Source organism: Pinus tabuliformis, chromosome 2_2 (genome assembly GCF_031772625.1).
Source record: "Pinus tabuliformis cultivar Carrire ecotype Pingquan chromosome 2_2, CPIR1, whole genome shotgun sequence".
Taxonomy (NCBI): Eukaryota; Viridiplantae; Streptophyta; class Pinopsida; order Pinales; family Pinaceae; genus Pinus; species Pinus tabuliformis.
The window spans coordinates 505,567,233-505,711,411 of NC_142300.1; the positions used below are offsets into that span (position 1 = coordinate 505,567,233).

The following is a 144,179-nucleotide window of genomic DNA, read 5'->3' on the forward strand; positions in this document are numbered from 1 at the left end:
GGGGGTTTAAACTTTGGTTATTGGGGTTTTATACGGTTTATATTGGCGGACTTGGTTATTTGTTTAACCAGAGGTTTAAACAAATCCCGACGTAGCTCTTGGAGGGTGGGACCAATAGCTCCCGACATAATTTAAAATATGGCTATAACTTTAACCGTGGGGGGATATTTATGGTTTTTTTTGGGATTTTTATGTATATTTTTATAAAAATAGGGGCGGGGATACCTTGCAAAGGACGTATACAATAAAGTTGATTTTAATATGGTTTATATGAATGGAGAACACTAGGTTTATAAGGTAAAAACCTAGGTTTTTGGGGGAAATGAAAGGGAAATGAAAATGACCTTTTTACACAAGAAATGTGGCTTATTTGGGCTAAGAAAACGCAGAGTTCTACTTAGAATTTTTCATGAAATGAAGTGAACTAGGACCACTGAGCAGATCCCAATGACCTTGAGGGAAGTTAGTAAATGTTCTTGGGGCAATGAGAGGGGAAATTAGTCATGCTCTATTTGAACTATAATCATCCTGCCATGGTACCTGTGATAGCCATGAGATAGATCATAAAAAGAACAAAATTGTTCATGAATTTGCTTCTGCAACATCCAACTACCTACCCAGCCTAATCCACCTAACAATTTTTCTTCATTTTGTGTGGGTGCATTTGAACTAGCAAACCCTTTCTTTCTTTTTCTTTTGACTGCCCTCCTATCTAAGTCTGCCCTTATTTTTTCCAAGGGCTTAGATTTAGCTGTTGAGACCCTTTGCTTCGCTACCTACCTACTGATCTACCAAGCTTAAACTGTTGGAACAAATCTTATTTTGTAGTTCTAAAACAAGAAATTAAAACATGGAGTGGCCAAGATTGAGCTGTTTGGCCATCCATCAAGGGTGACAGAAGTCACTGATTGTATCATCTTGAACTTGTTTGCAAAAATAGGATAGTAGTGGCATTTTGACTAGCCACTTTCCTGGTCTTTTCTTTTGGGGTTCATTTTCTTTTTTCTTTTTTTTTTTACCAATTCATTCTTTTTGGCCTTTGATTTTTGTTTTAGGGCATACCCTCTTTACATTTTTTAAATTCTTGATTTTTGAAAATATGGAACCTTTTCAGCATGGAAAGGATGATCATATTTGGCATTTCCACTGTCAATCATGAAATATGACACTAATTGGTATAGGAACCTAGCAGTGGCTCCACTTGGGGATGGCTTTTCTAGGTGAAAAGCTAAGAACAACAGGTCAAATGGCCTTATTTTCAAATCCTACTGCAATCTGAAACTTCCTTCTGCTGTAGACAAACAAACTGAATCTCTGTAACATATATTCTTTTCTCATGAGCTGGTTTGAACAGTTACAACATTGTATCTGATAGTTTGTCTGAGTATTTAGTCATCATTTTTTAGCTCCCAAGTCTTCTTGCTTAAGTTTTCCAATAGACTCAACATATCATACAAGAGTGGCTCAATTCTTCACTTCTTTTCCTCAAAATTTGATGTATCTTATTCCTTATCTTATTGTTTTAGTAAACTGCTGAAAATAGACATTATTATGTACAAAATACAGTCCTAATATGTTAACCAATAGGATCAAAATAATGCCTGAGCATTCGCCCATCGACTGGCCCATCCTTTGCTTCTGTACTATCCAAACTTCCCAAAAAGTAAGTGTTGTTTCCTTGTACAACCTGAATAACGAAATGTCCTTTCCATAGGAAATCAAATTTGCCATGTTTTCCTTTGTCTTCCCTCCTAGAATACCATTCCATCACTTTGTCTCCTATGAAAAAGTCCTCAGCCTTTGTCCTTTTATCAAAAATCTTTTTAAGTTTCTCTTGTAGAATCAGAGTTCTCTGATACACTTCTTATCTAGTCTGTTGTAAATGAATTGTTTGATTGATCCTTCTCTGAATAACATTGGGTTATGCTTGTATTTCTTGCAGCAATTTTATCATAGGGATTCCCAAGGATGAAGGGAATACAGCCTCCAGGCCATAAACCAACTCATATGGGCTTGTTCCAACAGATCTTTTGGTAGTTAACATGTCTGCCCACAGTGCATTAACAAGCTTCTTGTGCCAATTCTTCTTATTCTCCTCCAATACTTTCTTTATGATGTTGATCAAGCTTTTATTGGATGATTTAGCTGGACCATTACCTTGAGGGTAATAGGCTGTGGAGTGGCCCAAGGTAATATGGTATTTGTGACAAAAATTGATCATTCTTTTTGATTTAAAGGCAGCAACATTATCTGTTATAATCTTCTCTGGATAGCCAAATCTAGATAGGATATTGGTTTCTAAGAATTGCATGATGATTGAGTCATTGACTTGCCTACAAGGAATAGCCTCTATCCACTTGGTGAAATAGTCTGTGGCAGTTAAAATCCACCTATGTTGGCTAGAAGAGGAAGGGTGAATTTCTCCAATGAAATCTAAACCCCATTGTTGAAATGGTCTTTCGGTGGAAATGGGCTTTAGAGCTAAAGGTAACAACTTTCTCTTGCCTTCAAAGATTTGACATTTGTGGCAAGAAACTACAAATTTTTTCACATCGGCAAATAGGGAGGGCCAATAAAAACCAGCTCTTAAGATTTTATCCGCTGTTGACTTCCAATATAGATGACCAGAACAGTCCCCTGCACGAAATTCTTTCAGTACTTTGTCAGTTTCATTCTGTGTTAGGCAATTCAGCAAAATACCTTCATGGTTTTTCCGAAATAAAACATTGTCTACAATACAAAACTTTTAAGCTTTCATTTTTAAGAATCTATTTTTAGTTCTGGATAACCTTGGAGGAGCTTGCAGGTTTAACAATACATAAATTATATCAGCATACCAAGGTGATTGTAAGAAGGCTTCATTGATCTGTGGAGTCGCGATCTCCTGCTCGTTATCCAGTTCATTGATGTCAAGGGCTTGAAAATTGGTTTCAGTCATCAACTTAACTAATCCTTGTCCTTTTATCAATTTTGTTGGCTTAATTTCAAGGTCATATTCTAGAATGTTAGCTATCCATTTGCCTCTTTTTCCTTCAATTCCTTCTTGAGTCAGAATGCCTTTGACCACGGAATTTGGGACATAAGCTATCACATTAGAGTACAAGATATAAACTCTAAAATCCTTGATGGCTTTTACAAGGGCATAAGCTTGTTTTTCAATGATTTGATCTTTTAAAGGAGCATCTCTAAGTGCTTTGCTGAAGAAAGCAATTGGCTTCTCACATCCTTGGTGATATTTTTGTAATAGGACAATAGCAATGGTATGCTCAGATGCAAAGGAAAAGAGTATGAAGTATCTATCGAACTTCGGGCTTGTGAGGACCGGTGTCTTAGTTAAAGCTATTTTGATATCTTCGAAGGCTTGTTTAGCTTCTATTGTCCATTTGACTTTAGAATCTTTCTTCATCATGTTATTCAGCAACCTTATTAGTTCAGCCAAGTTGGGTATGAATCTTCTTAGAAAATTGGTCTTTCCTAAAAAAACTTGTATTTCTTTGATGTTTCTTGGATGAGGCACTTGGAGAATATCTTGTATTCTTTCCAGGTCAATTATAATGCCATCTTTTGAAATTATATGACCTAAGAGTTTGCCTTCTTCAAGGCCAAACAATGATTTCTTTGGGTTCAAAGATATGCCATATTTTTTGCAAATTAGGAATACTTGTCTTAAATGTTCTAAATGTTCTTGATCTGATTTGGAAAAGGCAGTGAGATCATCAAGATATATGACTAGGAAATCATGGATTTCTTTTGCAAAGGATATGTCCATTGCTCGTTGAAATGTGGCCTCTGCATTTTGAAGTCCAAAAGGCATTTTCACATATTTGAAGGTTCCCCAAGGTGTTGTGAAGGTAGTCTTGTCTTGATCATCTGGGTGAACTAGGATCTGATTAAATCCTCAGAATCCATCTAATAGTGAGATCCTAGAAGCTCCTACTACCCTTTGTAAAATGTGATCCATCTTGGGCAAGGGTTAATCGTCTTTGAGAGAAACTTTATTTAGATTTCTTAAGTCAACACAGTCTTATTTCTCCCGTTTTCTTCCAAGTGGGCACTAGATTTGAAATCCATTTGGAAAATCTAATAGGTGCAATTATTCCAGCTTGGTACATTCTTCTAACTTCCCTTTCAATGAGGGGAAGTAGGACTAGATTAACTCTTCTAAGTTTTTGTTTAAAAGGTTTTTTATTTTCTTTTAAATGTATTGTGTGTTGGATGACAGAAGTATCATAGGACTTGAGGTCTTCATAGCTCCATGCAAAGACATCTTGGAACTCTTTAAACAACTCAATGTATTTCAGTTTTTGGTTGGGAGGCAAGGCTCTGGACAATTTTATCATTTTTGAGTCATCTGTAGTTCCTATATTATAGTCCTCAATCTCTGCATTTAAAGGCTGCATTTTTGGCTTTCTTGGTATATCATTCGAATCAAATATATCCTCCAAAGGAGTTAAGCCTGTGGGAAAAAAATTGTCCTTCAACTCAATTACTTCAGCTTCTGCCTCAGCAATTTCATCAAGGTCCATTTGTTTCAGCAGTTGTAAATTTTTTTTGGAAAAAATTGTTCGATGCAAAATCTAATTTGCTGTTTTAGCTGATATATTTTTCTCAAATTTCTCTATTTGTTGTTGATCACAATGGGTGCTTGTGTCTATGTTTGTGCTTGATAATTCCTCTTTCAAAGTTAAGAAATTATTGATTTGTGTGTCATTTTCAAACACCTGCCAATTTTTTACATTGTTTGGGACAGCAGGCCTATGCTTAATCTTAGCAGTAAAGTGGTGATTAGGCTCATATGGAAGCTTGCAAGTGCTGGCAAAAGTTGTCAGACTATGAGCATGTAGATTATGATTTCTTGGAATTTTGGTGAGCTGAGATTCTAGGAAGGTGTTAAGTATTTCAATTGCTTCCCCTCTATAAGCTCTTAGCCTAAGATCATTTGTAACAAAGTTTCCCTTTATCTGTTGGATAATCAAATCTGAGTCCCCTAGAATTGAAACATTAGTTGCCCCTAGACTTCTAATCAGTTTGAGTCGCAGAAAAAGGGATTCATATTCGGCCATATTGTTTGTACATCTAAAATTCAGCCTATATGCATGTCCTTGAGCATGGTCATTTTGCATGTTGTGTATACAAATCCCTGCCCCTGCTCCCAATTTATTCACTAACCCATCAAACTCTAAGTACCATAAGATTTCTTGATTGTAACTAGCCTTAGGAGTTTTGGAAACTGTCTTAATGGGCAGATTTGGATTTTGTGAGTCATATGGTTTGGTTGGTTTGCTTGCTGCATCAATTACTTCAATAAGTTTCAGATCTTGAGCAGTGGAATTCTTCATTCATGCCTCTTGCTTGTGCTAATTCTAGTGATTTGCCATCAGTTTTGGGACATATTTCATCATTGTATAAGATAAACGAATCCATATATGAATGCATGGAATAAATAGGGAAGTTTTGGGGTTCTTCTTGACTGCTAACCACATATTTCATCAAAGTTTCTCGGTACAATCTCTTTGGATGGCCAAAGATTGAAATGGTGGCAGAAGACATATCTAGCTGCAAATATCCTTAGAGTTTTGCACCCCAAGATCTAGACAAAAGCATTCCATATTTAGGTGGGATATCAACCACCACCACATCCATCAAAATTGTCTTGGCAGGGTATTGTACTAGAGATACACACAAATCTTTGATGAGGCCTAGACACCTAACCTAGCTGGAATCGAATGAAAACAAGTCTTTATATGGTCGTGTGATATCTAGGTCCAATCTTTCCATTACAAACTTAGGCATCAAATTATGGGAAGCTCCTGAATCAAACATTGCATTATGTAGCACTTTGTCATGAATGTTTAAGCTCACATAAAGTGGAGGGACTCCTCCATCTACTGTTTTACCATTTACCTCAGGACCAAAAATTAGTTCTGGTTCGTCATCTAAAACATTGCCTGCATCTCTATTCTCTGATATTTGAAGTGACCTGCTGATTTGTTGCCTGTAAACCTCATGTTTAGCCAATTCAGACAGTGGAATGGCTATTTTTAACTTGCCTATTTTTGTTTCTAGGTTGAAAGGTTTTTCTATTTGAATCTTTGTATTCTGGGTAGCAAGGTTTCTCCTTTTCTGCTGCGTTTTTAGTGGTTTTTTCTTCATCATGAGTGGTGTTATGACCTAAATCTGCTTTGAAAATGTTTTTAGGAGAGCTGTTTATATTTTCTTTTGAAGGAAAGGAGGCGGATGGCTGATTTTTTGAGGGCTGCCAGTCTGTTATGTCGTCAACTGTGGGTTCTTTTGGGTTGATGTTTGTTTTAGTAGGGATTTCTGTCAAGGCAGTTTTATCCTTTGCTTTTTTAGGTTGCTTGGTGTCTTTCAGCTTGCTAGGTTCAGGCACATCTACCGTTCTACTTCTCAATTTGTATTGTTTATGGACTTCATAGATAGCTACATCATACCCTTCTCTGAAATCAAATGATTCTCCGGACTTGGTTTGAAATTGGTTGAAAGTATGAGCTTCTTGGACATCTTGTGTTAGAAAGATTTGTTGTTCACTGTTTAAACCCATTAGGTTGATTTTGCTACCCTCTGTTGGCTCACTAGAGGTTGAAGCTTCGGCATATTTCTCTTGAAATGGGTGTCTGATATTCTGATCAGGGCCAACCTTCCAGGTGTTAGGATTTTGATTTTTTCTAAAGTTTGGATTTCTAGTGGTGCTATTTGGTTGACTTCCCAAGAATATTTTCTTTCAATGGTTTCCACTCTATCACCCAATATATCCATGCCTTTGATTATTGCACCTATTTTTTGTTCAAATGCTAAAGGCACTTCTTTGAACGTAGTCCTTCTTTCGGCTCTAGCTAGGGCTCTTTTAAAGATCAAATTTGCCTCTACACTAACAGCTATGCTCCACATGTCTTCTAAGCTGGCAGGAGCTCTTTCCCTTAGCTGATATCCCATGTTAGAGTCAAATCCATCAGGGAGTTTGATCAAGGCTAAGTCAGGTGGAGGTCTAAGGTTTTGAGGGATAGCATTGTATACGTTGTGGAATATAGCAGAATAGTCTTGGACAGTTTCTTGTGGGCCTCTTTTTAAACTATCATATTCAGACAAGATATGCAGTGGGTCCTTCTTCTTTTCCCATCTATTCAAAACGGTTTGGTACAGGGCATCCAGATCAGCAATTGTGTTTGCAGCAAGTGCCCTAAACCAAGTACCTACATCACCGGTTAAACTTTGGACAAAAATTTTCATTCTGACATCATTGTCATCAATTTCATAGTTTTCAAAGTAATCCATCATTTCCTTAGTATGTTGCTGGGCTGTGTAGGAGCTAGTACCATCAAAATATGTAATTTTTCTCTAAGAATCTTGAGGCATAGCCCCTCGATTTGCAGGCAACTACAGAGGAGCATATCGGTTTGCCATATTTATGGATATAAATGGAACAATTGGTAGCACCGGGATAACAGCTGAGATAAACGAAGTGGATGGAGGAGTGGAAAAGATGCTTTGGAGTGATGATGGTGACCTCGAAGAAGGTGTACCAACAGTAGAAAGGACTACTGGTTTTCCGGGAGTAAGCTCAGATTTGGTAAGGTTTTGCTGCAGTATATCAAGGTTTATATCAACAGAATTTTCTAGAATTTCCTGTCTTTTAAGGCTTTTAGAGATCAAGTTAGGGTTTTCAAAAATAGCTGGAGGGTTAGGATCAGTATTTGATCTAGTGTACTGAGTTTTCTTCTTTGGAGCCATCTTCTAAATGTGTTTTTGGTATTTTATAGAAATATTTGAAGGATGATGCTTTTGATAATACTTGTCTAGGAAAGTCTGAGTTATGAAGGTCCTGAATTTGCTAGAGATTGACTGAAGAAGCTTTTATTTACTCCTGTAAATGCACAGCAAAAACAGTTTCAAAGGCTACCTCGCTAACTTCAGGTTCCATCTGTAGCTTTAGAAAATAGCCAGCAATAACAAAGACCATCATTCAGGTCCCCAGTGGAGTCGCCAATGATGTTATCACTTAGGTTGTTCCCCAAGAAAATTCTAAGGAGGGAATACGCCAGAGGTAACCACTAACCAGTCTTTTAGCTACAGATTCTAGCCAATCTGCAACCAGAGAGGGCTCTCTCTTTATGATTTAGCTTTGTTTTGCTATATGTCAGGCTAGTTATGAGGCTCAAGTATTTGATTGATGTTTGGAAGGTGACATTCAATATAACAGGATTGCAATATAACAGAATTTCAGACCATTGGGTTGGAGTCTAATGAAAATGAATTTCTGGGTATGGTTTCTTAGGCAAGGGAGGAACTACAGAGCAACATAGTTAAACACAAAACAATTTTCAAGCTGTAAAGAGATGAAATGAAGTCAGGGAATGAAAGGCAATTAAGAATCTTTCATTATGCTAACAGAGGGAAAATGAATAAGTATTACCAAGGAGCAGTAAGAACCAGGGAGACAGGAGCAGTCAAGAATTCATGCCTATGCTAGTCCTGAAGAAAACATAAAAAATCGACAAGAATTGAACACAGAGTGCAGTCAAGTAAATTCTGGGTTATTCTTTTTTCCTGCAATTAGAATGTGATATATAGATGATATATAAACACAAGAACAGTAAAACAAAAGTTAAAGGACTTATTGATCCATGAGGTAACATGAGAATTCTGCAACATATTATTTTGCGATTAATTCCACAACCAGCAAGTTCATCAGCAAAGCATTCCAGCAGTCTTTATTCTGAAGAGTTCTCAAAATTTACAGCGCAAGTCCATAATGATATTCATCAACCAACCCCCAATACATGTCTAGGGGAGGTATTTATACAAAAAGAGTTACAAAATATCTCCTAAGGAAAATATCCATCAATAAATTTATCCATCTACTTTTTCAAAGGCAATAAATGACATTGAAAACAGAGGGTAATCAATGTAGGAGTAACTTCGCTATACTGGCTGCCTTACGTAGTCTGATATATTTGAATTTTAAACTCAACAAGTTGGCTGGTAGCTGTCTCTTTGATTTGCGCTCCTGCGTTGGTGTCCCAACCCTGTTAGTTGTGCCCAAATACACTTTAATGCGTTCTTTCATGCCTTCCTTTTTCTGTTGTTTTCATTCTCATGATGTATGGCATGTATACTAAATTTGACTAAATGTAGATGATTAAAAGAAAGAAAACCAAAACTACCTTCGTAAAACCTGTAACATACCTTGCCACCATTGGTCTGTTGGCAATTGGTGTCTTTATAGTTTTATTAATGTTTCATCAGCTTCAGTATACCTGTAGTAATTGGGCTGGACTTCAAAAAGATGTGTTATCTCATGCTCAATGTAGAACAGATTTTCCAATTTATCATATAAGCTCTGTCCAGAGGGAGGTACTATGTCTTCTAAAGAGCTTGATGATGCTGTGATCTGATTGGTGACATATGTATTTACCCTGTGTGCATATTTTTCATGTGTCAACAGTCTTTGATTGCTAGTCAATAAGCTGGGTAACCATTTGCTCTGCAAGACTGCGAACTTCTCTGTAAAGGCATTTATTTCTGTCTGCATTTCTTGGCACTTTCTTTCCAAGTTTTGTACAAAATTCCTCATGGTCGGCACCCTTTTCACTGTCAAAATGGTTTTTGTTCTATCCCTGATATCCAAGGCTGCTAGTTGTTCCCTGGTATTAGTATTCAAAAAATGAATTAGTTTATTGGCCTGCTCAGACATGTTTCCCAATAATGTCCTAGCCTTTTGAATCTCAACTTGAGTTATTTCTATCAATTCAATTTTCTCATGGATTGTTTGAATTGATCTCCATTGATCAGTGATGGACTGGCCGATTTTAGTCCACAAAATTGTTTTGATTTCTACCAGAGTTTTATGAAGAGTGAGGTCTTTCTCCAAGGATTTTACCTTGTTTTCCAAGGCCTTTACTTCTCTAGTTTTTTCTGCTACAGTTATCTTGGATTTATCATAACTCACCTCTAGCTTGCCCAGTTTTTCTTTGGCTTCCTTTAGCTCTGCCATTTGGAGTTCTAAGGCCTTTATTTCCTTCATCATCTCTTCCATGCTTAGGATGGTGTTTGATAATGTTGTTGTTGCTGAAGCTGAGGTACCTACTGTTGATGTTGGGACAATGGGAGGGACTATTGTTGTAGTTACGGGAGGAGCTGTTGTGCTTATTAAAGCTGTTTCTGGTGGCCAGGAGGCCAATTCTCCTTGTTTTCCTTGTAATGCTATCTCTAATGCCTTTTCTGTTTCTGCAAATCTCTCATTCACCCTCATTAGCAAACTCACCATGTCCTCCTCTTCTTTCTGTTGTGCAACCTCTGTGGTTTGAGGGTGCATAGTAATTGGCAGCTTGATCTATTTCCTGAGAGCTGCAATATCTTCTTCTTTCTTTTTTATTAAGGCCTGTATGCCCTTCGGATCCTTGGGATAATGTCCCAGCTCAATGATAATTTCCTCCAAGGATTTGATCCTATTATCCTTGGCTAATGAGGAGGCCTTTTCCAATTCCAATTGGGCAGAAGTATTATGTAGTGAATTTTGCAGTTTGTGAGCCAATAACGCCTTGTCTGCCAAGGTGGAGTACACCATTTCTCCGGTTTGTTTATGTAATTCAATCTGGTCCATTGGGTGGATGTCTTTAGAGAGGACTTCCAGATTAGTCCTGATATAATCAGCAACTGACTGTGGCTGCGGCATTGCAGGCCTGAAGTGACTAAGGGTCATTTTCCCTTCCTGAATATCATAGGCTGCCATTAGCCTTTGTTGATTTGTCGGGGCCATTCTCAGCAATTGATTGTAAAATTGGAACCTTACTAGCTCATTTCTAGCCTTTATTTGAGTAAATTTTTTCTTGATATCTGAGCCTTGCTTGCTCTGTTGCCTGGTGGATGTAACCTCCACACCATGCTGCCTCTCTTGCTCTTGCTGATATGAGCTAGTTGATGTCTCCAAAATTGGAGGAGCCTGTTTTTCAGTTCATCCTTCACCTCTCAGGTTTCCTGCTATCTCTTCTGCCAATTCTTCTTCAGATTAAGGATTCAACCTTTGCCTCTTTTCCCCTTGCTGTTCTGTCGATCCACCTATAGGTGTGTCTTCCTGCCTGTCCCTTTTCTTGGCTCTTTCCTCATTGAGAGGAGTTTGTAACACAGGGATTTCAGGTACCTTTGTCTGTGTTGAAGGGCTTTGCCTCTTTGATGCATCTGGCTGATCTGCCATTGTTTCCTGATTTGTATGCAACACTTCCTTGGCTTTGGATGTCCCTGCAGGTGGAGTACTCTCTTGGGCAGGTTGTTGAGAAGTTGTAGCAGATGATGTGCCCACTCCAATATGTTGAGGCAAAATGAAAGGGACCTGTCGAAAAGAGTCCAGGTCGAGTGTTTTTTCAAGTCCTTTCATTGCTTTTTCTAATTTCTCTTCTTCAGTAATCTCTTCAACTAATGTGCCTTCTACCCATTCTTGTTGATTAGCATATTGTTCAATTTCAGGGATTTTGTGGTGAACACATCCTTTGAGCTTGTTTTTGACTCTTCTAAAACTTATGAAATGTTCAGGCTCATATGGTGACCAATGGAAACTTTGTTTCAGCGTAATTTGATCCCTTGAAATCTTATCTGCTTCTTCCCAGGATTCTTCCCTTTTATTGAAGATAAAAGTGCTCAATTGATTCCTTATCTTGAGCTGTGCTTTTTTCCTAGCACCATAGAAATGAGTCAAATCTGAACTACTAAATTGCCGGAAGTATTCCAAGGCAAAGAATCTCATAGGGACATACTTTGGCAGCTTGTAAGGGGATAATTCACAGCCATAAATACTGATCATAGTGTGATTTTGGTAAAAATACCAATCACCAATACTGTATTCCTTTGAGAGATGTAGAATTTTTTGTATTTCAGCAGAGAGCCTGGCAAGAGGAGTTGTCATCAACAAAGAAGTGGCTGGATATATGAAAAGGTCAATGAACTCACAATATGTATAAGGGAAGTTGTGGACCTCATGGAATACTGAGGTCCAAAAAGTTACAAACCTCCTTTCACCTTTGAGGTCCAATCTTCTAAGAGGAATTTGGAAACTATCAGGTTGATAATACAACAACAGGTGATATATGTAGGATGTGTATTTGAACACTCTTTCTCTGTCTAAGTTCATGAATTGCTCATAAATTTTATTTGCTATGAATGTGGCATAATCATACTTGACAGCAGGGGGCTATCCTAGAGTGAATATGGACATCAATACTAAAACAATTTCATCAATATGATCACTGGTTTTGAAACCCAGAATGTAGGAAATCATATCAGTAATGAGTACACTAGCCTCATTGAACCAGACTTGATTAAAAGGAGGTGGATACCTGGGCTGGCTTTCTGGTCTCATGAATAATCGAGCTATCCTGGTAATCTCTGAACTGGGCAGTTTGGCAGCTTGTTCAAGCAAGGATTTCACGGTGAGCGGAGCTAGAGGCTGAGTTGGCTTAAAGTTCAGCATCTCATTTATGGATTGAGGAGTAATATAGAAGAGGACAGTCCCAGATGGAGCCACAACTGCTCTTTGTGTGGGTTCATAATTTGCACAGCATAAATGGATGTAATCAGGGAGCACATTCACTAAAGGGAGGTAGTAGATAGGCATGCTAGATTCCCAAATTCCCAAGACATCAGTGTTACTTCTATAGCTATTTCTAATTTCACAAAAGGCTTGCAGGTGAGGCTTCTCACCCATCGTATCCTTAATTTGGAAATCCCTGTCAGCAAGGGGCATCCATTCCAATTCCTTATGTGGTGCATTCAAGGGAGCAACATTCAAGGCCACTGGAGCTTCCATACTTCAACTGCTTGTGTTTATAATTGGAATTTGGGTCTGTGTAGCAACAAAAAACATAGTACTGGCTCTAAGGTTTTCTGAGGAAATTAGCAAACTGAGTTTTATATAGAAATTTCCTCACTGGGTAAAATTCATAGTAAAAGATAAAGTCTATAGAGTTTAGTTGGGAAGATGAATAAAACAGTGGAAATGGTGCTCTTCTTGCAGGTGATTTGACATATTTAACTCAATATTTGGGCATTTTTTGGAGACTTTGTAGGCTGAAATGGGCTTGAATTTTAGTTTAATGGGAAATTTGCAGAGGAGAACAGAATTCACAAGTTTTCTTTGGAAAAATGGGTAAAACAGTGACTTATAATGCGGAGATTTGTAGGCTGAAGCGCATTTTAACTCGAATTTCAGTTCTTCGGGTGATTTTAACAGAGAAACTCAGAAAAATAGGGTTATACGGGCAATATCGGGTAAATACATGTTTTATAGGTGCCTGGTGCAAAATTCAGGTTAAAGACTGAGCTGAGGGGTTGAGCTGCAGAGTGAATTCCCCTGGGTGGCAGACTGTGCAGCAAAAATAATGTTTTGAACATAAATGACCATGCAAAGCTCGCACAAAAGGAACAAAGAGAAATGGACAAAAACGTCATTAAAACGACTTTTTAACAAATTTTTTTATTTTGCCAGGTTATTGGCGCGCTTTGGTTGGGTGACCTCAGCATGACATCATCTTTGTCGGGTAGCAAGGGGTACGGAAAGTGACTTGGCACTGACATGGCGGACACGGCGGACGGAACAGCGACGAGGTGGCAGGTGACATGGGCGCTGACATGGCTAGTAACGTGGGCACTGAAGTGGGTGGTGACATGGGCGACAACGTCAGCAGCGGGAAACGGGAGGCGATTTATGGTTTCATCGCACCGCCTTATGTACGATGGTGGTTTCTAGCGGAACGGACGCGATAAGCCATGGGGGCAACACGCGTCCCATAGTACGGTGGGAAAACCGCTTTTCGTCGGGGCCTAACGCTTGGTCATCGGGGCACCTCCGATATTAATGAGAGCCGTCCGATTTGAGGGATCGGATCCGACGGTTGACGGAGGTTTATGACACGGGGCCCACCCATATATTAACATTTTATAAAGTGTGCGGGGGGTTTAAACTTTGGTTATTGGGGTTTTATACGGTTTATATTGGCGGACTTGGTTATTTCTTTAACCAGAGGTTTAAACAAATCCTGACGTATCACGTTGAGGGTTGTTATTGGCCCCGAGTGTACCAATATCTCCCGACAAAATTTAAAATATGGCTATAACTTTAGCCACGGGGGGATATTTATGATTTTTTTTAGGGATTGTTATGTATATTTTAATAATAATAGGGGCAGGGATACCTTGCAAAGGAGGTATACAATAAAGTTAATGTTAATATGGTTTTTATGAATGGAGAACACTAGGTTTATAAGGTAAAAACCTAGGTTTTGGGGGGAAATGAAAAGGACCTTTTTACACAAGAAATGTGGCTTATTTGGGCTAAGCAAACACAGAGTTCTACTTAGAATTTTTCATGAAATGAAGTGAACTAGGACCACTGAGCAGATCCCAATGACCTTGAGGGAAGTTAGTAAATGTTCTTGGGGCAATGAGAGGGGAAATTAGTCATGCTCTACTTGAACTATAATCATCCTGGCATGGTACCTACGATAGCCATGAGATACATCATAAAAAGAACAAAATTGTTCATGAATTTGCTTCTATAACATCCAACTACCTACCCAACCTAATCCAGCTAGCATTTTTTCTTCATTTTGTGTGGATGCATTTGAACTAGCAAACCCTTTCTTTCTTTTTCTTTTGACTGCCCTCCTATCTAAGTCTGCCTTATTTCTTCCAAGGGCTTAGATTTAGCTGTTGAGACCCTTTGCTTCTCTACCTAGCTATTGATCTGCCAAGCTTAAACTGTTGGAATAGATCTTATTCTGTAGTTATAAAACAAGAAATTAAAATATGGAGTGGCCAAGATTGAGCTGTTTGGCCATCCATCAAGGGTGACAAAAGTCACTGATTGCATCATCTTGAACTTGTTTTCAAAAATAGGATAGTAGTGGCATTTTGACTAGCCACTTTCTTGGTCTTTTCTTTTGGGGTTCATTTTTTTTTTTTTGACCAATTCATTCTTTTTGCCCTTCGATTTTGATTTTAGGGCATACCCTCTTTACATTTTTTAAATTCTTTATTTTTTAAAATATGGAACCTTTGTAGCATGGAAAGGATGATCATATTTGGCATTTCCACTATCAATCATGAAATATGACACCTATTGGTATAGGAATCTAACAGTGGCTCCACTTGGGGATGGCTTTTCTAGTTGAAAAGCCAAGAATAACATGTTAGATGGCTTTATTTTCAACTCTTGCTGCAATATGAAACTTCCTTCTACTGTAGACAAACAAACTGAATCTCTGTAACATATATGCTTTTCTCATGAACTTGTTTGAATAGTTACAGCTCCGTATCTGACAGTTTGTCTGAGTATTTAGTCATCATTTTTTAGCTCCCAAGACTTCTTGCTTAATTTTTCCAATAGACTCAACATATCATACAAGAGTGGCTCAATTCTTCGCTTCTTTTCCTCAAAATTTGCTGTATCTTATTCCTTATCTTATCGCTGTAGTAAACTACTAAAAATAGACATTGTTATATACAAAATACAGTCCTAATATGTTAACCAAGAGGATCAAAATAATGATTGAGCATTCGCCCATTGACTGGCCCATCCTCTGCTTCTGTACTATCCAAACTTCCCAAAAAGTAAGTGTTGTTTCCTTGTACAACCTGAATAACGAAAGCTCCTTTCCATAGGAAACCAAATTTGCCATGTTTTCCTCTGTCTTCCCTCCTGGAATCTCATTTCAGCACTTTGTCTCCTATGAAAAAGTCCTCAGCCTTTGTCCTTTTATCAAAAATCCTTTTAAGTTTCTCTTGTAGAATCTGAGTTCTCTGACACACTTCTTCTCTAGTCTGCTGTAAATGAATTGTTTGATTGATCCTTCTCTGAATAACATTGGGTTCTGCTTGTATTTCTTGCAGCGATTTTATCATAGGGATTCCCGAGGATGAAGGGAATACAACCTCCATGCCATAAACCAACTCATATGGGCTTGTTCCAATAGATCTTTTGGTAGTTAACATGTCTGCCCACAATGCATTAACAAGTTTTTTGTGCCAATTCTTCTTATTCTCTCTCCAATACTTTCTTTATGATGTTGATCAAGCTTTTATTGGATGATTCAGCTAGACCATTACCTTGAGGGTAATAGGCTGTGGAGTGGCCCAAGGTAATATGGTATTTGTGACAAAAATTGATCATTCTTTTGGATTTAAAGGCAGCAGCATTATCTGTTATAATCTTCTCCAGACAACAAATCTAGATAGGATATTAGTTTCTAAGAATTGCATGATGATTGAGTCATTGGCTTGCCTACAAGGAATAACCTCTATCCACCTGGTGAAATAGTCTGTGGCAGTTAAAATCCACCTATGTTGGCCAGAAGAGGAAGGGTGAATTTCTCCAATGAAATCTAAACCCCATTGTTGAAATGGTCTTTCGGTGGAAATGGGCTTTAGAGGTAAAGGTAACAACTTTCTCTTGCCTTTAAAGATTTGACATTTGTGGCAAGAAACTACAAAATTTTTCACATCAGCAAACAGGGAGGGCCAATAAAAACCAGCTCTTAAGATTTTATCCACTTTTAACTTCTAATATAGATGTCCAGAATAGTCCCCTGCATGAATTTCTTTTAGTACTTTGTCAGTTTCATTCTGTGTTAGGCAATTCAGCAAAATACCTTCATGGTTTTTTTAAAATAAAACATTGTCTACAATACAAAACTTTGAAGCTTTCATTTTTAAGAATCTCTTTTTAGTTCTGGATAACCCTGGAGGAGCTTGCAGGTTTAACAATACATAAATTATATCAGCATACCAAGGTGATTGTAAGAAGGCTTGATTGATCTGTGGAGTCGCCATCTCCTGCTCGTTATACAGTTCATTGATGTCAAGGGCTTGAAAATTGGTTTCAATCATCAACTTAGCTAATCCTTGTCCTTTTATAAGTTTTGTTGGCTTAATTTCAAGGTCAGAATTTCTTTGACCACGACATTTGGGACATAAGCTATCACATGAGAGTACAAGATATAAACTCTGAAATCCTTGATGGCTTTTACAAGGGCATAAGTTTGTTTTTCCATGATTTGATATTTTAAAGGAGCATCTCTAAGTGCTTTGCTAAAGAAAGCAATTGGCTTCTCACATCCGTGGTCATCTTTTTGTAATAGGACAGCAGCAATGGTATGCTCAGATGCAAAGGAAAAGATTATGAAGTCTCTATCAAACTTCGGGCTTGTGAGGACCGGTGTCTTAGTTAAAGCTATTTTGATATCTTCGAAGGTTTGTTTAGCTTCTATTGTCCATTTGACTTTAGAATCTTTCTTCAGCATGTTATTCAGCAACCTTATTAGTTTAGCCAAGTTGGGTATGAATCTTCTTAGAAAATTGATCTTTTCTAAAAAAGCTTGTAGTTCTTTGATGTTTCTTGGATGAGGCACTTGGAGAATAGCTTGTATTCTTTCCGGGTCAATTCTAATGCCATCTTTTGAAATTATATGACCTAAGAGTTTGCTTCTTCAAAGCCAAACAATGCTTTCTTTGGGTTCAAAGATATGCCATATTTTTTGCAAATTAGGAACACTTGTTTTAAAGGTTTTAAATGTTCTTGATCTGATTTGGAAAAAGCAGTGAGATCATCAAGATATATGACTAGGAAATCATGGATTTCTTTTGCAAAGGCTATGTCCATTGCTCGTTGAAATGTGGCCCCTGCATTTTGAAGTCCAAAAGGCATTTTCACATATTTGAAGGTTCCCGAAGGTGTTGTGAAGGCAGTTTTGTCTTGATTATCCGGGTGAACTAGGATCTAATTAAATCCTGAGAATCCATCTAACAGTGAGATCCTAGAAGCTCCTACTACCCTTTGTAAAATGTGATCCATCTTGGGCAAGGGGTAATTTTCTTTGAGAGAAACTTTATTTAGATTTCTTAAGTCAACACACAGTCTTATTTCTCCCATTTTCTTCCTAGTGGGCACTAGATTTGAAATCCATTCAGAAAATATAATAGGTGCAATTATTCCAGCTTGGTACATTCTTTTAACTTCCTTTTCAATGAGAGGAAGTAGGACTGGATTAACGCTTCTAAGTTTTTGTTTAAAAGGTTTTTGATTTTCTTTTAAAGGCATTGTTTGTTGGATGATAGAAGTATCATAGGACTTGAGGTCCTCATAGCTCCATGCAAAGAAATCTTGGTACTCTTTAAACAACTCAATGTATTTCAGTTTTTGGTTGGGAGGCAAGGCTTTGGACAATTTTATCATTTTGGGGTCATCTGCAGTTCCTATATTACAGTCCTCAATCTCTGCAATTAGAGGCTGCATTTTTGGCTTTCTTGGTATATCATTCAAATCAAATATATCCTCCAAAGGAGTCAAGCCTGTGGGCAAAAAAATGTCCTTCAACTCAATTACTTCAGCTTCTGCCTCAACAATTTCATCAAGGTCCATTTGTTTTAGCTATTGTAAATTTTTGTTGGAAAAAATTTTTAGATGCAAAATATGATTTGATTTTTCAGCTGATATATTTTTCTCAGTTTTGTCTATTTGCTGTTGATCACAACGGTTGCTTGTGTCTATGTTCGTGCTTGAGAATTCCTCTTTCAACGTCAAGAAATTATTGATTTTTGTGTCATTTTCAAACACTTGCCAATTTTTTACATTATCTAGGACAACAAGCCTATGCTTAATCTCAACAGTAAAGTGGTGATTAGGCTCAAATGGCAGCATGCAAGTGCTGGAAAAAGTTGCCAAACTATGAGCATGTAGATTATGATTTCTTGGAATTTTGGTGAGCTGAGATTCTAGGAAGGTGTTAAGTATTTCAATTGCTGCCGCTCTATAAGCTCTTAGCCTATGATCATTTGTAACAAAGTTTCCCTTTATCTGTTGGATAATCAAATCTGAGTCCCCTAGAATTGAAACTTTAGTTGCCTCGAGACTTCTAATCAGTTTCAGTCCCAGCAAAAGGGCTTCATGTTCGGCCATATTGTTTGTACATCTAAAATTCAGCCTATATGCATGTCCTTGAGCATGGTCATTTTGCATGTTGTGTATCCAAATCCCTGCCCCTTCTCCCAATTTATTCACTAACCCATCAAACTCTAAGTACCATAAGATTTCTTGATTGTAACTAGCCTTAGGAGTTTTGGAAACTGTCTTAATGGGCAGATTTGGATTTTGTGAGTCATATGGTTTGGTTGGTTTACTTGATGCATCAGTTACTTCAATAAGTTTCAGATCTTGAGCAGTGGATTCTTCATTCATGCCTCTTGCTTGTGCTAATTCTAGCGACTTGCCATCAGTTTTGGGACATATTTCATCATTGTATAAGATAAACGAATCCATATCTAAATGCATGGAATAAATAGGGAAGTTTTGGGGTTCTTCTTGACTGCTAACCACATATTTCATCAAAGTTTCTCGGTACAATCTCTTTGTCTGGCCAAAGACTGAAATGGTGGCAGAAGACATATCTAGCTGCAAATATCCTTAGAGTTTTGCACCCTAAGATCTAGACAAAAGCATTCCATATTTAGGTGGGATATCAGCCACCACCACATCCATCAAAATTGCCTTGGGATGGTATTGTACTAGAGATACACACAAATCTTTGATGAGGCCTAGACACCTGACCTGGCTGGAATCAAATGAAAACAAGTCTTTATATGGCCGTGTGATATCTAGGTCCAATCTTTATGGGAAGCTCCTGAATCAAACATTGCATTATGTAGCACTTTAACATGAATGTTTAAGCTCACATAAAATGGAGGGACTCCTCCATCTACTGTTTTACCATTTACCTCAGGACCAAAAATTAGTTCTGGTTGGTCATCTCAAACATTGACTGCATCTCTATTCTCTGATATTTGAAGTGGCCTTCTGATTTGTTCCCTATAAACCGCATGTTTAGCCAATTCAGAGAGTGGAATGGCTATTTTTAACTTGCCTATTTCTATTTCTAGGTTGAAAGGATTTTCAGTTTGAATCTTTGTATTCCGGGCAGCAAGGTTTTCCTTTTCTGTTGTGTTTTCAGTGGTTTTTTCTTCATCATGAGAGTTGTTATGATCTAAATCTGCTTTGAAACTATTTTTAGGAGAGCTTTTTATATTTTCTTTTGAAGGAAAGGAGGCGGGTGGCTGATTTTTTGAGGGCTTCTAGTCTGTTATGTCCTCAATTGTGGGTTCTTTAGGGTTGAGGTTCGTTTTAGTAGGGAGTTCTGTCAAGGTAGTTTTATCCTTTGCTTTTTTAGGTTGCTTGGTGTCTTTCATCTTGCTAGGTTCAAGCACATCTACTGTTCTACTTCTCAATTTGTATTTTTTATGGACTTCATAGGCAACTGCATCATACCCTTCTCTGAAATCAAATGATTCTCCGGGCTTGGTTTGAAATTGGTTGAAAGTATGAGCTTCTTGGTCATCTTGTGTTAGAAAGATTTGTTGTTCACTGTTTAAACCCATTAGGTTGATTTGGTTAGCCTCTGTCGGCTCACTAGAGGTTGAGGCTTCAGCATAGTTCTCTTGAAATGGGGGTCTGATATTCTAATCAGGGCTAGCCTTCTCAGTGTTAGGATTTTTATTTTTTCTAAATTTTGGATTTCTAGTGGTGTTATTTGGTTGACCTTCCCAAGAAGATTTTCTTTCAATGGTTTCCACTCTAACACCCAGTCTATCCATGCCTTTGATGATTGCATCTAGTTTTTGTTCAAATGATGAAGGCTCTTCTTTCAAGGTAGTCCTTCTTTCGGCTCTAGTTCGGTCTCTTTTAGAGATCAGATTTGCCTCTACACTAACAGCTATGCTCTGCATGTCTTCTGAGCTGGCAGGAGCTCTTTCCCTTAGTTGATATGCCATGTCAGAGTCAAATCCATCGGGGAATTGGATCAAGGCTAAGTCAGGTGGAGGTCTAAGGTTTTGAAGGATAGCATTGTATATGTCGTTGAATCTAGCACAATAGTGTTGGACAGTTTCTTGTGGGTCTCTTTTTAAACTATCATATTCGGACAAGATATGCAGTGGGTCCTTCTTCTTTTCCCATATGTTCAAAAAGGTTTGGTACAGGGCATCCAAATCAGCAATTGTGTTTGCAGCAAGTGCCCTAAACCAAGTCTTTACATCACCGGTTAAACTTCGGACAAAAGTTTTCATTTTGACATCGTTGTCATCAATTTCATAGTTTTCAAAGTAATCCATCATTTTCATAGTATGTTGCTGGGCTGTGTCAGAGCCAGTACCATCAAAATATGTAATTTTTCTCTGATAATCTTGAGGCATAGCCCCTGGATTTGCAGGCAGCTATAGAGGAGCATATCGGTTTCCATATTTACAGATATAAATGGAACAACTGGTAGCAGAGGGATAACATCTGAGATAAATAGAGAGGATGGAGGAGTGGAAAAGATGCTTTGGAGTGATGATGGTGAACTGGAAGAAGGTGTACCAACAGTAGAAAGGACTGCTGGTTTTCCAGGAGTAAGCTCAGATTTGGTAAGGTTTTGCTGCAGTATATCAACGTTTATATCAACAGAATTTTCTAGACTTTCCTGTCTTTTAAGGTTTTGAGAGATCAAGTTAGGGTTTTCAAAAATAGCTGGACGGTTAGGATTAGGATTTGATCTAGTTTACCTAGTTTTCTTCTTTGGAGCCAGCTTCTAAATGTTTTTTTGGTATTTTATAGAGATATTTGAAGGATGATGCTTTTGACAGTACTTGTCTAGGAAAGTCTGACTTATGAAGGTCTTGAATTTTCTTAAAGCTTTTTGAAAACAGCAGGAATCTAATCAAATTTTTGAGACAGCTGTATAAATCCTAATACTAGGCTGGAGATTGACTGAAGCAGCTTTTATTTACTCCTGTAAATGCACAGAAAAAATAGTTTCAAAGGCTACTTAGCTAACTTCAGGCTCCATCTGTATCTTTAGAAAATAGATAGCAGTAACAAAGACCATCATTCAGGTCCCCAACGGAGTCGCCAATGAAGTTATCACTCAGGTTGTTCCCCAGAAAAATTCTTAGGAGGGAATACGGCGGAGGTAACCACTAACCAGTCTTTTAGCTGCAAATTCTATCCAATCTGCAACGAGAGAGGGCTCTCTCTTTATGATTTAGCTTTTTTTTGCTATATGTCAGGCTAGTTATGAGGCTAAAGTATTTAATTGATGTTCGAAAGGTGACATTCAATAGAACAGGGCTGCAATATAAGAGAAGTTCAGACCATTGGGTTCATGGAGTCTAATGAAAATGAATTTCTGGTTATGATTTCTTAGGCAAAGGAGGAACTATAGAGCAAGATAGATAAACAAAGAACAATTTTCAAGCTGTAAACAGATGAAATGAAGTCAGGGAATGAAAGGAAATTAAGAATCTTTAATTATGCTAACAGAGGGAAAATGAATAAATATTACCAAGGAGCAGTCAAGAATTCCTTAATTATATTTAGAGTGTAAGAACCAGGGAGACAGGAGTAGTCAAGAATTCCTGCCTATGCTAGTCCTAAAGAAAACATAATAAATCGACAGGAATTAAACACAGAGTACAGTCAAGTAAATTCTGGGCTATTCTTTTTTTCCTGCAATTAGAACATGATATATAGATGATATATCAACACACGAATAGTAAAACAAAAGTTAAAGGACTTATTGATCCATGAGGTAACACAAGAATTCTGCAACATATTCTTTTGCCGTTAATTCCATAACCAGCAAGTTCATCAGCAAAGCATTCCAGCAATCTTTATTCTGAAGAGTTCTCAAAATTTACAGCACAGGTCCACAATGATATTCATCAACCAACCCCCAATACACGTCTAGGGGAGGTATTTATACAAAAAGAGTTACAAAATATCTCCTAGGGAAAATATCCAGCAATAAATTTATACATCTACTTCTTCAAAGGCAATAAATGACATTGAAAATAGAGTGTAATCAATGTAGGAGTAACTTCGCTATACTAGCTGCCCTAGGTAGTATGATATATTTGACTTTTAAACTCAACAAGTCGGTTGGTAGCTGTCTCTTTGATTTGTGCTCCTGCGTTGTTGTCCCAACGTTGTTATTTGTGCCCAAATACGCTTTAATGCGTTCTGCCGTGCCTTCCTTTTTCTATTGTTTTCATTCTCATGATGTATGGCATGCATACTAAATTTGATTAAACGCAGATGATTAAAAGAAAGAAAACCAAAACTACCTTGGTAAAACCTATAACATGCCCTGCCACCATTGGTCTGTTGGCAATTTGTGTCTTTGTAGTTTTATTAATGTTTCATCAGCTTCAGTATACCTGTAGTAATTGGGCTGGACCTCAAAAAGATGTGTTATCTCATGCTCAATGTAGAACAGATTTTCCAATTTATCATATAAGCTATGTCCAGAGGTAGGTACTATGTCTTCTGAAGAGCTTGATGATACTATGATCTGATTGGTGACATATGTATTTACCTTGTGTGCATATTGTTCATGTGTCAACAGTCTTTGATTGTTGGTCAATAAGCTGGGTAACCCTTTGCTCTGCAAGACTGCGAACTTCTCTGTAAAGGCATTTATTTCTGTCTGCATTTCTTGGCACTTTCTTTCCAAGTTTTGTACAAAATTCCTCATGGTCAGCACCATTTTCACAGTCAAAATGGTTTTTCTTCTGTCCCTGATATCCAGGGCTGCTAGTTGTTCCATGGTATGAGTATTCAAAAAATGAATTAGTTTATTGGCCTGCTCAGGCATGTTTCCCAATAATGTCTTGGCCTTTTGAATCTCAACTTGAGCTATTTCTATCAATTCAATTTGCTCATGGATTGTTTGAATTGATCTCCATTGATCAGTGATGGACTGGCCAATTTTAGTCCACAAAATTGTTTTGATTTCTGCCAGAGTTTTATGAAGAGTGAGGTCTTTCTCCAAGGATTTTACCTTGTTTTACAAGGCCTTTACTTCTCTGGTTTTTTCTGCTATAGTTATCTTGGATTTATCATAACTCACCTCTAGCTTGGCCAGTTTTTCTTTGGCTTTCTTTAGCTCTGCCATTTGGATTTATAAGGCCATTATTTCCTTCATCATGTCTTCCATGCTCAGGCTAGTGTATGATACTGTTTTTGTTGTCGCTGTAGTTGTTGTTGAAGCTGAGGTACCTATTGTTGATGCTGGGACAATGGGAGGGACATGCCCTGCCACCATTGGTCACTTTAGGCCTACAATGCGCAGCAATTTGTGTCTTTGTAGCTCCAGTAAGCACAACTGACTGTGGCTGCGCATTGTAGGCCTAAAGTGACTAAGGGTCATTTTCCCTTCCTGAATATCATAGGCTGCCATTAGCCTTTGTTGATTTGTGGGGGCCATTCTCAGCAACTGATTGTAAAATTGGAACCTTACTGGCTCATTTCTAGCCTTTATTTTAGTAAATGCTTTCTTGATATCTGAGCCTTGCTTGCTCTGTTGCCTGGTGGATGTAACCTCCACACCATGCTGCCTCTCTTGCTCTTGCTGATATGAGCTACTTGATGTCTCCAAAATTGGAGGAGCATGCTGTTCAGTTCATCCTTCACCTCTCAGGTTGCCTACTGTCTCTTCTGCCAATTCTTCTTCAAACTAAGGATTCAACCTTTCCCTCTTTTCCCCTTGTTGTTCTTCCGATCCACCTGTAGGTGTGTCTTCCTACCTATCCGTTTTCTTGGCTCTTTCCTCACTGAGAGGAGTTTGTAACACATGGACATCAGGTACCTTTTTCTATGTTTAAGGGCCTTGCCCCTTTGATGCATTTGGCTGATCTGCCATTGTTTCCTGCTCTGAATGCACCACTTCCTTGCCTTTGGATGTCCCTGTAGTTGGAGTACTCTCTTGGGCAGGTTGTTGAGAAGTTGTAGCAAATGATGTGCTCGCTCCAATGTGTTGAGGCAAAATGAAAGGGACCCGTCCAAAAGAGTCTAGGTCAAGTGTTTTTTCAAGTCCTTTCATTGCTTTTTCTAATTTCTCTTCTTCAGTAATCTCTTCAACTAATGTGCCTTCTACCCATTCTTGTTGATTAGCATATTGTTCAATTTCAGGGATTTTGTGGTGAACATATCTTGTGAGCTTGTTTTTGACTCTTCTAAATCTTATGGAATGTTCAGGCTCATATGGTGACCAATGGAAACTTTGTTTCAGCATAAGTTGATCCCTTAAAATCTTATCTGCTTCTTCCCAGGCTTCTTCCCTTTTATTGAAGATAAAAGGGCCCAATTGATTTCTTATCTTGAGTTGTGCTTTTTTCCTAGCGCCATAGAAATGAGTCAAATCTGAACTACCAAATTGCCGGAAGTATTCCAAGGAAAAGAGTCTCATAGGGACACACTTTGGCAGCTTGTAAGGGGATAATTCACAGCCATAAATCCTTATCACTATGTGATTTTGGTAAAAATACCAGTCACCAATATTGTATTCCTTTGAGAGATGTAGAATTTTTTGCTTTTCAGCAGAGAGCCTGGGAGGAGGAGTTGTCACCAACAAAGAAGTGGCTGGATATATGAACAATTCAATGAACTCACAATATGTATAAGGGGAGTTGTGGACCTCATGGAATAATGAGGTCCAGAAACTTATAGACCTCCTTTCACCTTTGAGGTCCAATCGTCTAAGAGGAATTTGGAAACTATCAGGTTTATAATATAGCAGCAAGTGATATATGTGGGATGTGTATTTGAACACTCTTTCTCTGTCTAATTTCATGAATTGCTCATGGATTTTATTTGCTATGAATGTGGCATAATCATACTTGACAGTAGGGGGTTGTCCTGGAGTGAATATGGACATCAATACTAAAACAATTTCATCAATATGCTCACTGGTTTTGAAACCCAGAATGTAGGAAATCATATCAGTAATGAGTATACAGCCTCATTGAACCAGACTTGATTAAAAGGAGGTGGATGCCTGGGTTGGCTTTCTGGCCTCAGGAATAATTGAGCTATTCTGGTAATCTCTGAACTAGGCAATTTAGCAGCTTGGTCGAGAAAGGATTTCATGGTGAGCGGAGCCAGAGGCTGAGTTGGCTTAAATTTCAACATCTCACTTATGGATTGAGGAGTAATATAGAAGAGGACAGTCCCAGATGGAGCCACAACTGGTCTTTGTGTGGGTTCATAATTTGCATAGAATAAATGGATGAAATCAGGGAGCACATTCACTGAAGGAAGGTAATAGATAGGCATGCTGGATTCCCAAATTCCCAAGACATCAGTGTTGCTTCTGTAGCTATTTCTAATTTCACAAAAGGCTTGCAGGTGAGGCTTCTCACCCATTATATCCTTAATTTGGAAATCCCTGTTAGCAAGGGGCATCCATTCCAATTCCTTATGTGGTGCATTCAAGGGGGAAACATTCAAGGCCACTGGAGCTTCCATACTTCAACTGTCTGTGTTTATAATTGGAATTTGGGTCTATGTAGCAACAGAAAACAGAGTACTGGCTCTGGGGTTTTTCTCAGGAAATTTGCAAACTGAGTTTTATATAGAAATTGCCTCACTAGGTAAAATTCATAGTAAAAGATAAAGTCTGCAGAGTTTAGTTGGGAAGCTGAATAAAATAGTGGAAATGGTGCTCTTCTTGCAGGTGATTTGACAAATTTAACTCAATATTTGAACTTTTTTTGGAGACTTTGCAAGCGGAAATGGGCTTGAATTTTAGTTTAATGGGAAATTTGCAGAGGAGAACAGAATTTGCAGGTTTTCTTTGGAAAAATGGGTAAAACAGTGACTTATAATGTGGATATTTGTAGGTCGAAGAACATTTTAACTGGAATTTTAGTTCTTCAGGTGATTTTAACAGAGAAACTCAGAAAAACAGGGTTTACGATTGAATGTCAGGTAACTACCTGTTTTATAGGCACCTGGCACGAAATGCAGGTTGAAGATTGAGCTGAGTGGCCGAGCTGCGGAGTGAATTACACTGGGTGGTGGACTGTGCAACAAAAATAGTGTTTTGAACGTAAATGACCATGCAAAGCTTGCACAAAAGGAACAAAGAGAAATGGACAAAAGTGTCGTTAAAACGACATTTTAACAAAATTTATGATTTTGGTGGGTTATTGGCGCACTTTGGTCGGGTGACGTCAGCATGACGTCATCTTTGTCAGGTAGCGGGGGTATGGAAGGTGACTTGGCACTGATGTGGCGGACATGGTGGATGGAACAACGACGAGGTGGCAGGTGACACGAGCGCTGACGTGGGTAGTAACGCGGGCGCTGACGTGGGCGGTGATGTGGGAAACAATGTCAGCAGTGGGAAACGGGAGGCGGTTTATGGTTTCATCGCACCGCCTTATGTACGATGGTGGTTTCTGGTGGAACAGACGCGATAAGCCATGGGGGAAACACGCGTCCCGTAGTACAGTGGGAAAACTGCCTTTTATCGGGGCCTAACGTTCGGTCATCGGGGCACCTCCAATATTGACAAGAACCGTCCAATCTGAGGGGTCGGATACGGTCGACGAAGGGGCAAGTTGGCCGAGGTTTATGACACGGGGCCCGCCCATATATTAATGTTTTATAAAGTGTGCGGGGGGAGTTTAAACTTTGGTTATTGGGGTTTTATACGGTTTATATTGGCAGACTTGGTTATTTGTTTAACCAGAGGTTTAAACAAATCTCGACGTAGCACGTGGAGGTTGTTATTGGCCCTGAGTGGACCAGTAGCTCCCGACAAAATTTAAAATATGGCTATAACTTTAGCCGCAGGGAGATATTTATGATTTTTTTTTTGGGATTTTTATGTATACTTTTATAATAATAGGGGCGGGGATACCTTGCAAAGGATGTATACAATAAAGTTAATGTTAATATGGTTTTTATGAATGGAGAACACTAGGTTTATAAGGTAAAAACCTAGGTTTTTGGGGGAAATGAAAGGGAAATGAAAAGGACCTTTTTACAAAAGAAATGTGCCTTATTTGGGCTAAGAAAACACAGAGTTCTACTTAGAATTTTTCATGAAATGAAGTGAACTAGGACCACTGAGCAGATCCCAATGACCTTGAGGGAAGTTAGTAAATGTTCTTGGGGCAATGAGAGGGGAAATTAGTCATGCTCTACTTGAACTATAATCATCCTGCCATGGTACCTGTGATAGCCATGAGATATATCATAAAAAGAACAAAACTGTTCATGAATTTGCTTCTGCAACATCCAATTGCTTACCTAACCTAATCCACCTAGCATTTTTTCTTCATTTTGTGTGGGTGCATTTGAACTAGCAAACCATTTCTCTCTTTTTCTTTTGACTGCCCTCCTATCTAAGTCTACCCTTATTTCTTCCAAGGGCTCAGATTTAGCTGTTGAGACCCTTTGCTTCTCTACCTAGCTACTGATCTGCCAAGCTTAAACTGTTGGAACAGATCTTATTCTGTAGTTCTAAAACAAGAAATTAAAACATGGAGTGGCCAAGATTGAGTTGTTTGGCCATCCATCAAGGGTGACATAAGTCACTGATTGCATCATCTTGAACTTGTTTGCAAAAATAGGATAGTAGTGGCATTTTGACTAGCCACTTTCCTGGTTTTCTCTTTTTGGGTTCATTTTTTTTTTTTTTGACCAATTCATTCTTTTTGCCCTTTGATTTTTATTTTAGGGCATACCCTCTTTACATTTTTTAAATTCTTGATTTTTGAAAATATGGAACCTTTCCAGCATGGAAACGATGATCATATTTGGCATTTCCACTATCAATCATGAAATATGACACCTATTGGTATAGGAACCTAACAGTGGCTCCACTTGGGGATGGCTTTTCTAGTTGAAAATCCAAGAACAACAGGTCAGATGGCCTTATTTTCAACTCTTGTTGCAATCTGAAACTTCCTTCTCCTGTAAACAAACAAACTGAATCTCTGTAACATATATGCTTTTCTCATGAGCTGGTTTGAATAGTTACAGCTCTGTATCTGACAGTTTGTCTGAGTATTTAGTCATCATTTTTAGCTCCCAAGTCTTCTTGCTTAAGTTTTCCAATAGACTCAACATATCATACAAGAGTGGCTCAATTCTTTGCTTCTTTTCCTCAAAATTTGATGTATCTTATTCCTTATCTTATTGCTGTAGTAAACTGCTAAAAATAGACATTATTATGTACAAAATACAGTCCTAATATGTTAACCAAGAGGATCAAAATAATGCTTGAGCATTCGCCCATTGACTGGCCTATCCTCTGCTTCTGTATTATCCAAACTTCCCAAAACGTAGGTGTTGTTTCCTTGTACAACCTGAATAACGAAAGGTCCTTTCCATAGGAAATCAAATTTGCCATGTTTTCCTCTGTCTTCCCTCCTGGAATCCCATTTCAGCACTTTGTCTCCTATGAAAAAGTCCTCAGCCTTTGTCCTTTTATCAAAAATCTTTTTAATTTTCTTTTGTAGAATCTGAGTTCTCTGATACACTTCTTCTCTAGTCTGCTGTAAATGAATTGTTTGATTGATCCTTCTCTAAATAACATTGGGTTCCACTTGTATTTCTTGCAGCAATTTTATCACAGGGATTCCCAAGGATGAAGGGAATACAACCTCCATGCCATAAACAAACTCATATCGGCTTGTTCCAATAGATCTTTTGGTAGTTAACATGTCTTCCCACAGAGCATTAATAAGTTTTTTGTGCCAATTCTTCTTATTCTCCTCCAATACTTTCTTTATGATGTTGATCAAGCTTTTATTGGATGATTCAGCTAGACCATTACCTTGAGGGTAATAGGCTATGTAGTGGTCCAAGGTAATATGGTATTTGTGACAAAAATTGATCATTCTTTTGGATTTAAAGGCAACACCATTATCTATTATAATCTTCTCCGGATAGCCAAACCTAGATAGGATATTGGTTTCTAAGAATTGCATGATGATTGAGTCATTGGCTTGCCTACAAGGAATAGCGTCTATCCACTTGGTGAAATAGTCTGTGGCAGTTAAAATCCACCTATGTTTGCCGGAAGAGGAAGGGTGAATTTCTCCAATGAAATCTAAACCCCATTGTTGAAATGGTCTTTCGGTGGAAATGGGCTTTAGAGGTAAAGGTAACAACTTTCTCTTTCCTTCAAATATTTGACATTTGTGGCAAGAAACTACAAGTTTTTTCATATCAGCAAACAGGGAGGGCCAATAAAAACCAGCTCTTAAGATTTTATCCGCTGTTGACTTCCAATATAGATGTCCACCATAGTCCCTTGCATGAAATTCTTTCAGTACTTTTTAAGTTTCATTCTGTCTTAGGCAATTCAGTAAAATACCTTCATGGTTTTCCCAAAATAAAACATTGTCTACAATACAAAACTTTGAAGCTTTCATTTTTAAGAATATCTTTTTAGTTTTGGATAACCCTAGAGGAGCTTGAAGGTTTAACAATACATAAGTTATATCAGCATACCAAGGTGATTGTAAGAAGGCTTTATTGATCTGTGGAGTCACCATCTCCTGTTGGTTATCCTGTTCATTGATGTCAAGGGCTTGAAAATTGGTTTCCAACTTAACTAATCCTTGCCCTTTTATCAGTTTTGTTGGCTTAATTTCAAGGTCATATTCCAGAATGTTAGCTATCCATTTGCCTCTTTTTCCTTCAATTCCTTCTTGAGTCAGAATGTCTTTGACCATGGCATTTGGGACATAAGCTATCACATGAGAGTACAAGGTATAAACTCTGAAATCCTTGATGGATTTTACAAGGGCGTAAGCTTGTTTTTCCATGATTTGATATTTGAAAGGAGCATCTCTAAGTTCTTTGCTGAAGAAAGCAATTCGCGTCTCACATCCGTGGTCATCGTTTTGTAATAGGATAGCAGCAATGGTATGCTCAAATGCAAAGGAAAAGATTACAAAGTCTCTATCGAACTTCGGGCTTGTGAGGACCGGTGTCTTAGTTAAAGCTATTTTGATATCTTTGAAGGCTTTTTTAGCTTCTATTGTCCATTTGACTTTAGAATCTTTCTTCAGCATGTTATTCAGCAACCTTATTAGTTCAGCCAAGTTGGGTATGAATCTTCTTAGAAAATTGATCTTTCCTAAAAAGGCTTGTAGTTCTTTGATGTTTCTTGGATGAGGGACTTGGAGAATAGCTTGTATTCTTTCTGGGACAATTCTAATGCCATCTTTTGAAATTATATGACCTAAGATTTTTCCTTCTTCAAGGCCAAACAATGATTTCTTTGGGTTCAAAGATATGCCATATTTTGTGCAAATTAGGAACACTTGTCTTAAATGTTCTAAATGTTCTTGATCTGATTTGGAAAAAGCGGTGAGATCATCAAGATATATGACTAGGAAATCATGGATTTCTTTTGCAAAGGCTATGTCCATTGCTCGTTGAAATGTAGCCCTTGCATTTTTAAGTCCAAAAGGCATTTTCACATATTTGAAGGTTCCTTAAGGTGTTGTGAAGGCAATTTTGTCTTGATCATCCGAGTGAACTAGGATCTGATTAAATCCTGAGAATCTATCTAACAGTGAGATCCTAGAAGCTCCTACTACCCTTTGTAAAATGTGATCCATCTTGGGCAAGGGGTAATGGTCTTTGAGAGAAAATTTATTTAGATTTCTTAAGTCAACACACAGTCTTATTTCTCCTGTTTTCTTCCTAGTGGGCACTAGATTTGAAATCCATTCGGAAAATCTAATAGGTGCAATTATTCCAGCTTGGTACATTCTTTTTAAATTCCTTTTCAATGAGAGGAAATAGGACTGGATTAAATCTTCTAGGGTTTTGTTTAAAAGGTTTTTTATTTTCTTTTAAAGGTATTGTGTGTTGGATGACAGAAGTATCATAGGACTTGAGGTCCTCATAGCTCCATGCAAAGACATCTTGGAACTCTTTAAACAACTCAATGTTTTTCAGTTTTTGGTTGGGAGGCAAGGATTTGGACAATTTTATCATTTTGGGGTCATCTGCGGTTCCTATATTACAGTCCTCAATCTCTGCATTTAAAGGCTGCATTTTTGGCTTTCTTGGTATATCATTCGAATCAAATATATCCTCCAAAGGAGTCAAGCCCGTGGGCAAAAAATTTCCTTCAACTCAATTACTTCAGCTTCTACCTCAACAATTTCATCAAGGTCCATTTGTTTCAGCTGTTGTAAATTTTTGTTGGAAAAAATTGTTGGATGCAAAATCTGATTTGCTGTTTTAGCTGATATATTTTTCTCAATTTGGTCTATTTGTTGTTGATCACAACGGGTGATTGTGTCTATGTTCGTGCTTGAGAATTCCTCTTTCAAAGTCAAAAAATTATTGATTTGTGTGTCATTTTCAAACCCCTGCCAATTTTTTACATTATCTGGGACAACTGGCCTATGCTTAATCTCAACAGTAAAGTGGTGATTAGGCTCAAATGGCAGCTTGCAAGTGCTAGCAAAAGTTGCCAAACTATGAGCATGTAGATTATAATTTCTTGGAATTTTGGTGAGCTAAGATTCTAGGAAGGTGTTAAGTATTTCAATTGTTGCCCCTCTATAAGCTCTTAGCCTAAGATCATTTCTAACAAAGTTTCCCTTTATCTATTGGATAATCAAATATGAGTCCCCTAGAATTGAAACCTTAGTTGCCCCTGGACTTCTAATCAGTTTGAGTCCCAGAAAAAGGGATTCATATTCGGCCATATTGTTTGTACAACTAAAATTCAGCCTATATGCATGTCCTTGAGCATGGTCATTTTGCATGTTGTGTATCCAAATCCCTGCCCCTGCTCCCAATTTATTCACTGACCCATCAAACTCTAAGTACCATAAGATTTCTTGATTGTAACTAGCCTTAGGAGTTTTGGAAACTGTCTTAATGGGTAGATTTGGATTTTGTGAGTCATATGGTTTGGTTGGTTTGCTTGTTGCATCAGTTACTTCAATAAGTTTGAGATATTGAGCAGTGGATTCTTCATTCATGCCTCTTGCTTGTGCTAATTCTAGCAACTTGCCATTAGTTTTGGGACATATTTCATCATTGTATAAGATAAACAAATCCATATCTGAATGCATGGAATAAATAGGGAAGTTTTGGGGTTTTTCTTGACTGTTGACCACATATTTCATCAAAGTTTCTCGATACAATCTCTTTGGCTGGCCAAAGACTGAAATGGTGGCATAAGACATATCTAGCTGCAAAGATCCTTAGAGTTTTGCACCCCAAGATCTAGACAAAAGCATTCCATATTTAGGTGGGATATCAGCCACCACCACATCCATCAAAATTGTCTTGGCAGGGTATTGAACTAGAGATACACACAAATATTTGATGAGGCCTAGACACTTGACCTAGCTGGAATCAAATGAAAACAAGTCTTTATATGGCCTTGTGATATCTAGGTCCAATCTTTCCATTACAGACTTAGGCATCAAATTATGGGAAGCTCTTGAATCAAACATTGCATTATGTAGCACTTTGTCATGAATGTTTAAGCTCACATAAAATGGACGGATTCCTCCATCTACTGTTTTACCATTTACCTCAGGACCAAAAATTAGTTCTGGTTGGTCATCTAAAACATTAACTACATCTCTATTCTCTGATATTTGAAGTGACCTGCTGATTTGTTCCCTATAAACCTCATGTTTAGCCAATTCACACAGTGGAATGGCTATTTTTAACCTGCCTATTTCTGTTTCTAGGTTGAAAGGTTTTTCCATTTGAATCTTTGTATTCCGGGTAGCAAGGTTTTCCTTTTCTGCTGTGTTTTCAGTGGTTTTTTCTTCATCATGAGTGTTGTTATGGCCTAAATCTACTTTGAAACTGTTTTTAGGAGAGCTGTTTATATTTTCCTTTGAAGGAAAGGAGGCGGATGGCTGATTTTTTGAGGGCTTCCAATCTGTTATGTCCTTAACCATGGGTTCTTTTGGGTTGAGGTCTGTTTTAGTAGGGAGTTCTGTCAAGGCATTTTTATCCTTTGCTTTTTTAGGTTGCTTGGTTTCTTTTAGCTTGCTAGGTTTAGGCACATCTACCGTTCTACTTCTCAATTTGTATTGTTTATGGACTTCAGAGACAGCTGCATCATACCCTTCTTTTAAATAAAATGATTCTCCGGACTTGGTTTGAAATTGGTTGAAAGTATGAGCTTCTTGGTCATCTTGTGTTAAAAATATTTGTTTTTCACTGTTTAAACCCATTAGGTTGATTTTGGTATCCTCTGTTGGCTCACTAGAGGTTGAGGCTTTAGCATAGTTCTCTTGAAATGGGGGTCTGATATTCTGATCAGGGCTAGCCTTCCCGGTGTTAGGATTTTGATTTTTTCTAAAGTTTGGATTTCTAGTGGTGTTATCTGGTTGACCTTCCCAGGAAAATTTTCTTTCAATGGTTTCCACTCTATCACCCAGTCTATCCATGCCTTTGATGATTGCATCTAGTTTTTGTTCAAATGCTGAAGGCTCTTCTTTTAAGGTAGTCCTTCTTTCGGCTCTAGCTCGGGCTCTTTTAGAGATCAAATTTGCCTCTACACTAACAGCTATGCTTTGCATGTCTTCTAAGCTAGAAGGAGCTCTTCCCTTAGCTGATATGCCATGTCAGAGTCAAATCCATCAGGGAATTTGATCAAGGCTAAGTGAGGTGGAGGTCTAAGGTTTTGAGGGATAGCATTGTATACATTGTTCAATCTAGCACAATAGTCTTGGACAGTTTCTTGTGGGCCTCTTTTTAAACTGTCATATTCAGAAAAGATATGCAATGGGTCCTTCTTCTTTTCCCATATGTTCAAAAAGGTTTGGTACAGGGCATCCAGATCAGCATTTGTGTTTGCAGAAAGTTACCTAAACCAAGTCCTTACATCACCAGTTAAATTTTGGACAAAAAATTTCATTCTGACATCATTGTCATCAATTCATAGTTTTCAAAGTAATCCATCATTTTCTTAGTATGTTGGTGGGCTGTGTCGGAGCCTGTACCATCAAAATATGTAATTTTTCTCTGATAATATTGAGGCATAGCCCCTGGATTTGTAGGTAACTACAGAGGAGCTTATCGGTTTGCCATATTTACATATATAAATGGAACAACTGGTAGCACAGGGATCACATCTAAGATAAACGGAGTGGATGGAGGAGTGGAAAACATGCTTTGGAGTGATGATGGTGAACTGGAAGAAGGTGTACCAACAGTAGAAAGGACTGATGGTTTTCCGGGAGTAAGCTCAGATTTGGTAAGATTTTGCTGCAGTATATCAAGGTTTATATCAACAGAATTTTCTAGACTTTCCTGTCTTTTAATGTTTTTAGAGAGCAAGTTAGGGTTTTCAAAAATAGCTGGAGGGTTAGGATCAGGATTTGATCTAGTGTACCTAGTTTTCTTCTTTGGAGCCAGCTTCTAAATGTGTTTTTGGTATTTTATAGAGATATTTGAAGGATGATGCTTTTGACAATACTTGTCTAGGAAAGTCTGAGTTATGAAGGTCTTGAATTTTCTTAAAGATTTTTGAAAACAGCAGGAATCCGATCAAATTTTTGAGACAGCTGTATAAATCCTAATGCTAAGGTGGAGATTGACTGAAGCAACTTCTATTTACTCCTGTAAATGGACAGCAAAAACAGTTTCAAAGGCTACCTGGCTAACTTCAGGCTCCATCTGTAGCTTTAGAAAATAGACAGCAGTAATAAAGACCATCATTCAAATCCCTAGCGGAGTCCCCAATGATGTTATCACTCAGGTTGTTCCCCAGGAAAATTCTAAGAGAATACGACCGAGGTAACCACTAACCAGTCTTTTCGCTGCAAATTCTATCCAATCTGCAACCAGATAGGGCTCCTCTTTATGATTTAGCTTTGTTTTGCTATATGTTAGGCTAGTTATGAGGCTCAAGTATTTGATTGATGTTTGGAAGGTGACATTCAATAGAAAAAGGCTGCAATATAAGAGAAGTTCAGACCATTGGGTTGATGGAGTCCAATGAAAATGAATTTCTGGTTATGGTTTCTTAGGCAAAGGAGGAACTACAGAGCAAGATAGTTAAACATATAACAATTTTCAAGCTGTAAAGAGATTAAATGAAGTCAGCGAATGAAAGGCAATTAAAAATCTTTCATTATGATAAGAGAGGGAAAATGAATAAATATTACCAAGGAGTAGTTAAGAATTCCTTAATTATATTTAGAGTGTAAGAACCAAGGAGACAAGAGTAGTCAAGAATTCCTACCTATGCTAGTCCTGAAGAAAACATAAAAAATTCATAGGAATTGAACACAGAGTACAGTCAAGTAAATTCTGGGTTATTCTTTTTTCCTGCAATTAGAACATGATATATAGATGATATAGAAACACAGGAATAGTAAAACAAAATTTAAATGACTTATTGATCCATGAGGTAACACGAGAATTTTGCAACATATTATTTTGCCATTAATTCCACAACCAGCAAGTTCATCAGCAAAACATTCCAGCAGTCTTTATTCTGAAGAGTTCTCAAAATTTACAGTGCAGGTCCACAATGATATTCATCAACCAACCCCCAATACATGTCTAGGGGAGGTATTTATACAAAAAGAGTTACAAAATATCTCCTAGGGAAATATCCAGCAATAAATTTATCCATCTACTTCTTCAAAGGCAATAAATGACATTGAAAATAGAGCGTAATCAATGTAGGAGTAACTTTGCTGTACTGACTGCCTTAGGTAGTCTAATATATTTGACTTTTAAACTCAACAAGTCGGCTAGTAGCTATCTATTTAATTTGCGCTCCTGCGTTGCTATCCCAGCCCTGTTATTTGTGCCCAAATACGCTTTAATGCGTTCTGTCGTGCCTTTCTTTTTATGTTGCTTTCATTCTCATGATGTATGGCATGTATACTAAATTTGATTAAATGTAGATGATTAAAAGAAAGAAAACCAAAACTACCTTGGTAAAACCTGTAACATGCCTTGCCACCATTGGTCTGTTGGCAATTGGTGTCTTTGTAGTTTTATTAATGTTTCATCAGCTTTAGTATATCTGTAGTAATTGGGCTGGACTTCAAAAAGATGTATTATCTCATGCTCAATGTAGAACAGATTTTCCAATTTATCATATAAGCTTTGTCCAATGGGAGGTACTATGTCTTATGAAGAGCTTGATGATGCTGTGATCTAATTGATGACATATGTATTTACCCTGTGTGGATATTTTTCATGTGTCAACAGTCTTTGATTGCAGGTCAATAAGCTGGGTAACCCTTTACTCTACAAGACTGCGAACTTCTCTGTAAAGGCATTTATTTATGTCTGCATTTCTTGGCACTTTCTTTCCAAGTTTTGTACAAAATTCCTCATGGTCAGCAAATTTTTCACTGTCAAAATGGTATTTGTTTTATCTCTGATATCCAGGGCTGTTAGTTTTTCCTTGGTATGAGTATTCAAAAAATGAATTAGTTTATTGGCCTGCTCAGGCATGTTTCCCAATAATGTCCGGGCCTTTTGAATCTCAACTTGAGTTATTTCTATCAATTCAATTTGCTCATGGATTGTTTGAATTGATCTCCATTGATCAGTGATGGACTGGCCGATTTTAGTCCACAAAGTTGTTTTGATTTCTGCCAAAGTTTTATGAAGAGTGAGGTCTTTCTCAAAGGATTTTACCTTTTTTTCCAAGGCCTTTACTTCTCTAGTTTTTCTGTTACAGTTATCTTGGATTTATCATAACTCACCTCTAGCTTGACCAATTTTTCTTTGGCTTCCTTTAGCTCTGCCATTTGGAGTTCTAAGGCCTTTATTTCCTTCATCATCTCTTCCATGCTTAGGCTGGTGTGTGATACTGTTGTTGTTGTTGAAGCTGAGGTACCTTCTGTTGATGCTGGGACAATGGGAGGGATTGTTGTTGTAGTTGCGGGAGGAGCTGTTGTGCTTATTGGAGCTGTTTCTGATGGCTGGGAGGCAAATTCTCCTTGTTTTCCTTGTAATGCTATCTCTAATGCCTTCTCTATTTCTGCCAATCTCTCATTCATCCTCATTAGCAAACTCACCACATCCTCCTCTTCTTTCTGTTGTGAAACTTCTATGGTTTGAGGGTGCATAGTAATTGGTAGCTTGAGCTATTTCCTGAGAGCTGCAATATCTTCTTCTTTCTTTTTTATTAAGGCCTATATGCCCTTGGGATCCTTGGGATCATGTCCCAGCTCAATGATAATTTCCTCCAAGGATTTGATCCTGTTATCCTTGGCTAATGAGGAGGCCTTTTCCAATTCCAATTGGGCAGAAGTATTATGTAGTGAATTTTGTAGTTTGTGAGCCAATAACGCTTTGTCTGCCAAGGTGGAGTACACCATTTCTTCAGTTTGTTTATGTAATTCAATCTGGTCCATTGGGTGGATTTCTTTAGAGAGGACTTTCAGATTGGTCATGATATAATCAGTAGCTGACTGTGGCTGCGGCATTGTAGGCATGAAGTGACTAAGGGTCATTTTCCCTTCCTGAATATCATAGGCTACCATTAGCCTTTGTTGATTTGTGGGGGCCATTCTCAGCAATTGATTGTAAAATTGGAACCTTACTGGCTCATTTCTAGCCTTTATTTCAGCAAATGCTTTCTTGATATCCGAGCCTTGCTTACTTTGTTTCCTGGTGGATGTAACCTCCACACCATGCTGCCTCTCTTGCTCTTGCTGATATGAGCTAGTTGATGTCTCCAAAATTGGAGGAACCTACTGTTTAGTTCATCCTTCACCTCTCAGGTTTCCTGCTATCTCTTCTATGAATTCTTCTTCAGAGTAAGGATTCAACCTTTGCCTCTTTTCCCCTTATTGTTCTGTTGATCCACCTATAGGTGTGTCTTCCGGCCTGTCCCTTTTATTGGCTCTTTCCTCATTGAGAGGAGTTTGTAACATAGGATTTCAGGTACCTTTGTCTATGTTTAAGGGCCTTGCCCCTTTGATGCATCTGGCTGATCTGCCATTCTTTCGTACACTAAATGCAGCACTTCCTTAACTTTGGATGTCCCTGTAGATGGAGTACTCTCTTGGGCAGGTTGTTGAGAAGTTGTAGCAGATGATGTGCCCGCTCCAATGTGTTGAGGCAAAATGAAAGTGACCTATCCAAAAGAGTCCAGGTCAAGTGTTTTTTCAAGTCCTTTCATTGCTTTTTCTAATCTCTCTTCTTCAGTAATCTCTTCAACTAATGTGCCTTCTACCCATTCTTGTTGATTAGCATATTGTTCAATTTCAGGGATTTTGTGGTGAACATATCCTGTGAGCTTGTTTTTGACTCTTCTAAAACTTATGAAATGTTCAGGCTCATATGGTGACCAATGGAAACTTTATTTCAGCATAAGTTGATCCCTTAAAATATTATCTTCTTTTTCCCAGGCTTCTTCCCTTTTATTGAAGATAAAAGGGCCCAATTGATTTCTTATCTTGAGCTATGCTTTTTTCCTAGCACCAAGAAATGAGTCAAATCTGAACTATTAAATTGTTGGAAGTATTCCAAGGAAAAGAGTCTCATAGGGACATACTTTGGCACCGTGTAAGGGGATAATTCACAGCCATAAATCCTGATCACTCTGTGATTTTGGTAAAAATACCAGTCACCAATACTGTATTCCTTTGAGAGATGTAGAATTTGTTGCATTTCAGCAGAGAGCCTGGCAGGGTGAGTTGCCATCAACAAAGAAGTGGCTGGATATATGAACAGGTCAATGAACTCACAATATGTATAAGGGGAGATGTGGACCTCATGGAATACTGAGGTCTAGAAAATTACAAACCTCCAGAAAATTACAAACCTCCTTTCACCTTTGAGGTCCAATCTTCTAAGAGGAATTTGGAAACTATCAGGTTGATAACACAGCAACAAGTGATATATGTAGGATGTGTATATGAACACTCTTTCTCTGTCTAAGTTCATGAAATGCTCATAGATTTTATTTGCTATGAATGTGGCATAATCATACTTGACAGCAGGGGCTGTCCTGGAGTGAATATGGACATCAATACTAAAATAGTTTCATCAATATGCTCACTGGTTTTGAAACCCAGAATGTGGGAAATCATATCAGTAATAAGTAAACCAGCCTCATTGAACCAGAATTGATTAAAAGGAGGTGGATGCCTGGGCTGGCTTTCTGGTAATCTCTGAACTGGGCAGTTTGGCAGCTTGGTCAAATAAGGATTTCATGGTGAGCGGAGCCAAACGCTGAGTTGGCTTAAAGTTCAGCGTCTCATTTATGGATTGAGGAGTAATATAGAAGAGGACAGTCCCAGATGGAGCCACAACTGCTCTTTGTGTGGATTCATAATTTGCACAGCATAAATGGATGAAATCTGGGAGCACATTCACTGAAGGGAGGTAATAGATAGGCATGCTGGATTCCCAAATTCCCAAGACATCAGTGTTGCTTCTGTAGCTATTTCTAATTTCACAAAAGGCTTGCATGTGAGGCTTCTCACCCATTATATCCTTAATTTGGAAATCCCTGTCAGCAAGGGACATCCATTCCAATTCCTTATGTGGTGCATTCAAGGGGGCAACATTCAAGGCCACTGGAGCTTCCATGCTTCAACTGTCTGTGTTTATAATTGGAATTTGGGTCTATGTAGCAATAGAAAACAGAGTGCTGGCTCTCGGGTTTTTCTCAAGAAATTTGCAAACTGAGTTTTATATAGAAATTGCCTCACTGGGTAAAAGTCATAGTAAAGGATAAAGACTGTAGAGTTTAGTTGGGAAGTTGAATAAAATTGTGGAAATGGTGCTCTTCTTGCAGGTGATTTGACAAATTTAACTCAATATTTGAGCTTTTTTTGGAGACTTTGCAGGTGGAAATGGGCTCGAATTTTAGTTTAATGGGCAATTTGCAGAGGAGAACAGAATTCGCTGGTTTTTTTTGGAAAAATGGGTAAAACAGTGACTTATAATGCAGAGATTTGCAGGCGGAAGCGCATTTTAACTCGAATTTTAGTTCTTTGGTTGATTTCAATAGAGAAACTTGGAAAAACAGGGTTTACGAGCGAATATAGGGTAAATGCCTGTTTTATAGGCGCCTGGTACGAAATGCAGGTTGAAGACTGAGCTGAGAGGCCGAGCTGCGGAGTGAATTCCCCTGGGTGGCGGACTGTGAAGCAAAAGTAGTGTTTTGAACATAAATGACCATGTAAAGCTCGCACAAAAGGAACAAAGAGAAATGGACAAAAACGTCGTTAAAACAACTTTTTAACAAATTTTTTGATTTTGGTGGGTTATTGGCGTGCTTTGGTCGGGTGATGTCAGCATGACATCATCTTTGTCGGGTAGCGGGGGGTACGGAAGGTGACTTGGCGCTGACGTGGCAGAAACGGCGGACGGAACAGCGACAAGGTGGCGGTGACGTGGGTGCTGACGTGGGTAGTAATGCGGGCACTAACATGGGCGCTGACGTGGGCGACAACATTAGCAGTGGGAAACGGGAGGTGGTTTATGGTTTCATCGCACCGCCTTATGTACGATGGTGGTTTCTGGTGGAACGGATGTGATAAGCCGTGGGGCCGACACGCGTCTAGTAGTACGGTGGGAAAACCACTTTTTATCGAGGCCTAACGTTCATTCATCGAGGCGCCTCCGATATTGACGAGAGTTGTCCGATCTTTGGGATCAGATCCGACGGTTGATGGAGGGGTAAGTTGGCGGAGGTTTATGACACGGGGCCCGCCCATATATTAACCTTTTATAAAGTGTGTGGGGGGGGGTTAAACTTTGGTTATTGGGGTTTTATATGGTTTATATTGGTGGACTTGGTTATTTGTTTAACCAGAGGTTTAAAAAAATCCCAACGTAGCACATGGAGGGTTGTTATTGGCCCCGGGTGGACCAATAGCTCCCGACAAAATTTAAAATATGGCTATAACTTTAGCCGCGGGAGGATATTTATGATTTTTTTGTGGATTTTTATGTATAATTTTATAAAAATAGGGGCGGGGATACCTTGCAAAGGAGGTATACAATAAAGTTAATGTTAATATGATTTTTATGGATGGAGAACACTAGGTTTATAAGGTAAAAACATAGGTTTTTGGGGGAAATGAAAGGGAAATGAAAAGGACCTTTTTACACAAGAAATGTGGCTTATTTGGGCTAAGCAAAGACAGAGTTCTACTTAGAATTTTTCACGAAATGAAGTGAACTAGGACCACTGAGCAGATCCCAATGACCTTGAGGGAAGTTAGTAAATGTTCTTGGGGCAATGAGAGGGGAAATTAGTCATGCTCTACTTGAACTATAATCATCTTTCCATGGTACCTATGATAGCCATGAGGTGGATCATAAAAAGAACAAAACTATTCATGAATTTGCTTCTGCAACATCCATTTGCCTACCCAACCTAATCCACCTAGCATTTTTTCTTCATTTTGTGTAGGTGCATTTGAACTAGCAAACCCTTTCTCTCTTTTTCTTTTGACTGCCATCCTATCTAAGTCTGCCCTTATTTCTTCCAAGGGCTCAGATGTAGCTGTTGAGACCCTTTGCTTCTCTACCTAGCTACTGATCTGCCAAGCTTAAACTGTTGGAACAGATCTTATTCTATAGTTCTAAAACAAGAAATTAAAACATGGAGTGGCCAAGATTGAGCTGTTTGGCCATCCATCAAGGGTGATAGAAGTCACTGATTGCATCATCTTGAACTTGTTTGCAAAAATAGGATAGTAGTGGCATTTTGACTAGCCACTTTCCTAGTCTTTTCTTTTGCGGTTCATTTTCTTTCTTTCTTTCTTTCTTTTTTGACCAATTCATTCTTTTTGCCCTTTGATTTTTCTTTTAGGGCATACCCTCTTTACATTTTTTAAATTCTTGATTTTTGAAAATATGGAACCTTTGCAACATGGAAAGGATGATCATATTTTTCATTTCCACTATCAATCATGAAATATCACTCCTATTGGTATAGGAACCTAACACTTTTATTCCAATCTTAGGTCCAACCTTTCCTTTGAATTTATCCCCGGAGTTGTTTCTTCTTTTAGTATGAGAAGAAAAGACAAATGGATGACCTTTCAGTATGGGCATTTCTTTCTCTTCCATCCTTGTTTCTTCTTAAATGCATCTGTCCATTAATTCCTCAAATCTAGGAATTATGTTATTGTTGAGAAGAGTAGTCCTGAATATATACCATTCAGATGGTAGTCCTCCAAGAGTTGTGAGTGTTATTTCCCTATCAGGAATTACTTCCCCAATAGATAGGAGATCGTTCTTGATCTCAGTGATCCTTAAGAAATATGCTTACATACTCTCATCTTTGCCCTTCTTAATTTTCTTCAGCTTATTTCTAAGAAACAAGACTTGATTTGCATCATTAACTTTAAATAAACTCACCAGTCTATCATAGATTTCCTTGGAGGTGTTCAGCTCAGAAACATAGTCCACCAAGCACTTGTCGATAGAGTTCTGGATGATCTTCCTTGCTTTGACTTCTCCCTTGGTCCATTTGTTCCTAGCAGCAGTGGATGCATTTGATGGAGGCTCAACAATCTCACCTCTCACATGGTCCAACACTTCCTACTCTTTTAATGTTAGATCGAGAGACATCTTCCATCCCTGATAGTCAGACTTCTCATGGAGTTTGTCTTCAGCATGGAAGTGTCATAAGGACCCCATGATTTCTTTTTAAGGTAGCCTTGCCAACCTTCTCTTTGGTGATTGATCTTGCTCTTGCTCTTGCTTGGGCTTTGTCTTCACCTCAACTCTGATACCATGTTAAATTATGGTATGTTCTATGCTTAGAGCAGTTTACTTATTTTTCGTCTTATTAGCCACAAATTAGCAATCACAAATACATTAATTAAAGTGTAGATAGAACATTAAATGATCAACAGAAAACAAGCTAAGACAAGAGAGACAAGATGTGGCAGCTAGCCAGGGACAAACCCCAATGCGGGGAAACCCTTTGATCAAATCTTCTTTTATCTTCAATAGTTCAGTAGAGAGAAATAGTACAAAATCTGAATTCTGTAATTTTATATCAGCAGGAGCAAACCCTAGATCAGCAAAGTCAAACTTGGTCAAACTAGCTGAAATTGGCGTCTAAAATGATTGGTCAATTTCCAGTCAACTTGTCCTCGAACAGCCTAAAGAGACAACCCCTGAACAGCTCCAAAAGTTCAGTCAATTTACAGATTTCTGAAGGCAACTGCAGCCCTAAACTAGGGTAGTCAATACCGGTCAAACCACAGCTCAAATCACCTCAATTTTTGTGCCAAAAATTGTGGCCTGCCTAGGAGAGGAAAACACACCCAATCTGCACTTCGAGAAGGTGAATGCTTGGTCAACATTCATTAAAGAGATGACTTGTTGCCATAGCGTCCTTATTTCTACATCTTCCTTGCCCTAGGACATCTTCCTTTCAGCCACATGTGTGTGAGAGAGAGAGAGAGGCTCTGTTTATGTGTAGGACAGAGAGAGAGAGAATATGAGTGAATTCAATTGTCCAAATAAAAAGAATGCTCCTTGTATTTATATGCAAACGTTGAGGTTGAATGGACATGAATATTGGGCTTCTGAGCCTACATAAGTTTGCTCGGCGACCTTGGCAATTTGTCCATAATTAAAATAAATTCATATCTCCATAAATACTTATTGGAATTGGGTGATTTTTAGATCAATCCTACGCCTCTCGATGAGAGGAATCTAGGAAAAATATCAGAAGCCATAAATAAGGTGATCCACATGGAGTTTGGCCCTAGTTGCCAATTTTAACACACTGAGATCACCTTTGCTCATGTCTACAAGGAAGAAAATCAAGAAGTTGACCAACTTTCAAAAAGTGGATTGGAAGAGGAAAAAGGTCAATGAAAAATCCAAGAATATAATGAATATTTGCTCAACCTTTCCTAGTTATGCCCATGATCATGATTAATATTTCCTTTTTATGGCATCTTTTGACATATGTGGCAGTATTTTCTTCATATTTCATGGATGTATTATGAACTCTATATGTGGGATTTATATATGTAATTTTTAGACATGGTTACCCCTCTCCCTCTCTCTCTCTCTCTCTCTCTATATATATATATATATATCCTCTTGCGCTTATGATCCCTCACAAGACAAGTAAATTAAAGGCAATAAGAAGGGGTGAGAAGGATAAATAGACATAGGTGAAACTTGGAGCTCACTTTCTAGCTACAAGTGATATCCTCTACAATTTTGGACATTATTTTCCTACAACATAGTGCTACGGTACATATTTTGTTGAATATTGTGAAGGCCTTTTTGGCTAAAAATCTATGAGAAATATGCCACATGAATGTAGGAAAGCATCTAAGCATATGTATTTTTTTTCCTATAGATAGAATACTAATTAATTTTTCCTTTACGACAAATTTTATATGATGATGATGATGATGATAGTGGTTAACATCCACTAAGACCAAATTGGTCTATCAGACCTATAATTTTCTTAGTTTTTAATTATTTGGCTCCTTGTCTTTCTTGGCGAGATTGATGTTATAGCTTTCTTTCTTTTCTCTACGGTCTTCCAACTCCCTGTTTCTTGCATCTCCTTCATTTCTTCTGGTTCTTGGGACATTGGTGTCTTAGCTTCGCGATCTATTGTGTTCATCCTCTTGAAGATAGACGGAGAAGAAGTTTGGTCTAAGAGATCTGCTTTGCTGTTAAATGACGATTTATTTTGTGCGGTATCCAAATCCTCATAACTGTTGATGCTTGAGGAGTTGTCGAGTTCACTTTTTTGTTGCTGGGCAAGGCTTTCTCCCTGCTTGTCTTGAGAGTTGTTTCTTTCTTGTGATTCAGAGTTTTCTGTAGAGTATTTTTCTTTGATGACAGTGTAGTGTTTTTTTTGTGCTCCTTCCTACCATGTAGATCTGTGCTGGTTTTTTCTAGCAGAATTTTTCTGGGAGGTTTTTGGGCAATTTTTAGCTAGATGGCCCATCTCAAAGCAGGATCGACATCTAAAGAGGACACTTTCATAATCGAATTTCTGGTTCCACACATAGTCTTTACTTGTTAGGTTTATTTCAGCTCGGAATCCAGCGCTGAAGTCCATTTCCACACAGATGCGTGCATAGGTGGTTCTGGCATATTCCTCTGTTTCTGAGCACCTGCAGTGAAATTTCCCAATTGCATTTCCAATGGCTTTTAGCGAGAAGAGATTCCAAAGATGCAAGGGTAGGCTTGGCAATCTCACCCAAACTGGTGCTGAAGTTATGACTGCGGTTGAGGGATCGAATGATGGGTTCCATGGCTTCATGAATAGCCCTGAGTTTTCCCAAAACCAAGGGCCGAAATCTAGAATACATTGTCTACTTTCAGGATTTTCAAAATGCCTAGAACAGAGGTAGATATTAATTTCATCATAAATGACACGCTTCCATACCTCCGAGATCCAATTGTGGAGAGTTGTCAGCCGCGGCCAAAAGCCATTGAACCGGCAGATTAGGGCACTTTCGGAAAACTTCAAAGCCTCATCAAGTGAGGCCTGGACCACCTGGACAGTGGGAGCTGGGGCTTCACTGACGATATGCGTAGGAGCTTGCCCTCCAGAAGTAGACGGAACTGAGCCAACAACTATTTTCGCAAAGCTGGGAGCCATATTTGCCCATAGAAAGCCGAGACCCAGTCGCAGAGAAATAACGCAGAAGATTAGATCTAGATCTAGCCGCAGAGGATTAGATCTAGAACCGAGCCTCAAAGAAGATGAGATCTAGATCTAGATCTAATGAGAGAAGATTGGATCTAGAACCCAGCGGGAAAAATAAATCACCGACTTTCGCTTCATGAATCATTCGATCTGGGATGCCCACGTCAAAAAAAGACTTGCTCACAGATCTATTTTCACAGATTTGAGATCGGTGATCATTATGGAGAATGCTGAACGTAGTCTTCAAAAAAAAATAAAAAATGGCGGAGATCTGAGAATCGCAACCGCAGAAGGAAAAAGGCAGCCTATAAAAATATAAAAACCGCAACCGCAGCTTAACGGCATGCCTTAGGAAACTTGTTTACCCGCAGCCGAAGGAAAAACACAGCTTATAAAAATATAAGAACCGCAGCCGCAGCTTAACGGTATGCCTTCATAATCTTGTTTACCCGCAGCGGCAGACCGAAAAACCTCTCCCTGACGCAGCCCAAAGAACCCTAGCTCAGGGTATGTTGTGTTAACACTGATCCGCGATGCAACCAACTCTGCTGGCATTATACGGATTACATTGAATGATACAATGAACGTATCTTGGGTTAACCTTAAAATTATCTCTGTAATATACGTTAAGAATGCGCTAAAAGGATTTGCCGTGAACCCAGTTGACCACACAGCAAATTGATCTGCGATGAACCCAACTCTCTGCGGCATTGTCTGGATATTATCTCAGCATACATTGAACGATCTATGGTGAACCCTAAAACTATGTCAGAAGCGTACATTAAAAACATACACCAAATTGATATGTGGTGAATACTAAAATTATATTCTATAGGGTGGGTTTATGGTGGGTTTTGAAGCTGTGGGGCTGAATACATGTTTTTTTAACCATGTGATGAATTGGTAATTGCTCCACCTAATTTCAAAAGACTCATATGTGGTGAATACTAAAATTATATTCTATAGGGTGGGTTTATGGTGGGTTTTGAAGCTGTGGGGCTGAATACATGTTTTTTTAACCATGTGATGAATTGGTAATTGCTCCACCTAATTTCAGAAGACTCAGAATTAGTTGTAGTACCTGCCATTATAATATCAAGAGTACATTCAATAACTTGCAGATCAATATATAGATAAGAGAAATTTAATCTTTAAACCACACCATAGCAAAATATTATACTCAATAAAATTTAAACCGCTGTCTCTTGAGCTTCGCGGAAACAAACTTACTGTTAAACCACCGGTTAAACCACACATCACTGGGGCGAATATATGTTACAGATTATAACGAAAATGGAATATGATACATATCAAGTGTATATGTTCAGGAAACATTTTCCTAGTTATTTTAACATTTTGAAGGAATGTTCAGTAATGTCACCTTAAGAAGGTTTGAGGGTTATATAAAATTACTTAAAAATAAACCCTCCAAAGAGTGTCCGGATTGACCATTTTTTTATTTATTTAAAAAACTTGATTTAAACTGATAGAAAAAACATTCTCCATCGTAGTTTTAAAAGAATTCAACCAAAAGAAATGGTAATGAAAAGATAGAGATTTAGGGGCGAACCATTTGTCCGAAATCAGTAACCAAAACGTTCCACAAATTCTTGATAATAGATCGAAGCACTTCCGTCAATGTTCTGTCCATCTCAAGTGCCGTTTCCTCTGCAATAGTCTCCAATCTTCTACCAGATGTCTGTCTTTTGACGGAAACCAGCGGCGGCGGAACCTTTTCCATCCATTGATAACGAGATCCCGTTGTTTTCTTAGCCATGCAGAAACGTTTTTTGTCTTCCATTTATATAAACAATTAATGCTTAAATCTGCGGCTGACCACCCTCGCCCTTATTATCCTCTCTCAGAATACAGAGAATCTAGGTGGAGAACGATCATAAGCAGCGCGGTTAAGAAACAGAGCGCGTAGATCCAGTGGCGTATCGTTCAAATTTATTATAAGAAATGAAAAATTTTAGAGATCCAACATTGACAACAGAGAGGGCTGGGAATATTATTAGAGCGATGAATGGAATTTGTTGGAGGTGAGATATTTGAAGAGCCAGGCTGAGTTTTGATTTCCAATGGTCATGCTAAGACTATAGTTGACCAGATCTTAATTGGTAATATTTTAACACGTATCTCACAACCGATTCAATGCAATCTCATCGATGAAATAAAATCTACCTAGATAAACAGTTTTTATTTATTTATAAATAGCGTGGGCCAAACAATATATATGTAAGAATTTAAACAATTATTTTATTTATTGAGATGAATTTTTTTTAATAAAGGGAGGAAGTCATCATTCCGTGGCGTTCGTTAAAAAAAACACACGACAGCCTAACTCAGCCGTTTTTGGCTTCAATTATGGTTATTTTAATGGGTTGTAGAAGGGGAGGAATTCCCTGGACAGTTAAAAGTGGTTGGAATTGGGGAAAAAAAATTGCAATAAATCTTGTAGAGATAGTGTTTGAATTTTGATGGTGGAAATGGATTCAGCACCATCAAAAACGTCTAGGACACCTAAAATTTTGAAGTTTAACAACTATAACTTGGATTTAGAAAATTCTTTGCCAGATTTTCTCTAAATATGACCAGAATTTCCATAACTTTTCTGACAACTCCTCCCACTATTAGACTACTGCTTTTGATTTTAGGTGTGGGTGATTTTTCTAATAAGTCAAAGGATTTGTTTCCCTAAATTATTTTCTGAAAAGTTATCTAGATAACATTTAATTAAAATAGATCAAAATTTCAAGAGCAAAATTTTTATTTTCGATTTTTAATATTAATATATATATATATATAGATATTATTTTTTAATATAATATTATAATAATATTTTTATTATAAAAAAGTAATCTAATAAATATGATAATGGGTAGTTTTCTAATAGTCAATTTTATCAGAGTTTTTTAAATCATAAATTTAAATTTTTTGATCTAAAAGAATTCAAGTATCTCAAAAGTTTTTAAAAGACTTTGAATTTATTTATAAATTTAATAATATATTTTAAACCATAAAAATCACAAAAGTTTTAAAAGACTTAAATTTATTTATAAATTTAATAATATATTTTAAACAATAAAAATCACAATTTTAATAAAATTGTATAATCAATTTTTAACCATTTCTTTTTTTAATTATATTAAAAAAATTATAAAATATAATTCTATATATTTTTCAGTGTAACAAGATATAACAATCCATTTATTTATAATTAATTAATCAACCTCTATTTTTGAGTATTTTTTTTAGATATTCAATATTAAATATTTTATAAGTTTTTTTTGAAATATTTATACTATTACTTTTATTACAAACATTATCTGGTAACAAGTTCTCACGTTATTGTTGAGCTTGAACATAATGTAGTGTTACAATTAAAAAAAATATAATAATTATTTGTGAAATATTAGTAGCATCATCTTTAATTATAGATAGTTTAGTATAAATACTCTTATTATTTATAGGATAAATAAAATAAATAATTGTTAAAAAAATATTTTAATTATTTTAATAACAAATATAGTTAGTTTACAATTAGAATATATAGGTATAGAGATGTAAATTATTGAGTTGTTTTTAGTGTGATTTTTTGGAGTTTTGTGGTGAAATCTTGATTTGTGTTATTTAAACTAGCTTTTTTACTGTACCCCTAAGACACTTCTATTTTGCAGAGGTTACCATTCAAACTATGTGATTTCAATGAATTCCTGCTGGATTTTAGAGAAATTAGATCAGAAAAATCCACCCGAAAAGCTTCCAAGAAGTCGCACTAAAGACAACTCAAATTACTAATAATAAATTGGTTAATGATCAAGTCAATATTAAATTATATATATATATATATATATATATATATATATATATATATATATATATATATATATATAATAACATGATTGTTTTAAATTACTTTAATATATATATTATTGATAGTGAAAGTATTTGTTCTTTGGATACTAAGGTTGGGTGTATTTCACCCAATAGATTCAAGTGTATTAAAAAAAATTGCAGTAATTTATTTAATATTAATAAGGATTTAATGGAAATTATTTTATACAAAATGGTCATTAACTCAAGAAACGCATAACTTTACTAAGTAAAGCAACTCTATCTTCAATATTTGTATTTCTTGTGGGAACATATTCAACTTATCTCCATAAATATGTTTGACAAGCTTTGTGTACTCAAGATAAATAAGATATTCTTGGTAGAGGTTAAGCAATCATCAAAAAAATATCAAAGGCCCTCTACAATGCACTTATTACAAATAACCTATTACAAGTTATTGCAAAACCTCCTCACTAAGGACATCCCCACTTTAATGCCACTTGATCATATATAAAGGGATATAATGTTCAAAGAGAATTTTTCATTATATTTATTTATATAAATATTGTCAATTGCGTTTATTGTGGGCACTTGGGAGGAATGTCTTCAAGCCTTTCCATATAGCTTCAATTTGTAGAAGTGACATGATGAGTTTTGATGTAATGGTTTTGAGATATATTATTAAATCTATTCCTATAATTCAATTCTCATCGATGTTAATGTGAAAAAGGTTAATATGTGAAATATTTAAGGGCAGGAAGGTGTCAGGAGGGGGAGAGGATGTGGGTATTTCACCCTAGAGGAACTCTAAAAAGCAAGTTCTCGTGAAATTTATGGGTCATGACAAACAATCTAGCATAAACCATTTCTCCTTTTCAAGGAATTGTCATATCTCACTTTCTTCACCCTCAACATCTCATTGTCTTTAAACACATTGATTATCATTCATCAATTGCAACAAGATATAAATGGGAAGGATGTTTGAATGGAATCCCTCATCTCGAGAATTAGATATTTTATCATCACAATGGAATGGTACATAGATTAGTTTCAAATACAACAGACTAATAATAAAGCGATAGACTCCCAAGTAAACTTGGTCATCCACCTTAGCGACAAAGATACCTTTAATTTTAATGAGCAAAGTGTCATTCATCCAATCCCATAATATCAACCAAGCACCAAGTGTCAACCTCGATGGTAGCATCGAGAGGATGAAGGGTATTTCACATTCAAATGAATTTTTCAGCTCATGTCACATATCGACTCCCTTTACACTCATGGCATTCCCTTGCTCCATTACAAGAAATCAGCACTCTGGTGATTTCACATGTAATATAGGTGGGAATTATCATATATTATTTATTAAGCTGAACTCGAGGTTAAGGTAGCTTGATTGAACTCCATTTCCTTACCTAATTAAGGAAGTGCAAGATACATTATTAGCTTTAGTTCACACTTAACATCTGGTGGTGTTTTCTCTTTTGTTTTTAGCTTTGTCTTGGCAAGCCTAGTTGTTCAAGGCTATGGATTATAACGAGTTAGGACCACTCATTTGATACTCGAGTAGCATGGTGAACTTTTGACAAACTGAAATTTAGGGATCTAACTAGAAGCTCAAGACCCTGGATGTGATAATAGGTTTGTGAGGTGATGGAAATGAATTCTAGTTGTCTTCCCATATTCACTTGAAAAGGAGAGTAGATGCATTGGAGGCTACAATTCTTAAGCTGGTTGATTTTAGAAATGAACCCCTCTGGCTAGTAAACTCTATCACGTGAACACATATTTGGACCTCCTCGCTCTACTATCCTAGTTTAGTTCCTTAGATAGTCCTCTACGTTCCTTCAGGATTTTTTAGTTCCTCTTCCTTCAAATTTAAAGTAACATGTCTTTGTTTACACACAATATTTTTATCTATGAACTTGTTATTAATTATGTTTAAAGCCTCTACTATATGTTTTGGTAGTTTGGGACATGTATGGCATTTAGAATTTTTTTTCCTTTTGGTTTTTGGAAGGGTATCCATACTCATGCAATATTTCTTTTGATGGGTACTTATATCCATGCAATTTGTTAATGAAGATCCTTCCTCTATATTCCATGTGTGCTTTGACTACATCTTTTATATATTCACGAAATATCCTAGTTTGAGTAAAAGAATAGAATTTAAAACATCGAATACTTATTTCTAATTTAATTTTAAAGTGTTTAGTGTTTATAATTACAATAAATAGTCAATTGGGGTTATCTGGAGTGGTTGAGTGAAATGATTATTGTAACATCCCCTATTCTAACCCTATCTTTTGCAATGTTAATTGTGACGAAAATATCAACATGGGGGAAAACCATGACTAGCTGATTGGTGATTAAGAATTTAAATTTATTATCTAAAATTAATTAAAAAGACTTAAGAAGGGACAACCTTACGCATCCTTTGTGTGAGAGAAGTTGCTTTTTAGCCAAATTTAACATAAAAGTTGCTTGCAAACTTGGTAAGCCATTACCTGATAGATTTCATTGTGATGTGATTTAGGGCGAATTTGGTTTTCATCATGACTAAAAGTCATTTAAGATATTTGAATGGGGTGGTGGAAGGACAAGCACTTACCATTACCTTTTCCCCTTGAAAGTTGAGGAGATATCTAGGAATGGTGATATTAAAAAGTAGAGTATGATTCGAGTGGTTCCCTATGAGAAAATGCATTGAAAAGGAAAGATACATCCTTAGGAATACTTGGAAGAGATAAGAAAAGTTCTCTCTAACACATGAATGGATGTAGAGAATAATATATATGCACACATTGCAAAAGAGTAATAGGGGTTCTCTCTGGTAGTTTCTTGTTGGAGGCTTCATATTGGTTTTGGTTGGACTTTATTTGGTAAACAATTCAATATTGAACTTTGAGTGTTGGTCATATGAAAGGTGTTGGCTTTTTCAAGTATCCATTTTTGCATATGGCAAGCTCATACTCTCTTTGTTTTCTAATATTTGTCTTTAGACTAATTTTTGTTTATGAGTTGGAAGTATCTCTCTCTCTCTCTCACACACACACACACACACCACCCACACACACACATTATGGTGCATAGGAACTCTAATTATCCTGAAGTACATATGGCTTCATGACTTACTTTGGAGGGTGTGAAGCTACAAAGAATAACATGGATGATTGAGGAGAGTTATAGATGAACTTAGGAATTTAGTTTATGACGTTGGTCCTTAATCCCTGTGGCTATGTTTAAGACCACTAAACTCCTTATCCAATCCCATGTGGCCAGTGTAAAACTAAAGAAGAGATGATTTCTATTTTGCCGATGAACAACTTAGTTCTTGTCGTTGTCGATGAACCACTAAATGTTTGATAAATGACTGATGAGTTACCTACACTGTGGATTTAATTATTTGTAACTATGTGATTTACCCTACCGTAGGTGAACCCTCGTGATTTAAAAACTTATAAAGTAAGTGAGTCACTCTAGTGCTTACTTCCAAAGAGTAGTTTATGAACCAAATGGATAATGGAATTCACCTCCTAACTATTTGACTAAGCCATTGGTTCAAATTTACCCACTACAAGCATCCCTTCAAACTCTAGATTTGTCTTGGTGTTGGTTAACTAGAAGAACGATTGCAATGTAGCTACCTATGGTTGGGTGGAACATGGAAGTCCCTCCTTTAGTTGCTATCTAATATAAATAAGTAAAATAAAGATAATGGTTTATGTATATTTGATGATATATTATGATAAAAAAATTTATGTTTTTCCAATGCATCATTTTGTATTACTCATGAAAGGTTGTTAGAAATCAATACATATTTATGGTTAACAAGTTGTCTTAAATAAATATATATCTATGGTGATATTAAATTGCTTGAACTATGTAATTGTTTCAATCTTCTTAAATTCTAGGATTACCTACACGATTGTGAATAATTGTATAAATTTCACCCTGTTAACATATTATTTTAGAGGTTCTCAGCTATCTTACATGCTTATAAATTTAGTAGCTCACTTTGAAGCCCATAATTTTGTGTCATATTACATGTGATGACTTTAATTTATATGTTGTGTGTTAAATGAGTATCCTGTTAGAGTTGACAAACACACAATTTATGAATGATGTGATTATCCTATGTGTTTATGCACACTTATATATTGTTGTAACAGAGAATTGTTATCAATTGTGACTTCCTGAGATTCACTATTTGAAAACATGATTTATAACACTTATGAATGGTAACACAAACTTGCATTGGACTACCTTGGACTAAGTTCCATATTTCATCTTATATAGTGTTGAAGTTGGATGATTTAGCCTCAAGAGCCATGCATTTCTCTTATTCTAAATCTGGTGTAATTTTAAGCCTTGTTAGTGCCCATTTATCATACTTATAAAGGGCTCAATGAGGTTAAGAATATGTGTTTAAACATTAGCCTTCACCTTCATAAATTTGGTTTTCATGTAATGACCTTTGCCTTTAGAAATTTCCCCAAATTAGCCTCATCTTACCTTATTCTTCAATGTTGTTGTAGAAATATGGTGATTTAGGCATATGACAGTGCCAAGGATTGGCACTCCTATATCTATGCCAAATCACCATGGGAATGGATCTCCCATTTTCATACCAAAGTGGATCTACGTATTTGGGATCTAGTCGTGCCAAGGTTCAACCCTCCTGTGTGGAGATCATATCATTGCAAGGCTATATTTACCCTTACTAAGGTTCTTGCATCTAAGATCCTGAAGTCAAGGGTATTAAGATATGCATGACTATGGGAAGGCATAAACATGGTTGGGGACCATATCACATTCAACCAGGAGTGGATCCAAGGATCCATCGGTGGAAAAGAGTGCACACCCCTATGGATTCCCAAGTGACTACAATGTCAGATAGTCTTTACTCGTGAGTTGGACCCATAGATTCGGGGATATGGGAGTGGTAAGAGACACCAAACCATGGTTAACCTAGATGGGTCACTCGCTGGAGATAATAGGAAAGTATTGGAAAACAACAAAGTGGGAAGACATGGTGGGGCTTCACACCTTAGTTGACTTGGCAGTGCCATAAGGACCTATCCGATGAAACACATAATCTATGTTGGAATAAAATGGTGACATAGACCCATTCTTGTTATCATAACAATTCCATGTGGGTCCACACATGGATGTCACATGGAATTACCTAGTGAAGTGGACCCATTCTATGTTGATGTGGTAGCACCAAATGGGATAGCTTGGTGCCACATGGTAACTAAATACTGATTTGGCCCTATATGATTGGTCAAACTCCATAAATGCATAACTTTCAATATGGGAGTTAGATAGATATCAAATTTATATTGTTGTCAATCTTTTGATGAGTTGAACGTGATGGTCATGTTTGTTTCTAATTTTGAAAAAATTGGAAAAAGAGGATTTTGTAACCTTGTCTTCATAACATACATTAAAGGTCACATCAAATGAACTAGTAACACCTCTTGTAGCTTGATATATTATAGGGTGGTTGTACGGAGTGTTATAGAGTGGTATCAGAGCATAGGTTCAACACCAAGCATGAAGAGGCTCACACGAAATTTAACATGATAGTTTAATCAATGCATATGTTAATTTTCTTTAGATTTACAACTAATATGGTCATTACCCTTATTATAATTCTTAAATGACTTCTGATTATGTACTGACATGGGTAAATTTTTAATAACATCAAATTAACATACTTCATATCAACATGCTTAGTGCTAACATGACAAGGTAACAAGTGTATATGATTATCCTTAAGATAACTAACAATCGTGTGTGTGTGATAACACATAACATAATATAAATTGTAAAAAGAAATAGAGGAATGGGTAGTAGTGTGGTGTAGCACGGTACATACCAAAAAAATCATGGACAAGAAGATGAAATTTCCTGAATGGAGTAAAAACCCTAAAGAGTTTGAGAGATGGTTTAATGGGTTGAAAAGTAGAGAATGAAAGTCTCATTAGAAAATAAGAAGAACAGGTAAAACTAAAAACAATGTTTTTAAAAAGCATGTCCTACATGTAAGGGTCATTGCAACATGGACCAGCCTATGGATATATGAAAGTGTGTCACACTGACAAGACCAAAGAGAAACATAATAAGGTTGGGAAGAAGAGAAATTCATTGACATGTTGGGGTTGTGGAGAAGTGTTAGGGTCCAACCCTAACCCCTTTATTTATGTAATAAACCCAATGGGTCTGAGTCATTGTCATAGTTAGTTAAAAAATCAATACAGACTGTATTAATAATTGTAAGTGGTTATTCCACATTTAAGAAAGGGACCACAATTAGTTGCAAACATGTCATAATTAATAAATAAAGTGGTTAACCCATGTTCTGAAAAGGACCACTAGTCATTAGGTTGTTGGAGGTCATTTAGCTATAAATAGTTGTAGTTAGAAGGGAAAGATCATCGAGTCTTATTTGTAATCAATCTATGCTTTGTTGGAGGTTGTCCCCTCGAAGAGGCAAGTAAACATTGCAACTATCTCTGAATAATAAAATACTTGCTATTTTTTCTCATTTTAATATGTGTTATGGGTTGTATTTCTTCACATATCTGGTATTCTAGAATTTCTCGTAGGTCAAGAGCATAACAAGTGGCATCAGAGCACTTTTGAGGGCCGGTTGTACCTCCAATTTTTGCAGAATTGTTTTTAGGCTAGAGACGTGTTCTAACGTCTTTAAACCACAAGATTTGTTGTTGAGTGCATAAACCTGAGGATTTGGGAAGACATATACACAAGAAATACAAGAGGTGGTCATGCTTGTTAGACTCCCTTATAACCCCAGTGGGTACCCCTTCGAGTAGTAGCACATTAGATACAACTGCACATGGACTACACTTCCACGTACAGTTTGGGTATGCTGGAAGCACCCTAGGATCACTTGAAACCTCACCTTAGATAATTCATCGGTTGTCTTGCTGATACAATACACTGAGAACAACACTCTGGGATATTACTCGCGTGTACGATAGGGTAGTCGGGTAGTATGACTAAGGTTATGGTTGATCCTCCTTAGTTAGCACCCTGAAAGATTGGGTCAAGTACTATTGTTGGACCCTTATGTATATTGTGATCTCTAGCACCTCACACTCCTTTATGACCATAGTTCCCTATACTCTCTAAAGATCAACCATTATCTTATCTTCTAGATCAGATCCAACAATTGGGGTTATACCGGTGCAGTACAATTCATATAGTTGTTGGGGTTCTACCGCCACCACACCAATCAGATCCAACCGTTGGGGTTCTGCCGCCGCAATGCAACTCACATTCAACAGTTGGGGTTTCGCATGCAAATCCATCTCTCTATGCAATGAGGCTTACTGCTGCAATAGTCTAGGCTAGATTTTTGTAGGACATTAGGCAAGATCAAGTTTTATGGAATTAGACCACTGAAGTATTGATCCGCAGGGAGTAAAACTCCTTTTCGGAGTCCAAGTCCTTCTCGGGATGCTTGCAAGAGACTTAGCCAATTAGGTTTAGGATGATGAGCTAATCACAGTGGTACCATTCTCTTGTCAGCCTCAATTTTTGAGCGGTCGCAATTTTTTTCGGACTTCAAGTGATCGAGAGTAATGTATGGTAGAAACTATTGGGTTGTGTTATATTCTTTCCATGACTAACTCCCCTAGTTAACCAGGGAGTTAGACGGGGGCAGATCCCCCTTTCATTGCGCCGATTGCGCAGCAGGGGGGTCACGGGGGGTGGTGCAATTCCCCTTATTTAGGGGGCTTGAGGGGGGTAGGTAGCCGCCCTCTACGGGATCTAGGGTAGCACCCCGAGGAAACTTATTTTTGGACCCTATATTAGGTGGGCGGACCTACCTATGGTTTTGTCCATGGTTTTTCACACATGGTTTTGTGTGTGATAGTTTTCGATCCATGGTATTAGATGCTTTAGCATGTATATATATGTATTGTAACATTGAAAGGAACATAATGAAAAATCAAACTGGTAGTCCTGGTTTTGGGATCCAGGGAAAAATATTTGTGTATATGTGTTTGATGTGTTATGCTCTGGCCTTTGTTTATTTTCTATTTTAGAATTCACATGCAGGTAATTTCTGTACAGGTTTAAAACCTACATTTGGTATTAAATTTGTCTAGGCTTCAAGGGGACACCTTTGTTTCTGAGGGTTTTCTGTCAAGCCTGTGGTAGACCCTGTTTAGTGTGAGATCTGAGGGATCGATTCTGGTGGTGAAAGAAGATGGTAAGTAGTGGAAACATAGAGGTCAAGAAATTTAATAGTCAGAGTTTTGAGTTGTGAAAACTCAAGATGGAGGATCTGTTGGTGGATAAAGATCAGTGGATCACGGTAGATCTAGGTACTAAACCAACGGAGTGTCCAATGAAGAATTAAAGAAGTTGGATCAGAAGGTAGAGAGAACAATACGATTGTGTGTCTTAGATTCAGTATTGCTGAATGTATCAAGGGAAGCTATGGCAAAGGATTTGTGGGACAAGTTAGGGATTTTTTACCAATCTAAGTCTCTCTTAAATAAAATTTTCCTATGGAAAAAGATGTATAACCCGACGATTGAAGATGGAGACTCAGTGACATAGCATCTGAATGCATTTAATACTATGGTAAGTTAGTTATTATCCGTTGATATTAAAATTTCAAATGAATATAAGTGAATCAGTTTGTTGTGTTCTCTACCACATTTGTGGGATAGTCTAGTTATTGCAATAGGTATCAATGCAACTGCCTTGTAGTTTGATGAAATAGTCTCATCGTTGTTGACAGAGGAGATGAGATGGAAAAATATGAAGAGCGAGAATGGTGATGCCTTGTCTATACGAGGACGGTCCCAGAACAGAAACAAAAATAAGTCATTGAGTGGGAGATCTAAATTTCCAGGAAAGGTTGTAAAGGTGGTGTGCTGGAAATGCGGAAAGGAAGGGCACTGCAAAATGGTCTGTAAATCTAAAGCTCCTGAAAAAGGAAAGGTATCTGATGATGTTCCTTCTACAAAGGTGAAAACCACCTCAGATGAAGGTGGGGATGTGTACTTGGCTTCTTCAAGTACACATGTAGATCATGAGGCATGGTTGATTGACTCAGGTGCATCATTTCACTTCACTCCCCATACAGAGTGGTTCTGCGAGTATGAGAAATACAATGGTGGTGATGTATCCTTGGGGGAAGATAGCAAGGCTAGAATCATTGGTCGCAGAAAAGTGAAGTTGAAGTTGCAAGGTAGAAGGATTAGAACACTTTCGGGTGTTTTGCATATTCTTACATTAGCCAGAAATCTGATTTCTATAATTAATTGGATGATGCAGGTGTAAAAATAGTGTTTGAGAAAGATACCTGCAAGATGGTTCACGAAGCACTAGTATTGATGCGAGAGTTCAGATTGGAAATCTGTACAAGCTACAAGGTAGCACTATTATTGATGGATGCAACAGTTGTGTGGTTCTTGAAAGTGGAGAAGAAAATCTAGTGGTCTCTGGAGAAAAGACCATGCTATGGCATCAAAGGCTTGGACATATTGGAGAGAAGGGCCTTCGAATACTTCATCATAAAGGTATAGTAGAAGGTATTACTAATATCTCTCTGGATTTTGATTTCCATGAAAATTGTGTATATGGTAAGTAGAATCAGGTGAGTTTCCCCTGTGGTGGTAAGAGGGCGAAACAGATATTAGAGCTTGTGCACGTGATGTGTTTGGACCTGTGAAGGTTCCATCACTCAGTAAGTCTTTGTACTATGTATCATTTATAGATGACTTCTCAAGGAATACATGGATATATTTCCTCAAGAAGAAATCTGAAGTCTTTGACAAGTTTAAAGAATTTAAGGCTCTGATGGAAAACCGGACAGAGAAGAAGATAAAGATTCTGAGGACAGATAATGGTGGAGAAATTTACAAGGAATTTGAAGAATTCTGTAAGAAGTGTGGTGTAGCAAGATAGAAGACTACTCCATACACACTTGAGAAAAATGGAGTTGCAGAAAGAATGAACAAAACGTTGACAGAAAGGGCAAGAAGCATGCTCAGTGGTGCCAGGTTAGGACAAGAATTCTAGGCAGAGGCAGTGTAGACTGCATGTTACTTGGTCAACAGATCACCTTCATCAGCATTGGAGGATAAGACTCCACAAGAAATATGGACTGGTAAGAAACCCTCTCTTTCACATCTGAGGGTATTTGGATGTGACGCATATGTACATGTTCCAAAGGAGAAAAGAAAAATGTTGGATAGTAAATCTAAAAAGTGAGTCTTTATTGGTTATAAGGATGGTTTAAAGGGTTATAAGATTTGGAACCAGTAATAAGGAAGTTTGTGTATAGCCTAGATTTAATGTTTAGAGAGGTGAAAGATGTTATTAAACATGAAGTGCCATCAAAGGAACTTGAGAATATAGAGTTTGAGTTGAATGAGGAAGAATCAGACTCTACAATAGAAGAGGAATTTGAAGATGAAGAGCCACAAACTCTAGTTGTGAGAAGATCAGTTCAAGAAGAAGGCAGCCAGAAAGGTATAATCGATCTACATTCTATTCAAATTTTTCCTTATCTATTACCAATGACGATCCCAGAACTGTGAAGAAAGGAGTAGATTTAGAGGATGGAAAACTCTGGAAAGAGGCCATGGTTGATGAAATGACATCTTTGCACAAAAATGAGGCATGGGATTTGGTGGAGTTTCCAGTTGGAAGGAAATCCATTAGAAAAAATGGGTGTTCAATAAGAAGACGAATGTAGAAGGAAAGGTGGAGAAATACAAAGCTTGGTTGGTAGCCAAAGGTTATTCCCAAGTTCCGGGAATTGATTTTGGTGATATTTTTTCTCATGTTGCCAAGGTAGCTTTTATTAGATTACTTTTATCTGTTGCTACTGCTTTTGATTTTGAGGTAGAACAAATGGATGTGAAGAAAAAATTTCTTCACAAGGATCTGGGAGAGGAGATCTACATGAAGCAACCTGAAGACTTTGTGGTGAAGGATAAGAAAGACTTGGCATGCAAGTTAAATAAGTCTCTGTATGGGTTGAAACAGTCACCAAGGATGTGGTATTAGAAATTTGATACATTTATACGGGGACTTGGCTTCACCAAAAGCAAAGCGGATCATCATGTGTATTTTAAATTAATTGGTGATTGTGTTATTTATCCAGTCTTGTATGTGGATGATATGTTGCTGATTGGAAATGAGAAAGAAATTATCCAATATTTGAAGACCCAATTGTCTTCCAAATTCGACATGAAAGATCTTAGTGCTGCAAACTATATTTTGGGCATGGAAATTAAAAGATATCAGGCAAAGAGGAAGCTCTGATTAAACCAAAGGAAATATGTCGAGACAATACTATAGAGGTTTAATATGCAGGATAGTAAACCGGTGAAGGTTCCTATTTTTGTAGGTGTCAAGTTATCTGCTAAATAGTTTCCCAAGGCACAAGAAGAGGAAGAGGACATGTCCCATGTTCCATATGCAAGTGCAGTCGATAGCTTGATGTATGCAATGTTTGTACTAGACTAGACATTCCACATGTAGTGGGAGTATTGAGTAGGTTTATGTCAAAACCAGAGAAGGATTTTTAGACAATAGTGAAGTGGGTTTTCAAGTATTTGTGTGGCACTAGTGATTGTGGTCTGTACTACCAAGGAAGACCAAGATTGGACAAAGTTTTGGATATCCATGGCTTTGTTGATGCAGACTGGGCTGGAGATCTAGATTAGAGAAGATCTACAAGTGGGTATGTGTTTAGCCTATTTTGAGGTGTAGTTAGTTGCATGAGTAAGAAACAATCTGTAGTGGCACTATCAACTACACAGGCAAAATACATGGTAGCCACTCATGCATGCAAGGAAGTAGTTTGGTTGCAAAGATTATGTTTAAGTATGGGGTTAGTATAGGGAGCTATAAGAATAGACTTTGACAACCAAAGTGTAAATTTCTTGGCAAAGAACCCTGCTTATCATTCAGAGACAAAGCACATTGATGTTCAGTATCACTTTGTGAGGGATATGATAGAAGACAAAAAGGTGTTACTAGTAAAGGTGGACACTTTGAAGAATACTACAGATGCATTAACAAAATCTGTGAGCTTTGAGAATTTCTCTTGGTGTAGAGAAGCAATGGGCATTACAGGGCTGGATAAATGACCAAGCTCTCATGTGGTCCCCTATGGAAAGAAAACAATAAGTGGGAGAATGTTGGGTTGTGTTATATTATTTCCATGACTAGCTCCCCTAGTTAACCATGGGGTTTGAGGGGGGGTGGAGCTCTCCATTTGTTGCATAGAAGGGGGGTCACAGGGGTTTAAGGGGGGTAGATAGCCTCCCTGTATGAGGTCCAGGGTAGCGCCCTAGGGAAATTTTCTTTTGGACCCTATATTACGTGGGCATACCTACCTATGGTTTTGTGCATCGTTTTTCACACGTGATTTTGAGCGTGATGGTTTTCGGTCCATGGTATTGGATGCTTCGACATGTATATATATGTATTGTAACATTTAAAGGAACATAATGAAAAATAAAGTTGGTAGTGTGTTTTATGTGTTATGCTCTCACCTTTGTTTATTTTTTGTTTTAGAATTCATATGCAGGTAATTTTTATATAGGGTTAAAACCTACAGAAACAAGGTTGGACAAGTTCAAGGCTCAACTAGACAATATTGAAAAATCGCTTGCATTATTCACCAATAGGATGTCGGGGTCTCATCAGGAAGAGCATAGTATTGTTGAACACCTTGAAGGAGAATCTAGCCATCATATTCACTTACATGGAAATCACCAACATTCCCACCTTTGGCCACCCAAGCTCGACATGTATAAATTTTATGTCTCTAATTTGGCAGCATGGGTAGCACAAATGGAAAAATATTTCACTTGTACCAAGAGAGATGGTAATGGTGGCAGCGGCATATGAAATGTTATCCTGGGAACATAACTTGGCACATGTTCTCAAAATCCCTTTGTGACCACTTTGAAAGAGAATCAAATTTTTTGGGCTGTGTCACTAAGCTCCGATCGATAGGCATGGTAAAATACTACATTGTATCCTTTGAGACATTGGCCATCAGAACAAAAGGTCTAGGAGATGAACTCTACTCATAGTGTTTCATCAGTGGTCTCAAAGAAGCCATCCAAGCACATGTCTGGATGCACCACCCACCTAAATGGATGGATACTTGGAAAAAGGTTGTCGAGGTGGAACTTGCCTTAGCTTCCCAGTCTACTCATCCAAATTTCGTAGCTAAGGGGCATCCCATCTAGGCTCAGTGCCCTACCCAAACACTTAAGGTTCAAAAGGTGTCTCTAGCAGAAATGGTTGAGCAAAGAAAACAAGGATTGTGCTACTACTGTGATAACATATACTCCCCAGGGCATAAATGCAAGGAACGAAAATTCTTTCAAATTGATTTTACTGATAACAACTCATCTGAGGAAGCCCCACCCCTTGGGGGGCCAGGGGACAAAGTTGAGGAAACCTAGCATGAAAATGATCTCACAGCTATGCCAAATGAACTAGTTATATTGCTACATGCGGGCATTTATGCGCCCTAAACTCTCAAAATCAGAGTCTTTCTTAAACATCACCCTGTAGTTGTATTGATTGATAGTGGTAGCACTCATACCTTTATCCATAAGCAAGTCGTCGAAGTTGTTCATTGTTTTGTATGGGAAATCTCTAATTTCAAAGTCCTTATAGCTGATGTAGGTGACAATGAAATGTGAAGGCTGCTTCGAAAATATTAAACTTTAGATTGGAGACTACCACCTAAAGATCCACATGTTTATGATGAATATGGGTGGTTGTGACATTGTCTTGGGTGCTGAATGGCTTCGCACACTAGGCCCAATCACAATGGACTTATAGGAGTTATATATGAGCTTTAAGCAGAATGACCACATTCATACACTGCATGGACTCTAGGCAGGTGCTCCTACTATCATCAACTTGCATAGAATGGAAAAGTTGTTGAAAAAGGGTCATCATGGAGTCATCGCCTAGTTTAATGCCATCCAGGCCATTGAATCCACTACTCTTCGAATTCATCCTGAGATGCAGCAGATCTTAGACCACCACAAAAAGGTATTTGACAAAGCTAAAGAGCTTCCACCCTCTAGAGGTGAACATGACTATAGCATCCCTTTGGTCCCGGGGGCCCAACCACCTAATGTGCTCCCATATCAATATCCTTTTGCCCAAATTATTCAAATTGAAAAAAATATCATGAACTCCTTGAAGCTGGTGTTATTCATCCTAGCATAAGTCCTTATTCATCACCAATGATCATGGTGCTAAAGAAAGATGGAGAATGACGCATGTGTCTAGAATTTCGGGACCTCGACAAGGTCATTGTCAAAGAAAAATTCCGTATTATGGTTGTTGATGATATTCTTGATGAATTTCATGGTGCTCAATTCTTTACAAAGATAGATCTTTGCTCTAGATATCATCAAATACTCCTGAAAGAAGTAGACATTCCCAAGACTGCTTTTTGAACTCATGAAGGCCATTATCAATTCTTGGTCATGCGATTTGGTCCCTATAATTCTCCGTCTACTTTTCAAAGCCTCATGAATCATCTGCTAAAACCGTATCTCCAAAAGTTTGTCCTCATCTTCTTTGATCACATTCTCATCTATAACCTAACTTGGGAAAAACATCTTCAACATGTAGACCTGATCTTGCAACTGCTCCGGAGTGACAAATTATTTGTCAAATTGTCAAATTTCTCTTTTGTAGTTGAAGAAGTCGAGTATTTTGGACACATTATGGGTTTTCAAGGTATTATCATTAATCCCAAAAATATACAACTAATACAAAAGTGGCCCCAACGAAAAACCTTGAAGAGTTTGAGGGGATTCTTGGGTCACACTAGCTACTATCACAAATTTGTCTGCAATTATGGTTGCATTGCTAGATGCCTCACTAACCTTCTCAAGAAAAAGTCATTTCTCTGGACTGGTGTAGTACAACATGCGTTTGTGGCTCTCAAATAGGCCATGTGTTCCACTTCAATATTGGCACTATTGGACTTCACCAAATCTTTTGTAATTGAATGTGATGCTTCTGGTACTAGTATTAGTGTTATATTAATGCATGAAGGTCGACCCTTGGCTTTCACCAGCAAACAACTGAGTGGGAAACATCTTGGTCATTCTGCCTATGAGAAGGAGATGATGGCCATCTTACATGCAGTAGATATCTAGTGACCATACTTATTGCGGCGACGTTTCTAAATCTGCGTAGACCATCAAAGCCTCAAATATTTTTTGGAGTAATGTTTATCCTCTCCACAACAAAATAAATGGCTGGTAAAAATGTTGGGATATGATTATGAGATACTTTACAAGAAAGGGCATGACAATGTCATAGCTGAGACTTTATCATGCCAATTTGAGGATGAAAGAATCTTGCTATTAATCTCTCTTCCAAAACCAGATTGGATTGAGGAAACCCACAAGGAATTGTTTTCACACCCCTCTCTCCCAACTTAGTAATAACTTGAGAGGAGATCCTAGTTCCTCATTCAGATACTCTTAGAAGGATGATATTCTTCGCTATAAGGGTTGAGTAGTTATATCCACAACATTACTGGTCTTCCAAAGTTAGGCAATGAATCCATCATGATGGTGGTTATCGACAGATTTTCTAAATATGCTCATTTTTGTGCTCTAGCCCACCCATTTACCCCCACTTTGGTGGCTCAAGCTTTCATGGACTAGGTCTTCAAACTGCTTGGCATGCCAACTTCCATTGTGTCTAATCATGACCCGACTTTCACCAACACATTTTGGCAAGAAATTTTCAAGCTACAAGGCACCCAACTCCAACTAAGTAGTACATATCATCCCCAAATCGATGGTCAAACAAAAGTAGTCAAGAAATGTTTGGAGACATATCTAAGGTGCTTCACTTCAGAAAAGCAACATCAATGGGTACACTGGCTACGTTTAGCTAAATGGTGGTATGATACTAACTATGATGAAGCCACCAAGATGACTCCATATGAAGGAGTTTATGGCCAACTCCCACCTTCACCTATTTCTTATATCCTTGGATGTTCTAAGGTGCAAGCAGTTGATGTTCACTCTGGCTCCAACCAGAACAGGTCCTCGATACTCATGAAAGACATCTGCATGACCCCATGATCAAGGAAGTCCTCATCAAGTGGAAATACACCTCTCCAAAATATGTGACCTGGGAACCAACCACTACCCCTCAGTGCTTTCTGTAGCTTTGGCCTTGAGGACAAGGCTAATTTTGATGGAGGAGGGCATGTTAGGGTCCAACCCTAACCCCTTTATTTATGTAATACACCTAATGGGGCCAAGTCATAGTCATAGTTAGTTAAAGAGTCAATAAATCTCGTATTAAGAATTGTAAGTGGTTGAGCCACATTTAAGAAAGGGACCACAATTAGTTACAGACATGCCATAATTAATAAATAAAGCGGTTAACCCATGTTATGCAAGGGACCACTAAAAGTTAGGTTGTTGGAGGTCATTTATCTATAAATAGTAATAGTTAGAAGGGAAAGCTCATTGAGTCTTATTTGCAATCGAGCTTTTCTCTACTTTAGGTTGCCCCCTCGAAGAGGTAAGTGAAAATTGCATCTATCTCTGAATAATAAAATACTTGTTGTTTTTTCTCATTTTATTCTATGTTTTGGGTTGTATTTGTTCACATATCTGGTATTCTAGAAGTTCTTGCAGGTCAAGAGAATAACGAGAAGAACATGTGATCCATGGGTTCCATAAATAATCAAAAAGGAAGAATAGCTCATGTGAAATCGAAATGCATGAACCTATGACTAGTAATGCAAAAGAGAGATGAAAGAGAATTCTCATGAGCAGTCTAAAATACAAAAAAGCTACTTGAACTATTTAGAAATATTTTTGAACCTTAAGGTTTCTATATACCTTTGGAGAGACTTTGAATAAAATGTTGTGCATGTGATAGTATGTTAAGTGCTAATGTTGAAGTAAATACACAAGCTATGATTGTTACAAATATCTAATATGAGGTGACTTGTTTAATGCAATAACTCAAGAAAATTTCATTTGTTATCAAGATGTTAGGGATCATGCATTAATTAATTTACTACTGAATTTTGTTTGTATATAAATCTAATACACACATGAATTCAAGGGAAAGGGACCTCATAATTGTTACAAGAAATAAAATTGTGTCATAAACTTCCTAAGAATTATAACGAAATGTGTTCCAGTGTTTAATGAAATTGATTGGGTTATTCATGTGATGATATTTCTAATTAGCTTCGAAATGTGCCTTGAAAAACTGCATTAGAGGGTAGATGAGGATAAAATATCGGTCAAGGGGGCTTAATTGGATCAACATGAACTATCTAGACAACATTGTTACATTTGTGAAAATGGCATAAGAAAGGAGTTTCCCATAACATAAATGGTGCTTGGATGACACACACACACACACACACATACATATATATATTATGAATGTGTGAATAATGAGAAAATAAAAAAAGGGCATAATGATGACATTTCATTTGAAAGGTTATTTGTTTGCAACCATGATAGTGAGATGATAATTAGTTTAATTTTTAAAATATTATGACTAGGTGAATGGTATGGTACTTCTTGTGTTTTGGGTAATAAAATGGGGTTACCTAACGGATTCCATGTCACTTAGAATATCCATCAGGCAAGTGTGAAAGAATCATCTCTTGTTGTTTAGATACTATTTTTAGTGTGCATATGATATCCTTGGGTTCATGAGCTTGGTCATGTAAATATTTGAAAATAGTAAAGGATGAAATTTAACTTTAAAAATGTTATGATAATGTTAGAATTTGTAAATTGGATACCTAGTGCAAATGCCTTTACGAAAATTTCATTGAAAACTTGTAAGCAACATAATTGGTAGAGTTGTGACTAATATGTGAGGTTGAGGTCATTTCAGACATTGATCAATATTGCAACAATAGTGTTATCGATGCCTTATGATGTGTCGCCTTGTTACTTGTTCATGTTTTCCTAAGTATCGACTATCCTTTCAACATTCCTAAGTGTCGCTTTTCCTCCGAGGTAAAATTTTCTAAGTGTTATCTTCTTATCTTTGGAAGTGCTTTTTCCATCTTTCTAAATATAGGAAAAGAACTAACTTTCTATGACTTTGTGATTATGTTTCTTCACTTGACATTTATTTCACACAAAAGAATGAAAATGCAATGTTTTCTCCTACAAAAAGTGCACTTTCTAAAGTTAGTAGTCACACAAGCATTGTGTAATATTCCTAAAAAGCCATGGCTAATTGGAATATTCAATTTTTCTCAATTTTTCCTTCTATAGTTATTGATAAATAAAAGGGTGAGAAATGGGGGACATAACTCACTTTTGAATAAAGTCACTCCCTAGTAGCACAACGTTGTAACTTCAAAGGGAGCTAAGGGGGCGAAAGGACCACGTACAGAAGGGGGCCCACGTAGACACTTGGAGGGACTGTGAAGACGGAGAGGAACACGTGGCAAGAGGGAGGCTACGTTGGAGGAGGTGGGCCTTAGGGTTTTGAGAGGGTCCAACGCTATAAAGGAGAGAGGAGCCTCCTCATTTTGGATGGGATTATGTTGCATTTGAGCTAGTCACTTCGACTTAGAGCATGCTGGCTGTTTAGCTTGTTTGCAGCACTGTTTAGTGCATTGAGTGTCTTCATTCAGAGATCTCACGCTTAGCCCCGGGGGACTTCAAGTGCCTACTTGGGCAAGGTAGTTTCATCATTCTTTTGTAGGAGGATCGATTTTTGGAGTTGAGGAGGAACTGAGCATCTTGATGACTACGCATTATCGAGAGAGGATGACACAATCTTTCTGGGTAGGAATTCTGGATTGAGATTTTGGGGAGGATTTGAGCTAGGAGATTGAGCAGGGGATTAGCCCTTGCATATTGGAGGATTTTGGCAGAGTTTCGGGTAGAGTTTTGGAGGGTTATATTCAGTGGTAGCGCAGAGCCTTGAGGAACAACGTAGATCCTTAAGGGGGTGATTTTCGAGGATCAGCTATTTTAGAAAAGATTTCTGGGCTTTTCTGGGTTTATTGAGCAGAGGCTAATTCCAAAGTTTCAACATTTTCTAAAGAGGGGAACAACCCCAAATCCTCACTTGATTCCAACAGTAGCAACAACACAACAGTTCTTTGGTAGCTGGGACGTAGTTCATAGAGAGGCCATTTCCTTACCATTTTAAGTGTATTTCTTCACTTGCCTTATGCAAGTCAAGGTGCTATATTTCTGGTCACATCCTGTACTCTTTCCATTACTAAGTATAATAAGATGGCTTAGCATTTCTCTTTGTGTTTCTTGAGTACCTGCTTATATTCCACGTATATTTTATTGTATGTTACACTAATATTATTTTTATCTCTTGAGAGTCTGCTTTTGGTTGGAGTTTTCTAGTGTTTGAGGGATATCCCTTAAAAGGGATATTACAGTGGTATCAGAGCATAGATATGGCTTAGCCTGTGGAGCTAGCAGTCTATGACATCGAGGGAGAAGCGCTACATCTGTTACAGGAGTAGGAAATACAGAGACATTGAGTGTAGTTTGGAGAACACCTATAGAGAGGGAGACTGTGTTCGGGTGGTGGACACAGAACAAGAGGAGCCTGTGGTAAACACAGAATAGGAGGAGCCTGTGTTGGACGCAGAGCAGGAGGATCCAATGGTAGATGAGGATGGGAAGAGATTTGCAGACATGCTCCTCAAATCAGTGCAAGATCTTTCGAGGCAGATCGAGGTGATGGGGTAGAGATTCATGGCGATAGAGGCTAGACAGCATGAGAACCCATGGGTTTTCCAGGTTGGTGAAGGATCGGGTACATCCCACCCTTTCCCAGAGTAGAGTGCCACTCAGTGTGATAATACTCAGCAGATGGCCTCGCATGCCCCTACACGCTCTACCATGCGCACTTTCCTAGGAGCAGACACAGGGGCCGAAGCCTACCAGGAGGTAGAGCCCAGTAATATGGGCGATTATTTTTCAGAGTACCGGCCTATGGGCAGGAATTCAGGGATGCTCTCTCATTCAAAGACTTTGTTCAGCTCTAGCGGAATAGTAGACCCCGCGAACATCACAGAGGATACCGACATTATCATGATGGAGACAACCACCACACAGCTAGTAGATTCCATTTGCCTATGTTTGATGGTTCATCAAACAGTTTGGCAAGGTCTTGGGTGGAGAAGCTGGACATCTATTTACAGCTTAACTAGATGTCAGAGACAGAAGCTATCAAGGTGGCGACATTACATTTGAATGGTGACGCCCGGAATTGGTGGTTCCATGGGATGGTTACACTTGGACATTCCACAGTGACGACATATGCCGAGTTCACCAGGAGATTGATGGAGAGGCTTGACCAGAGGGATCTGGAACAACACTTTGTTGAGATGACGAGGCTCAAACAGACTGAGAGCCCAGAGACCTACATTGCAGACTTCTTGAGGGTTTCAGTGATGGTGCCAGATCTATCCACAGCACGGAGGATCTACATGTTTGTTAAGGGGTTAGCAGAGCCACTTTAGTGTCTAGTCAGATCCACTAGACCAGCCATGCTCCAGGTGTTGTGGGGAAAAATGCCTATGCAGGACGATCCTATCCACCTAAGGCGTGATAGCGCCTTAGCAACAAACGAATGCAGCTACTTCGGTTTCTTCCTTTATGAAATATGAAAGAGAGGAGATTGGTAGACTTACCATTATCTTTCAGCTGTCCCTCGATCTAAATCCTCTCCCCTTTGTGTGTCCACAGCTACTTGCCTCCTCGCTTTTGCTCCCACTAGATCACAAGAGAACGGCTACATGCAACAAGAGAAGGACACAATACAAAGGCAAATATACATATTCATAAATGATTCAGGATTAGAGGTAAATCAAATACACTAATGCAAATCATACAATAAACACCAGCATATAGGAAAGAACCAAGAAGCTTTATTGATTGATAAACAGGGTTCAGGAAGAGATACAACCCATAGGGTTCCAACCCAGCATCTCCTTCCCAGCAGCAAGGAATTCCTTCTTCAGCCCCTTTCAAAAGCATAAACACCCAATGATCCAACCACAATCCAACAGCAATTCTTTACAATACAATCCAGCCTCCTTAGACCTCATGAGAGAGCTCTATATATAGGAGTTTTGGAGAAAGGATGAGTCAGCTTGAGGCTAGCATGAAGCTGACTAGTGTCCTCTCTGACTTCAGTTCTTGAGTCCACTTGGAGATTCTAACTTCCACTTGGAGATTTGGAACCTCTTACTCATCACCAATCGAATTCCCTGATCCAAGTGTCATTTTGGAAGCTTCCTGGGCATTGACACCTTGAGGAATGAGTCTGCCACTTGTCCAAGTACGCTCAGCGCAGGTGGCCTTCTTTGCAGTTGACATTCAGCACAGGTACAGAGTGGAGCACTTGACATTCAGCGCAGATGCTCAGTGGAGCAGTTGACATGATCCAGAAATTGCTTGTTTTTTAGTGTTTTCAGGTGGAGAACTTTTATAAACTGCTGTGGTTTGTTGGCCTTGTTCCTCTAGGGGTAGGAACAACATGTTTAGGGACTTTGGGATCCCTTAATTATTGACATTTCATGCTCAGTGAAGGCACAAAAATGTCTATAACAGTTGCCCCCTAAAGTATGAGGCCGTTTATCGGGTGAAATGCTTTATCCAGGGGAGTCCGAAGTTCATCCATTTGCTGGGAGGAGACCTGTAATAAGATACAATACAATACATTATGATTCATTCTGCTTTCATGATCTAGCTGAGGCGGGCATTCCCATGCTCAGCGTTATAAATACATTTTGGTACATAGAACAGACGATTGTCTGATGATAGACTGATAGTTCTGGCGAAACTATCATCCTTTGAGAAGGATGATCATCTGCTGCAATGATGTACATATCAAATGTCTTTATTTTCCTGAATATATTATCACAGCCTGGATGGATGAAACTAGATTCGGGGTCTTCAAACTCGTTCGATCTTCACTCTAAGTACAAGTCGATCCATGTGAGAATTTCGCTGAAGTCGAACATGGAAAGACATCGCTTGATTACCGGCCAATGATGTAAACCGTTAACAAGCACGAGAGGAATCACCGATAATGATAATGACCCTCAAGGTACTGCAGTACAATTCACGTGGTGTGAATAAAGGACTTGGCGTCGAACACCACGCAAAATCTTCTGGTCAAAGGTCATTGATGTATACCTGTCGCCGGAAGTGAGAAACTTGCCATTGAGGCATGCAAGCTTCAAAGTACTGAAGGGGTTGTTCCTAGATCAACTTCTTGGATAATGAGCTGATGTCGACAAGAAGCGATCCGTCAAAGGAGGGCCTTAATGAATCCCACATCAGTGACACGGAACGGAGCTAATGATTTTAGTGGAGGTGAAAACAATCTGTGACATATGATTCAGGGTGGCGGTCATGAATGGATGAAGGATAATGTATGGCAGTGGATGGGACCTGGTTGACTCTTTCTGAACGACTTCTCTTGAACATATGGCGACACTGATGCGATGGATTGGTAGCATTACCCCAAGTATGGATGGTGTGGCAAAGACCATGGTGATGTGACCGGTGAATGAAACAACCCAACCCGATGTGGTATGGAGGAAAAGTGTCATGTTCAAGAGCGACCTGCTACCATCAAAGACTTCTCAATTTTTCCCAATTTTTCCCCAGTCATTGCTGACCAGTACCTCTTTATTTTTGTCAAGCTTGAGGAGGATAACATATGCTTGTTCTATAACCTGCCCTTCGGGCAAGCCCATCGCTATGTTTTAACGAGCCTAGCGATAGGGAAACTCGTTCTCGTCTAAAGACAAGTTTGTCGCTATTTAATAATTTTAACGAGTCTAACGACAAGGAAAACTCAGCCCTTTTCATTTTTAGAGAGTCTGAAAAGGTACATAAAGTTAACTCCAAAATTACTTTTTCATCATCTAATCCCTTAAGTCCGAAAAAGTATAAAACAATACAGAAGGGATGAGTTTTCGATACTTTTAACGAGCCGAACCAAACAAGCGCTCGATCTTTTTGTGCAATAATCCCTCAGGTCCAAAAAGATTAAAATCTAGAGGAGGGATAGCTCTTCCTGTCCTTTAACGAGCTGGAAGGCCAAAACTCGGCAATCTTTTCATATTTTACGAGTCAATTGAAAAGAGCTTAAAGAAGACTCGTCTTTTGAGGAACGAGTGATAAACAGGGATAGCAACTGATTCCAGGTACAGGTTGGAATTTTCCAATCACGGCAGTGTCACAAGGATGGCTAGGTGAAATCACTCTTCGCAGCTGTTCCTCAAAATGGGTAAACAATCATATGGAGGTAAACGATCGGCCAAACGGACGGTGGAGGTGACGGTGCACAAACACGACCAAGGTCTTTTTACGGTTGATCAGGTTACATACTTAATGGTTATTTACCGAGAAGTTCATTTTTTAACGAGCTTAAACTTGCTCGAAAGCTTATGTTTATTTTTTCACGAGCATGAACTATGCTGCTAAAACTGCTCAAAAGCTTATGTTTATTTTTTAACGAGCATGAACTATGCTGCTAAAACTGCTCGAAAGCTTATGTTTACTTTTTAACGAGCATGAACTATGCTGCTAAAACTGCTCGAAATACCAGTCATAAGATAAGATTGTCTCATCGTGAGATCGCTATTTTTTAAGGAGCTTCATCTCACTACGCTTTGCTCCACATCCTTTCTTTATGCAAGCTTGGAAACGACCAATCCTACGAGTTTAAAGGGTTAGACCTACAGGTTTAAAGGGAGGACCTAAAATTTAAAAAATAAATAGTCGTCCCTTGCAAGCACTCCAAAAGGTTTGCATGCCCCCAGGTATAAAATATGATTTCAAAGCTGCCCCTCCTTCTCACTTTTGTTTTTCTTTGGGTGTTCACAGCTACTTATCATTGCAAGAGAAGAACACTTCTCAAAGACAAAACATTGGTGTTATTGAGGGAGGCTTACCTCTTTCTGGTTACCCAAAGATTGTCTCGTTAGATCAAACACTTCCTTGGCCTACCTTTTTCAGGTTACCTAAAGATTGTTTTGTTAAACAAGACACTTCCTCAGCAATGCCTACCGAAATAGACAAAGATGGGCGACAGGCCCCGTCTTTCCCAAGTACCTTGACAAAAGAATCCTATTCTAGAACGACCCTCTTTCCTCCATGGACGGGGTATGGACTAGTCATATTCTTTCGCGGAAATCCTACTTTATACCCAGAGTTCTCCGCCGAAGCAGACCAGGGTGCATGCCCCCTGGGTTCCAGTCATGTCTTCCCGAATTACTCGCGCTTATCAGGAGGACGGACCATGGGTTGAGACACTTCTTGCATGAATAGACCATTTAGGGATGGTAAGCGACTATTTGTGATGTGTGATCCGGGAAACGAAAGTTGGTCCACGAGCTTGACCATTCTTCCTCCATCTGGAAAACACATTACTCTAAAGAGTGAGGAGACTACTGCTCCCATGCAATATATATAGTCTCGTCCAAGGAGTAGGTTATAATTCAAGGGTCCTTGAATGACCATCACGTTCACTTGAACGGTCTTCCCCTTCAGCGTTATAGGCACATTGGGGAGGATTCCTAAAGGGCGACTGGTTCCTTTATCAAAGCCTGATAGATTTCTCATTTCAGGCAAAAGCACAGGCAAACCAAGCGCTTTCCAAGCAATAGAGGAAAGGATACTCACAGATGCCCCCTCATCAATGATAGTGCCGGCCATTACCATTCTGTATATTTGACAAATAATTTTGAATGGTATACTGGCTGGCAATCGGGGTCTGCGTAGTTGGTTCCAATCAAAGGACACAACCAGGTTGCTTGGTGGTGGGACTGAGTAAACGGCCGAATAGCGCTCTGATGAACTTCCTTCCTGCGATAAAGGAATGGTGGCATTGCCCCCTTGATCATCAGAGTCAGTGCTGATGAAGAGAATCTGGATGGTGTCGTCTTGATTCTCCTCTGTGATGGTGTCATTCGAAGATGGAGCCTCTGAAGGCAAAACCGGGTCAACTGCCGTATCAACCTTTTGACTTTTGTCAGGCATGGATCCAGACGGTTCATCTTCAATGACAGGTGCTTCGGCTGACCACCTGGGTGGGTCAACTGGATTCTCAACTAGCAAGGGACTTGGCAAGAGTTTTTGATATCCAGGAGGAAGATTCGCTTGCAATATCGGGCGATCTTCCAGAACTCTTTTCGCCTCGTCTAAGAAGGGACAACGGTGGATGGCATGATCGCCTTCACACAGTCTGCAGGGAAATTTAGCTTTCCCGCTCTGTCCTGGAGCTTCACTCCCACTAGTTGACGGTGAACAATCGACATGGCTATCAGAGGTCGATGCTACCGAATTGTGCAGACGGGGAGACCAGTCTCTTAGTATCCGAGGGATACATGGACAATCTCTATGGAAGTGGTCTCCCCTGCATATGACGCATGGCGATTTAGGCCTTACGAGTGCGGTGTGTGGATTTTTGTTAGATGACGATTGTTTGCCCCCAGCCGCCTTAGGCTCTTTCTGCTTCTTTTCTTTCTTCTTCTTCTCCTTTTTCTCCTTAGGAACTTGGTTCTTTGACCGATCAGTTTCGTCGAGCGAAGAGGAAGGAGGAGAGGAAGATGAAGTAGAAGGTTGGGAGGCAACTCTTGTCTGATCTAACTGTTGACTCGACTGCTCAGGAATGGTGGCATTCTGAACGACATTGGTTGAAAAGAGCCAAACAGGTAGGCCAATTGTCAATCCTGGAAGCGACAATGTGGCCATGTGGGGCGCACCAACATCTCCCCAAGAGGAGAAGGGACTAGGATTCCCACCAAGGGGAACTCCTTGGTTGGTGTGCTCCATCTTTTCAACCTAAAGATCAACGCGGGAATAAGGGTGATTGTTCCGTTTAAAATAAATTGTTAACGACGCTTTTAGACACAACTTGCTTTTTCAGTTTTAAAGAGTCGAGAAAAAGCTAAAGATGACTCTAGTCTCCTTCGATGTTTTAACGAGCTCGAAGTGAAAAATGCTCGGTTGGACTTTTTCTATTATAGAGTCTGAAAAAGGCCAAAAGAAACTGCTCTGGAGATCTAGGCAGAGGGTGTGCCAAACCTTTCGCGAAACCACAGAATACGTTTTACGGTACGGGTGGTCGATCTTCGTGAATGCTGTGTTCACTGCATCGCGATCAGTAGGGCGGCCGACACGGCTTCCTAAGGATAAAGGATAAATGCCTATAGGGGTCTCCCAATATATACGCGACGGTACGTGGGAGCACAAGTCCGTATTAGTGCTATCGTCTCTCAGGAGGAATCACCCACCTTCGTAGAGATCGACAGTCACTACGTTTAACAACGTCGGAACACGTCTCTACCTAGACCTCTACTGTGAGCGTTATGTTGCAAAGCGTTGTTAGGTTCATTCAATGTATTTTAAGTTGATCTTTTTAAAGTTTGTCTTTCAGGATCACCATGAGATGTATTGGTACAAATTCCTAAATGCAGTCTAAGATGATAAGCAAGCTTTATAATCTTTCAACTTTGAAAATCCTAGCTACTAAGGGAAAAGAGAGCGACTATCTTTTCTCAAAGAGCAATCAGCACACTCTAATGCACTCTTCCTAAATCCCACATGCAAACTTATCAAAATGCAAATGCATAATGCAGGTGTTTGTTTTCACTTTCTTAGTATAAATGCCTAGAAAGAAAGCTCTTTGCACAACTTCGAATTTGCTTTTAAATGACTGAAAATAAACAAGTTTACTTTTTCCCAAATCAGCAAGGGTAGAAGAGATTACAATCACTTTGCGATTTTTCGAAAGAAATACTTGTTTCGACACTTAAAATGACAAATTCAAACCAATAAGCAAAAGAAAACAATAGATCAAATTGCAAACAGCCAATGAACTCTCTTCTAAGATCACAATCAATCACTCAACCAGATCTGAATCAAGGCTACAGGATGACTATTTTGCTCATGCAAAGGAAAACTGTAAATGACGCCACAAACACATAAAAACACTTACAGTCTTTTTGTACAAAAATGAGGCGGAATACAAGCAAAGAAAAGGGATTACAGATGTGGTACCTATGCTAGTTAAAGGCAGCAAAAACAGAGATCAAAACAGGCAAAAGACAGCAAGGAACCCCAGCTGCACAAGGCCACACTGGTTCAGCGCAGGTGTAACACTGTCAGTTTGACATTCAGCGCAGGTAGCCTTCACGGGACCTGCGTTGAAATGCAGACTGCCTTCACAGTGCCTGCGCTGAAAGGAGAAACTCTCGTCTCTCTTGGTTTCTGGGTCATAAAATGCTCAAAAATCAACTATTTCAGGCCAAATCAGAAACACAAGCAAGGTATAAACATAGGGATACTTTGAAAGGGTACTAAAGACTATCACAAAGGATCATCAAGTCATTTATGAGTCCATTGTTGAGATCATAGACAAAAACCCAGTAAAGGATCAAAGCAGCAACATTCTACTTTGCAAAGCAGTTCGATTGTTGCTATTGAGTCTATGAGGTAAACAATGATGCAAGCTCAAACAAAATGACTTAAAGCAAAGTTCTTCCCCAGCGGAGTCGCCAATTTGTTGTGGGGAAAAATGCCTATGCAGGACGATCCTATCCACCTAAGGCGTGATAGTGCCTTAGCAACAAACGAATGCAGCTACTTCGGTTTCTTCCTTTATGAAATATGAAAGAGAGGAGATTGGTAGACTTACCGTTATCTTTCGGTTGTCCCTCGATCTAAATCCTCTCCCCTTTGTGTGTCCACAGCTACTTGCCTCCTCGCTTTTGCTCCCACAAGATCACAAGAGAACAGCTACCTGTGACAAGAGAACAGCTACATGCAACAAGAGAAGGACACAATACAAAGGCAAATATACATATTCATAAATGATTCAGGATTAGAAGTAAATCAAATACACTAATGCAAATCATACAATAAACACCAGCATATAGGAAAGAACCAAGAAGCTTTATTGATTGATAAACAGGGTTCAGGAAGAGATACAACCCATAGGGTTCCAACCCAGCATCTCCTTCCCAGCAACAAGGAATTCCTTCTTCAGCCCCTTTCAAAAGCATAAACACCCAATGATCCAACCACAATCCAACAACAATTCTTTACAATACAATCCAGCCTCCTTAGACCTCATGAGAGAGCTCTATATATAGGAGTTTTGGAGAAAGGATGAGTCAGCTTGAGGCTGGCATGAAGCTGACTAGTGTCCTCTCTCACTTCAGTTCTTGAGTCCACTTGGAGATTCTAACTTCCACTTGGAGATTTGGAACCTCTTACTCATCACCAGTCGAATTCCCTGATCCAAGTGTCATTTTGGAAGCTTCCTGGGCATTGACACCTTGAGGAATGAGTCTGCCACTTGTCCAAGTACGCTCAGCGCAGGTGGCTTTCTTTGCAGTTGACATTCAGCGCAGGTACAGAGTGGAGCACTTGACATTCAGTGCAGATGCTCAGTGGAGTAGTTGACATGATCCAGAAATTGCTTGTTTTTTAGTGTTTTCAGGTGGAGAACTTTTATAAACTGCTGTGGTTTGCTGGCCTTGTTCCTCTAGGGGTAGGAACAACATGTTTAGGGACTTTGGGATCCCTTAATTATTGACATTTCATGCTTAGTGAAGGCACAAAAATGTCTATAACACCAGGATGCTATTAGTAGGACCCAGGACTTATAGGATGCCTTACCCAAGACCCGGACACCTTACCCCTAGAGACGGGATTTCCAGCCTAAGGGGAAGGATGTGAGGATTCTGCCTCCCAAGGGGAATCTACGACGAGCACAGATTGATGATGATGCCAGGAGGGAGCTGAAGAAGAAGTGGTTGTGCTTTACCTTTCAGGAGCCATGGGCACTGGGACATAGATGTGCTACTGGCAAAGCACATTTTATTAAGGTCTTCTCCGAGAGCAGCAGGGAAGAGGATGAGGAGGATGATGTGGAGGTAGGAGATAGTTATGCAATGGAGGATCCTTCGCCACCTCCACCACCAACAGCAGGTGGTGTAGCTTTTGCACCCACCAGAGGGGCCCTTGCAGCATTGCGAGGAGTTCCCAAATATTTGACGCTGCGCGTACGAAGGACAGTATGTGGCCAGCGAGTATCAGTTTTGGTTGGCAGTGGGACAACCCACAACTTCATCGATGCACAGATGGTTGAGCGGAGAGGTATACAGATAGAGAGCTTCGATGGATTTTCAGTTTTGGTTCCAGGAGATCAGACCATGGTGTGTGCTCATTATATCCCAAAGTTATCAGTGACGATGGGCACCTACATACTGACTGACCACTTTTTCATGGTCAATATTCCGGACACCAACATGGTACTAGGTTTTCAGTGGCTTGTCACTCTTGGGAAGGTCACGACAGATTGGAAGGCCCTAAAGATGGAGTAGGATGATGAGAAGACAAGGAGGCATGAGAAGATATGGGGACAACAGACATATCTACCTCAGACTGTTTCAGCTCATCGGATGAAGGCAGTCTTCTGGAAGGGAGACGTAGTGTGGGCAATGGAGCTGCATGCATCTAAGACAGGGACTACAGGGCAGATGGTGCATCGAGAGATATAATCCATCCTTGACCGGTATGCCACAGTGTTAGGGGAGATTCCACCGGGAAAACCATTAGACCGGGGATTTGAGCACACCATTGAGCTTGAGCAGGGCATACAGGCATTGATTACTACCCCCTATAGGCATCCTAAGGCCTATCGGGATGAGATCGAGTAGACCATTCAGGAATTGCTAGCTCTTGGGCACATTCGGCTGAGCACGAGTCCTTTTGCTTCTTTCCTGGTGTTGGAGAAGAAGAAGGACGACACATTGAGGATGTGCATTGACTATAGGGCCCTGAACAAGAAGACACTGAAGAACAGGTACCCCATACCCAGGATCGATGAGTTGATCGATGAGTTGAGAGGAGCACAGTGCGTCTCAAATATTGATTTGAGGTTTGGGTACCATCAGATTTGCGTGAGGGAGCATGACATTCCCAAGACCGCTTTCAGGTGTCATTATGGGCACTTTGAGTTCTTGGTGATGCCCTTCAGGCTAACCAATGCCCCAGCTACATTCCAATCCTACATGAATCACATCTTTTGTAGTCACTTAAGGAAGTTTGTGTTGGTGTTCTTTGATGATATCCTCATTTACAGCAGGACTTGGTAGGAGCATCTCCAGCACATTGAGACAGTGTTGCGCATCTTGGAGGAGCAACAGTTCTATGCCAAGCTCTCCAAGTGTGAGTTTGGGTTGACGGAGATGTTGTACTTGGGACACATCATAGGGGTGGACAAAGTGAGAGTCCATGAGGAGAAGATCAGGGCCATCAGAGATTGCCCAGAGCCGAGGAACGTGATAGAACTTCGGGGATTCACTAGCATTTGTACTTGCTACCGAAAGTTCGTCAAGAGTTTCTCATAGCTTGCTACACTCCTGACAAATCTGACAAGGAAGGGGGCATTCAGTTGGTTGGATACAATGCAGCGAGCCTTCGACAGGCTCAAGGAGGTTATGAGTAGCTGCCCAGTACTTGCATTGCCAGATTTTTCACAGCCATTTGTTTTGGAGTGTGATGCATTGGGAGAGGGGATTGATGCAGTGTTGATGCAGGGAGGTCACCCTATAGCCTTTGAGAGCCGAAAGCTTATGGCCACCTTGTACTTCAAAAATAGAATTCATAAATAATGAAATACTTTAACTAACAATCTAGAGAAAACAACCATAAAATTTGAGAATCCTTTAATGAACTAACAATCTAGAGAAAATAACCATAAAATTTGAGAATCCTTTAATGAAGAGACAAGATTACAGATTACAGATAATTGTCATGCAACCACAGGAGCGTAGTAGAAATCAGCCCACATTATAAATATAACGAAAGAAAATAATGGTTCACGATAATAACCAGTTATGCATAAAATAATTTAACTCTCTATGGAGCTGACACAACAAAATCCGCAACATCTATGTTGACATGCAAATATACAGATGAGGAACGGTTTGAGAAAAAACAGAAACCATAATATGATTTTAAATAACAAGAATCCCACAAATAAAATATTTGGCTGAGCCAAAATATATACAAGGCCGAAAGGCCACACCCGGAGTTTAACAGAAAATTAACAAATTCTACCTGTCGAGCGACGAGATAGTCTCGTTAAATGTCTACACACATTCCATTTTTCCAGGGACCACAGGGGCTGTAAGATAACCCTATATTAATTGGGACAGAAACTAAATAACATTGATATACACCAAAAACCCGTGTTAGGGTTTGGTCGCCGACAAGGTACCTGTGACATTTGAAAAAACGGGAGGATTTATTGATAGGAACCTGGAATCCTTGAGAAGGAACGAAGCCCACTCTCCATGCGACATCCAGTTGGGTGAACGAACCTGAGAATGGAAAAGGGAATAGGGTTAGCAGAGAACCATCAACCAGAATTATCACAACATTATAGCAATGGTAATATAAACTGACTCGAACTATTACCAGTCGGAACATATTTATTCTTATAAGTCTAGAGATGATGCACGATAAACACATACATAGGAATTTAAATGAACTGAGACTATGAAGAAGCACGGTTAGCCTTTAAACATTAAGGATTCAGATAATAATTATCATTAGCACAATTTGATTAAGTAAATGCGTAGATCATGGGTTACATATGCCTTCAGGTAATTATTTTTTTCATTTGGGGTATTTGAAGTGAGGGAATGTTACAGAAATCTAGTTGGAAATCAACATGCGTCAGGTAATCAGTGTTAGCAAAACATCGTGCGAAAAAAGACCACGTTTGGCTGCGTCCTTGCATCTAAACCCTTAAAATCTCCTATGCAGGTCTGCTTATGAATACAAAGCTTGTTGTGCGACGGCCAAAATCTCAGGTTCTGCTTTCATCGAAAGGTCTACAACCAGAAATTTAAGAAACCATTGAGAAATACCTACAGGCGCTTCTCCTAGGCCGTTCTCTAATTCCATGGAATACTATACAAACAATATTACGGCAAATGTTGACACCTAATCCGAAACGGATGGGTGAACTTGACAGTCATCTAGAAGATGAACTGATCCATCATATGTATGTATATAAATAATATGTTAGCTAATGAATAAAACATCAGTTCTTTCCTCCACTCATTTTGGAGTTACCTTGGCCTGACATGGTATCAGAGCACAGGTCCCAGAAATAGTTGTAACTCCTGCTGTCCTAAGAGCTGCTCAGTCCTGAGCGCTACTCTGACATTGATTCCCTGGCTCTGGCTCTGCCTGGCCTGCGCTCTCTGACTGCCAGAGACTGCGCCTCTGTCCTGAAGACTGCGCACTATCCATAATTATGCTGCTAAATGTGCGTTGTTCTCAGTGATTGATACTGAATGTGTGTTGATGCGTTTTAAGTAAAATCGTTTTGCAAGTCCGACTTCTTTTGCGGAATCTCTTCGAATTCTCCTCGGCTGGTAGGCGACTGAGAGATGGTTTATCGTAGGCCTGTGTAGGTTTGGGTATTTGGTATCGTATTCTCCAGAAGGTTACGGGCTGATACCATAATTTTTTGTGATCAGTAGGCGACCCAAAACGTGAACAGAATGCTGGTTCACTTACGGGCTGACCCAAAACGTGTAATATCTGTATTTTGTCCATATTGTGCAGAGTAGAGCAACATTACAGTTTTTTCAAGATAATTATTTGACCGTTTATATTGGTTTTTAAGAGAATCACCAGGCGCAGGATCTGAAGCCGATGCCACCTCTGTCTCCACCTCAAATATTTCCCCATCGCACCTCTGTGCTTGTGGAGTCTAGCGCTGGCTGTCATTGATGCGTATGCACTGCTCGTGAAACGGAGTCTACGAAATCCCCTCCGATAGACCGAGCTTTCTCATCGGAGTTTTAGCTGGTTCAGCTCGATTCTTCCATTTCCTCGTTTGAGTTTTGTGTGCATCCGTTTATCGGAGCTCCATTCTCTTCGTAATTTTTTAGCACTGTGCTGCATCCGTTGATTTATACTATAATGTCATGACTAAAGCTTGAACTATTCCTTTTGCGTAATCTGATGAGGTGTATGTGCCTACGTAATGCGTTTAAAAATCCAAGTGATCATCAAGCGTACACATTGTTCTGTTCACAAGTTGTTGACTTTGTGGATTGTTCTGTACAATCGTATTTACAATCTCTGCAGCTCTTGCACGAAGTGATGCATAAGGATTCTTGAGTTTTTGCATTGATATATATTGAAATGATATATGTTGAAGAGATCCCTTGAGCGCCTTCTTTTTTTCAAAACATAATATTGTGGCAGTGATATAAGAAATGGTGATATAAGAAATGCTGATGCAAATGTTAGAAGAAAATAAAATGCATAAGGCTATGGCATAAGGATTTTTTTTGGCAGAGATATTTTTTTTACAGAATGCATTCAATCATTTCTATGGTAGGAATAGTTCTCACTGGCAAGGAGAACTATTTAGAATGGTCTCGAATGGTAAAACACACCCTCATCTACAATGAGCTGTGGAAAGGAGTGTGTGTCGGAGAAGAAGACAAAGACCCTGTGCAGCCTACATCAGATAAAGAACTTGTCATTTGGGAAAACAAGAACAACAAAGCCTATGCATTGATCGCAGCATCTGTAAATGAAGAAGTAAGTCGTCATATTTCATCCTATTCCACTGCCTTTGAAGCTTTACAAAAGCTGAAAGAACTCTATGATTCACATTCTGCACTTGAAGTTGTTCAGCTCATGATTAAACTCTTCACTCTTGAACTGAAAAATAATGATCCCCTTGCTCTTGCATCTGAAATAAAGTCTATAATGCATGATATTAAATCCACTAAGATTGAGCTGGATATCTCTCTTATTGCCTTTCTCAAAGCACTCTATCCTACCTACTCTAATTATCTTGAGTCTTTACAAGCAAATGGAAATCTTAGAGACATAACCTTTGAGTCTCTTGTGAAAAAGTTTGCTGAAAGAGAGAAAGCCTTTGGAAAGAAAATAGTCCCTGAATCTTCTGAAGAGACTGTTTGCCTTGCTCATAAAGAAAAGCATCCTACTCAAGATTCTACAAGAGGAAGAGGTGGACGAAGAGGAAGAGGAAGATACTTCAGAGGCAGGGGGGGCAGACATTCTCAAGCAGAAAAGGCAGATCTGCATTGCATTCGCTGCAAACGAAATGGATCACATGATGCTTCTACATGCAAGCTACCATGGGACAAGGTTGAGCAGAGAAGAAATCAGCAGAAAGGTAAAACTGGTGACACAGACAAAGGTAAAGCACCTGAATCCGCTCACTATATTGAGGCACAATGTAACATTGGAGTAAATGAAGATTTGTTTAATGCTTCACTTACTTCTTCGAAAAATGACTGGTTGCTTGATTCAGGAGCAACCTGTCATATGACTCATAGGAAAGAATTTTTTGAAGATTTCATTGACAATGTTGATGGAGCAGTATACTTTGCAGATCAGTCAAAAATCAAGCCATCAGGGCTTGGCACAATCAGGCTTAAACTGCGTGGTCTTCCAGACTTTCTTCTGGATCATGTTCTATATCTCCCACAGCTCAAGAGAAACTTGTTGTCCCTGGTCCACATCCACCAGCAAGGTCACTCCATTCATATGTTTGATGGAAAGCTTGAGGTAAGAAAGGCATCTGACCATTCACTTGTCATGAGGGGTATAGAAGAAGAAAGACTTCTTAAACTGCAAGGAACCTCTGCTCATGCACAACATTTTTCATATATTTCTCATCATGAAGAAGGTACACTTCCATCAAGTTTATTATGGCATGCTAGATTTGGACATTTAAACTATGATAGTCTCCGCTTGTTGAAGAAAAATGGTGTTGCTGGTTTGCCTACAATTTCTAGAAAACATAAGCAATGTGATGCTTGCATTCTAGGAAAGCATAGCAAACAGTCTTTTCATGATTCACATTCAAGAGCACATAGGAAGCTTGAACTTATTCATTCAGATTTATGTGGTCCAATGCCTGTTCCTTCTGCAAATGGAAATAAATATATCATGACATTTATTGATGATTACACCAGAATGTGTTGGGTTTAGTTATTGAAGAACAAATCTGATGCTTTTCAAACATTCAAGAATTTTCATAAGTGGATTGAAAATGATGCACAATCTCATATTGGGTCTATTCGCACTTATAATGGAAAAGAATATACATCAAATGAATTTGAACACTATCTTCGCCAACATGGGATTAAACATCAAACAACTGTGCCTTATAATCCTCAACAGAATGGTGTAGCTGAAAGAATGAACAGAACAATTTTGAATATGGTACGATCCATGCTTTTCTTCAAAAATGTAAAGACAATGTTTTGGGCTGATGCCGTTCTATGTGCTGCATATATAAAGAATAGATGTCCATCTAGTGCTATAAGAAACAAGACTCCTTATGAATTGTGGTATGGACATGTTCCTTCGGTAAAACATCTCAGGATATTTGGTTCCACCTATTATGCTTTAATACCAAAGGTACATAGAAACAAACTTGGTGCTAGAAGTCGTAAGTGTATCTTCCTGGGGTATTCAAACACATCTAAAGCATACCGCCTCTATGATGAAGTAAATAAAAAGTTTGTTTTATCTAGAGATGTCATTTCTCTTGAATCATCCAAATATGACAGTGTTGTTGAGCGGCAACTTGATCGCTTGGATAGATTCACAAAACCGAAATCATTCCAAAAGTTTGATAATCAGATTCCACATCTTGAAGGGGGGATTCCTATACTAGATCAACATGTGGAATCTCCTTCTGAAGAACAATCTCCCCTGCATGACACTCCAACAACGGATGATGCTTTAAGTGATGTAATTGATAAAATTAGGAGACTTAATCTTGATTCAGTCCCAACTCAATCAACAGAACAGCCTGGACCATCTCAGAAAGGTCCCCCAAAGTGGCTGACAAAGACACTTGAAAGTGTTCATCCTGATGAAATTGGAAAAACAGGAACCAGAAATACAAACCGACAAGATGGAGGTGATGTAGATAATTCTAATTCACCTGTAGATATGGATGTTACTTATGATTGTGAATTGAACTTGTCTACAGATTTTGAACCAACTTCCTTCAAAGAAGCTGCTTCTCATGATGAATGGAAAGAAGCGATGCAGAAGGAGTATGATGCCCTCATAAAGAATGGCACTTGGAAGCTGGTTGATCCTCCATTTGGAACCAAACCAATTGGCTGCAAGTGGGTCTACAAGAACAAGTACAAAGCTGATGGCTCACTTGACAAGCACAAAGCTAGGCTTGTGGCAAAAGGTTTTGCACAGAAGGAAGGGGTCGATTATGAGGAAACTTTTGCCCCCACAGCAAAATGGGCAACCATCCGGACACTCTTTGCACTAGCTGCTCAGAACGGTTGGAAAGTCCATCAAATGGATGTAAAAACTGCATTCTTGAATGGAGATCTAAAAGAGAATGTTTTTATGTCCCAGCCTGAAGGATTTGCTATGAAAGGACATGAACACAAAGTATGCAAACTTGTGAAGTCCTTGTATGGCCTCAAACAAGCACCACGAGCCTGGTATGAAAAACTAACTGAGCATCTTCTAAAACTCAACTTCAATCATTTTGATCTTGATGATGCAACTTTATTTGTCAAGAAAGTTGGCAAAACAGTTGTATATCTAGTGGTATATGTAGATGATCTTTTAATGACAGGGAACAATGAAAGCTATATTGCATCCATAAAGAAAGAATTAGGAAAATTTTTTGAAATGACTGATTTGGGATATGTTCATTACTATCTTGGCATTGAAGTAACCCAACATCCAAAGTCCATATTTCTTTCTCAAAAGAAATACATTGGAGATTTGTTAAACAGATTTGGCATGACAGAGTGCAATCCCCTTTGTACTCCAATGGAACAAAACTTGAAGCTCACATCTATTGAAGGAAAGGAATTTGAGGATGCAACAAAGTATAGACAGCTTGTAGGAAGTCTCATCTACCTCACTACTACTAGACCAGACATTTCATTTGCTGTTGGAATCCTCTCCAAGTTTATGCAACAGCCTTGTGAGGGACATTGGTCTACTGCAAAAAGAGTTCTAAGGTACTTGAAGGGAACTCAAGACCTTGGAATCAAGTATACACAGGTGGACGACTTCAACTTGATTGGATACTCTGATTCAGACTTCGATGGAGACAAAGAAACTGGGGCATCTACTTCAGGATATGCTATGAGTCTTGGATCGGGAGCTGTCTCCTGGAGATCACGCAAACAATCAGTACCAGCAGATTCCACAACAGAAGCAGAATATGTGGCAGCAGCTGAAGCAACGAAAGAAATTGTGTGGCTCAGGAAAATTCTTGAAGATTTGCAGGTAAAACAAATACAATCAACTCCACTCATGATTGATAACACATCTGTAATAAAGTTGGCCAAGAACCCAAAGTTCCATGATCGTACTAAGCACATCAATACTAAATATCATCTGATCCGACATCATGTTGAGGCCAAAACAATCCATCTCCGTCATTGTTCCACAAACGAGCAAATTGCAGACATCTTCACCAAAGCGCTTGGAAGAGAAAAGCTTGAAAGATTCAGAATGATGCTTGGACTCACCAACATCCCTTCAAATTAAGGGGGGGAATGTTGACACCTAATCCGAAACGGATGGGTGAACTGGACAGTCATCTAGAAGATGAACTGATCCATCATATGTATGTATATAAATAATATGTTAGCTAATGAATAAAACATCAGTTCTTTCCTCCGCTCATTCTGGAGTTACCCTGGCCTGACAGCAAATACAACCAGGGTCTATGAAGTTTGGAAAGGAAAAAAATGTGAGAGACAAATATCAAGTTATATTTTAATTTTTGTCATTGGTTTAAAACTGTAGTCTCAAATAGGTTGATTGGTATGGGTGGACTTTGGTCCCACGAGTCAAACGATAAATTTTGCAGACTCTTGAAATTAGGAGGTTGAGATTCCCTATATAAATATATACCTATATGGAAGAATCAAATTGAGATTTAGGGAACATATTTATTTTCTAATTAATTTTGCAGACTCTTGAAATTAGGAGGTTGAGATTCCCTATATATATATACCTATATGGAAAAATCAAATTGAGATTTAGGGAACGTATTTATTTTCTAATTTCTTGATATATGGTAGAGGATTGGCTCATTTTAAAATTTCATGTTATTACATATATGTTTATTTGGATATTTAATGAAAATTTTTTTTTTTTTTATTTAATTATTAATAATTATTAAATTAATCATAAAAATTTTATTTTCATATAATTTTATTTAATTATATTAATAATAAAAAATTGCAATTTATAATAAAAGTAATTATATCTTTTATATTATTTTTTTTACGGGTTATTATTACTTTGTTTTATTTTTCTTAATATAAATATATATATATATATATATATATATATATATATATATATAATAAACCATAATAATCATTTTAAAAAATATGTAATTTGATTATTTTTCATAATTAATTATAATTTTATATATATATATATATATATATATATATATATAGATATAGATATAGATATATTTTACAATAATTAAATGTATTATAAAATAAGTTTCTTAGGTTTATAGACTTACCAATCATTTTATATTTTATTTATAAAGGGAAAATACCAAATAATCTTCAAGCAACTAAAAAAATTTAAATTGATCCATTTAAAAATCAATTAATCTTCCCATCATATCAAAATAAATTACTAATGAGTTTTGATTCCAACTTTTTCATCAATTTTTTTTATAATTTTATTACAAACGAAAGCATCATAATATTTAATTGCCGAGTTTCCAAAATTAGAAATTGAAATAATCTTAAATTTTAATTGCTGAATGAAGGAAACAGAAAAATTGTTTGGCAGCCATATATCCATTACTGCCTCCAAAAATAAAATAATGCAACATCTCACTCTCCCCAAAAGTCAAACTGGTGGCCTAAGTCCATCCAAAATGACAAAATTTCGCCTCCTTAGTACACCAGCAGGAGACAATTAAATCTAATGTAGTTCATAGGGATTGCCATTTATATGGGTCCACCTAGAAAAAGACATGAAGCTCACTGTCTCGACATATATGTTAATGATCCATTCACAGAAGTAATGATTATATAATATTATAATTTTTTAATTAGTTGCTGGCTGACTCTTTTTGTTCTGGAATGAGCCTCTTTAAAAAAATTTGTTCTCGAGTTAGTCTTTTTAAAATTCTAGGCCTATGTTTAGTCTAAATACTTATTTACAGCTATAATGTGTTAGAATTTTTTTTTTTTAAATTCTCCTCATATATTTAATGTGTTATAGAGTGTTACTGAATTCATGAAATCCAAAGTTATTATTTATATCACAAAAGTCAATCAAAATAATTGATAAATGCTTAGTTTTCTGGTTTGTCAAGCTGCAGACTAAAATTGTTTGTGTTCCGATGCAGAAATTTTGCCTTCGGGGAAGACTGATATTCGGTCCAGACGTGTGGATATTCGTGCTCACCATGGTGCTTCTCACTCTTCCAACAGCTATATTCTGTATGTTAACATTCCAACATAATAGTTCAAATGATTCGCACAGCAACAGCAAGTTTGAAATCTGCGTCATGGGGATTGGCGTTAGCCTCACAGTTATTGTGAGTATTTATCTTAATCTCTAGTTCTCCCCTCCTTTCCCTTTTTTTTCTTGTCCTTACAGTTTACGAATTATGTCCATACCATGCTACTTCTAAAGTTTTGAAAAAAAATTGATGAGGTGTTGATCTTGGCTTTCAAAACGGCTGCAAGTGATGCCGGTATACTCCGTCGTAATTCGCGTTCACCAATACCTGAAGATTGCAGTGATTCTTTTCCTAATAATGGTGAGGGAGATCAAAGGAAATCTCGCAGTCGAAGGGTTCCTAGAAAGAAAGTGTTTGTGAACGGGGTAGTAGTAAAGGTCAAGTACTGGAAAACTTGTATGTTCTATCGACCTCTCGTTGCTCTCACTGTTCCACCTGCAACAACTGTGTAGAGGAATTCGATCACCATTGCCCATGGATTGGCCAATGTATTGGCAGGGTACGTCATTCTCAGTAAAGTTCGATGAAAAAAATTGCAGTATGATTGTTATGGTAAATTAAAAAATCAAATCATATGACAGTATGGTTGGTATCATATGCTGTTGTTCCTGGAAAAAAATTGTGACGTGTGTGAAACACTCATACTTCACTGTTCTTTCCTTAAGAAAAACCCTATGATTGATATGGTATGAACTCAAACTGTGAAGATCTACATTCATAAAATATGGTTAGTGTTAATACAATTTGTTATGATTGATATTAATGCAATTTATATATAGTATTAATGCCATTTGGTTAAAAAAAGTCTTACATCACACAATCACTTCACAGCTTTTCTCAAAGACAACGAACATATGATATGCATTCAAAGTATGAAAACACTCACAAACTATATAATTAGATATTAATGCAATCTATATATTTGCAGCGTAATTATCGCTGCTACCTCCTGTTTGTTCTCTCTTCCTCTGTGCTGTGCATATATATATTCGCTTTCTCCGTGATGTATATGAAGGAGGTGATTAAACGGAATGACATAAACATCTGGAAGGCTATAAAGAAAACACCCGAGTTAGCTGCACTTATACTGTACACATTTTCGGCTCTCTGGTTCGTTGGGGGACTGACAGTGTTCCATTCCTATCTCATCGCCATTAATCAGGTGCTCGCATTTATATTTTTATAGATTGAACATTTATATTTGTATAGATGGAACTTGATGTTATTATGTTTATCTTTGTGTTCGATATTGCTGAGCTGGTCCTTAATGAATTCATGGAATATTTCAGAATCTAACAGAAAGCATCGTCAAACAAATGACCTAGTTGCTGTGAATTGGATTCTAGGATGTTTTCAAAATTTGCAATCCTTAGTTGGATTTTGGGATATTTTCAAACTTTGCAATTTAGATAAAGAGGTTGGATTTTGGGATATTTTCAAACTTTGCAATTTAGATGGAGATGTTAGATACGCTGAATTTCTTTATTGAAGATATCTAGATCACAGACATTTTTATCTTAATTGTAAATTTTAAAAATATTTGATATTATTTAAATTGTAGACATCTTTATCTTAATTGTAAATTCCGGAAATACTCGATATCAATCAATTTTTTTTTTGTTTAATTTGCTCTCAATTCCTTAAATGACCTAGCTGTTATTAGTTGGATTCTGGCAATATCCCAGAATCTGCAATTTAGATAAAGCTGTTCACTTTTTTCTTTTTTTCTTTTTTTTGAATTTGAGCTCAATTCATTAAATGACATAGCCTTTGTCAATTAGATTAAAAAAATATCCCAGAATCTGCCCTGTAAATAAAAATGTTCTCTATACTGATTCCCAGAATCTGCAATTTAGATAAAAATGTTCACATTTTTTTTTAATTTGGTCTCAGTTAATTAAATGACGTAGCCGTTGTCAGTTAGATTCTCTGAATATCCCAGAATCTGCCCTCTAAATAAAAATGTTCTATATGCTGAACTTCCCTATTGCAGACATCTTTGTCCCCATTGTAAATTCCAAGAATATTCGATATCAATCCATTTTTCTTTGTTTAATTTGTTCTAGATTCATTGAATCTGTTTCCGAAAGGAACCTAATTTTTAATACATCTCTGCATTGCAGACTACATATGAGTATTGCCGCGAGATTTATGAGACTAAAATAAATCCCCACAATCAAGGAATACTGCGGAATTTCGAGGAATTTTTTTCCAGAAAAATCCCTTCATCACAAACCGATTTTCGAGCTCCTGTGTCTTCTAACAATGAGCACGGCGCTTTTAGTGCAGATGCATTTCTTCCAACCGCCACGGAGGAATCCAGAGACTTAGAATTGGGCCAGAACCCGGAGTCTCGTCCTGCATTACATAAAGTCACAAGGGCGTAAGCAATATCTGTAATACTAATGTTGAAGATCGCATTCTGAAGATGAAGTCCAGTAGCCATGGACATGAATCACTGTGGCCTGTAGTCAAACACAATTCAGAAGAAGCGAATGAAGTGGATAGAATAATTGACAGAATTTTGTTTATGCAAAAATGGCATGCACCGTGTTGTCCAACTGTAAGGAGGAACAAATCTCCTCAATGTTTTTTTCGAGTTGAAACTAAGTTTTAGAACTAAAATCTCACTAGTAGGATTTAATATATTTTTTCGTTGTGGTCGGGGAGATGATGACTATGATTTGGACATGGTTTAAGGAAGTTTTATGGTTTAGTTCGGATGCTAGTTACAAGATTTAATGGTGTTATGTATGGCAAATATAATATCTTATTATCTAGATAATGCACTAAACGATAGGCTGTATTTGTATTTTTCTTAATGGAAATTTTAAATCCTTGTGTTAATTTTTGTTTAAAAGGCTAACCTTTAGTTTTCTTTTATTTTTATTTGAATGCAGGAATTTATCCTATATACACCAACACCAATTAGCTATTGAAAATATAAACAAATTAAAAGGTTAAAATTTATTTGAAAAATTAGTTTTTTAAGGTTTTTTAATTAAATTAATTAACTAAAAAATAAGTTGATTTTAACAGAATGCAGTATCGTCTATATAATATTTTAGAATATTTATCGTAATAAATATAAATTAAAATTAACATATTTATAAAGTAATTATATCTTATTCTATATTTTTAATTTAATTAACTAATTAAAAAACAATATCATGAAAAAATGTAATATAAAATAATGAAAAATTTCATTTAATATTAATTCATAATAATGCAAGAAAACAGATGTAGAAATAAATTTTTCAATTTTTTTTAAATTGTATAAATGTTTAATTTTTATATTTCTATGTTTCATGATGATGATGATGATGATGTTTCACGATGATGATGATGATGATGATGATGATGATGATGATGATGATGATGATGATGATGATGATCTATCTCACAAATTATTTAGTTTGATTTAAGATTTTACTCCTATGCTCAAAAAGCTTGGAGAGAATCCTCTTGAGCTCACTCTAATTTTGACAACGTAAAAGGCTAAGAAGGTAAGTATTGCAACAAAGATTTTGAAACTGAGATCTAATGTGGTTGTACCGGGGGCACTCTAAAAGGAAGTGATTTTCATCCTAGTTGTTCGTATTCTCACAAAGATTGGTAGAACATTTCTATCCATGGTGTTTTAGGAACTACCCAATGACCCGTTTCACTATGGAGCTCATGAGAGTTCGTTCTAATCTTGCCTATATTAATTTTCTTCTTTGAGCTAGTTAAGGGTTGATGACCTCCTTCTAATATCTTAAATTTCTTTTATCTCCTAAATCTTTCTCACACCATATTTTTTCTTTGAACTTAAAAGTAACAATATTTTTAATGTTATTAATGTTTTGCAATGCAGCATTCTCATCAATCTCCCAATGGTTTAACTAGGCCCCAGTGTCTTTATACCAACCTCATTCGAGCCTTGGGTGGTTTTGGCTAGAATTTAAAGCTAGCTTAGGAAGTCTATGGTCTCCTATGTTATTGAGTTTGTGCTTGTACAATAGAAGCCTAGTCATAGCTAGGCTCTCGAAAGGGGAAATACCCACTTCTATAAGGAGAATAGGTTAGGGTGTGTTGCTTTTAACTTCAGGTTAGTTATAAATGCTTATTGATTTGCTCAATCTTTCTCCAGGATTCTCTAGAGATGCTACAACCCCAAACCTCACAACCATATAAGATAACGTGAGTGACTAAAGTTTCAAAGAGGAACTTCTTTCTATCCCACATTACGAGGTTTGTCGTTTTACAATTACTTTCAAGACCAAAATAAGATTTTCATCCCCCATTAATCATTTTCTCAATGCTATAGTTTGAATTGAGCTTGTGATGAATATCAATTCCTAGGTACTGGTTAAGAGCATGTGTTTCCTCCTAAGAGGTCACAGGTTCAGAACCAGAGGGGGGTAGAGTATGTATGCCTTCGTAGACTTAGCAGTCAAATCGTTGCACGGAGGTGGGTCCCTTGTCCCACAAACAAGGGGGTCTCATACACCAATTTGGTGTCTGGCTTGGATGTGACCTTAAAAATAGATATTATTATTATTATTATTATTAGGAAGACACTTCCTCCAAGTTACTATTGTCATACATAAAATTAGCCTAAGTGTCTTTCTTGGATTTCATAATCATAACTTTTGTTTTGCTAGTGTTAACAATCATACCCATGGTAGAGAAAAAATCCTTAAAAAGTATAAGTTACTTATCAAGATCGGATGGATATCGTAAAAATAGAGAAAAAGAATGATGACTATCCCATAAAATAATGATAATAAATTTTTTAGTTAGTAATTTTATAAACTTTAATATACAGAAATTTAAATCTAAAATCTTAAAACTTATTGTTTTATATAATAAAATTTAAAACTTATTATTTTATATAACTTTTATTTTATATATGGATTTTACATAATTCTATGAAAAAATATTAAAATGAAATAAAATTTTGAATATTTTGATAATAAATTAATTATATGAATATGAATATGAATATAATCATAAGTCATATAATTATATAATATACTTTAAATATTTTTTACCTATTTTCTATAAACTTATAATTATTTAATTAAAATTAAAAAAAATTATTAATTTAGTTTATTTATTGGGATGTTTTGGGATGCAAGCATGTGGAGGCAGTAAAGGAATGAGATCTCTGCGGTCCACTAGAGTGGAGTTAACCCTAATTATCAAGTCCATAGTGAGCTCATAAGTGTTACTGGTAGCTTAAGAGTTTGATTTTCTTCCGCTAATTCATTGGTTTCCCAATCACAATGCAGGACTCGAAAGCCTATAGATATAATTTGTTTTATTGATTAATCTATGACTAAAAAACTTACCCACAAAATAACTATATTCAATTTTCTTAAGAAAATTAATTAATACTTTTGTAATACTATTTATTTATTTATTTTATTTTATTTTCATTACCATAAAATAGCATAAACATAGATCATGTAACCTAAATGAGCATTATAATAATAAACAAAAATATAATTTCTAAAATTATTTGCATGACCCTTTAGTTGATATCGATATGTTCCGAGAGAAACTTCGAAACAAGAGGTAATGCAGCTTCCATGGTTCCCGAGTGATTTCATTGACATTTGTATTTTTTGAAAGTTGGCATAAGTATTTTGCTGTCGATTATATTATTTTATTAATTGATTTAGCAAAGCTTAATTAATTTTTTAATTATTTTTAAAATTAGCATAATTTTCGTTTAATTTTGAATTTATAAGTGTGGAAAGAAATTGAATTTTGGAGATGTATTTTTTTTTAGATTTTATTTTAAAAATAAGTTTGATAGGTTTCATTACTGTAAATGCTTTAAAGTTTTGATATGCTTAATTTTAGACTGGTGAATTTTGATAATATTTTTTGGATTAATCACATTACAAGTTGTTGGACGAGGTTTCGAACCATCTAATTGAACCACATTAGATGGTTTGAAATGTCCACCATCACATTACAAGTTGTTGGACGAGGTTTCAAACCATCTAATTGAACCACATTAGATGGTTTGAAACGTCCACCATCAACTTATGATGCGATTAATGTGAAAGACATTATAAAAAAGTTTTGATATATTTCAAAAATTTTATGTCATAATTTCTAAATGTTAGTATGATTACAACCAACTTAGATGCATTTTAATTCTACGTTTACGAATGGCTCTGAGGGATCAAATATATTTTCACTATGAAAAAACTATCGTAAAAATTTGATCACTTTGCTCAGTAGAGGTTATATATAGAGGTAATATGTATCTAAGCTAGTTTAATATATTGTGACATCTTCCTGATAACCATCAAAGTAGGTTTATTTTTATTTTCCTTGCCTAAGTAAAAGAGAAACTCAGGAAAACTCCATGACATTTGGGATTGATATTTAAATGAAATTTTATATTTCTTTCTTTTATATATATATATATATATATATATATATATATATATATATATATATATATATATATCTAGATTGAAAATTTTGAATTCACTTTGGGAAGATAAGAAATGAACTCCGACTCTAGGGAGTTAGGAGCAGTTAAATAGTTATACTCTTTCTTCCTAGAGATAAAAAGAGATCTCAGAGGAAGGGGAGAGGTTCAGTTGGTCTGGAAAGGAAATGATGAAAAGAGTAACTGAGGGATATGTCCAGAGCTGGTGAAACCAGTGGACAACCTGGTTATGAAAGGAATCAGAGGCTGAGAGACTAGACTACAATCTTGAGGTTTGTAGCCTGATTCAAAAATAAAACCACTAAGCATCGTTGTTTGTTGTTTTGGAGCGGAAGCTCAGGGGTAGAAGAGAACATTATTGTGCTTATTATGTTTGGGTGGAAAATGTCTTACCCTACTGAATTCATAGAAATTTCTCTGAACAGATAAGAAATCGGATAATCCATGCTTTGTTTTAAGAGCAATTTATGCATTAGAATTGCAATGAGTAATTAAACTTTGAGTTACGTGTTCTAGTGAATGTAACCTAGAATTACATAATGGATTTGGTAACAACTATTGTTTCTGGTAGAGGCCATATTAGGAAGGGTATCAACTTTCATCAAAGAATGATTATAGAATAGATGGAAGGGAACTAATACAAGGTTAGAGGGTAACTGAAAATTATTAGGACTCAAATGGCATAAAAACTTGTAACCCCAACCAAATGGTAGCCGGGGTTCGATTTAACAAGAAAAATGATTTACTCTGTAGATAAAGAAAAGTTGCATGAACTAATAGGGGTTGCCAAGGCTCAGGTCGATGCACCAAATTTTCCTTGAGAGGTTAGGACCAAGTTATCGCTATGGAAGGGACTCTCTCTAGTCGACTTCATGGTTATGTACATATGATATAGGTAAATTTACAGTAAGTTAAATAGTTAATAATAGTAAAAGAACAATATCATACAAAACTAACAACTTTACACCAACATAATTCCATTTCCTGGATATATACTTAACTCTATTGAATGACATGCAGAATTTAGGGAAATGTGCAAGAGAAATTGTAATTCGCCAAGGGAATGAAAACCCAAGTTAAGCATATTACCAAAAAAATGAATCTATAGGAATTGTGAGAAGTTTATTTCAAAACAAGGAAAGACCGAAGCTTAGAATCTCGAATCTTAAAAACTAACAAAAACATAGATAGTCTTGTTATACATTTTTGTCTTTACATAAATGAAAGAAAAATCCTTTGCCGCAATAACTGATAAATGCATTTCGAGCTAGGATCTCTTCCACAGTCCTTTAACAATAGTTTAACCCAACCCAAATAAAGACACTAGATCAAAATTCCATATAGCTTAAGCTATGTCCCTCTAAAATAGAATCGTGTAGGATATCGAAGGTTGAGAGATAAATGTCGAGAACCCCACTTAGCCCATCTTGCACAGTACCAAATGCAAGAGAAAGATGTAAGTCCAGTGGTGTATAGAGGAAACTATTCTCGAGCAGCTTTGAGAAATTAATCAGAGGAGATCTTACCAAATTCCTAGGGTTTCCTTCCCTTACAACCCTGGCGTTTCTCTACCATCAATTGAGTCCACTGACATTGTTTGCTAAAGTAGGGTGACCCACTAGAGAGTAAACACCTACAATTAAAATGAAAATGGGAAACAATTAAATAAAACAAGAGATGCCTTAGCAGCAGCAAATGTCGACATTGAGTATGATGTCACAAAAAAGAATTACCTTTGCAAAACAAGCATGTTGAGTTGCATACAGACACAGAGAGGACGGTAGAACTAGAACCGTTGCAGAGGGGAACGAGGAATGTATGCAATGACTAGCTTCATGGGACTACTAAGCTGCATTACAACCTAGACATGTTTAGCATAGTAACTACACCGAGAACCAATGAAAAAACTCATCAGATGGATCAACAGGTCACTGAGTTGTAGAGCATTAGCTAGGTGGGAATAAGCGACGAATGACTAGGAAGGGATCTTGGGGTACTGCTTGCTGAACCCTGAGCAGCCGTAGATTAACCTCCACTGTCAGATCAAGTCTTGGAGTATCCATGGTCGCGAAAGCCCGAGTTGTCCATGGAGGTGCAGAATGGTTGTGAACCACGACTACCTCCAAAATCTTCTAAAGTTATGTCTATGGTTGGGTTAAGTGTGAAGGGTTCAATAGGTTAATTAATCGGTGTATAGACCTTTCATCTGAGAACATCAACTAAGAATATAAACCAAACATGTATCGAAATAATATAACACCACCATGTCATATCATTTGTACGTACACTATTATGGTGAGAAGGATTAATATGACATATGAGAAAAAAGTAAGTCACTATGTATATAAGTGTTGTTTTTTTTTTTAATCCATAGATTAATTAATTAATAATGTCTTGATCATGTTCCAAGTGGTATTAGAGCCACAGGTTCAAACTCTGTGGCCTTGGGCAAGAATTCTATTAGTAACGAAAACATTTAAATGCACAAAATGAGAAAGAAGATAAAAATGAAACAATATGAGGAGAGGCTGAGGAACTACCCCACCGAACCCAGACATGTGGGTTTAGTTTGAGGAGAATAGAAGAAATGAGAATGGTGCATTGTTGGATAATTTCAAAATCTATAGGGAGAAATGATGAACTTGTGTGCTCACAATGAGCAGTTAAAGTTTAAACAAGAGAGAATCCTGAAAAGTCTCTCGCACTGATAGAACATAAGAAATCCTCAACTAAGTACAGACAATGGACACGGGGAGAAGACAAGGCAATAATAGCAAGGTCCTGTGGAAATGGAGGAAACGTGGTTGAACAATAATACTGAGGCAAAATATGGGAATACCACTGGAGGTCAAGGTGGTAAGAAGCCAAGAATAGAGTTGCAATGGTAGTTTAAGAAGATAAAACCTCCATTATTCAATGGAGAAGTGGAAGAAGCAATAGAGGCTTGGTTAATCAATATGAACCAATATTTCCAAATATATGAGTACAATGATCATTTAAGGGCCCAACAGCTTGTTTACCAGTTGCACGGTAAAGCCACTGTTTGGTGGGAGGGAATTAAAACAGTCCAGAATGTGATTGAACAAGGGGTAACTTGGGATACTTTCATAGATATTCCAAGGATAAATACTTGACTAAAAGGCTCTACAATGAGAAAGCAAAAAGAATTCCATTACTTGCAACTGGGACAACTATCGATGGATTAGATTATAGTAAAATTTATGTCCTTACTATGCTATGTTTGGTATATACGGGAAGAAAAGATGAAGGTACAATGCCTCCTAAGCAATTTACCAGTTCATATGAAAGAATGGATAGAGTTCGAGAATCCTAAAACAATGGACGAAACAATTTGTAAGGCTTGTATATGTTATCAGGAAATGCGATAGAAGAGTGATGGAATTATAACTAGTCAGGGAAAAGACGACATAAGGTATTTGCAAATAATTTCAGGGGTAACAAATTAGGGGGGAAAAAGCCAGTGCCTAGGAAATATGGGGGTGGAAATTTTGGAAGTTATCAATAGTGAAACCAGAACCGAGACCAAGGCAAAACAACAGAAGCTTCTAACAAGTCAGAACATGGACAACCACCAAAACTACCCCTACAGTGTTGGGGTTGTGGGGAACCCCGATACTACAAGAAATGTCCTCACCATGCCAGAAACAGAATTAAAACAAGTGTTCAGGTGGCTTACACAATCAGATACATGGCCAAAAACATACCCAAGGTCAATTCTTCCCTGGATGATCATCAAGTAGAGTATCAACCCACTATGGTAGAATTTGAAGGTAAGATAACTAACTAGACTGTATCTATTTTGATTGACCCTGGAGCAAGTCTTAGTTATGTGAGTCCTCAAATAGTTCAAAAATGGCAGTTATCCAATATGAAGTTTAAAACTTCATGGCTGGTACAATTAGCCATAGCAGCAAGGTGTAGAGTAACAACCAAGGTAGATAATATCCCTATAGAAATTGTGGATTAGTCTACAAAAGTAAAGCTAAATATATTTCCTTTAGGTTCTTATGATGTATTAATTGGAATGGATTGGCTGGAAGGGCATTGGTCCTTAGTAAATTGTAAGGACAAAACCATCAGCTTCCTCACCGAGGAAGGAAACAGACAAGAAATACAAGGTATCAAGAGGAATATTAAATTGCGGTCAATTTCGCTAACCAGTTAAAGAAGTGTATCCAGAAGGGTTGCCAAATATACATAGTATAGTTTGGATATACTAACTCAAAGGATAATTTGGTAGCTTTAGAAGATATACCAGTTGTCCAAAAGTTTATCGATGTATTTCTAGAAGACATACCTAGATTACCTCGAGAAAGAAGTATTGATTTCAGCATATAAATTATTCCTAGAGCTACCCCAGTGTCAAAAACACCATACCGTATGATCATCGCTGAGTTAATAGAACTCAAAATTCAGTTACAAGAATTACTAGATAAGGGGTACATGTGACCAAGTGTGTCACCTTGGGGAGAGCCTGCATTGTTTGTTAAAAAAGAAGATGGAACGTTGAGACTTTGTATTAACTATAGATAGTTAAACAAGTTGACCATTAAAAACAAATACCCATTGCCTCGAATGGATGACCTGTTTGACCAAGTCAAGGGTGCCATGATATTCTCTAAAATTGATCTCTGATCAAGGTATCACCAAATTCACATCAAGGATGAGGATGTGTGTAAAACAACATTTAAAACGTGTTATGTCCACCATGAGTTTATTGTATTACCATTGGGCTAACCAACACTCTGAGAACCTTATTAAGTTTGATGAATGGATTTTTTCATCCCTACTTGGAAAAGTTTGTCTTAATTTTTATTCATGATATTCTGATTTATTCCAAGAATGCAGTAGAACACAAGGAAAATTTGAGAATAGTTCCTCAAACTTTAAGAGAGAATTAAATCTAAGCCAAATTCAGAAAATGCGACTTTTTAAGAAACAAATACAATATTTGGGGAACGTGATATCCTCTCAAGGTATTGCGGTGGACCCTAAAGAGATCAAAACTATTTTAAATTGGCATGTCCTTAAAAACATAGCACACATTTAGTCCTTTATGGATTTGGCAGGCTACTATCACTGACTTATTGAAGGGTTCTCTAGGATCGCGTACGACGTGACATCTCTACAAAAAAAGGGGAAAGCTTTTAAGTGGAAAATATAATGTCAACTCAGTTTCGAGGAATTAAAAATATTGTTAACATCTGCCACCATTCTTCAGGTCGCTGATACCAGGAAGGACTTCATCATTTGCACGGATGCTTGCCAACAACAAGTTGGAGGAGTTCTGATGCATGATGGTAAGTTGGTGGATTACGAGTCAAGAAAGCTCAAGGAGCATGAAAAATGATATTCAACTTATCACCTAGAACTTACTCCAATAATACATGCCTTGAATGTATGGCACCATTACTTGTCGTCATGATGAACCACACTCGTTGGTTCGAAATGCGTCGGCAAATGTATTCTAATGTGATTTACACTAAAAAATATTCTCAAAAAAATTGATATGGATGACATAAGCCTCAATTCAACAAGCTCAATATAAATTCATGCTAAGGTCAGTGGACAACATTTATGAGCGAATTTTACTTTGATATAAAGTAGATTAAAGGCAAGGAAAACTGAGTAGCTAATGCTTTAAGTAGTAAGGTTCAGTGTTTATACAAAATTCGATATCATCATGTGGAGTTTGATGTAATAGGGCAGCTAAAGGTGGCCACTCTTAAGGACCCTGAACATAAATTTTTATGGAAAAAAACTATGAAGATGGAGAACTAAGGAAAAACAACTGAGTATAGTATTGATGATCGGGAATTATTGAACTTTAAAAGAAGAGTGTATGTTTGCAATCATCTAAGTTTCAAGAAAATGTTGCTGGATGAATTTCATCGTAGTCCTTATGTTTTTCATCCAGTTTATCAGAAGCTATTTTCTATAATAAAAAAGGTATTTTTGGCCTAGAATGAGGAACAATAACATGCTATATTTGGCTAAGTGTTTGGAATGCCAGCAAGTTAAAGCTGAGCATCAACACCCTATTGGATTACTTCAACCGATTCCTATAGTTGAGTGGAAGTGGGAAATGATTACATTCGATTTCATTACTATACTTCCAAGAACCCGGAAACACCACAATTCCATCATGGTAGTAGTAGATAAGTTGAGCAAAGTTTCTCATTTAATTCTTGTTAAGTCCACTTAGAAGGCTGTAGAAATCACAAACATCTTCATGAGGGAAATCTTTTGATCCGGATTTAAACAAGAACACAATAGATTACAGAGATAACCATAAATACAGAGATGAAATAACCATAAACACAGAGATGTAGCATAAATAATGCTTCATTTCATTAATGGAAGATACTGAAATATGCTTACAACCAGAAACGGAAATAAACCAACTAGGGCGATGGTAGCTTATCTCTGAGAAGAGATGTGGCGGCTACATGCCTCTGAACTGTACTAAAATTGTCTTACAATGAGGCTCGAAGGCCTATTTATTGTTGAGAAACAATGGAAGACCCTTCACATCCCAAAACCTAACCCTAGAAGATGAAGCACCAAATTGTGGGCCCCGTTTGGGTAAATTGGTACATCAATTTCCCGGGGTCGTAACTTTGGCATACGATCGCCGTTTGACGCGTACGATAGCTCGTTAGAAAGATCTATCCGAGTACTGCCACTTTGGGAGGCAACATCGGTCCATGGACCCATGTTGCCCCAGATTTCCCAAAGAACGTCGTTTAGGGCCTCAAAACGGCTCCAGAAGTTCAGGACCCGAAAAACTACTAAAAATAGTAAACTGTGCTACAATTTAGGAAACTAAAAAAGCTGAAAGAGACAGTTGTGGGGGTCCAAATGGGATAGGTGGGTGGCCACCAACATCCATCTGGATCATTCCTCCCCCCTTAGGAAGCAATGGTCCCCATTGCGTTGAGTTCCCCATTTGCTCAACTTGGTCCCTGGTGAGCTATTCTGCAATCTTTGATGTGTTCAGAAATGGTGGGAAGCATGGTCGATGACGGTCCACATTGATCACTTGGTGCAAGCAAAGGAATGGAGGAATGCTATGCTTCAAAGCATTGTTACCCGTAGCCTTGGTACTGGTGTAAGGACCATGTCGGAGTGGTCTGAGTTTTTGATGGGTTCTGGTAAGGCATTCTCTCTGCAGCTGCAACCAAACTTTGTCGCCCACCTGAAACTTGTGTGGTACCCCTGTGGGTGAGGAGAAGTTGTTCCTGTGTCTTGTCATGACTGTATCCCTTTGCTGCTGCTGCTGCATGGAGGAACCCTTCGCGGGGGTCATGGATGTGATGACAATCTTCCCCTTACTTTGGGAGTGAACCAGACAGATGAATTTCCTGGTCTGGGAGATGAGCTTGCTGCCTTTCTTAGCGATGATCAAAGATGTGGCGGTAGGTGGGGCTACCTCTGGTATCCTGTATAATGAATTATTCAAAGAAATAATGACAGCACGAGGCCTGGACTCATACACAGCATGTCGCCTCCACAAGTATGGCTGGCCTAATAATACATCACAAACATCTAGAGGTGTAACATCACACAATACCTCGTCTGTGAAGGGTTTGATGCTGTAGGGAAAGCGACACTGTTGGCGAACTTTTAGATCTCGTCCTTCGTGAAGCCACCCGATATTATATGGCTACGGGTGCGGTGTAGTCAGTATGCCCAACCGCTTCACGACCTCTGCTGAAATAAGATTCTTTTGGCTGCCACTGTCGACAATGAATTGCAGTGGCGAACCCTTCATCCACATTTGTGAGTGGAAAAGACGCTCCCCCTCCTCTGGGTATTCGAGCTCATTCTTCTAGATCTTGGAAATGGCAATAGTGGCACTGGGATCCTCATCAATGATCTGCTTCCCTTCGCCATTCCCCTTATCAGGTTCTGGCTCAGGGTCGGAACATGCATCTGATTCGAAGCCTTCAACTCGGCCACCAGCGACTACTTGGTCCGACACTCACTTGTGTTATGAGTGGGGCTCTTGTGGAATTCACATCACTTTCCTGTGTCCTTCTTCGGCTTCGTGGTGTTGTTCTTTTCTTGCGGCTTCGACGGGTTGTCTTGGGTCACCCTGCATTGGCTTTGTCCTTTGGGCTTCGGATTTGCAGATCCAAAGTCTCACTTCTTCTGTTTGAACTTTTGCTCGATTTTGATAGTGTATCAGTATGTTGTGCCAAGTGACGAGATGTTCAAGAACCCCATCTCTTCTTGGATGTATCTATGTAGGCAGCCGCGATATTTGAGTACCAGATGCAGCTCAGAATCTTTGATACCCAACTGTGTGTGAAGGGTATGAAAAATGTTTGTGAACTCCGGCACATCTTGGTCTCGTCCCTACCGTAGTGGGGTCCATTTGATGTATTTGTCCTCATAGCTTCCGACAGGGTAGTACTGCTCCTTGATGGCATCCCGAAAGTCATTCCAAGTGGGTGCAGCTAAAAATGGTGAGCCTATACTTTCATCCTTCTGCTCGCAGTAGGTTTCCCACCAGTCCTTGACGTGGGGGGTTGCTTTGAGAAGAGCGAAAACAATCTTTTCCTGACTTGAAAATTCGTGAACAGAAAAATAACCATCTAGCAGATTTAACCATTTATCTACGACATTTGTGTCTATTTGACCTTCGAAGATGGGGATTTCAAAATTAACTTGTACCTTAAACAATGTGGCATTTCCAAAGTAGTTGTTGGAAGTCGATGCGTCGCCTCTGGGTAGCCGCTGAAGGATCTGCGTAAAGCTATCCATCATCGCATTCCTTTGCCTCTCGAGCGCTTCTTCGAGAAATATTTTGATAGGATCTCCTGCCCCCTCATCTTTCTTCTCATCCGCCATGGGAGGCCTTCAGGATTTGCAAGGCTAGTCTTGCAAAGGTTCGACCAGTTCAAGCCCTAACTCCTTATATCCCGACCTCGTTGGGGACATGCAAAGAAAAATAGAGAAAAAGCAGACCGCTCTAATACCACTGATCCGGATTTAAACAGGAACGCAATAGATTACAGAGATAACCATAAATACAGAGATGAAATAACCATAAACACAGAGATGCAACGTAAATAATGCTTCATTTCATTAATGGAAGATACTGAAATATGCTTACAACCAGAAATGGAAATAAACCAGCTAAGGCGATGGTAGATTATCTCTGAGAAGAGATGTGGCGGCTACATGCCTCTGAACTGTTCTAAAACTATGTTACAATGAGGCTCGAAGGCCTATTTATTGTTGACAAACAATGGAAGACCCTTCACATCCCAAAACCTAACCCTAGAAGATGAAACGCCAAATTGTGGGCCCCGTTTGGGTAAATTGGTACATCAATTTCCTGGGGTCGTAACTTTGGCATACGATCTCCGTTTGATGCATACGATAGCTCGTTAGAAAGATCTATCCGAGTACTACCACTTTGGAAGGCAACATCGGTCCATGGACCGATGTTGCCCCAGATTTCCCAAAAAACGTCGTTTAGGGCTTCAAAACGGCTCTGGAGGTTCAGGGCCTAAAAAACTACTAAAAATAGTAAACTGTGCTACAATTTAGGAAACTGAAAAAGCTGAAAGAGAAAGTTGTGGGGGTCCAAATGGGATAGGTGGGTGGCCACCAACATCCACCTGGATCATCTTTCAATTGAATGGTATGCCAAATGTGGTGATATTAGACCGAGATGTAAATTTTACATCTACTTTTTGGAAGGTTCTTTTTATAGACCTAGGTATGCAAATCCAATTTAGCACCAACAATCATCCACAGAGGGATGGAAAATAGAGCTTGTTAATCAAGTGTTGGAGGATATGTTGTGAATGTATGTGATGCAACAACCAACCAAATGGGAGGAATACCTCCACTTGGTTGAATTTTCTTATAATAATAACTACCATGAATCGTTAAAGATGAGTCCCTATGAGGTATTGTATGGAAGAAGGTGTAGGACTCCTTCCAGATGGCATAACCCAGAAGATAAAATGATTCTAGGACTAGAAACGTTAGCTGAAATGGAGGAAGAGGTGAAGAAAGTTTGATATAACTTAAAAACATCTTAAGATAGACAAAAAGCATACATGGATAATAAATGAAGTTTCAAAGAATACCAAGTTGGGGATCATGTTTATGTTTGGGTAAAGCTTCACAGAGAAGCACCTTGCAGTGGCGAACCTGTGCCAAATTGGCACCCCTCTACTTTGGACATTTCCAAGTTTTGGGAAGGGTAGTACGGTTGCTTATCAACTTTCTCTTCCTCATTAGATAAGAATACATAATGTATTTCATGTATCCTTATTGAAAAAGATATGTGTATGACCCCAAGCATGTTATCAACTGGAAAGAGGTGAAGGTATGTATAGATTTGAGATTGTATGTTACCTCGGCTAAGGTAAGTAACTGATGACCATAATGGCATGTGGCAGGTCGAACAGGAAGGGGAGCTTTTCGTAGAACCCCTGCATAATATCAATCAGAGAGAAAGAACATTGTGGAAGCGAGTTATCACCAACACTCAAGTGTAGTGGAAGCACTTTATCCCAGAGCAAGCTACTTGGGAAGATGAAAGTCTACTAAGACAAGCTTATCCTTCTCTGTTCCATGAGTTGAAATAAACATCAGGGATGGTGTTCTCCTTGGGGGGAATATGTGACATCTTCACAGGAACAGTCAAACTATGTTTTTTTTATTTTCCTTGCTGAGTAAAAAGAGAAACTCGGGAAAACTCCATGACATTCGGGATTGATATTCAAACGACATTTTATATTTATTTGTTATATCTATATATATTGAAATTTCATATATGAGTTGGGGAAGACTGGAAACAAACTCTGACTCAAGGAAGTTAGGAGCAGTTAAACCATTATACTCTTTTTTCCTATAGATAAAAAGAGATCTCAGAGGAAGGTGAAATGTTCAGTTAGTCTGGAAAGGAAATGATGAAAAGAGTAACTAAGGGATGTGTCCAGAGATGGTGAATCCAATGGAAAACCTTGTTACGAAAGGAATCAAAGGTTGAGATACTGGACTGCAATCCTGAGGTTTGCAACCTCATTCAAAAGTAAAACCACTGACCATTGTTGCCTATTGTTGTGGAGCAGAAGCTTGGGTGTAGAAGAGGACGTTATTTCCCTTCTTACGGTTGGGTGGAAAAGGTGTTACCCTATTGAATTCATAGATATTTCTATGAATAGATAACTAATCTGATAATCCATGCTTTGTTTTAAGAGTACTTTATGCATTAGAATTGTAATAAGTAAACTTTGAGTTACGTGTTCTAGTGAATGTAACCTGGAATTACTAAATGAATTTGGTGACAACTGTTGTGTCCAGTAGGGGCCATATTAAGGAAGGGTATCAACCTTGATTAAAAGAATATTGATAGAATAGACAGAAGGGAACTGATAGAGGGTTAGAGGGTAACAAAAAATTATCAAGACTAGAATGGCATGGAAACTTGTAACCCTAACCAGATGGCATCTGGGGTTAGATTTAATAAGAAAATTGATTTACTCTATAAATAAAGAAAAATTTCTTGAACCAGTAGGAGTCGTCAACTCTCAAGACAATGCACTGACTTGTACTAGAGAGGTTAGGGCTAAGATACTGCTAGGGCAGTGTCTCTTTCTAGTACCCTTGATGGTTATGTATAGGCGTGATAGGTAAATTAATAGTAAGTTAAATAGTTAATACCAATAAAATAACAATATCATACAAATCTAACAATTGTACAACACCATAATTCCATTTCCTACATATATTCTTAACTCTATTCAATGACATGTAGAATTTAGGGAAAAGTGCAACGGAAATGGTAATTTTCCAATGGAATGAAAACCCAATTTAAACATATTACCAAAAAAATTGAATCTACAGGAATTGTAAGTAGTTTATTTCAAAAAAAGAGAGACTGAAGCTTAGAATCTAGAATCTTAAAAATTAAGAAAAATAGAGATAGTCTTGTTATACATTTCTTTGCACAATAGAAAGAAAAACCCTCTTCTGCAATAACTGATAAATGCATTTCGAGCCAGGAGCTCTTTCAGAGTTCTTTAACAACAGTTTAATCCAGACCAAATAAAGAACCTAGATCAAAATTCCATATAACTTAAGCTGTGTGCCTCTGAAATAGCACCTATGTAGGATATCAAAGGTTGGGAGCTAAATTCCAAGAACCCCACTTAGCCTACCCTACACAGTACCAAATACAAGGGAAAGATGTAAGTCTAGTGCCGTATAGAGGGAATTGTTCTAGAGTAGCTCTAACAAATTAACTAGAGGAGAGCTTACTGGATTCTAGGGGTTTCCTTCCCCTACAACCCTAGTGTTTCTCTACCATCAATTAGGTCTATTGACACTATCTGCTAGAGGAGGGCGACCTGTTGGAGAGTAAATGCCTGTAGTGAAAATGAAAATAGGAAAACATTAAATAAAACAAGAGATACCTTAGCAGCAACAAATGTTGACATTGAGTATGAGGTCACAAAAAAAATTACCTCTGCAAAGCAAGCTTGTTGAGTTGCATCCAGACACAGAGAGGACGACATAACTAGAACTCTTGCAGACGCGAATGAGGAAAGTATGCAACAACCAACTTCATGGAAACACTAAGTTGCATTACAACCTTGACGTGTTTGGTAGAGTAACTACACCAAGAACCAGTGAAACAACTCACCCCATGGATCAATGGATTGCTGAGTCACAGAGCGTTAGCTAGGAGCGAACGAGTGGCGAATGGAAAGACTGAGACTCTAGGGTAATGTTTCCTGAACCCTAACCAACCACAAATGAATCTCCACCGTCGGATCAAGTCTTGGAGGATCCATGGTTGCGAAACCTCAAACTATCCATGGAAGTGCGAAACAACTATGAACCACAACTGCCTCTAGAATCATCAAAAGTTATGTCTATGGTGGGGTTAAGTATGAAGGGTTCAATAGGTTAATTAGCCGATATTTAGAGTTTTCATCCCGAAACATCAAACTAAGAATATAAACCAAACATGTATCGAATTAATATAAAACCACCATGTCATATCATTTGTACATGCACTATTATGGTGAGAAGGATTAATATGACATACGGGATAGAAGTAAATAAGTCACTATGTATATAAGTGTTGTTTTGTTTTTTTTTATCCATAGATTAATTACTTAATCATGCCTTGATCATGTTAGTTATATATATATATATATATATATATATATATATATATATATAATTTTTCTTACTCAATAATATTTGAAAATCGATTAGTTGTAAAGACAGAGAGCCCAAAAACGTATAAGTTGAATATTTTATCTAAATTTTATTTTAACTATTAATTATTAATTATTATTCTTGATATTTTATTTTATAATTTTAATTTAGTTTTATTTTTATTTTATGTAATTTATCTCTTTCATATTCGGCTAGTAAACTTTCTTGACAATAAAAATTAGATTTATATATATTTATTTAGTTATAATTGGTAAAAATATTTATTTAGTGAATATTTTATTCATAGTTATAAAAGACCTAAAAACAAAAAACAAAATATTTCACACTAAATTAAACTACTAATATATTTTATACTAGTGGATATAATGTGCTACTAGCAAGGGGAGAGATCAAATTTCTTTTTAGTCTAAAGAGGTTAATATTTGATCTTTCTAGCCACTTGGTAGATTCCGAATTAAGACGGACCTAGGATGTATTAATTTCTCCCTTTAAATAGGCCACATTCCACATGAATTGCATGGATCAATACCATGAGTCATTTTTATGTATTTTTTATTTTATTTTATATGACTATTTTTATTTTCTTACTTTTATCTATATTTATTAGTTTATTTTGATGAAGTTAAAATGTTTAAATTACATTACATTAATCTTTTCATTTATTTTTTTTAATTGATTTAGTCAAACATTAAATATTATATTACAACATTTGTATTGTATTATACTGAATTACCTGTTATTATAGGGCTAGATCTCAAGTGTAAATGTTTAGCATTTAACATAAACATTTAACTTTTTTATGTCCATTAAATTAAAAATAAAAATAAAACATTAAATGTAATAAAAAAATGTTAAAAGTAATAAATGAAATGTTAAAAGTAATATAGAGTCTCTAAATGTTTAAATGTTGGCTCGATTCATAATAAAAAATTAAATTTAAAGTAACTTTGTTACATTTGGATATTGTTATTAACTTGTGAGTAGGGTTTGTTTCCATATGGTGGGCCAATACCATGGCTTATCAATACCATATTCCCAAAAACCATAACTTCTTTCAGAATCAAAATATTTTATAAATATTTTAGTTTAATTTAATTTAATTTTATGATATATTTTTAATTAAATCTAATAAACAATCTATCCTCATGACTACTAAAATGATTCCCATGGGAATCAAATCAAGGTTTCAATAAAATAAAAATGAGAACACTTTTATATATAAAGATGTGAAATATATATAATATAAATAATAACGAGCATAGATTCATCAAGCTATGATAACAAACAAATTTACTAACAATAATAGAGGAAAGATAGTGCATGATTGTTTTAAGTTTTACATTATTGTATTATATTTAACATGGTTGATCCAAAACATAGGTTTAATATTTTATAACCAATTGAGTTTTTAGAATTTAGATACTTTCTTAAACAAAATTTAAGAGAGAAAGGAGGTGGGGGAGGTGAAGAGGGAGGGAGGGAGGGAGAGAAGGATATAGTTAGAAAGGGGGAGGGGAAAGAGAGGGAGAGAGTAATGGTAGTAGAGAGAGAGGGAGGTGGGAGAGAGAAGAAGGAAGACAAAGAGGATGGGAGAGAGAGGAGAGAGAGAAAGAGATGGAGTTTGAGGGTGAGAGAGATGGAGGAATGAACAATTAAATAGAGAGATATAGGTGGAGAGAGAGAGAGGGAGTGACAAGATATATATGGGGAGAGACTGAGGGAGAGAAGAGGGAAGAGAGAGAAGGGGAGAGGAGAGAGATAGGGGAGAAGGGGAAGAGCAAGAGAGGGAGGTGGGTAGTAATAGAGTTAGAGGGAAGAGAGAGAAAGAGTGATGAGGGAGAGACAAAGGGGGGTGAGAGATAATGATAGAGAGAGGAAGGAGGAGAGACATGACTCAATAGAGAGAAGGAGAGGGAGAAATGGGGAGAGAGATGGAGTTGTAGGGGGCAAGAGAGGGAGGGAAGAAGAAAGACAACGGGAGAAAGGTAGAGAGAGAGAGAGAGAGAGAGGGAGAGAGAGGGAGTGTTAAGGGAGAGAGGAGAGCATGAGGGAAGAGGGAGAGAAGAGAGAGAGAGGGAGAGAAGGGAATGAGAGAGTGAGAGAGAAAGGTGTGTGTGTGTGTGTGTGTGAGAGAGAGAGAGAGAGTGTGTGTATGTTTGGGGTGAGATGGAGAGTGGGAATAATAAAGACACATAGATAAAAATATAGATACTATATAGTAATAGATAACAAACCTAGATCAATCTTAAAGGCGGATCTACCAAAGGTGGAGAGTGATCAAATATCTTGAGATGCAAATCTTTCCTCAAGTTTTGAACTAAAACGCTTGAGAAATCCAGAATTAAAACGAATCTAAATTGGTTTTATATACATTCAGTCTTAATATGTACTCTCTCTCTATATTATAAAAAATAAATAACTTTTAAAAGTGGTAAAAAAATTCAAAATTTAAATATTCTCGTCCACAAAATAAAATTATATAATTTTCGTCCACAAAATAAAATTATATAATTTTGATTAAAAAAATCCATGTTCCATTATCATAAAGCTCATCATATATTATAGTTATACATATTTTATGATGACAAAAATTATTATATATAACTTATGTTATTGTAGACTACATTCACCAATGTGTGGTTTCTTTATATATAAAAAAATTCGAGCATAAACATTAAAATATGGAAAAACAAATTTGACTTTTTCCACAAGAAAAAATTATATATATATATCATTGTTTTTTGAAAAAATATACTATAAATTAAAAGATTGCCTTAGAAAATAGGTTATATATTTTTTATAATAGAATTATTATATATATATATATATGTTTATAATTAATTAATTTTCTGAAAAAAAATATTGATATAAATAAATTTAATACAAATTAAAATATGAGTAAAAAAAAAAAAAAAAATGAATTATTAAAAATAATTTTATACTTAATTTATAAAATATAACATATTTAAATGATAAGTTTATAGTTGGTTTGGTTTTTTTTAGAGAATATCTCAATTTCCTTATCCATATTTAACATATGGATCTTAATTCAATTATAAATTTATATGATATTTGTGAATGAATTTAGTGAAATATATTTTTGTAATGTGAAATTAAGTTTCATGATTGGTATCAGAACCCGTATTTATCTGGACATTGGTCCCTCCCAAGTCGAGGGAAATAAGAAAGTATAGTATTGTGCGTGAAGTTATTTATTTTTTCAAATCTGTGATTATGTGTGGCTCAAGCGACTAAAGTGTGTGGTGTTGTGACCCCAACATTGTCGAGCTCGTAGTGGAAGTGTGCCTCTCTCAAAATCAACCTCCATTTTGGAATCTACATTGGATTGGTGTTGGCATTGGAATTTCCCCACGTATCCATATGAACCAGTGGAGGAGAGTCTTGCATGCTGACTAAGACTAATGCTGCTACACCATTGAAAATTGAGTTGCAAGTTTTGCAGAGATGTCCTATCGAGAGGTTCTCGTGAGATACAAAGACTGGAAATTTATGTTCTTATTCCTGCTCCAGCCAAAGATCCTATAAAATGTTCCTGCTAAAACTCTTGCAGCGAAAGCCATGAAGGTTGAGGGAGATCCGGTGAAAACATCAGATGTAGAGGAAGAGGCTTATGTTGTTGAGGAAAGAACCCAATAGTTGGGTTCTTCGTTGACGGAGGAGAGAAACTTTGTGTCCATTTTGAAGGAATCAACTTCCATGCTAATCATGGAGCTGATATTTGCACAATGAGCTTCGAAAAATCTTGATTCATTTGTTTCTCGATCTCTTCATTAATCCTTTGAAAATGCATATCCTCCATTCGTTAAAAAAAGAGGCTGAATCATTATATTTGAAGGCTGTGAGATTCGACACAGAAACGATAGGAAAGCCTTCCCTGGATTTGAGATAGCGATAACATTACAGTAAAGCTTGCAGCCAATATGGAGTAGGACATTTCTATTTGTGAAAGATGGCTTTCGTAACCACAAGATTGGTATTCTCTCTCTATTGCACGTAAAGCTTGCAACGACCTACACGAATGGGTTATTCGTGATAGCTTTTTTTAGGAATGCATTCATATAGACGAGGATATTTGTGTTTGCCTAATAGACAATGAGTATTTTGATATAATGGCTATTGGTTTTGTTTTCGTAGGCTTTGTTTCTTTCTGGTTTGTTTTCTCAATTCTAATTAAGTTTTTTTTTAATGGAGAACGAACTATATTGAACATAGTAACGTAATTTAAATTGGTGGTTCTCTCTATACACAATGACACAAGAACATATCATTGATTTTTTATGATAACTTTATGTTATAAATTTGATGGGTCATGCCATGCCAATAACAATAGCTACATGTTATCCTTATATGTTTTTAAGTGTGTGTGAGAGAGATATGTCAAGTTGTATGATCAAATTATGAACACATTCAGTACCCAGACAATTATTAGATACAACGAGCTATGTCATCTAACAAATGAGAATTTTTCCATAGGAAGGTTTAGTTACTTGTCTATTTTTTTTTTTAAACTACAACAAGCTATATAAGTTGGCAAAATAAAGTGTCAATATTGTTGATCATGGAAATTCATCAACAATGGTCAGGGACAGTTGTAACTTCAATGAGTCAAGTGTGAAGCCCAAATATTATGGTGGAAAGAGCGTCATCCATGAGATTTCAGAGTCAATAGAAGTGCTAGTGATGACCATATAATATAGATGTGACATATATGTGAACTTTAATTTATTCATTTTTATGATGTTAATTTTCACATGTAAGAATTAAGGGAGGGACTTGAGCCAGAGGAGATCAACCACTATGTTAGAGAGTGTCCTCACAAGAAGAACCCTACAAGGGATGATTATAATAACAACAAATATTTCAAAAGCAATAGCAATAAAAGGCACAATGGGTATAACAACAAAGGAAGGAGGAATGCTCCCGCTTCTCGAGAAGGAAATAGTCAACCTCCCAAGAGGACATGAAATGTCAGATATGATGAAAGTAATGTTGTAGGAAAACAATATTAGTTTTAATTGCAAGAAATATTTATGAGAATATCACATCAAAATTCTTTTGTCGACATGTTTTGAACCATCTAGCAAGTTCATCATCATGACGAGATGGAAAATCAAGCCATGGCATCAGATTGAATAGGGATAAGGATGTAGAGAATTAATATTTGAATGTTAGAATATAACAATTGGTTTTAACTATAAATTATAAAAATATTTTAACATAGTGAAAGTAATTGTTAGAATATGACTATTAATCAAGAATTTGAAAATTTATTTATTTTTTATATATTAAATTAAACTTCAAAATAAAATAAAATATATAAAATTAAGTAGATTAATATTTGGTCATACTTAAATAATACATTAAGGTCAAAATAGGGTAAATAACGATAAAATAAATAGGTAAATATTTAATTTTGAATAAATAAATAAATATTTTATTTATTTATTTGTTTCTTTATTCAAGCTTTTGAATAAAAATAGATATATTTGGACTAAATAAATATATAATTAAGATAGAAATAAATATTGGTTTTGATTAAATAAATATTTCATTTAGTTTTGATTAAGAAGATGAATAAATATTTTATTTAGTCTTTGACTAATAAATGTAAAGAAATTAAAGGACTAATAAAATAAATATACTAAAGAAAAAATATATATCCAAAAAAAAAGCAAGATTAAAGGAAAAGGCAAACAATAGAAAGGAAAAGGAAAGGTGGTCACAAGAATAAGAAGATCGTAGAGGGGAATACTACTAATAACTAAAGGTAACTAGGAGAAAAATTCAAAAATTATAGTTATAAAAATTCTAAAACAAATAAAATTAATAAGAAATGACCAAAACAAAAAATGAATAAATTTAAAGAAAAAAATAGAATATATAAAAATACTAGAAATCGATAAATAAAAGGAAGTAAAAATATATAATAAATATAAAAATTCCTAAATAAAAAGAAACATCAAGAGGAAAGGGTTGAGACCCAACACCAAATAATATTCTAGCCATCGTCTCTCTCTAGATTTCTTAGCCTCTTTTCAATCTCTATGGCCTCCCTAAACTTTCAGTGATGTAAATGATCAATCTTAGCAATGAATTGGGCTTCTTCAATACATATGTGGTGTTTCATATTTTCCGCATGTTTTGCCAAAGATTAGGAGCAGGTTATTGCATGTTTGATGTTTGTTGCATGCTCCTGAATTCTTTGTTTAATTGAGCGGTCAATTTCACCAATGTAAGGGGTCTCATAGGAACATGGGATTACATAGACACCCTTCATATTCTTCAGGTCCATCGAATATTTTACAAATATTAAGGAGTTTTGAATGGTATTTAGGGGCCCAAATTTTGATGGAACATTATGTTTCCTAAGGATCCTAGCAATCCTCTCTGTGGTTCCTTGGGTAAAAGGAATATGAACACTTGATCTCCAATCCTTGGGGTCCTTTTTAATCATAGGACGTTTTATAGCTTTAAGGAAAGCTCTAAGACCTTGGTCTCTACTATATCCATTATTATTGAAAGCACTAAGGAGATGAGTCTTTTCTTTAGAGATTTGGTATTCTTTAGAAATACTTAGGGAATGAGTAGCCAGGGTGTTGAGAACACCCAACTTTTGAGGAGGGAAATGATGGGATTTAGCATGAAGATACTGTTGGGTGTGATTTTTCTTCCAAAATACTTGGTGGAAGAAATAGAGATCATCCATTTTTGAAATAAGAACATCAAGGAAAGGAAAGATATCACCGACTTCAGACTCCATAGTAAACTTTATGGAGCTAGATTGATTGTTGAGATGTTGGAAAAAGAGATCCAACTTTTCTCGTCTATGAGGCCAAATAGTGTAGGTGTCATCTACAAATATCTTCCATAAATTTGGTTTCAATTGAGATGAGGACAAAGCCTTACATTCAAATTCTTCCGTAAATAGAATATCTAGAACAGGGGAGATGGGGGAACACATGACAACACCATAAGATTAGTTTTATCTTATTTATGTTCTATCTATTGTCTCTCCTTTGAATTCTTTGTATCATTGGTTAATTGATTGTGGAGCCTTAAGGCACTTCACTAGATACAAGGAGGCCCTCTAAAACTTAGTTGAGAAGAAAACTAATCTAAATATTATACTTGGAGATAATTCCAACTACCCTGCAAAAGGGATAGGAATCATCACCCTTCACTTGAAACATGGTCAAACCATACATCTACAAGGAGTGTTGTATGTGATGATTTGAAGAAGAACTTGATATATATTTATGCAATTGAATACAAAGGCTTCAAGGTATAATTTATTGATGGAAATGTATGTATTTGGCATTGAAACAATAAAGATGCATTTCCTCTTGGATTTAGGGTTGATGGTCTCTATCAAGTTGGTGGAATTCCTTTGGGAGCTTTGGCAATTGATACTTCTCTTCAATGTGAATTAGGGCATCGAAGCTTTGCCCACTTACATTACAAAGCCTTACTTGGGGTAAGGCAGATCATGACAAGGAAGCTTGACTTTCATATGAACCATGAATGAGTCTGTCAAGGTTGTGTAGTTGTGGAACATACAAAGGGAACATTCCCTTCTAGTGAAAGCAAGGCAACTGATACTTTTCAATTGGTCCATTATGATCTATCTGGTGCCTTTCCTGTAACCTCATTAGGAGGACACACATATTATGCAATTTTTGTGGATGACTTCTCATGCAAAACATGGATCTGTTTCTTCAAGAGGAAGGATAAAGTGTTCAAATGATTCCATTCTTTCAAACCTATAGTGGAAAATCAAATCAGGAAGAAGATAAAGATGTTGAGGACTAGCAATGAAACCAAATATCAATCCATTGAATTCAATGATTTTCATAGAGAGGATGGCATTAAGAGGGAGACAACTATTTCATACACTCCAAAGAAGAATGGTGTTGCTGAAAGAAGGAATCGAAAAATCATGGAATCCACCCATGTCGTGATCTATGGTCAAGGTCTACCAAACTTCTTGTTGGGAGAAGCTTCCTACACTATTGTATATGTTCAAAATAGAAGCCCTCATCAAGATTTGGATTTCAAGACACTTGAGAGAGTCTTAACTGATAAGAAACCTGATGATTCTCATTTTAGACTCCTTTGGTTGTCTTATGTATTTTCATTTTCTTAAGGAGAAAAGGAATAAGTTGGAAACTTCCATGAAGACAGGTATATTCATTAGCTACAGTGAAAATTCAAAGGTATATAGAGTATATGTACGTGGTCAAAGAGATGTGGGTGTAAGCCAAGTTGTTATCTTTGATGAAGACACTAACCTCAAGAAATACAGAGATCTCCCCATCTCAAGAAAGGATGATGATGATGCTAACAAAAAATAAGAACCTTCAGTGGATGAACCTATGCCTGATGTTGATGGCCTAATGGATCCTCTTGATCCACCTCTTGTTGATTCCTCTACATTAAGAAAAATACCATTATGCCTCAAAGATACTCTTGAAGATGGTGAAAGGAATGCTATTCCAAGAGGGACACTTCATTAAAGTAAGAAGCCTAATAGATATCAAGGCTACTTAGCCACCATGAGTACCATTATTCAAGATGAAACTTGCATGTTCAGAGAAGTCATAAAGTAGAAAGTATGGAAAGATGGCACGATGACTGAGGAATATGAATCGATCATCATAAATGATGTCTGGGATGTGGTGCCTATACTCAAGGACAAATATGTGGTCAATTATAAATGGATCTACAAGATAAAACATGGAGCTGATGGAAGTGCTGAAAAGTATAAGGTTGGGTTCGTAGATCGTGGATTCTATCAAAAGAAAGGAGTAGACTATGACAAAATATTTGCACTCGTTTCTTGATACACTATTATCCAATCTATAATTTCTCTCGCTGCAAGTCAAGGGTGGAGATTACATCAAATGGACATCAATACTTCCTTCTTGCATGGCTCACTTAAGGAGGAAGTCTATTTGGAGGAACCATAGGGGTTCAAAGTACAAGATCGAAGGTCTCATGTGTGCAGATTGAAGAAAGCCTCTATGGGTTCAAGAAAGCCCCTAGGGCTTGGTATGAGAGAAATGATATCTATCTTACGAAGCTTAGATTTACAAGGATTTATGTAGATCCAAACCTATACTTCAAGGTTGAAAAGGAAACACCTCTTATTTTGGTCCTTTATGTTGATGATGTCTTTCTCACTAGTGAAGACCCTCTCATTTATTACTACAAGAGGGAGTTGACTTCCAAATTCGAGATGAAGGACAAGGGAATGATAGATTACCTCCTAGGCCTCGAGGTCTAGAAAAATCGAGGGGAGATTTTCATTTCTCAAGAAAATAAATTGTGAAGTTGTTAGAAAGATGTGGGATGGTGGAATGCAAGTTTGTGTCTACTCTAATGGAACTCAACTTCAACAAGCTTTGTTGAAGTGTTGTTGGTCCTGAGTTGGGAAATCCTTCTAAATATAGATAACTTGTGGGGGGTTCGATCTCCTTGGTAAAATCCTGTATGGACATATGTTTCATTGTAAATACCTTCAGTCAATTAATGGTTAAACCTCATCACATAAATTGGGTTGTTGCAAAGAATATCTTATGATATCTTCATGACACTATCAACTATGGACTGAGATACATTGTCATGAATTTGAGGCTTCACGGATATTATAATGTTGAATAGGTTGGCAGTGTGGTGGATAGAAAGAGAACATCATGATGTTGCTTCTCTTTGGGGTCTGCTTTAGTTTCTTGGATGAGAACGAACTGAAAATGAGTTTCTTTAAGCACGATCGAGGCTGGAAATATTGTAGCTACTATGGCCTATTATGATGTTTTTTGGTTGAGGAATCCCTTTAGTGATATATATGAGCACATGATGGATATCATTGTTATTTATTGTGACAATCATAGTGGCATTCGTCTTTCAAAGAATACAGTTCCAAAACCGCTCCGAGCATATTGATATTGGGTATTGCTTTATCTAGGATATCATACAATGGGGAGAAATCATGCTCCATCACATCAGGATGGAAGAACAGGCTGTAGAAATCCTCATGAATCCATTGGGGAAGGTCAACTTCATAGCCTTCCGAAATAGACTTGGAGTCATGGAAGGACTCTTCAATGAAGATCCCACTTGAGTTGGACATTAAGCTCAAGGAGCTCCTGGGGGCCTGAGGTACTTCTTGAAGCTATGTGAGACGATAGGGTGAGTGGTTCACCTTCCCCCTATAGGAACGTTGTGTAGAAGGTGAGTGTTCCACCTTCCCCTATGTAACCCATGGCCATATATGTGAGCATAGGGTGAGTGGTTCACCTTTCCCTATAATTGATAATATATGCATGGGATGAGTGGTTCACCTTGCCCTATGGAATATGAACACGATGAGTGGTTCACCTTCTCTTGTGGATGCCCCAACATACATCCTACCCTTGTAGTTTGGGACTCTTGGAAAGTACCTCTCATATCTCCAGTGAGTTGGGAAAAGATGATAGGGACCATAGCACTACGGATGTATGCATCTTGTACTATTGAACTGCTTATAACTAGGATGCATTATGTTCAACAACTTGATCACTCGAGATCAAGTCTGATTCAGATTTTAACCCTTAATATGTGGAATTACCTTTGTAAGTGGAGAGTGGTAAGGTCTTGTGACTCACTCTAAATTGATTATTCTTATTATCTATATCAATATTCAACAGATATGCGATGTGATACAGATATATTACATGATGATCAAGATGGCATGATGATGGATGGATTGGCTAGTGGAATTCTCCCTAGTTGAGATGGTGTGTTAAAATGTGCAAGTAGAGCCAAATTCCACTTTGGACAAATCATTTGAAGAACGTTATTATTGAATTGAGTTTCTCTTTTCGAGGGGATTAAAGTTTACTTAAGAGTCTTTGAAATCAGAGAAGGAGATATATATGTTTAAAGAGAAACCCACACATGTGCATTTGATCAAGGTTAACTTGTGGTCAACTTGAACAAATTGATCCTCCTTCAACTCATATAAATAGAAGAGACCTTCATCCTCATTTGACACATTCAACACACAACATGTTATTCTCTCTCCTACATTAATTAGGTCGTACAAATTTCAAGGAGACCTTTCTTCTTCGCTAGTTCGAGATTTTTGGAGTTATCTTTGACTGTTTGGGTTGACTTTTAGATGTAGAATAATTTGACTTTGTTTAACCAATTTTCCCTCTATTTGACTTTATTTGATGATGAAAAGTTTGATTTTGGAGGGATGAATTGCTGGGCAAAAAAACTCACGAAATCTGTGCAGCTTGACCAACACTAATGTCATGGTTGACTATTGTTTTGACCATAGAAAATTGCAACAAAATTTCTCTCTTTTGACTGTTTTGACTCGAATTTTAAGGATGGTTTTCAGCTAACTTTGACTAGTAAGGAAGGCCAAATTTTACAAAGGTTTACCGAGCTCCAAGTGGGTTATTTCACTGCTGCATTGACCACACTTTACTACTAGTTAGGGCTATTTGACTGTTGTTGACTGGAAGCAGAATTGCAGATTTGACTAGCCTATTTTGGATAGTGTTATTGGATCACCAAATCGGAAATTCAATTTTGACTTTGACTTTGTATTATTGTAATCTCTCTCTATTGAATATTTGATATTTATAATAAGAAGAATTGGTCAAGGGTTTTCACCATCTTGTGGTTTTTCCTTAGCTTGAGTCAAATTCTTGTGTTCTCTTGTCTTGTCTTGTCTTATGCAATTTATTGTTTATCTTATACCTAGAATCATTGTCAATGTGAATTAATGGTTTATGTGATTTCTATTGAAAATTAGGTATTAATAGGCTAATAAAAAGACATTGAAATAATTGTTGAAAATATAAAACATACAATTGTTATCTAAAATTAACACTAAGCCAATCATTGGCTTGGTGCATGTCATTGTTATCCATACATGGTAACACATAGATTATAAACATGTGCAATAAATCATCTTCACCATGACTTAATTCCCTGAGTTCCATTACGCTCTTTACTCAGTTATAGTCAATCCTAGCAAGTCATGTGTCTACTAATTTCTTGCCAAAGTTGAGGTGACAAAAATTTAGACACTGCATCTTACACGTTAAATATGAGGGCTATACAATTCAAATTTCAAATCGAAAATGAGAGTGAGAATTTTTGACACTGATATTTTGAATTTAAGAGAGTGAATTTGGCTGGTTTAAAACTTTGAATATAAGCAAAGTGAATTTGATCGATGTGTGACTAGCAATATGTTGGGAGGATCCAATATGTTGGGAGGATCGATGCATCAACTACCTTTCAAATGACTAAAATTTTGAATTTGAAAGGGAGTGAATTTGGATGGTTTGAAAGTTTGAATTTAAGTAGAGTGAATTTGGAGGATGTGTGAGTACATACTAGTTTTTATAGGATCCATAAGCGAACAACAAAGTTATTAATCAAATGAGAATTATTAAGTTATCAACATCTTTTAATAATGATATTAAAATAAAATATCATCACTCTAAAAAACCTTAAAATTCCAATGACAGACATGAGATTAAAGATAAAATATAAAAAGTCTTAAAATTCCAATGATTTTTAAGCATAGTATTAAAATAAAATATCATAAGCATGGTATTAAAATAAAATATCATGTCTCTAAAAAGCCTTAAAATTCCAAGGATGACATTAAATATAAAATATCACCTCTATTTGAAAATCCAACAATTTCAGCCATGGGTGTAATATTATTTTAAAAAATTATTACCATTTAATTTATAGTAATTTATATTTTTTATAAATTTATCATATTAATAACAATTTATTAAATTTAATGTCATTTTTATAAAATGTATTGAAGTCACTCTATAGCAAACATTCTATTAGGATGAATCAACAACTTTACAAAACAAATGAATTTATATGTGATATTGGAGTTTTGATACTCTCTGCATGAAAACATTTGGTTATTTGGAAATTTGTGTCAATATTTTATTTTTAAATCATTTTAAGATTTTGAAATTTGGAAATTGGTTTTCAAAAACTCTATAAAAAATCAAACATAAGAAACAAAATTAAGTTATTAAACCTTTAAAAAAAAAAATTTTAAAAACATAATTTAAGAAAATAATTTAAAAAAACATTAAAATAAAATTAAAAGACATAAAAAAAACCACAATAAAGAAATTAAAAAAAACACATTAAAAAAATAAAAAAATTTAAAACCATTAAAAGTATAAAAAACATTAAAAAAATAAATTGAAAAAATAGACCCATAAAATAAAAAAAATAAAAAAAACCTATTTAAATTTATTTAAAAAAATAAAAATAATAATTAAAAACATTGAAAAAAAAAACAAACAAAAACATCAAAACTATTTTTCCCTTAAATAACAAAAAAAATATTAAAAGTAAAATTAAAATGTATTAAATAATAATTAAAAAACAAACAATATTAAAAATATTAAAAAAAAAAAAAACAAAATAATCCTATTTTATTAAAAAAAAAATTAAAATCAAAATAAAAAAAATAAAAAAATAAAAACAAAATTTAAAATATTAAATTAAAAAAAAATTAAGAAAAAAATGAAATTGCCAGCCGGAGGCCACCTGGGCGTGGAGGTTGATTCCGGGAATGTTGAAATGCATCTTTCGCACTGAGCCGAATTTCAAGGTTCTATCGTTGGTGGAGCTGATGGATGAAGGTGAAGTGAAAATATGTGCACTTCCTTCACTATAGTGTTCAGGTCGCGAATGTCATCATCCACCGAGAAACAATGTCGCTGCTGTCCCAAAAATAACGATAGACCGTATTGTTATCACAGCAATAATTATAATCCCAGCTGCTCTTATAGTTCGGGAGAGAGATGTAGCCCGTGGCTATAGCAATTGAAGCACTGAAGATTTAAGAATAGCGTGGACAGTGTAGAATCTGATGTATATATTTTACTCACACAGCAAAATATTAAATTGGTTTTATTTAATTTCACTTTTTAATGAGTAATTTAGACACAGGTCAAGTTGCACAATCTGTTAAGTTTATTTCTGTGGTCGTTGTTCAATAGATTGGTTGAAGAAAAGAACAGAGAAAGATTAGAGATTAGAGTAACTACATTTTCTAATTGGACATAGTTAATATATATTTCACAAATAATTTTTTAGTATTAGGAAACTATAGTAATAAATTATTGTACTTTAAAATATTTTTAGTGTTATAAAACTAATTATTGTATTTTTTTAAAAACAATTAAATTAAAATCCACTTCCAAATTATTATAAAAGATTTATATATAACAAGAAACATCCAAATTTACATTAAATTTAAAATTATACTCTTAAATTTACATAAAACTTATAATTACATACACGAAAAACAAATAGTTATCAAATTTCCACTGAACAGAGCAGTGGAAATGTGAAATTCTAAACCCAAATTTCCACTTAACAGACAAGTGGAAATTTGAAATTCCAGGCTGGGACTTGCTGCAAATTCTAAGCCATTATTCTAATAAATTAACGTTTACAATCTATGCACAGCAACACTGGCCTAGCTTCAGAGCGTTACAAACTCCATTATTGGCCTGGCATGAAAGAGTTACAAACTCTATAAAACAAACAGACAGACAAACGGCAAACGCTGCATTTTCTGAGATTATGTAATAGATAGGTTATCTCGTGTTTAAACTTTAGAATGAGTAAAATCGTGGTAGAGAAATCATCGTGTAGGTCAATAAATACTAAATTTGCGTCTAATTATTAACGTGAAGAACCAAAATTAAATTAAATAGTCTCCAACCGCATAAAATGAAATCGTCATAGCGTGTTTTGTTAATTTATATTTCTTAAATAAAATATAGTTGTCATATTAAAAAATTTAACTTAATAATTACATATTATATTTACTGGGCACCCTTCCTTAAGCAAGCATCAATCCTGAAAGATCGCAAAGAATTTAAAAAAATAATAATAAATAACTTCATCATTTATAATTTAATATATAAAATTTTGTTACATCTAAAATCCTAATTTATTACTTTTTAACTGAAACTAAGAAACTATAGGCTGGAAATATGGTGTCAAAAACGAGAACAAAAGACAACGAAACCTCTTTCACGAAAAACGAATGAAAAAAAAACGTAGAGACGAAAATTTAGTTCAAAGAGAAATGAAACTTTCTAAAAATATTCTAATATAGGAATTACGTATAAATGCCAACAAAAACAAATTTATAAGAAACAAATGCCAACTACAATAAATATAGAAAACAAATTTACCACACACAGTATGGTTTACATCAATAGAGAAATGGCAATGCCTTGCAATGGCCAAAAAACATCTTACAATGGATTCATCGTCTCATCGTCACTTTAAATAGGCTTCATAACGTGAAAATACTGTAGAAAAACCATGGATATCTAAAACCTAGAGTTTATAAACAACTAACAATAAAATAACTCAGTTAACTAGCCTGGTCAAACCTAATACGTTACCTAATACGTTAATCAGAGGAACCTCGAAAGCTTTAGAGAAATTATAACAACATTTTTGGGTAAAAATCATATAAAAGATTTTCTCATCGAGGTATTTCGAACGAGCTAATGTGGTTCAACCTCTTGACAAGATGAGCAACCAGATCCACGCATTGAGATAAATAGATGTAGAGAGCTGCTAATTAGCCGTTAGTGGGTAAGCTAGTTTGACTAAAGACAGAAATTAAAAAATGTTATCACCAAAAAAATAAGAAAATCTAATTAAAGAATTTAAAAATAATTTTCATAAAATAATATTATAATATGTTCATAAAATAATTAATTAAACATTTTTATAACCTCTTATGAACATTATTATATATAATATTCTTAAAAACATTATTATATATAATATTCTAAAAATATTAATATTAAGATTAAATCTTATTCATATCCCCAAATTAAAATTATATATAATATTCTAAAAATATTAATATTAAGATTAAACCTTATTCATATCCCCAAATTAAAAAATAATTTTAAAGAGTGATAAACCAATCAATATGTGGATTAACCAATAATAATATCATAAAAATATAAAAGATATTAAAAAGAAATAATATTGAATATTAGTAATAATATTCATTAGTTAAAAAAATTGTAAATAAATAAATAAATAAAATATATAGGAAGAAAGTAGGAATCCAGCATCTGCTCATACTCTAGCGATCAAATTAATACATCTCTTTTCAATTTCTAAGGCCTCCCTAAATTTAGGATGATGAAAATGGTCAATCAAAATAGGTTGAGGTGGGAGTATCACCAACCTACTTCGTAACACTAAACAACCAACAATAAATTGATTGAATCACCTAGCCTAGTGAAAACCAACAATAAAGTGACTCAATCACCTATGCGACTCAAACCTAATACGTAACAAGAGGAACCTAACCTAAAGCTTTAGAGAAAGTAGGATGAGGTGAGAGTATCACCAACCTAGATCCATCTTAACTCATATACCATGCGCGAAGGATCAAATCGTTTTGCATCCCAAGAGATTTGATCCCTCACATGATAGATCTCGAGTTAAGATGGATCTAGGTTGGTTTAGCTCCCCAACTTTAAGTAGGCTATGTTCTATATGAATACCATGGGTAATACCATGGCTTTTCATACATGTTACCATGGGTAATTTGACCAAGTCAAGTTTAACTTAACAAACTAACAAAGAATAAATAAAAAACATAATAACATAGAATTTTTATTTTAATATAGGGTTATTTTTATTTTTATTTCAAATATAATCTAACTACCCAAAAAATGATTATAAAAATAAAAACCTAGAATTTTTAATTTAACATAAGGCTATTTTTTATTTTATTTTATTTTGACCAAGTCAAAATGTTTACAAGACTGGACATTACAACATCTCTTGCATATTTGACTCTAGAGCCCCTCTCAACCCAAAAATAAGTGGACCCTACTTATACACTTAATTCTCTAAAGCCCCTCTCAACCCAAAAATAAGTGGACCCTACTTATACACTTAACTCTCTAGAGCCCTTCTCAACCCAAAAAGAAGTGGACCCTAATTATCCACTTAAACCAAAGTTAAATTTTCCCACTTAATTGTGTATTTTTCATTGTTGCAAGAGGTACTCTGTAGCCTAGTATGGTAGAGATGTTGTAACGTTCAAAAAATTATAAAAATTATAAGAAATAATAATTATAACTATCAATAAAAAAAATTTAAATTAGTCAAATTACATGAAACTAAAACTAACAATAAAATAAAATAAAAAACATAAAACGAATAACTATAATTAATAATTAAATCGTTGTAGATCAATCTTATAGTTGGATCTACCGAGAGCCTTTATCAATAATTATAATTAAATCATCACACATCAATCTTAAGGTTGGATCTATCAAGAGCTAAGAGAACTCAAATCTCTTTTCCGAGAAAGATCAAATATTTTGAGATGCAAACATCTTTTATAATGAAAAGAGATTTGATTAGTCTCGGCCTTCAGTAGATCCCAAGTAAATATAGATCTAAGCTTGTATTTGCTTTTATATAATACTTTTTATTAATATTTTAGTTTTGTATACCAATATTTAAAGTGAGCCTAATGATTTAGAACATATTTTTCTATTTTAAATATTTTTACTTTAAATAAAAAAAAGATAGAATCTCTATTCCATTCTAAACTCTAGTTAGATAAATAAAAAAGTCTCATATACTAATTTAGTATTTGCTTTACTATAATATTAATTAATTTCTTTATGTTTCATTAATAATTAAAATATAAGTAAAGTAATTGGAAACATAGTTTTATATTTCTTGAATCATGTGTAAATTGCAATTATTTCATAAACTTCAACAAATATACGACCATTAAACATTAAACTGAAAAAATAATCTGACTAGTTTATAGCCCAATAGGTTATATTCTATTATCATGAGGTAGCTGTGAAATCCTCACTCCATTGATTTCATTAAATTAATCTTACATGTATTTAGCAAAAAATAATTGATGTAAAAGTAATAAGAAGGTATTATAAAGGTAAGAAGTCTTTACTTCTCATTGAAACTCAAAATTTCTAGTAATAATTAGAAGAAAATCAATTTATATAGGTTATATGATATACTATTTATAGTTTACAACAAAATATACAAGGTATTTAGTATGATAACAATGAATGAATGTTGTTGGAAGTTTTAATATATAGGAATCAATGAATAGAATATTAATGTTATAGTTGGAAGTTGTTGTCTAATTATCCTAGAAGAAATATAAATCTCTATGATATCCTTTTAAAGTATTCTCTACACTATGGTAACGTTTTATACCTTAGTGATAGGATTTACGTTTACAATAATTGAGTGCCAGGTGTATTTCCATTTAATGTGTGTAATATTTTGTGCAATGTTATTATGAAGATTTTTCACAAATCCATGTATGGGACACACTTGGTCACATGCTTGTCACGGATAGAAATACCTATTCAATTATCAAATTTTCTAGAAGTTTGGGTGTAGAATTAGTGGATCGATGGCACACAAATGTGAAAATATCATATAAAACTTTTGACACCAACCTCATTATGTTAGGGAGACATTACAAGGAAAGATTTAGTAGAGGTTTTTGCAGAAAGCTTTATAAAAATATTCCAAAAATCCCTTTGTAGCGAAAGTCACTAATAGAGGTGGGTGGACAGATATTTTCTAGATGATGCATCTACAATCTACAAACTCACTGGTGTTTTTTACTATACATACAAGTATTGGTGTCACATAGAACATGGTGCATCATGGAAAAAAAAAATTTATAAAATAAAAAAACATGGTATGATAAATAGCACAAAAAACCAGTGCTTGAATAATCGATAGCACTAGAAAAATGTTAATTTTAAAAATTATCGATGCTATAAACACCTGTAGCATCGGTGCCCTTCATGTAGTAAAACACCCCAGTGCATAAAAGGAAGAAGCATCGATGTAGTTTTTAAATTAAAAAATAGTGGTATTTTCCAATTATGCACTAGTGCGGTAACTGTACTAAAATGTCCCAAGGGTGTCTTCTAAACAGCCCCGCTATCTGGTTTTTAAGTTTAAAAAAAGTGGTGATATAATTAAACAAATCATAGATGCAGTAAATGTAGTAGAATGTTGTAAGGTGTCTTAACAGAATCACTGCTATAGATTTTATTATTCAAAAAAACATGATGCTCTTGGATATATTCCACATCGGTGTGGTTATAGTTATGCATCAGAGGAGAGTTAAATAAAAAAATCCTTCCGATTGTAAATTTTATTTTTACCATCTACAATGTTGGAGAGGTATGAAGTACTAGTGGCACTCTTACCTCATGAAAGTTACCTAATGTTAGTGCTTCTCTTTCTCACCATCCTTCCATACCATGCTCATTGCGTGACTTTCCATTTTTTTCAAATTGTGGTAAAATTTGTTTTTCTTCATTACGTGTCAACAACATCTCCCTCGCGACCAAATTTCTACATAATGTCTATGTGTCTCTCCAATTTAATTTTTTTTATGGATTAGAATTGAAAATTAGCTCGGTGTGTTCAATAACCTAAACTTTTTGTACTGGTGCGAAAATGTTATATGTACATACTAGTGCAATATTGTGACGCACCACCATGAAAATTTGAATTTGTGAACCAACAATGGTGTGTCATACATATGTGTGCAATGATGTAAGTGTGCTTTTGTTCAACAATGCACCAAAGCCAATGCATGATCGTCTTTTAGGCACAATGATTTTTTTTATTTAATATTATGTTTCCAAATTTATAAATTCATTTTTCATTTAATAAAAGAAATTGTATTTATGTATGAGGCTGATGTATTTTATATGTCAATCATGTAGAAGAGATTTCAATAGAAGGAGTAACATCATGAGTAAGAGAAAATGGTATACCCTTACAATATGGTCCTGTAGGAGCCCTCGTCAAAATTCCATGTCAAATTTAATAAAGGAAAAAATAAGACCGTCAAAGATAATAAAGGCAAAAATAAGACCAAGGTAATGGGACATGTATTCCAAGTTGAATGTTGGGAAAAATATCCTAGTGTGGGCGTTCATTCAATTTATTATGGAAAAGGAAATTGGAAAATTCTTTCGAGAATAAAATGGCATTTTGACACATTTATTTATGAAAATAATGGAAATTAGGATAAAAGGAAGGTGAAAAGTCACATGTTGCACGTGAGGAGGAAAATGAAGCAAAATAATAGAAAATGAAGAAAATAGGGGCCTCGTTGATAAAAAGGCTTATGATGATCACTTGGAAAGCTTTTTCTCAGGTTTGGTTAGTGAAATATTTTATCAATTCAGTTTTGGAGCGCTCTCTCTCTCTCTCTCTCTCTCTCTCTCTCTCTCTCCCACTCACTCACTCACTCACTCTTGGACACTTAGAGTTTTCTTGGAGAACTTTAGCATTGTATCAAGAAAGGAAGAGAAGGAAAGAGGAAGGAAGAAATAAGCAAGGAAGAGAAGGATCTAGTAGCTACAACATGATTCTTTGTGGGTATCGATTTGCATGTGTGATTTTCTTGCCAGAGTTGGTATCCATGGTACTACATGCGGTTCTTTGTTGTCATGGCATGGGTTTGTCCAATTTTGACAGTGCTTTTAGCCTAATCTTGCCATTCCTTGATAGCCATGGTGGGATGGGGTTCTCATGTTTTGTTTGAGCTATATTTCTAGATGGATTCAAAGCCGAGTGAGGTGGATCTTTGAATACAAGAACGCATGGCCTAGTAACCCCTGGACCAAACTGTGGGTTGCTGTAAAGCTAAATTTTTTGTTGTCTTAGTGGTACTAAGAATCCTTGATCAATGAATGGAGGGATATACAGTAAAGCCTAGAGGTGGGTGCTCTCCACGAGGCTTAGTAATCCCAAGATGGGAGATATGGTAAAGCCTAGAGAGTGGAGTTTCGGTTAGTGCCTAGTGATCTGGTGTGGATTGCGGTAAAGCCGAGAGACTAGTGTCCCGGTTATGGCCTAGTGATCCCTCGATCAAACTGTGGATTGGAGTAAAACTTAGAGATTAGGAGACATGAAAATTCCTCACAGTGTAGGTAGAGAAATCTAGTGGAATCCATGCTTTTTTTCCCTACTGATCTGGTGGAGATCATGGTAAATCTTGTTATTACATGTTTATTATTTTTGCCTAGTGATCTGGTGTGGATTGGGGTAAAGCCTAGTTTATATTGATAGCCTGGTTGGTTCTTTTGGTGTGACTCCCACATTCATGCTTAGAGTATGGCATGGGGGTGATTGGATGAAGAGAGATTTATCTCATCTAATCTATGGTCGAGTGGAACATGGTAGTCCCATAACGGGTTGGCTTCAACATTCATTAATAAGAGGTTCTTTCCTTGGTATCTTATGTGTAAATGTGCTAGTTTCTATGTGGATTCTATGGCTAATGTATCCTTGATATTTGTGTTGTTATTATGTTGGTTATAAGCATGTATTATGACAGTGATGACATATAAATCTCCTCATGTTTTGATTTGTAAATTAATGAACAATGTATATATTCCCTAATAGATGATCATGCAACTAATGATATAAGGGAACACTTCATTTTAAAGATTCTCAAATAAGTATGAGACCCCTATGCTCAGATATGTTGTTTAAACTTATAGATTACATATTTGTGACATGTTTGACAAAATGCCTCTCATCACTAGTAGGGGTTGAGTCTAGTCATTGTTGATGTTTTTGAAAATGTATCTTTGTTCTGCTATGAAATTTCATTTCTGAACATGGCATTGAGTTATGGGCAGTGATATAAGCTCTTGGCCTGAAAAAGTGGCACAAATTCTAGAATCGCAAGCATAGAACTGGGGAAACAATTCCTTGTACACTCACTTTCCCTTGCTGTGGGAGCATCTGGAGCCTCCTAGATGCACCTTGGTTCATATCAAGGGAGCGTCGAGGGGTTTGATGGACTAAAAATTCAATTGGTCTCAAGGGCTATTTACTTGAGTGATTGGGATGGCTCTTGGGAGTTCAATTACTGATGTGGAAGGTCTGTGTCTTGTGTTTCCATCAATCCCAGTTTCTTAAGGTAACCTAGGTTCTTGATTCCCATCATAGTGGCTTCTCATCGCATATTTACCCTAGTTGGTTGGTTACTTTGGTAGATGTGGGATGAGGGTGTAATAGAGTCGTATTAGAGAATGGTTCAACATTTGGAGTGTATGGGGAAAATGTGGTTGTGATGCATGTATGTAGGTTGTATATGTGCTTGTTATGTATGCATGGTAGTGGTCATTGTTACAATTTTGTTTCCATGTATCATTTGATGATGTTGTTATTGGGATGCGTTAGTCATGAATTCATGTTGGTTGTATATGCATTTGTTATGCATGTCAATGTTTATATGTTGTTATGCATGCATTATTATTGGAATGTTTATCATGCATGAGGTCTTTGTATGAATTTCAGGTCATCCCAATGTTATTGGTATGTTATGATGCTAATGAGTTGGTTGAGAAAGAGAAGGAGATGCAAATCATTAAAGTGAGTTGCAACAATGGAATTTGGGGTAAGAGTAGAATGTCATATAGGTTTGTATGTTGGGCATTCAGGTATGTAGTTTAAGTATTTTTATATGCATAATGGTTATGTGTATGCCTTTCGTTCTATGTATGTTATGGTTACATACATGATAGATGCTAGCTTATTAGTGTAGTCATATGCGCATGTGTCAGATAGTCATTAATGACAGTTACCTATGGTTGTATGCATTACTATTGCTGTTTTATGTTAGTTAGCTTGATGATTAGGTTATATATTGTTGATGAGGGTTATATATAACTTGTTGTTGTATGCTAGTAAATTGATGATTGGAGTTATTACATTAATATCTTGATGTTATATGTATGCTACTAAATTGGATTAGCTTATGCAGATGGTTAGGGTTATGAAATTCAGGTATGAGTCAAATTATTTGTGACATTATGTTTTACTAATCTAGAATAACTTTTCATATGTTATTGTTATGCATGAATGAAAATTGTTTATGAGCTTATGATGTGAACATGTTAGCTAGTTACTATCATGGATATCATGACCTTATGTTTGAGTTGATGTGTTATGAATTTATATCGTGCTAATCTAGATTAATTGTGTCGACAAGATAGCCTCCACTGAGATACATTAAGCTATGAGTTTCCTTATGTAGTATACTTGGTGCTTCATTATTTGATTGTGTCATCTATTTGGTGATTGAGTGTTTGGTGTCTATTATGTCGTCTAGTTGATTTATCTAACACGGTACATTTATATTTTCTTGAATGTTTGATTTATTGCATGATATGAGTATGAGTCTATAGGATTGTATGAAGGAATGATGTTTATTTAAGATGGATGTACTAATAGTTGAGACAATTGATATATACTTGAGTAAAGTAGGTGAAAGTTGTATCATTATGTCTAATGACTATGAGTTGACTATGGATTATGACATGATTGTTAGTCTTAGTAAAGGTTGATTTCAAATTCATATGCATGATGCCTTGATTTGTGGAATGTGTGACTGACATGTGTAAGCAGTTGGAGGAAACATGATTTGTATTAGCATGACAAGGTAATAATTTAGATGTTTACATAACTATCAGTTGGATGATGTGATAGTACATAGTAAGACTCGATTGCAACAAGGTAGAAAGGTGAAACAAAGGAATTTGGTAAGAATTACTTTGGCCATGTTTGGAAACCCTAATTCCAAATGAATGTGTGCTTTTCATACATGAATTCTCCTTAACTTGATTTCCTTTGACATTATGTGGATATGTGCTATATTCATGAACATGTATTTGACATGTTTCTCAACTAGTTTCTAGTTATATCTAGATCCGTTAATGAATTGGAGTCCCTTGAGAGATAGCATGGACATGTTTAGCTATAGGGCAGCGTGCTTCACACAAGAAGTTAAGGTAACCAGTGTATTGTTATGTTTATTTATGCACTGATAGTTATGTGTTAATGGTAGAATGGTGCAAGAGATTGCACGGAAAGGAGGCTGCCATGAAATATCAATGAAGGCTCATGTTGAAATTTTGCTTGGAAGAACTTGGAATCATGGGGATTGAGTCTTGGTGTTTGTTGTTAGTCTTGTGCTTTTGGCATTTTGTGATTTTTTGTCCTTTATTATGGTTTTGTTTACATCTTGTGCATGGCCATGCCACTTTGTTTTTGATGTCGTATTTCTATTGATTTTCATGGTTTTATTCCTTTTGGATTTATTGTTCTTGCCTTTTATGTTTTGAGTGTCTTGGGAATCAGTTTAAGAAAGAGGAGGTTAGTGGATATCAGGGAGAGATGAATGAAACTCAATAGGTAATCTAAGGCCTAGTTGAAGCTTAGTGCATGTATAAGGGCAATTGTAGGCAAGTGTATGGCAACTAGTTGGATGGGTTGGGTCCATTGAGGTGAATGGATGGTGATATGATAATCATGAGAAAGGTAGAAAAAAGGGTAAAGTAAATGGATTTAAGGTTTGATATGCTTTGGGTAGGTTGGGAATTTTTTTTCTCAATATTGTGCTCGTTGTGCATGCATAAAGGAAGTTCTCTTAGCCTTCGACTTATGATATCTTGTAATTATGATGTGATGATTATTATTTTATGATCATGTTTATATGCATATGTATATTTATATGTATGTATGTTGTTATCTAAAAAGATCATAGGGATCATGAATTTTTTATTTTTATGTGTATATTTATACATGTATGTATGTATGTCATTGTTTAACATGGCCACTAGGGATCATTCTTGTAGAGGAATGATTTCTTCTGCAAGTGAATGGCATGACAAGGTTCCTAGTTTATGAGGAATCAAGTGGGAACAATAGTCATGAAAAATATATGAGCTCAGTATCATGTGGATATGAATTGATATTATATTTTTTACTATGCCTATGTTTATGTTATGAAAGGTAATTCTGAAGGATACATGAATGGAATAAAAACAATGTGCTTTGTGGCATGCTTGGATAAGCATGGATGGTGGAGAGACACTAGAAGCAAGTTTGTTAGGTAGATAAAATATTGTTATGGAGGTGTAGTGCTATTGTTGTGTATGTGTTGTGCATGTTGTATATTCAATGATTATACTTATGGTTATGTGTAGTGTTGTATATGTTGTATTGTGTACATATCATGTTTTAGGTATGTTGTATATATGATGTTTAGTGTATATTACACATGTAGTGCTAGGTATAGACATGTTGGATATGTGGTTTTGTGTACATATAGCACTGTGCGCATGTTGGATATGTGGTGTTGTGTCCATATGGTGTTGTGTGCATGTTTATATGTTGTGATGTTTACATATGATGCTATGTACATGTTGCATATGGAGTGCTATGTGCATATGGTGTTGTGTGCATGTTGTACATATGGTGTTTTGTGCATGGTTGTACATGTGGTGTTTTGTGCATGTGGTGTTGTATACATGTTATACAAGTGGTACTATGTGCATGTCGTGCATGTGGCATTGTGTACATGTGGTGTCGTGTGCATGTCATGCATGTGGTTTTGTGTACATGTGGTATTGTGTGCACATTTTACAGGTGCCATGGTGTACATCTGATGTTATGTACATGTTGTGTAGGTGCTACCATGTACATTTGATGTTGTGCACACATTGTTCAGGTGGTGCTATGTACAAGTGCTATTATGCACATGTTGTACATATGGTACTGGTGTACATGTGGTATTGTGTGCAGGTCATACATGTTGTGTTGCAGGCATGAAGTACTATGTATGGGCATTTTGTAGTCATGGTATCATGACGTGTATTAGTTGTGTTGTAATCTATGTACATATTTGTGTTGTGTTGTACACTGCGTGTAGGTGTATGTATTGTGTAGTAGTGTACATTGAATGTATGGGTATGTATTATGTTGCACGTTTTAAACCAAGTGTAGGTGTATGTGTCGTAATGTATATTAGGTGTAGGTGTATGCATTGTGTGATGTAACAAATTGTGTGTGGATGTATGTGTTGTGATGTACCTTGTGTATGTGTACATGATTAAAGATAGGAAGAGGCACTGGGTGCTTTCCTGGAGTGGAAATTGACCCAGTGTGTGTACGAAATAAAGACAATGGTAGAAGCTAAGGATTGATTAAAGGATAAGTATTAATATTTTATTTTAGTTTTATTATGCATGTGAGCTATGATTATGGTTTATGATGATTACATGTGATATATAAATTTGGTTTATGATGGGTACATGTGATCTATGGTTTTGATTATGATGGTTGCATTTTGAGCTAACTGGATGTAATGTGTTTATAAATAATGATTTTATGAAATATACTAGTTTGACTTGTTGTGAAAGGAAGTAAATAGGATTGTCAGTGTACCTTATTGACAAGCTACCAATGATGCATGATGTGAATTTATTTCAATTTATTTTAAATCTAATGGAAGTTATGTGCTTGGTACATGAAAGCATGGGAAATGCCCAGGTTGGGTGGTTGAAACTGACTGCAAGAATTAGCAACGTCAGTGAAAGAAATCGGAGCAGGTAGTGGTATGATGGTCAAGCACTTTAGGAGCAATTCCATTATGAGACACTGGTAACCAATAATTTCCATTAATTTCCATGAGCACGATATGACTATTATGATGATTTTGAAGTAGCTATATACCTCGGTTATTTGGCCTTCTGATGTGAAGACTTGACAAGGGATTTATCTCCCAGGATATTGGATGTGAGGAAACTTGGAAGGTGAGTGAATTCATAGAAGCGGTGACTGGATTTCCCGAGGGACTGTATATAAAATAAGGGAAGGTCGGGGATGGTTTTTTTTGGTCATTAGCATTTCTAGATGGAATGTGATGCACATTGGGAGTGTGCCTGTTGGGTCCCTATAATACTAGTGATTACCCCATTACTATTGTAGTTATACCCCTTATTAATATTGTTGTGCCCCTATTTCCCCCATATTTTTATTACTGTTCCCCATAGAATCCCCCTATTGTTATTTTTGTGGCTTTATATTATTATTGTTAGGTCGGCTAGATTATATTGTGACTCCTTAGACTCCTATATATAGAAAGGAGGTTTTGTCATTTGAATCATCCAAGAGTTGTTCATTTATGTAATGTAAATGAGGTTGCCCCCTCGAAGAGGCTGAATTCTAAGGCATTGATATATCTTTTCTATCTTTTCTTGAGCTAGTTTCATAACATTTGTTATCAGAGCTTTGGATTCTAGGGTTTCACTGCTCCAAACAGATCATCATGGAATTTTCGCTATAACTTTTTTTCTGTGACGTTTCAAAAGTTGCAAAAAAAACCCATTTGAGAAGAAATCACACTCAACCTTAGATCTTAATTTCAGAGCTTTTCGTGCTACATTTGTGGAGATATGATCTGAGGAAGTTGGTCTTTTTGCAGACTCCTGAATTACATTCCAAATAGGTGACCTGGGGAAAATTGTCATAACTTTCTTTCTGAGGATCGGATTGAAATTTTGTAAGAAGGTACAGAAAGAGGATGGACTTTAGTTTTATTTTATATATTTTGCAGTGTCAAAGGTTGAAACAGTGACACGTGGCACTTCATACAAGTTCTCTCTACTGAACTAGTCTATAATCAGGTCACTGCGGAAGATTGTGCATAACGCTTTCTTGGAGAATCCAATTTGGATCAAACTAGTGTCATTGGAAAGAGGAAATAGAAGAATACTACAGGTCACAATTTCAAAACTGGATGATTCGAAATTACAGAGATACATCAGATTCAATATCAGGCTTCTACAAAGTGAAAAAATGTGTGTAGTTTTTTTTTAAATTTTTGCGTAAGCTTGGTTTGAAGGAATTCAAAGGGCATAGTAAAGCATTATTATCAGTAATTTATGCCCTGAGGAAAGAAAATTCAAACACCTAGTAAGAAACCTAAAAGCTCTAGCATGACTTATGAAGAAGAGGAAGAAATGCAACATGATATAGCAAAATTACGAGACCAAGTGCAACAAGTGTCACTTGCACAAAAAGGAACATAATCTAAGATGGATGGTTTAAAGAAAGATGTAGAAGCTAAGATGGATGGTTTAAAGAAAGGTGTAGAAGCTAAGATGTATTGTTTAAAGAAAGGCGTAGAAGCTAAGATGGACGATTTGAAGATAGATTTGAAGAGAGACATGGAAGAATTGAAGAAGTTGCTACAAGAAAGGGTCACTAATGGTGAAAGGGTAGTAAAGGAAACTCATGATGAGAACAAAAGAAATGTTAATCATGATTCCATAGACTCTAATGTTGGATCGAAGACCCAGCATATTCCAAAAATCGATATGAGGAAGTTTGATGGCAAGGATCCCGCAACATGGATATTACAGATGGAGCAATTCTTCGATCTCAATAATGTGCAAAACACACAAAAGGTATGTATGGAAACTTTATATTTGGAACCAAATAAGTTTGTATGGTATCAATGGCTTTGCTCTTGTAAACAATTTATCACTTGGGCAATTTTTACGGAAGAATTGATAGCGCATTATGAGGATACAAAAAGCAACACTTTTTTTAGCCAATTGATAAGTCTCAAACAAAAGGGTTCAATAATGGAGCACATTGAGGAGTTCCAAAAATTGAACATAAGGGTAAAATATATTCCAGAGGAGCATAGGATTGATGTGTTCATAGGGTCTTTAAAGGATAATATCCAACATGATGTTCGCCTTTGGGAACCTGATTCATTAGAGAAGGCATTCAAGTTAGCAAGAAAAATGGAAAGAAAAATTATGGCAACCAGGAAGCATACCACTCACAACTATAATGACGAAAGTGTTGTTGCCCCTAGTCTTCCACAACCTATAAGGTTGACACCACAATAATTGGAAGAAAAAAGAGCAAAAGGGCTTTGTTACAGTTGTGATAGCAAATACACTAAAGGTCATAAGTGTACTGAGAAGAAATTATTCTACATAGATTGTGAAGAGGAAGAAGAAAAGGAGCAAGAAAGGTCAAAAGAAGAGGATATACTCCAGGAACAAAGCCTAGATGAAGAAAAAATAAATCCGACCATATCTTGTAATGCATTGACCGAAATTACCACTCCTCAAACCATCAAGATAGAAGGAAAAATCAAGAAGAAAAAGGTAATAGTGTTGATTGATTCAGGAAGCACCCACAATTTTATTCATTGTAAGGTAGCAAAAGAATTGAATTGCTTCCTATATCTAGCACTAGAGTGTCAAGTGATGATTGCAAATGGAGGAACAATAAATTTCTCTAGAAAGTGCCATAATATCAAGCTATCCATGGGAGAATATGTATTGACTAGCCAAATGATTTCCATTCCAATGGGAGTTGTTGATGTTGTACTAGGAGTCCAATGGCTACAATCCTTGGGTACAATAGATTTTAATTTTCAAGAAGTTTTCATCAAAGTTTCTACGGAAGGAAAGGAAGTTGAATTAAGGGGTATTGCAGGGAAACTAGGAAAGATAATCAGCTCTAATGGTATGACAAAGCTTCTAAAAAAGGAGCAAAGAGGTGTGATTGCATAATTATGTTCACTAGATGTTTCCACATCGGAATCATCTATTTCTCCAGATCTCCAAAAAGTCCTGGACAATCATTCCAAGGTATTTGAGACTCCCAAAGGTCTCCCACCTATGCATGATCATGATCATTCTATTCATCTGATTCCAGGAAGTGTTCCTCCGAACATCAGGCCGTACAGATATCCCTATTTCCAAAAGAGTGAAATTGAACGTATGGTTGCAGAAATGCTAGAGGCTGGTATAGTTCAACCGAGTCAAAGTTCTTTCTCTACTCTAGTAGTATTGGTGCACAAGAAGGATGGATCATGGCGCATGTGTCCGGATTATAGGTAGCTCAACAAGCTCACTATTAAAGATAAGTTCCCCATTCCTATCATTGATGAATTACTGGATGAATTGCATGGATCAATTTACTTCACCAAGTTGGATCTCTGTTTAGGATATCATCAAATCAAAATTAAGATTGAAGAAATTCTGAAAACAAAATTTAGAACTCATGAGGGTCATTATGAATTTTTGGTCATGCCTTTTGGCCTTACCAATGCACCTTCAACATTTCAAGGTTTGATGAATTCAATTTTCAAACCATTCCTTAGAAAATTTGTGTTAGTATCTTTTGATGATATACTAATCTACAGCAAGTCTTGGAAGGATCTTGTTGAACATGTTGACAGGGTGCTACAACTATTAGAGGAGAAACAATTATATGCAAAAAGATCCAAATGTTTCTTTGGAGTCTAGGAGGTGGAATATATGGGTCATATTGTATCTCATGGAGTTAAGGTAGACCCTAGCAAAATTAAAGCCATTAAGGAATGGAAAATCCCCACATCCATAAAGCATCTGCAAGGATTTCTGGGGTTGACAGGGTATTATTGCAAGTTTGTTAAGAATTATGGGAGAATAGAAGCACCTCTAACAACATTATTGAAGAAATATGCATTTTCATGGACTCCAGAAGCAACAAAGGCCTTTGAACATCTTAAAGAGGCAATGTGCCAAGCACCGGTCTTAGCTACACCGGACTTCACAAAAACCTTTATTGTGGAATGTGATGCTTTAGTAAATGGAATTGGTGCTGTTCTAATGCAATATGAAAGACCCATTGCTTTTGAAAGTCGTCCAATCAAGGGAAAGTTTTTAAGCAAAGCTATTTATGAGAAGGAAATGTTGGTAATACTCCATCCACTTAAGAAATGGCGACCCTACCTAATGGGAAGACACTTCAAGGTAAAAACGGATCATGATAGCCTTAAATAATTTTTAGAACAAATATTATCCTCTGAAGAGCAACAAAAGTGGGTCACAAAGATGTTGGGTTATGACTTTGAAATCATCTACAAAAAAGGGAAGCAAAATGTGGTGGCAGATGCACTCTCAAGAAAGGATGAGGATGTGGAAGCATTGTTGTGTGCCATTTCTATTATCCAACCAGATTGGATAAATGAAGCAAGGGAGGAATGGAAGAATGATGAAGAAGTGTGGGCACTTATTCAAAAGTTACAACAAGATTCCAGTACATTTGATACATTTAGCTGGAAAAATGATTCATTATGGTACAAAGATAGCTTATACCTCTGTAAGAATTCCCAGCTAAAACAAATGATTCTTATGGAATTGCACACTTCTCCCTTAGGAGGGCACTCAGGATTTCTAAAAACCTACCACAGGGTTAAGAAGGAATTTTTTTGGGATGGCCTTAAATCAGATATTCAAAAGTTTGTGGCATAATGTTTGGTTTTCCAACAAAATAAAGTTGAAACAATTAAGACACCGGGTCTATTACAACCTTTATCCATTCCAAGCCAACGTTGGGAGGAGGTTTCAATGGATTTTATCACAGGTTTACCCAAGTCTGACGGAAAGAGTGCCATCATGGTGGTAGTTGATAGACTTACCAAGTATGCACACTTTTGTGCATTATCACATCCATTTAAAGCCAGTACAGTTTCTACTGCATTTATGGAAACAATTCAAAAGCTACATGGAAACCCAAAGATTATTGTAAGTGACAGAGACCCCATTTTCACTGGAAATTTTTGGATAGAATTATTTTCTTATCTTGGAACTCAGTTAGCTCATAGCTCATCTTATCATCCTCAATCTGATGGGAAAACTGAGATAGTAAACAAATTTTTGGAAGGATATCTTCATTTCTTTGTATATGATAAACAGACACAATGGGTCAAATGGTTGCCTCTGGCTGAATGGTGGTATAACACTTCCTTCCATACACCAACAAAAATGACCCCATTTATGGCACTTTATGGGTATCAACCACCATCCATCACATCATATTTAAGAGAAAATTCTAAGGTTCAGGCAGTGGAGCATCACATTGAACATCAACAACAAGTCCTCCAACTCTTAAAGGATAACCTCGTGTTGGCACAGAATAGAATGAAACAACAGGAAGATCAACATCGTAGTGAAAGAAGTTTTGATGTAGGTGATTGGGTATTCCTATGGCTACAACCATATAAGCAAATGTCCCTCAAGCAAGCTAAGAAGGATAATAAATTATCACCAAAGTATTATGGTCCGTAAAAGGTGTTGCAAAAGATTGGTACTATGGCATACAAATTGGAGCTTCCTGCAGCTTCTCAATTGCACCGAGTTTTCCATGTTTCATGTTTAAAGAAGGTTATAGGTGACAAGCTCCCATTTCAAACAATATTGCTAGAACTTGAAGAGGAAGGAAAAATTATATTGGAACCGGAAGCAGTCACAGAAACAAGAAGTCGACAACTATGAAATCGATCAATTTCAGAGTATCTTATCAAGTGGAAGAACTTATCCGCTGAAGATTCCACATGCGAGGATGAAAATTTTATTCAGAAGTATCCAGAACTACTCAAACATTAAGGACAACACTTTTTTGAAGGAGAGGGGCATGTTGGACAATGAGCCAGTAACTGCTCGCTGAGAGGAGAAGTGGCGCATGATTATAACACTGGACATTGGATGTAAATTTGAATTTGACAATGGATTCTAGACTTCCTAGGAAGGAGGGGCATCCTGGTACTCATTTTGAGGGTGGAGGTGTGAGCCTCTAGATTCCCTTGTTTCTTGATACAAGCATCATATCCTTCTATTTGTTGGTTGAGAAAATGTGTATATGTGTATATGTGTGTACTATTATAAATATTGTATCGAGCTAGTTTATAAAGCTCCGTAGACAATACGATTATTTGATTATTTAGAAAATGTGCATATGTGTATATTTGGTTATTGTAAATACCATAATGAGCTATGTTATAAATCTCCAGTAAAGGGTATTCTTGTCATGTTCTAGCGGGTTCATTGTAAATATTGCAATGAGTTAAGTTATAAAGCTCCATGGGTGTTATGTTCGGTTGTAGCGGTCTTGATAGTTATAGATGTCATTGTGTACTAAGGATGATGTTCCCCCAAGGGGGAGGGTTCTATAACAACCCTAGTCAAAATTACTTGTAAAAGTTAATAAAGGAAAAAATAAGACCAAGGTCATGGGACACGTATTCCAAGTTGAATGTTGGAAAAAAAATCCTAGTGTGTGTGTTCATTTAGTTTATTATGGAAAAGGCAATGGAAAAGGATTTGGGAAGTCAAAATGGCATTTTTGGCACATTTAATTATGAAAGTAATGGAAATCGGGAGAAAAGTAAGGTGAAAGGTCATAGGTTGCATGTGAGGAGGAAAATGAAGGAAAATAATGGAAATTGAAGAGAATAGTGGCCTCATTGATAAAAGGGCTTCTGAGGATTAGTTGGCAAGATTTTTCTCACACTTGGTCAGTGTAACCTTTTGTCAGTTTAGTGTTGGAGCTCTCTCATTAGTCTCTCTCTATCACTCTTGGACACTTATAGTTTTCTTGGAGCACTTTGGCATTGGATCAAGAAAGGAAAAAAAGGCAAGAGGAAGGAAGGTGCAAGCAAGCAAGAGAAGAATCAAGCAGCTACAATAGGATTGTTTGTAGGTATCAATTTTTATATGTGATTTACTTTATATATTTGGCATGCATGGTATTGCATGTGGTCCTTTACTTCCATGGCATGCGTGTTTCCAAGTGTGACAATGTTTTCAACTTAGCATTACATTTTCGAATGTCGATGGTTTGAGGGGGTTCTCATGTGTTTGTTTGAGTTGGATTCTGAAATGGATTCGAAGCTAAGTGAGGTAGATCTTTAAATAAAATAACACATGGCCTAGTAACCCCTTAATTTGACAGTGGTTTGAGGTAAATCCAGATTTTTTGTTGCCTCAGTGAGCATAAGAATCCTCGAACGGTGAATGGTAGGATATATGATAAATCCTAGAGGTGGGTGCTCTCCATCAGGCCTAGTCATCACAGGATGGGATATATGGTAAAGCATAGATATTGGAGACTCGGTCAGGGCCTAGCGATTTTTTCTGGATACTGATAAACCCCACATATTGTTGTCTCAGTTATGGCCTAATGATCACTGGATTGGATTGTGGATTGTGGTAAATCCTAGAGCCTAGGAGACAAGAAAATTCCTCACAGTGTAGGTGGAGAAATCTCGTGGCTTCCATGCTAGTTTTTCCTAGTGATATGTTGGAGATCATTGTAGATCCTGTTATTACATGTTTATTATTTTGGACTAGTGATCTAGTGTGGATTGCGGTAAAGCCTAGTTTCTATTGATGAGGGTGAGGTGGTATAGACTCGGGATTCCATAGTTATTTATTCTGGTTTGAGTGCCACTTTCATTATTGGAATATGGCACGAGAGTTATTGGCTGAAGAGAGATTTGGATCATCCAATCTATGGTTGAGTGGAACGTAGTAGTCCCATACCAAGTTTACTTCTAGATTCATTAATAAATGGTTCCTTCCTTGGTATATTATGTGTAAATGTATTGGTTTATATGTGTATTCTTTGGCTTATGCATCCTTTATATTATGTTATTATTATGCTGGTTATAAGCATGTATTATGAAAATGATGATGTATGGTACTCCTCATGTTTTGATCTATAGATTAATGAATAATGTATCTATG

General features: G+C 36.8%; 1 pseudogene; it reads left to right on the forward strand.

Moving 5' to 3' along the window:
- Positions 1-10,061: 10,061 nt before the first annotated feature.
- On the forward strand, positions 10,062-92,329 carry LOC149193575 (putative protein S-acyltransferase 6; annotated as a pseudogene).
- Positions 92,330-144,179: the final 51,850 nt, after the last annotated feature.